We start from the raw sequence: 144179 nt of genomic DNA, 5'->3' as shown, positions 1-144179 counted from the left end.
TGTGCAGCACTCCCCTTTCAGTCACAACGTAACGGAAGCCGTGGCACTTGGGCCTTGGTGTCATGAATAACCTTTTACAATGATCCCTTCCCTCCCAATGAATGTGGGGTGAGAGACAGATCCTTTGGGAAACTGTTTTTGTCAGGATTATGCAGACTTAATGCAGAGAAAAGGCCTTCTCCGGTTTTACTGTATGCCGACAGAAGGTAGGGATTCTGCCAGTACTACTGATACTGCTATGATTACCAGTCTGTTGCTTTTGCTTCTTCTACTACCAAGGGTAGTGATGGGGACATTGGCCTGTATAGCCTAGGTGACAGGTACCATTGAAATAGGGTGGCATACCAAGATGAGGATGGTCTAAAACCAACCCATACAGTTTCACTCCCCTTAGCGGTTGCTGTACTGTCAAAAAGGACCTATTGCACGTGTCTTGACATTTAAAAAACAATATATATACACTACCATTCAAAAGTTTGGGGTCACTTAGAAATGTCCTTGTTTTTGAAAGAAAAGCAAATTTTTTGTCCATTAAAACAACATCAAATTGATCAGAAATACAGTGTTGACATTGTTAATGTTGTAAATGACTATTGTAGCCGGAAACGGCAGATGTTTTATGGAATATCTATATAAGCGTACAGAGGCCCATTATCAGCAACCATCACTCTGTCAGCGGGTGTATTAGAGGCGAAGTCAGGTGCAGGAGAGTAGAGTCATGTTAACAGGCGCACTTTTATTTTAGTTCCGAAAAACGAGAGCACTACATAAATCAAACGCGCTCAAAACACGGAACATAACAAAAGTAAAGAGCGTAATATAACACCACAATAACATGAAACAATTACACACAAAACATGATGGGAAACAGAGGGTTAAATACAAGTACATTGATTGGGGTAATGAAAACCAGGTGTACATGGAACAAGACAAGACAAATGGATATATGAAAAATGGAGCGGCCCGAACAAGGAGAGGAGCCGACTTCGGCGGAAGTCGTGACACAGGCTTGTCTTCCAATGGCACGTTGTGTTAGCTAATCCACGTTTATCATTTTAAAAGGCTAATTGATCATTAGAAAACCTTTTTGCAATTATGTCAGCACAACTGAAAACTGTTGTGTTGATTAAAGAAACAATAAAACTGGCCTTCTTTAGACTAGTTGAGTATCTGGAGCATCAGCATTTGTGGGTTCGATTACAGGCTCAATTGTTTACAGACAGATTATTTCACTTATAATTCACTGTATCACAATTCCAGTAGGTCAGAAGTGTACATACACTAAGTTGACTGTGCCTTTAAACAGCTTGGAAAATTCCAGAAAATGATGTCATGGCTTTAGAAGCTTCTGATAGGCTAATTGACATCATTTGAGTCAATTGGAGGTGTACCTGTGGATGCATTTCAAGGCCTACCTTCAAACTCAGTGCCTCTTTGCTTGACATCATGGGAAAATGAAAAGAAATCAGCCAAGACCTCAGAAAAGAAATTGTAGACCTCCACAAGTCTGGTACATCCTTGGGAGCAATTTCTAAATGCCTGAAGGTACCACGTTCAACTGTACAAACAATACTATGCAAGTATAAACACCATGGGACCACTCAGCCTTCATACCGCTCAGGAAGGAGACGCGTTCTGTCTCCTAGAGATGAATGTGCTTTGGTGTGAAAAGTGCAAATCAATCCCAGGACAACAGCAAAGGACCTTGTGAAGATGCTGGAGGAAACAGGTACAAAAGTATCTATATCCACAGTAAAACGAGTCCTATATCAACATAACCTGAAAGGCCGCTTAGCAAGGAAGAAGCCACTGCTCCAAAACCGCCATTAAAAAACTGACTACGGTTTGCAACTGCATATGGGGACAAAGATTGTACTTTTTGGAGAAATGTCCTCTGGTCTGATGAAACAAAAATACAACTGTTTGGCCATATTGACCATCGTTATGTTTGGAGGAAAAATGGGGATGCTTGCAAGCCGAAGAACACCATCCCAACCGTGAAGCACGGGGGTGGCAGCATCATGTTGTGGGGGTGCTTTGCTGCAGGAGGGACTGGTGCACTTCACAAAATAGATGGCTTCATGAGGCAGGAAAATGATGTGGATATATTGAAGCAACATCTCAAGACAGCCAGGAAGTTAAAGCTTGGTCGCAAATGGGTCTCCCAAATGGACAATGACCCCAAGCATACTTCCAAAGTTGTGGCAAAATGGCTTAAGGACAACAAAGTCAAGGTATTGGAGTGGCCATCACAAAGCCCTGACCTCAATCCCAAAGAACATTTGTGGGCAGAACAGAAAAAGTGTGTGCAAGCAAGGTGGCCTACACACCTGACTCAGTTACACCAGCTCTGTCAGGAGGAATGGGCCAAAATTCACCCAACTCATTGTGGGAAGCTTGTGGAAGGCTCCCCGAAACGTGTGACCCCAGTAAAACAATTTAAAGGCAATGCTACCAAATACTAATTGAGTGTATGTAAACTTCTGACCCACTGGGAATGTGATGAAAGAAATAAAAGCTGAAATAAATCATTCTCTCTACTATTATTCTGACATGTCACATTCTTAAAATAAAATGGTGGTCCAAACTGACCTAAGACGGAGAACTTTTGCTAGGATTAAATGTCAGGAATTGTGAAATACTTGGCTTAAATGTGCTTGGCTAAGGTGCATGTAAATTTCCGACTTCAACTGTACAATGTTGATGTGAGACTGTCTTGAGGCTATAGCTGGAATTCAACTCCAGCTGCATTCACAGTGGCCATTTGAAGAGGCAATTCCTTGTTCAGTTTCTTAGGAAAAACTTTGTTCTGAGACCAGAAGTAGTCGGGATGACAGGATCATAACTCATAAATTACATTTAATTACAGTCACTCGTCTGTCATTGTCTTGGGAAATATGAATTATGCTTGTGATTATGCTCTTGTTTGTTATCAGTACCTGTCATGCCCACTGCTCTATTCATGTTACTCATTTCAAACTACTTCCTTTGTTTCCATGGAAGCAGACAAGAGAGGCTGGCAAGGCACAAGTGCAGCGGGTGTTGAGTAAGAATCTACGCATACCTGACACAGAAACGATGACGCATAACTTTCGATCATATACAGACCCTAAAAATATATTTAACAGATTTAAAGCAGTGTAGTAATTATCACCAAAAAGTAATATTTGTTTTATTTATTTACTTTTACTAACAGTGCCCATTTCCCCCATGTGATTCTTCCCCATACCTAGCATACGTTTTAATTACATCAGTTCAGCTAAACCTCCCCTCCAAGCTCATTTACTGCATTTCTACACAATTAAACAATTCTAAAATTATATTTGGATAACAGGAAGAAAAAAAAAATGGCCCCAGCCATGAATTATTACCGCAATATTAGGTTTAAAGGTCTGTGGAATGGCATGTACAATGTCAACCACTACTCATCCTCATCATAAATGGACTAATTTACTTGTGGAAAATATTGATATTGCAGACACTATAGTAGCCAGCTCGCACACATTTTTCCCGGGCCATCTGGATGCTCATTATATTAAGAAACAGCCCTACAGCCACACTATAGCTAAATAACTTAGAAATATTTAATTATATTTTGCCAGCAAGATGGATCTGTTAGAATATCTCATTTTAATTCAGGAAGATGGACAAGACTGAGTGAGAGGTGGAAATGCATTATACCAGAGGCAGGTAGGCTACAGGTAGGAATTAGGGATGCAGACAAAGGATGATGATGAAATAGGCCTCCAACAAGAAGTTTGAAAAAGTTAGCCCAACTAAGTAATCATCAATTATTTGCATTATCTCAATGCTCATTCTGTCACTGCATGACAATGCACACTTGTTATAGCCTACACGTGTTACTCTCTTTGAAACCAAAAACAGGAATGTAAATGTATTTTGGGGAAGTGCTCTAAATAGCAGGTTGTTCAGTTGTGTTTATTTTCATACCAATACATTCAAGTAAACCAAAATTGCACTAGCCTACTGGGCGAATTAATTAAAATATCAATTAGGCCTTTCACAACCTATATTTTAATAGCAACAAACTAGCTTTTGAACTGTCACCAAAAAAGAGGGCTCCCCCACCTCCCAATTCCCAATTTAATTGGGCTATCAGATTACAACAAGGCTTACAAGGCTGAGTTCAAATGCCGACATCAAATTGAAAGCAATTGTCACACTGCCTAAACGGCTGACTGGCAAAGCAAACTAGCCCTGTCTCTGGTTTCTAAAAGTGAGAGAAAAGGCTGCAGGCTGGCAGTTGCTCTGCATTGTTCTAAAGCAAGCCAATCAACACGCTAAACAGTGGTTCCATTTGAATCAAGAGTGGAATGATTTTAGTAAAATAAAATGTTTTGCCTACATTAAACTTTTGGAGTTTTGAACTAGGGTATGGAGACTTAAGGTATCTACTGCCATGACGGCTGATGCACACGGCCATGGAGTGTGAGACAACATTGTCTGGGGCTCATCACACTGGCAAGACTGGTAGTTTCCATGACGACAGTGCCCACACTCCGCCAAAGGGTTGTCCGACCTCATTTCCGAAGGGAATTCTAATCATACGCTGAGATGCACCGGTGCTGTGAGTGTTAGGGAAAGGAGCGTCAGGGTCAGACTGGAGTACTTTCAGTCAGAACGGCTACAGCATCATATAGCAGCCGAATAAAGACACACTTTGCAATCTCTGTCAATTTCTTTGTATATGGGGGGGTGGGGGTGGGGGGAGGGTAGCTGCTTCTTTGGTAGCCGCCCCCCAAATTCAAAGAAGAAGAGGCCGTTTCCGTGGATTTCAAATGACTCAGTGAAGCAAGTCTTTATCTCAAATATGTACATCTTCTATATTTGGTGGATATGAGATGCCACAGAAGTGGTTATGACATTGGTTACATCCCTGAGCCTCTGGCGATGAGAGAAAATTAACCCAGAGAACGATAATAACAATGTTGAATGAAAATGCTAGCTACCTCAGTAACTACTCAGTGGATTTGTTCAAATTTGAAAATAATACATATCACTGGAGGGGTCGAATTACAGGGCTGCTAGGAACTCCCAAAGTAAATAAGGACACTACATCAACATTAAAACATTATTGAGGCTCCCCTGTTAGCATTTAAAATATTCACAGATTTTTGAGTACCCCTTAGAATCAGTGTGTCACTTGAATGCTGAATGGGTGCTAGCCTCTTAAAAAAGTACATTCATGTGAGACAGAATATTTTATGCAGCACTTTATTGTGAACAATACTATTCCACCGTGGATAGTTGTCTCTAAACAAATGAATTCCTTGTCCTTATGCAGCTAATCAACTAATCATTAAGCCCTTGATTAACAGAAGTAGTACAGGGGCAGAACAAAAATGTGCACCCAATTTGTGGGTCCACAGGGCCAGAGTTGAGAAATAACATAATAGGTTGTGATGTCAAGTGATGTGATCCGCAACAAAGCTAGCCTACGATGTGACATAATGCAATGAGATGCTATGCAACGTCTTGCATTGTTATATGATGCTACACAACATTGAGAATGATAACTAATACCCAATGCACAGAAGGACATCAGTTATTATAGCTACATGTGTATTCCTGTGGCACTATTTTAAGATGAGGCATGTTACTATGGAAACTATTTTCAATCGCTTACATAGGTGGTAATCTAAAATGAAGATCCAGTCAAGAGTGAACTGTGTCTATGAAAGGAGCCACTAGGCAGGAGAATACCGTGGCCTTAACCTGCCAAAATGGCTGGATCGATTCAACAAGTAGTTGAAGTTGATAAGGGTAGGTAGCTGAAGTTGATAAGGGTAGGTAGCTGAAGTTGATAAGGGTAGGTAGCTGAAGTTGATAAGGGTAGGTAGCTGAAGTTGATAAGGGTAGGTAGTTGAAGTTGATAAGGGTAGGTAGTTGAAGTTGATAAGGGTAGATAGTTGAAGTTGATAAGGGTAGGTAGTTGAAGTTGATAAGGGTAGGTAGCTGAAGTTGATAAGGGTAGGTAGCTGAAGTTGATAAGGGTAGGTAGTTGAAGTTGATAAGGGTAGGTAGTTGAAGTTGATAAGGGTAGGTAGCTGAAGTTGATAAGGGTAGGTAGCTGAAGTTGATAAGGGTAGGTAGTTGAAGTTGATAAGGGTAGGTAGCTGAAGTTGATAAGGGTAGGTAGCTGAAGTTGATAAGGGTAGGTAGTTGAAGTTGATAAGGGTAGGTAGTTGAAGTTGATAAGGGTAGGTAGCTGAAGTTGATAAGGGTAGGTAGTTGAAGTTGATAAGGGTAGGTATTTGAAGTTGATAAGGGTAGGTAGCTGAAGTTGATAAGGGTAGGTAGTTGAAGTTGATAAGGGTAGGTAGTTGAAGTTGATAAGGGTAGGTAGCTGAAGTTGATACGGGTAGGTAGCTGAAGTTGATAAGGGTAGGTAGTTGAAGTTGATAAGGGTAGGTAGTTGAAGTTGATAAGGGTAGGTAGTTGAAGTTGATAAGGGTAGGTAGTTGAAGTTGATACGGGTAGGTAGCTGAAGTTGATAAGGGTAGGTAGTTGAAGTTGATAAGGGTAGGTAGCTGAAGTTGATAAGGGTAGGTAGTTGAAATTGATAAGGGTAGGTAGCTGAAGTTGATAAGGGTAGGGAGTTGAAGTTGATAAGGGTAGGTAGCTGAAGTTGATAAGGGTAGGTAGTTGAAGTTGATAAGGGTAGGTAGTTGAAGTTGATAAGGGTAGGTAGTTGAAGTTAATTGGGCCTTTGTTGAACGCAAACAGATGTACGTTTTTTCCATTCTTCTTCCATTCCAATGATTTCATCAAAATTCAATTCACAGAGAGCAAATCAATTTAAAAAAAGCTTACAACCTGTATGAAATTAGTTTCAGCAGCTTTATCTGCTGCTTTAATCTCACCCAGATAAATGCATAGGAGCTCTCCCATCCCACATATTTCTAAATCTGTCTCCATGGCTGTTGTTTTCTTACCTCTAATACTTCTGACAGTGAGAGATGTTTCTCTCCTACCCACATAGGAGCGTTATTGAGCCTGTGTTACCCTGGTAACCAGTTAGATGAAAGGATCTGGAAGCCTAGATGCACAAAGAATGTGAACTTTTAAGAACAGATACAAGTTTGCTGTCCCTTATTGTCACTATAGTAGCTGGGTGGTTTGAGAGGAAAAAAAGTTGTGAAGATATTTAAAGACCTCATGTTGCAGTTAGTTCTTAAGAGGGAAATCAAACTGACTCTCGGCTTCCTACTTACCGCAATAACCTTGGTAACCCCCAAATGTTTTTATTTTCTAGTTCTTGCTTTTCTTTTCACACCACCAGTCAGCGTCATTTAAATCAATAACCACCTAGCTCTAATTATTGAAATGGCATTTTGCAGAAATATGTTGCTCAACACCGATGAAGGTTGAGAGGGGTGAAACATTCATCTTCTACTAGAGATAGGATAAATGTTTTTTTTAAATTGAATACTTCAAATCATTGAGTGTGGATCTGTCTTTTTATTTTTATTGGGGTCTGGAGCTTCAAAGATCTACCTGGGAGTAGGTATTCATTGTGGTGTTGGAGTAGCAGTGGGGAGAGTGTGGGTCAGAGGACTGTTATTGCAATGCCAGATACGGTCAGTGTCGTCCTTCATCATTGGAGCAATCAGAGCCTTCATTCACCACAGCCAGACAGGAGGATTGCCCTATTCTTTGTTGTGGTTCTTTTAACCAGTGCACATCCAATACATTTGCCTACCCACACAGGGTGATATAAACCAATACACATAAACATGCACACACACACACACGGTTACCTCAGGGATTTGCATTTTATTTATGTACAAAGATAATGCATGAATATTTCTATGGTGGGTGTGAGCTGCGTTGAACCTTAAGAAATGGATAAGGCTGCTCTTCCCACACAGCACTGAAGCCGACTAGTCTAGACGTGTTGGAAACCTTTCAGATACGGCAGCAGGTAGAATAGCGGTTTGAGTGTTGGGCCAGTAACCAAAGGTTGTTAGGTCGAATCAAGACAAAGTGAATAGTTAGAAACCGACAAGGTGAAAAATCTGTCAATGTGCCCTTGAGCATGGCACTTAACCCTAATTGCTCCAGGGTTGCCATCAATCATGGCTGATCCTTGGCTGTGACCCCACTCGCCGAATGTGTTTCAGGGGGAGGTGGGATATGCAAAAAACATTTTCATTACACACCTCACACTCGCACAGGTTTCCCACTTGTACACGCAGTGAAACAGGACAAATATAAGCACCCCCTATTTGACCTTTGAGATGGCCAGTAAGCGAGGTAAGCTGTGTGGGCTGCGTTCAAGTATCAAAGTCAATGTTCATCAAGAGGAAACACTGAATTTTGCACTGAATCGCATGTCGGCCGATTAGACGGAAAAACTAGCAAGTCCCATACACTGAATGGTGTTCAGTCATTTGGACTGACTAAAGGTCCACATGCTACTGACAAGCTGTCACACATTGCAAATGTGTCACTGTTTGTCTTTGGATTGTATTGATTGGTGCTTTCATTGCTATTCTTCCCACGTTGGGTAGCTTAGCATGCTCCCTCGCTGTACTGAGAGCGGCGGTTAGCGACTGACAAGCAATTTCTCCTCTCCATTAGTGGCTGTTTATTTCCATTTACAGCCAAAGCAGAGACCTTGAGCCCAAACGGGTGTTAGAACATGGGGTATCACAGGATATTCGGTGCAAAGAGCCACTCCGCACAGCCAAACATATGAGGGGTAATGAGAAGGTCTGTCAGGTGGGCATTGGTTCAGGTGATCCTCCCTTTGGTCATGGACTTGGTGGAGTAATTTGTAGCCCTTCAAAACTGATTTGGGGTTGGTTCTTCCAATTCCCTGTGTTAAAACCCATACCCTCTCCTAAATAAAGTTAAGGCTTATCTATGATCAATTCTCTGGGGGTTTTGGTTAACAGTGCCTCAATTTTACATGCCGAGGGAAAAGCCATTAACATCAAGCAGAACAAATTGTCAGATAAATCCATTAACAGACGAACAAAGAGCAGAGGAGGTTGACTCCCTCGTCATTTGGCGGGCTGAGTAATTAAGCCGCTCTGCATAACAATAAAGCAATTACTTTGTATTTACATACATCGTGTTGTATTAACATCAAGAATTACATAAGTGAAAGTTACCACAGAGCTAGTTTACAACTTTAATGCAGACTATGATTTTGATTTGCATATTTATTTATTTAAACGAGTGTTTTGCGTAGGGCCAGATTCGATCAGATCAGCCATAGCAATGTTAATGATTCTGTCTGAATCAGAACACTGGAAATATCAACCTGGGCTTGGAATCTGTTTGGTAGCTTTACAGTTTTGAAAGTGTTGGCAGAGGGAGAGAATCTGGTTAAATTATGCTAGAGGGGGAAGGTTTCTAAGATTCAAACAACACCATGGATGAAGCGTTTTGTTTTGCAAGCAGACGCCTTGGAAATAAGAATCACTTGGCTAGAACTAATGCAGACCACTATACAGCTGTGTAGAAAGACAGCATCATCTAAAAAGAAAGAGATCTACACACAACCTACTCCACACTTTCAAAGTGAAGAAAAGCTATAGAAAATGTCTACCAAACAAAGCCATAGTGTTTTTGCCTGATTACGTGTCCACTACAGTTTCTGGAAACATGCTGTGAATGACAATGTGAAAATATCTGAACCAGTACAGTACATACAGTTCAGATGGTGGGGGGAAAAGGTATACTATTCCTCATCAATTCATACTGATTTCTCTGATTTTGTATCTCAGCAGAGTGTGACACCTTGTGTACAACAGTGGGACTAGAAATGTATACTCATAGTGTTTCCTTCATTCTCGTATATCATGGCTTGAAGTTAAACTACAGTATTTGCCAGTATTTGTACTAGACTATACACTGCCCCTAGACAAAGTGGCAGGAAATACCCCCTCAATCTGACTCCTGAGTATACAACTTTGAAAAACAAATGACATTTAACAAGAATCATCTTTACTGCCACAATAAAACTAAACAATTGATGAGAGATACAGTAGAGTATGTGCAAAATCTATTTCTAAAATTGACTTAGTAACTTACTAAATGTACTTACAATAAAATGAAAACATACTGTTCTACCAAACCACAAAAGAGGAAAAAGTCAAAGAAACAACTGAAGATGTTTGAAAAATCAACATGATGCCATGACATCAAACACTTCACGTTGAATATGACCAAGAATGACATTCCGGATAGGAAAACAAAATACAGTATAATGAAATGTAGATCAATGCGGTGGCGACTGGGCAAGTATAACTGACTGCTATGTTAACAAATCTATGGAATGTTCAAAGCTACAAGTGACATAGAATGTCAGTGAAAAGAGAGTGTTGTATTTTTCCCTGTTAAATGCCAATTGAAGCATATGCTGTCTAAATGGCTCAAAGTGACAAGTCTCTATAACCCAGTGGCTTTACTTGATAACACAACTCCTTTTTTCATCTGAGCTGGTCTAAGCATTTTGCTTTCCTCCATCCCGTCTGATGGAAGAAAGCAGATGAGTCGAGAAGTGTTATAGTGTGAAGACGAATCCTTGAGTTGTAGCTGAGTGGTTGGATGCTAGAATGTGATGAACAAATTCCCTTGACACTGCTGTAACCCAACAAATGTTTGAGACTAATACGGCAAAGAGTCTGACCTCCTAATATATCGGTAACAGTGGTGTATGCGAATTCATGGCATCTTTAACATATCAGTTGAGGGGGCATTTAAAGTTAGCCTTCATAGTACTCTAATTGAATGTAAACACGCTGAAAAACAGCCAATTACAGTTAATGTCTATGGAATAAAGGGTTATGAATGCCAGCAAGTCTCATGTACTTTACTGCTTGGGTAGTTGTTATGGTAGACAAACCATAGCCCTTCAACTAAAGTGCTGACAATCTCCCTGGCACTTTGTTTTGATGACTGTAGCCTACCAACAACTCTAGGTCCATTCACAATTTGGAGGTCTGGAATTCTGACTTGGCTCCATTCTCCATTATTGGTCATTTATGCTGAGTACTTGGTCCACCAGTCGGTTGTGAACATGCATCAAACCTGGAAGGAAATTAACAATTCATGGGAAACATGTTAAGTGGGTAATACTTACCAACTGTCCAGTATCAAATGAAGTGCACCACCATTTGTTGTAACCAATTTCCTTTATAGTAATCCTAAACCCCATCCTATCTCATGCTCACCTTTGAAGTACTTGACCGTTTTGACTCTGCGCTCCAGTGTGGCATCCTCGTCACACACAAAGATGGTGTGCGGGTGTTGCTGGAAGGCCGAGACGGTCCACATGTGGTTAACACCCTCCTCTATGGATTTGTACAGGGCAAAGGCTTTATGGGCTCCTGTGATAAGAATCATGACCTGAAACAAACATCAATTCAATATCATTATCAAGGAAACATAAAAAAAATCATTCAACACTACCTCTCTACAATTGCAAGTCATAATTTCTAAAGAAAACTACTACTAGTTGAATTAAGTTATTTTGTGTCGACAATGTAACAATATCTGTGTTGTGAAAATAGATGATAGACAAATGGCTAAAGGAAATATAATGTTAAGACCTCTTCTTTATCTCTCGAGCATCCATGACTGTCCCCACACCCACGGTCAAGGCCATGGTGGGGACCTTTGACAGGTTGTTGCCAAAGAAACAGGCATTGTCTACAATGGTGTCCTTCACCAGGGTCTTCACTCGGGTCCTGGAGACGAGACTGGCTCATTGAAAGCAATGTGACCGTCCGGTCTGATTCCTTGAGTACAACACAGAGAGAGAGAGAATTACTCACTTAGTTAAGCTCTTGGGCTCCTTTAATAAACACAGACCATTGACAAATTGATAAATGACCAGGGGCCAGTTGCATTAACATAAAGGACAGGTAGCCCTTGAGACGTTGGTCCCAAATGTAATCAAACACACTGTGGGTCGACTTAGAATGTTTATGCTGTATACGAGGTGTTAAAACATTAAAACTGATTTACGTCACAAGCATGTATGTAAGTATAAAAACTGACCTCCCACAAACAGGTTGATTTCCCCAGCCTGGGCAATCTTCTTCTCAAAGGCCTCACTCTGCTTCTAGGTCAGTGACATTGCCGTCCAGGATATGGGCATTTTCTGGGTCAATATGCTTGAAGAAGTTATTCCACATGTAGGAGTGATAGCTCTCTGGGTGGGCCAAGGGCAAGCCTGTGGTGAATAAGTGATTTTAAAACATTATACTGAGTGTTATTTTCTTACTTATTTGTTATTGAATACTTGTTAAAGCTGTTGCACTGTTTGAGAGGATAGCTTGCAAGTAAGCATTTCCTTGTACTGTGTCCTGTACATACGACAAATACACTTTGATAAGACAGACAGGTTATAGCACAACATTTCCTAATAATTCCCTATCGAAAGGAACTAAAAAAGGCATATTCAAGAAGATTAATTAGTGGGCAGGGTGGATAATGTTTCCACTGAATTGCCTGCACCTTACAAATTAGCTAGATGAGGAAGGACTCATAACTTGCTTATTTTGTAGTTAGTTTGATGAGCATTATTGCTTTTAAAAACAAATGCTGGTTTCATCATTCTGCTATTGAAATCTAGCTGGGTCAACTAAATTCCCAGGAGTGGCCAGAGCCACCTCCCACTTCCTCAGGTCCTAAATGAGCTGACTGGGCAGATTTCTTTCTGCAAGGTTACACCACTGATTCTACATCCTTATTTCTATTACACCCCAACAACATACAGGGTCAGCTTAATAATTTACCCTTCATTGTTACTAAGGTTTTGGCTTGGGTTAAGAACATCTGGTTCTATATCTGCGGTTGGGAGTGTAATTTGTACCTATAAACTCAAACTCACCCACATACTCGTCCATGTTGAAGGTCTTCACATATTTCAAAGAGAGGTCCTCATTCTTGTGATACTCTTATCAACTTTTTGTAACACCCAAAAGGAGTACTTCCTAAAAGAGAGGGACATAGATTATACTTAGCTACATACCTGCAATATGACATACAAACTAACATTTAGTACCTGGCAATTTACAGTAGTTACTAGATACACTTCTTTTATCTGTAAATCAACCAAAGTTTACCTGTGGGTAATCCCAAGGTGAAGTATCTGTCGGCACTGGGCTTGAACTGGATGATTCTGTTGCGGATGTATTTGGCTGCCCATTCACTGGCCAGGTCATAGTCTTCCAGGATCACCAGTCTCATTTTGGAGGTGTTGCGTGGAGAGAACTAACAGTGACAAATAAGGCTGACAGCTATGGTGAGCATGCTAAATGATATAGCTAGCTAGCTATCCAAATCATACACAAAATGTAATCCTCACAGTTGGATAAGCATATGCGCTAACTAGCTTGGCTTGTATGAGCTTACATAGCTAGTAGCAAGCCAGAACCAAAACAGTAGCTACGTCTTGCTATAATCAGCAGCATGTGCTGGCATTCATTTAAAAAAAATGTTACACCCTCGAAAAGCACACTTTATGAACTTGTAAAATAGGTCTCACAAGCTTGGTCTCCTTCTTCTGCGGTGTTTAACGGCGGTTGGCATCCAATATTAACATTGCATTACCGCCACCAACTGGACTGGTGCATAAGGGTCAATATCACAAAACAGTAGCATTTGGACCACGCAACATTTTAAATGTTTATTTCAGAATTTGTATTCCTTTTATGTTTTACTATAAAAAGGAAATGTTACACTTGTAGAAAAACATGTTGGCCAAGCTCCAGCACTTAGAGATTGATCATTCTAAACACATTTTCAGTGAATCAGCCATATGATATGTCCACCCTGTTACGGACATGCACTTAACTGTCTTTAATTACTTTGATTGGACTATTTTAATAATATTTACATTTTCATAAAGCTATTGTGTCCTCTTGTCAACCCTGTCCATTTGTTATGGTCAAATTATAAAGAAATATCTGATTTTGTATACAATGTGTGGTTTTTATGGAGAACGTCATCTAATTTGCACATTATCTTTCTAATTGAGACAGGTATTAATTATATTTTATCCAAGTTTATAATTGTGTGGTGTTTGTCGTGTCTTACTCTTTAAAATACATGACACAAATTCTGGATATTTGACAATGTAACTGAATTAATTTGAAAAAGATGCCAAGATAACAGGGTGGACAGCTATAACGGAACATAACATAAATTAAACCCTGAACACTGAATACTGAACACTGAATAGACATATACATAGTAATATATGTAGTAACAACATTGAAACTGCTATTTAGTTACATTGTGAAAAACAACAACACAAAAATACATTGCCGGTACAAAATCATTGGAATTAGCATTAAAACACATTCCTGTCCCTCTCTTCCTCTCCCCCTCTCTCGCTCCCCCTCTTTCCATCTCTCCCCCCTTTCACCCCAATTGCTCTTCCACATACTTCCAGGTGGATTTTTCCTGTGGCTCTGGCATCAGACAAATTATCTGTCCATCAGAGTACCAACAAATATCTTCCTTTGGAATTTGTTGATCCCATTCCGGTGCATGTACTTCACCTTAATGTTATGTTCCTCTACATCCATGATGATGCCAGGGTATCCTTCATGGTCATAATTGACAACACACCACTCCCCAATGTGATTAAGTTCAATGGTGCCTGGTCGCCATGTGGTGTCAGCCCTGTCATGAGATGGTTAGAGAGCTGGTTAGATGCTGCAGGGTCACCCAGTGTTGCCTCTTTGAGCTGAAAGCAAGGACAGTCCAACATGCCACTATCCTTCTTGCGCAGACAAGTAATGTCCCTGTATTTTATCTGGCCTGGTGAGACACTGATAACCTGATTAATCTTCATCTTTAATGCCATCTAAGGCAGGAATCTGAGGTGAGAAGAGATAGCATATGATAAGATATAAAGAGTAACAAACACCGTATACATTTCAATACTCAACCAGCTACAATACAAGTAATATGTATGTATGTGTGTATGGGGAGGAAGGAGGGTTACCTCTGCAGACTGCAGCAACGCAATAGACTTGGCCCTGGCTCTCAATTGAATCTCTCAATTTCTGCACTCTGTCACTAAGTTCAGCTATTGCCTTCTTCTTCCCTGTCTCTATCTTTCCTCCATTTCTCCCTCTCTTTCTCTAGATACTCTCTCCTTTCTTCTGGTCAGCATTACGTCGTTCTCTGTATTGCCGCTGTCTTTCAGCTGCACTAAGAGGAGGTGCCATTCCTTCAGAAAGACCCAATTCAATTGATATTTATTTATTCTTAAAATACTATACATGCTATATATACTATAATTATTTAACACAATTTATGAACAAAAACACATATTTTGCAATACATTACTGCAAGATATCCATTTGTCCACCCTGTTGAGTGCATGTCCACCCTGTTACGTGTACATGGATAACAGGGTGGACAATAACAGGGTGGACATTTTGAGCTAAAACTAGCAACTATGCTCCAAGTTATCGTGATGAAGCCAGGATAATGGCTGCCACTTGAAAATGAATTAGCATTGTCTGACAAATATATTTTGAAATTTTGAAATTCGATTAACGTCTTTTGTATTTTTGCTTAATTTGCTTAACAGGGTGAACATGTTATGCTTTCCCACATCACATCACCAACATACAGTATAATGATGAAAATGTAATTGTATGAAATCTAGATACTCACATGGTTCACTACAGTTGTTTTCCCGCCAAGGAAGTGACATAATTTCCTGTTTGTGATGTCATTGTAGAAAATATATATTTCTTAAAGTGCCAGTAACCACAATGTAACAGGGTGAACAACAACTTTGAGGACGTACAGAAAATAGTCAATATTCTTATAAAAAGTGCAGCATGTAACATAAAAAGATAACATTTAATGAAGAAAATTGTAAAAATGTGATTTTTTTTTTTATGTATAATTTTATTCCTAATTATTCTCGTTGAAGTTGATTGAGCAGCACTTGGGACATTGAAAAATTGCCTCCTTCCACTGAAATAGTTTGAAGTCTATGTCATTATGCTTCTATTATCATGAAGGCATACACACATAAGGATCCTTTTGAAATTTGATCCAGTGTATATTGTTCATATACAATTTTGAATGATTTATCTTGAGGACAAAAAATAACACTTTTAATGATATTGACCCATAAATCCATTATACTTTGTAATACAAAAATGGCAAAAGGGAAAAGGAAAAAATTACCCTGCCACCTAAACCTACACTCATTAAAAACCAACCCATCATTTCACTATTTTGACCGTATCGGATCCTAAACCAGGCCCACAACCTGGGAGGATGGGACACTACCATTCAACACACCCTGTAACTCTTCTGCAGTCTAACTGTAAGTCACTCTGGATAAGAGTGTCTGCTAAATGACTAAAATGTAAATGTAAATCTCGTAACCCCAAGTACTTCTCTGCAGCTGCCACCACAACTCCTATTTCTGTGACTTACTCCTGTTTTCTGTGACTTATGTTCCATTCCTGTGGTGCTGTTGATAACCATGGCAATGAACGCTAAAAAGCCAACCTTACTGAAGCACATTTCATTCATAGGCCTATCACTGTGCTGGCAAAAGTCTACTGCTCACCGGGAGCCTCTTAGGATCCCTCACACATGATCCACCTTCCTGTACTTTCTTCACTGCCTCAGCATACGAGACCTGTACAACTCTGACTCTGGCAACTTCAACCTGCCTCTCTCGCACCGGACACTTCTGATCCCCAGCAACACATACCGCTTCTTTCACCGATATTACACATTCCTTTGTCACATGCCCTCCTGCACACTTATCACATCTAAGAATCCCCTCCTACACACTGCTGCTGTGGTCCACCCAGACAGATAGTGTGGTGAAGAAGGAGCAACAGCGCATCTTCAACCTCAGGAGGCTGAAGAAATTTGGCTTGACCCCTAAGACCCTGAAAAACTATTACAGATGCTCAATTGTGTCAGGCTGTATCACCGCCTGGTACGGCAACTGCACCGCCCGCAACCGCAGGGCTTTCCAGAGGGTGGTACGGTCTGCCCAACGCATCCCCGGGCGCACACTGCCTGCCCTCCAGGACACCTACAGCACCCGATGTCACAGGAAGGCCAAAAAGGTCATCAAGGACATCAACTACCTGAGCCATGGCCTGTTCACCCCGCTATCATCCAGAAGGCGAAGTCAGTACAGGCAGGGTTGGGTAGGTTACTTTATAAATGTAATCCATAACAGTTACTAGTTACCTGTCCAAAATTGTAATCAGTAATGTAACTTTTGGATTACCCAAACTCAGCAACGTAATCTGATTACATTCCGTTAAATTTAGATTACTTTCCCCTTAAGACGCATTAGAAGAAGACAAAAATGTATGTTACCAATTGAACGACATCTATTGCAGGATAAATCAATGTTAAAGTTTACATACTGTAGCTGGCCATATATGGATGTTAAATTTTACTTTATGGTTTGGTTATGTAGGCTTCTTCTAACCCATCTTCAAGAATAGGATTTGGAAATATGAATATATAGATTAGCCAAATTGTTTTACCTGAGCATAACCCCAAAACTAAGGACTTATTAGCCAGCCCTACTCTGTTGTTTATGATTTGTTGTCACGGAGGACTGATTGGGCTCATTGATTCGAAAAATAAATGCTTCGCTTTTATTGAGCACTACTGAAAAGTGCTATTTACATGTGAAAAATGAATGCCATATGCTGCATTTGCTGTAGGCCTATTGTTGACCTTTTTATTGGTGACACTTTGACATCTTGATAATATGCAGCTGTTTAAAGGGCAAATCCACAGATGAAACAATAACAAAACGGCTGCCCAGGCTTTGTTTTGGTAAAAAGCTGAGGGATGCGCCTGGAGAAATGTAACCACTCTTAGATTAATAGACAGAGCTATGGATCCATGATATCAACATTGTTTTAAACATGTGTTTGTTTACATTTACATTGTTTACAAATATTAGAGAAAAACAAGCTTATATTTTGGGTTCTCATAGAGTGTGACAGTTGAACTAAACTTATGATGCATTTATAAGTGTAACGGCTGTCTAATGCCTCCTCCTCGCATAACTGAACCTCAAGGGGAGGGTCTGGGTGGGCATCTGTCCACGGTGGTGGCTCCGGATCCGGACGTGGTCCACACCCCACCATAGTCAATCCCCGCTTCCGTAGCCTCCTCCAAATGGCCACCCTCCAAATTAACCCCACTGGATTAAGGGGCAGCACCGGACTAAGGGGCAACACCGGAATGAGGGGCAACACCGGAATGAGGGGCAGCTCCGGACTGAGGTGCAGCTCCGGACTGAGGGGCAGCTCCGGACTGAGGGGCAGCACCGGACTGGCTGGCGGATCCTGGCTGGCTGGCTCTGGCGGATCCTGTCTGGCTGGCTCTGGCGGATCCTGGCTGGCTGGCTCTGGCGGATCCTGGCTGGCTGGCTCTGGCGGATCCTGGCTGGCTGGCTCTGGCGGATCCTGGCTGGCTGGCTCTGGCGGATCCTGGCTGGCTGGCTCTGGCGGATCCTGGCTGGCTGGTTCTGGCGGATCCTGGCTGGCTAGCTCTGGCGGATTTTGGCTGGCTGGCTCTGGCTGCTCATGGCTGGCTGGCGGCTCTGGCTGCTCATGGCTGGCTGGCGGCTCTTGCTGCTCATGGCTGGCTGGCGGCTCTGGCTGCTCATGGCTGGCTGGCGGCTCTGGCTGCTCATGGCTGGCGGCTCTGGCTGCTCATGGCTGGCTGGCGGCTTTGGCTGCTCATGGCTGGCTGGCGGCTCTTGCTGCTCATGGCTGGCTGGCGGCTCTGGCTGCTCATAGCTGGCTGGCGGCTCTGGCTGCTCATGGCTGGCTGGCGGCTCTGGCTGCTCATGGCTGGCTGGCGGCTCTGGCTGCTCATGGCTGGCTGGCGGCTCTGGCTGCTCATGGCTGGCTGGCGGCTCTAGTTGCTCATGGCTGGCTGGCGGCTCTGGTTGCTCATGGCTGGCTGACGGCTCTGGCTGCTCATGGCTGGCTGACGGCTCTGGCTGCTCATGGCTGGCTGATGGCTCTGGCTGCTCATGGCTGGCGGAAGGCTCTGGCTGCTCATGGCTGGCGGAAGGCTCTGGCTGCTCATGGCTGGCGGAAGGCTCTAGCGGCTCCTGTCTGGCAGACGGCTCTAGCGGCTCCTGTCTGGCAGATGGCTCTGAAGGCTCATGACAGACGGGCGGCTTTGAAGGCTCAGTACAGACGGGCGGCTTTGCAGGCTCAGTACAGACGGGCGGCTTTGAAGGCACAGTACAGACGGGCAGTTCATGCGGCGCTTGGCAGACGGACAGCTCAGACGGCGTTGGGCAGACGGGCAGTTCAGGCGCAGCTGAGCAGACGGCAGACTCTAGCCGGCTGAGGCGCACTGTAGGCCTGGTGCGTGGTGCCGGAACTGGAGGTACCGGGCTAAGGACACGCACCTTAAGGCTAGTGCGGGGAGCAGCAACAGGACGCACAGGACTCTGGAGGCGCACAAGAGGCTTAGTGCGTGGTGTAGGCACTGGTGGTAATGGGCAGGAGACACGCACCATAGGGCTAGTGCGTGAAGGAGGAACAGGGCTCTGGAGACGCACAGGAGGCTTGGTGCGTGGTGCCGGCACTGGTGGTACTGGGCTGGGGTGGGGACGTGGCGCCGGATATACCGGACCATGCAGGCGTACTGGCTCCCTTGAGCACTGAGCCTGCCCAACCTTACCTGGTTGTATGCTCCCCGTCGCCCGACCAGTGCGGGGAGGTGGAATAACCCGCACCGGGCTATGCACACGTACAGGAGACACCATGTGCTCTACTGCATAACACGGTGTCTGCCCGTACTCTCGCTCTCCATGGTAAGCTCGGGGAGTTGGCGCAGGTCTCCTCCCTGACTTCGCCACACTCCCTTGTAGACCCCCCCAATATATTTTTGGGCTTGACTCACAGGTTTCCAGCCTCGCTTCCGTGCTGCCTCCTCATACCACCGCCTCTCGGCTTTAGCTGCCTCCAGCTCTTCACGAGGGCGGCGATATTCTCCTGGCTGTGCCCATGGACCTTTTCCGTCCAATATTTCCTCCCATGTCCATGAATCCTGCAATCGCTGTTGCTTTCTCCCACGCCGCTTGGTCCTTTGTTGGTGGGTGATTCTGTAACGGCTGTCTAATTCCTCCTCCTCGGATGAGGAGGAGGAGTAAGGGTCGGACCAAAACGCAGCGTTGTATGCAGACATAATGGATATTTATTAAAGAAAGACGAAACACGAAAACTCTTACACAAACTACAAAACAACAAACGACGTAGACAGACCTGAACTTGAGAACTTACATATAGACACGAAGAACGCACGAACAGGAAAGACTAGCCAAACGAACGAACAAACGAAACAGTCACGTGTGGTGCAACAGACACAGACACAGGAACAATCACCCACAAACAAACAGTGAGCACAGCCTACCTTAATATGTAAGTTGTCACGCCCTGGCCTTATTATTCTTTGTTTTCTTTATTATTTTAGTTAGGTCAGGGTGTGACATGGGGAATGTTTATGTTTTGTTGGTTTTGGGTGTTTATTTGGTAAAGGGGTTATGGGGTGTAGTTATGGTTTTGTGTTGAGTGTAGATGTCTAGCGTTGTCTATGTTGGTTAGTTATCTAGGAGAGTCTATGGTTACCTGAATGAGTTCCCAATTAGAGACAGCTGATTTCGGTTGTCTCTGATTGGGAGCCTTATTTAGGGTAGCCATAGGCTCTCATTGGTTGTGGGTAATTGTCTATGTAAGAACGTTAGTAGCCTGTATGTTTGTGCACAACGTTTGTAGCTTCACGGTCGTTTTGTTGTTTTGTTAAAGTGTTTTTGTGTCGTGTTCATCTTCGTGTTATAATAAAAGAAGATGGCTTATTTTCCAACTGCTGCATTTTGGTCCGTTAATCCGCCACACGATCGTGACAGAATTACCCACCATAGGACCAAGCGGCATGGAAGGCGGCAACAGGACCTACCTACACAGGATTTCTGGAGATGGGAGGAAATTCTAGACGGGAGAGGACCCTGGTCACAGCCTGGGGAATATCACTGCCCCAAGGCAGAGATAGAGGCAGCACGGCGACACGGGAGGAAGCCCAAGAGACAGCACAAACATTTTTTTGGAGGGGGGCACTTGGAGCAGTCGGCGAAGTTGAGGGGTGAGTCTGAGTGTGTCGAGGAGTTATTGGACAGATTGGAGGAGAGTGAACGAAGGGGAGATTATGAGACATTCGAAGAGTTGTTGACGAAATTGGAGGAGAGTGAAGAGAGAGAGCTGTTGGTTTGGCAGAGTATGCAATGCATTCTTCCTGAGGAGCGTATTAGCTGTCCGATGCCACCTGTGTCAGTTCCTCGTACTCAGCCTGAAATTCGTGTTAAAGTTCCGGAAGATTTGATGCCGGCTATACACACCAGGTCTCCAGTACACCTTCACAACCCGGTGTGTCCTGTTCCTACTTTTTGCACTCATCCTGAGATGCATGTCCCCAGCCCTGTACCACTAGTTCCGGCACCAAGCACTAGGTCTAAGGTGCGTCCCCAGAGCCCTTTACGCACTGTTCCTGCTCCCCGCACTAGCTTTGAGGTGCGTGTTTCCAGCCCATTACCACCAGTGCCTACACCACGCATCAAGCTTCCTGGGTGTCTCCAGAGCCCTGTTGTTCCTCCACGTACTAGCCCTGTGGTGCGTGTCTCCAGCACATTACCACCAGTGCCTACACCACGCACCAAGCCCTCTGTGTGTTTCCAGAGTTCTGTACGCACTGTTCCTTCTCCCCGTACTCGCCCTGATGTGCGGGTCCTCAGCCCGGTACCACCAGTACCGGTACCACGCACAAGGCCTATAGTACGCCTTGAGAGTCCAGTGTGCCCTGTTGCTGCTCCCCGCATTAGCCCTGAGATGGTTGTCCCCAGCCCGGTACCACCAGTTCCGGCACCACGCACTAGGCCTAATGTGCGCTCCCAGGGTCCAGTATGCCCTGTTCCTGCTCCCCGCACTAGCCCTGAGATGCGTGTCCCCAGCCCGGTGCCACCAGTCCCGGCACCACGCACCAGGCCTACAGTGCGCCTCAGCCGGCAGGAGTCTGCCGTCTGCACAGCAATGACTGAACTGCCCGTCTGCAATGAGCCTGCAAAGCCGCCCGTCTGACAGGAGCCGCTAGAGCCGCCAGCCAGACAGGAGCCGCTAGAGCCGTCCGTCAGACAGGATGTGCCAGAGCCGCCAACCAGACAGGAGCAGCCAGATCAGTCAGCCAGCCATGAGCAGCCAGATCCGTCAGCCAGCCATGAGCAGCCAGATCCGTCAGCTAGCCATGAGCAGCCAGATCCGTCAGCTAGCCATGAGCAGCCAGATCCGTCAGCTAGCCATGAGCAGCCAGATGCGTCAGCTAGCCATGAGCAGCCAGATCCGTCAGCTAGCCATGAGCAGCCAGATCCGTCAGCTAGCCATGAGCAGCCAGATCCGTCAGCTAGCCATGAGCAGCCAGATCCGTCAGCTAGCCATGAGCAGCCAGATCCGTCAGCTAGCCATGAGCAGCCAGATCCGTCAGCTAGCCATGAGCAGCCAGATCCGTCAGCTAGCCATGAGCAGCCAGATCCGTCAGCTAGCCATGAGCAGCCAGATCCGTCAGCTAGCCATGAGCAGCCAGATCCGTCAGCTAGCCATGAGCAGCCAGATCCGTCAGCTAGCCATGAGCAGCCAGATCCGTCAGCCAGCCATGAGCAGCCAGATCCGTCAGCCAGCCATGAGCAGCCAGATCCGTCAGCCAGCCATGAGCAGCCAGATCCGTCAGCTAGCCATGAGCAGCCAGATCCGTTAGCCAGCCATGAGCAGCCAGATCTGTCAGCCAGCCATGGGCCGTCCCTCAGTCCGGAGCTGCAGTCCCTCAGTCCGGAGCTGCCATTCCTCAGTCCGGAGCTGCCCCTTACCCTGGTGCTGCCCCTTACCCTGGTGCTGCCCCTTACCCTGGTGCTGCCCCTTACCCTGGTGCTGCCCCTTACCCTGGTACTGCCCCTTATCCTGGTACTGCCCCTGACCCTGGTACTGCCCCTTATCCTGGTACTGGTCCTTAGTCCGGAGCTGTCCCTTAGTCCGGAACTCCCCCTTAATGCAATGGGGTTAATGTGGAGGGGGGTCGTTTGGAGGAAGCCTAGGAGGTGGTTAGGTACTGTGGTGACGTGGGGACTACGACCAGAGCCGGAGCCGCCACCGTGGAGGGGAGCCCACCCAGACCCTCCCCTAGACTGTGTATGGTGCGCCCGGAGTTCGCGCCTCAAGGGGGGGGTTATGTCACGCCCTGGCCTTATTATTCTTTGTTTTCTTTATTATTTTAGTTAGGTCAGGGTGTGACATGGGGAATGTTTATGTTTTGTTGGTTTTGGGTGTTTATTTGGTAAAGGGGTTATGGGGTGTAGTTATGGTTTTGTGTTGAGTGTAGATGTCTAGCGTTGTCTATGTTGGTTAGTTATCTAGGAGAGTCTATGGTTACCTGAATGAGTTCCCAATTAGAGACAGCTGATTTCGGTTGTCTCTGATTGGGAGCCTTATTTAGGGTAGCCATAGGCTCTCATTGGTTGTGGGTAATTGTCTATGTAAGAACGTTAGTAGCCTGTATGTTTGTGCACAACTTTTGTAGCTTCACGGTCGTTTTGTTGTTTTGTTAAAGTGTTTTTGTGTCGTGTTCATCTTCGTGTTATAATAAAAGAAGATGGCTTATTTTCCAACTGCTGCATTTTGGTCCGTTAATCCGCCACACGATCGTGACATAAGTTCTTAAGTTCAGGTCTGTCTACGTCGTTTGTTGTTTTGTAGTTTGTGTAAGAGTTTTCGTGTTTCGTCTTTCTTTAATAAATTCATTATGTCTACATTCAACGCTGCATTTTGGTCCGACCCTTACTCCTCCTCCTCATCCAAGGAGGAGGCATTAGACAGCCGTTACAATAAGTTATATTTTTCAAGAATCAATGGATATACAGTAAAGTTTGGACACACCTACTCATTCCAGGGTTTTTCTTTATTTTTACTATTTTCTACATCATTTGTTTTTCAACAGGACAATGACCCAAAACAAAAAGGAGAGTGATGGAGTCCTGCATCAGATTACCTGGCCCCCACAACCGAATTGAGATGGTTAGGGATGAGTTGGACCTCACAGTGAAGGAAAAGCAGCCAACAAGTGCTCAGCATATGTTGGAACACCTTCAAGACGATTGGAAAAGCATTCCTCATGAAGCTGGTTGAGAGAATGCCTCGTGTGTGCAAAGCTGTCATCAAGGCAAAGGGTGGCTACTTTGAAGAATCTCAAATCTCAAATATATTTAGACTTTTGGTTACTACATGATACCATATGTGTTATTTCATAGTTGTGATGTATTCACTATTATTTTATGATGTAGAAAATAGTAAAAATTAAGACAAACCCTTGAATGAGTAGGTGTGTTCAAACTTTTGACTGGTACTATATATATATATATATATATATATACACTACCGTTCAAACGGTTGGGGTCACTTAGAAATGTCCTTGTTTTTTAAAGATAAGCAAATGTTTTGCCCATTAAAATAACATAAAATTGATCAGAAATACAGTGTAGACATTGTTAATGTTGCAAATAACTATTGTAACTGGAAACGGCTGTTTTTCTATGGAATATCTACATAGGTGTACAGAGGCCCATTATCAGCAACCATCACTCCTGCGTTCCAATGGCTTTTTTTGTTAGCTAATCCAAGTTTATTATTTTAAAAGGCTAATTGATCATTAGAAAACCCTTTTGCAATTATGTTAGCACAGTTGAAAACTGTTGTCCTGTACTGATTAAAGAAGCAATAAAACTGGCCTTCTTTAGACTAGTTGAGTATCTGGAGCATCAGCATTTGTGGATTCGATTACAGGCTCAAAATGGCTAGAAACAAAGAACTTTCATCTGAAACTCATCAGTCTATTATTGTTCTGAAGGCTATTACATGCGAGAAATTGCCAAGAAACTGAAGATCTCGTACAACGCTGTGTACTACTCCCTTCACAGAACAGTGCAAACAGGCTCTAACCAGAATAGAAAGAGGAGTGGGAGGCCCGGGTGCACATTTGAGCAAGAGGACAAGTACATTAGAGTGTCTAGTTCGAGAAACAGACGCCTCACAAGTCCTCAACTGGCAGCTTCATGAAATAGTACCCGCAAAACACTGGTCTCAATGTCAACAGTGAAGAGGCGACACCGGGATGCTGGCCTTCTAGACAGTGGTGTAAATACTTAAGTAAAAATACTTTTGAAGTACTACTTAAGTCGTTTTTGGGGGTGTCTATACTTTACTTTACTATTTATATTTTTGAAACTTACTTTTTCTTCACTACATTCCTAAAGAAAATGTACGTTTTACTCCATACATTTTCCCTGAGAACCAAAAGTACTCGTTATAGTTTGAATGCTTAGCAGGACAGGAAAATTGTTACATTCACACACTTATCAAGAGAACAGGTGGTCATCCCCAATGCCTCTGGCCTGGCAGAATCACAAAACACAAATACATCTTTTGTAAATAATGTGTTGGAGTGTGCCCCTGGCAATCAGTACATTTTAAAAACAAGAAAATGGTGCCGTCTGCTTTGCTTAATATAGGGAATTTTAAATGATTTATACTTTTTATTTAAAACCAAATACTTTTAGACTTTTACTCAAGTAGTATTTTACAGTGCCTTCGGAAAGTATTCAGACCCGTGGACTTTTTCCACATTTTGTTACGTTACGGCCTTATTATACAATTGATTAAATTGTTTTCCCCCTCATCAATCTACACACAATACCTCATAATGGCAAAGCAAAAACAGTTTTTTTTGCTAATTTATAAAAATATAAAAATGAAATATCACATTTACATAAGTATTCAGACCCTTTACTCAGTACTTTGTTGAAGCACCTTTGCAGCGATTACAGCCTGGAGTCTTCTTGGGTGTATGACACTACAAGCTTGGCATACCTGTATTTGGAGAGTTTCTCCCATTCTTCTCTGCAAATCCTCTCAAGCTCTGTCGGGTTGGATGGGGAGCGTTGCTGCACAGCTATTTTCAGGTCTCTCCAGAGATGTTAGATCGGGTTCAAGTTCGGACTCTGTTCCACTCCTGCGTTGTCTTGGCGGTGTGCTTAGGGTCATTGTCCTGTTGGAAGGTGAACCTTCGACCCAGTCTGAGCTCATGAGCGCTCTGGAACAGGTTTTCATTAAGTATCTCTCTGTACTTTGCTCCGTTCATCTTTGCCTTGATCCTGGCTAGTCTCCCAGACCCTGCCACTGAAAAACATCCCACAGCATGATGCTGCCACCACAATGCTTCACCGTAGGGATGATGCAAGGTTTCCTCCAGACCTGACGCTTGGCATTCAGGCCAAAGTGATCAATCTTGGTTTCATCAGACCAGAGAATCTTATTTCTCATGGTCTGAAAGTCATTAAGTGCCTTTGGCAAACTCCTTTTACTGAGGAGTGGCTTCTGTCTGGCCACTCTTCCATAAAAGCCTGATTGGTGGAATGCTGCAGAGATGGTTGCCCTTCTGGAAGGTTCTCCCATCTCCACAGAGGAACTCTAGAGCTCTGTCAGAATGACCATCGGGTTCTTGGTCACCTTCCTGACCAAGGCCCTTCTCCCCTTATTGCTCAGTTTGGTCGGGCGGCCAGCTCTAGGAAGAGTCTTGGTGGTTCCAAACTTCTTCCATTTAAGAATGATGGCCACTGTGTTCTTGGGGACCTTCAATGCTGCAGACATCTTTGGTACCCTTCCCCAGAACTGTGCCTCGACACAATCCTGTCTCGGAGCTCTACGGACAATTCGTTCAACCTGATGGCTTGTTTTTTTCTCTGACATGCACTGTGGAACCTTATATAGACAGGTGTGTACCTTTCCAAATCATGTCCAGTCAATTGAATTTACCACAGGTGGACTCCAATGATGTTGTAGAAACATCTCAAGGATGATCAATAGAAACAGGACGCACCTGAGCTCAATTTCGAGTCTCATAGCAAAGGGTCTGAATACTTTTTTTTTGTGCAAAAATCTTGAAAAAACTGTTTTCACGTTGTCATTATGGGGTGTTGTGTATAGATTGCTGAGGAATAGTTTGTATGTAATCCATTTTAGAATAAGGCTGTAACTTAAGAAAATGTGGAAAAAGTCAAGGGGTCTCAATACTTTCCGATGGCACTGTATATACGCTGACTGCACAAGCGGCAGGACTTTTTCCATATAACAGGGCAACAATATGTGATTATACTGATATACTAATCACAATATTTCATAATTTAAATCTAACATTAATTTGCTTGTGACAAAATCCACTTGATCAATAGTTCAATGACATCTATAGTGCCACCAACTGGTCTGGTGCAGCCATCTAAGTTTGCAGTGACTTTTTATTCACACAGCTTCCAAGGACTATACATAAGGTTTACATGCCAAATGTAATGGTCCCTTGTACATTGGTTTTAATTGTTATAGCCCTGGTGTGATATGGTGCAATCTAGTGGTGTAGCGTGGCCAACTTTAAATGCAGCAACTAATCCTCTATATACCAAATCTGGAGTCAATCTGATTTATGGTTCATGAGAAAAATATTTGTTTAAGTATTTGTAGAGATGTGCAGCACAACTACAAAAAGATGACCTCAAACGCATCCACAGAGATAGACAAAGTTAGCTAGCTTAGTAGACAGCTGCTGAGGACAACCCAGCCAGATGACAACCAGATGTGCCACCAGGGACATTTTGTCGATCCCTTCACCTATAATACGTATTCCCCACCTTTGACTTCTCCATCCTGTGACCTGCCTGAGACTCCCTCCTGTGATGCAGGTTGGCATTTATTGTGATGACTTCCCAATAAAATCCTAAATGTATTTTTTATACTGTTGCAAAGCTAACTAAAAATCAGGATTCCCCAAGAGAGGATGGCTTTCACTTCAGCAGTGAAACATTTATGAACTTCTTTGAAAAGATCATGATCATTAGAAAGCAAATTACGGACTCCTCTTTGAATCTGCGTATTTCTCCAAGCTCAGTTGTCCTGAGTCTGCACAACAATGCCAGGACCAGGGCCTCCCGGGTGGCGCAGTGGTCTAGGGCACTGCATCGCAGTGCTAACTGCGCCACCAGAGTCTCTGGGTTCGCGCCCAGGCTCTGTCGCAGCCGGCCGCGACCGGGAGGTCCGTGGGGCGACGCACAATTGGCATAGCGTCGTCCGGGGTAGGGAGGGTTTGGCCGGTAGGGATATCCTTGTCTCATCGCGCTCCAGCGACTCCTGTGGCGGGCCGGGCACAGTGCGCGCCAACCAAGGGGGGCCAGGTACACGGTGTTTCCTCCGACACATTGGTGCGGCTGGCTTCCGGGTTGGAGGCGCGCTGTGTTAAGAAGCAGTACGGCTGGTTGGGTTGTGCTTCGGAGGACGCATGGCTTTCGACCTTCGTCTCTCCCGAGCCCGTACGGGAGTTGTAGCGATGAGACAAGGTAGTAATTACTAGCGATTGGATACCGCGAAAATTGGGGAGAAAATGGGATTTAAAAAAAAAAAAAAAAAAAAAAACAATGCCAGGACCTAGGATCAAGGGAGACACTCAAGTTTTTTAATCCAATATCTCTTTACACATTCATGAAAATAGTCATGGCCTCTAAACCTTCAAGCTGCATACTGGACCCTATTCCAGCTAAACTACTGAAAGAGCTGCTTCTTGTGTCACAATGGCGTGTATAAGTGGCAGAGGAAGTCAGGCGCAGGAGAGTCAAAATAGAGTGTAGCATGGAGTACTTTAATAAAAGTTCCAGTAATAAGCTCCATAACACTCACTAAAAAATATAATACAAAATCTGGGTATGAAGACCCATCGCACACTTATACACAAAACACACAACACTTGACAACGAACAATCTCTGACAAACACATGAAGGGAAACAGAGGGTTAAATACACAACAGGTAATGAAATGGGATTGACAACAGGTGTGTGGGAAGACAAGACAAAACCAATGGAAAATGAAAAATGGATCGATGATGACTAGAAGACCGGTGAAGTCGACCGCCGAACACCGCCCGGACAAGGAGAGGCAACGACTTCGGCAGAAGTCGTGACATTACCCCCCCCCTGACGCGCGGCTTCAGCAGCGCGTCGACACCGGCCTCGGGGACGACCCGGAGGGCGAGGTGCAGGGCGATCCGGATGGAGGCGGTGGAATTCTTTTAACATAGAAGGATCTAAAACGTCCTCCACCGGAACCCAGCATCTCTCCTCCGGCCCGTACCCCTCCCAGTCCACGAGGTACTGAAGGCCCCTCGCCCGACGTCTCGAATCCAAAATGGATCGAATAGCGTACGCCGGGGCCCCCTCGATGTCTAGAGGAGGCGGAGGAACTTCACGCACTTCAGCCTCCTGGAGCGGGCCAGCCACCACCGGCCTGAGGAGAGACACATGGAACGAGGGGTTAATACGGTAATTAATGGGCAGTTGTAATCTATAACATACCTCGTTCACTCTCCTCAGGACTTTAAACGGCCCCACAAACCGCGGACACAGCTTCCGGCAGAGCAGGCGGAGGGGCAGGTTTCGGGTCGAGAGCCAGACCCTGTCCCCTGGTACAAACACCGGGGCCTCACTGCGGCGACGGTCTGCGCCAATTTTCTGGCGCCTTATGGCACGCTGAAGGTGGACGTGGGCTGCCTCCCAAGTTTCCTCAGCGTGCCGAAACCAATTGTCCACCGCAGGAGCTTCGGTCTGACTCTGATGCCAAGGAGCCAGAACCGGCTGATACCCTAATACACATTGAAAAGGGGTAAGGTTAGTAGAGGAGTGACGTAGCGAGTTCTGGGCTATCTCTGCCCAGGGCACGAACTTCGCCCACTCCCCTGGCCGGTCCTGGCAATAGGACCGCAGAAACCTGCCCACATCCTGGTTAACTCTCTCCACCTGCCCATTACTCTCGGGGTGAAAACCTAAAGTAAGACTAACCGAGATCCCCAGACGTTCCATGAACGCCTTCCAGACCCTTGACGTGAACTGGGGACCCCGATCAGACACTATATCCTCAGGCACCCCATAATGCCGGAAAACATGTGTAAACAGAGCCTCCGCAGTTTGTAAGGCCGTAGGGAGACCGGGCAAAGGGAGAAGACGACAGGACTTAGAAAACCGATCCACAACGACCAGGATCGTGGTGTAACCCTGTGAAGGTGGAAGATCAGTCACAAAATCCACTGACAGGTGCGACCACGGCCGTTGAGGAACGGGTAAAGGTAAAAGCTTACCTCTAGGCAGGTGTCTAGGAGCCTTGCACTGGGCGCACACCGAACAGGAGGAAACATAAATCCTCACGTCCTTAGCTAAAGTGGGCCACCAGTACCTCCCATCAAGACAGCGCATCGTCCGACCTATCCCAGGATGACCAGAGGAGGGTGATGTGTGAGCCCAATAGATCAATCGGTCGCGGACAGCAGACGGAACGTACAAACGACCAGCTGGACATTCAGGAGGAGAGGGCTCTGCACGTGACGCCCGCTCAATGTCCGCGTCCAGCTCCCACACTACTGGCGCCACCAAACACGACTCTGGGAGTATGGGAGTGGGATCCATGGGTCGCTCCTCTGTGTCATACAGCCGAGACAATGCGTCTGCCTTGACGTTCTGGGAGCCTGGTCTGTAAGTAAGCGTAAACACAAAACGAGTGAAAAACATGGCCCACCTTGCCTGGCGAGGATTTAGTCTCTTCGCCTGCCGGATGTACTCCAGATTGCGGTGGTCAGTCCAGATGAGAAAAGGGTGCTTAGCCCCCTCAAGCCAATGCCTCCACACCTTCAAGGCTTTTACGACAGCTAACAGCTCTCGGTCCCCCACATCATAGTTACGCTCCGCCGGGCTGAGCTTCTTCGAAAAGAAAGCACAGGGGCGAAGCTTCGGTGGCACACCCGAACGCTGAGAGAGCACTGCTCCTATCCCAGCTTCGGATGCGTCCACCTCTACTATGAATGGCAAAGAGGGATCCGGATGAGCCAACACAGGCGCCGAGGTCAACAGAGCCTTCAGTTTACCAAAAGCCCTATTCGCCTCGGCCGACCACTGCAAGCGCACCGGTCCCCCCTTTAGCAGTGAGGTAATGGGAGCTGCAACCTGACCAAAACCCCGGATAAATCTCCGGTAGTAATTGGCAAACCCTAAAAAACGCTGCACCTCCTTTACCGTGGTTGGAGTCGGCCAATTACGCACGGCTGTAATGCGGTCGCTCTCCATTTCCACTCCTGAAGTGGAAATCTGATGCCCTAGGAAGGAGATGGATTGTTGGAAGAACAAGCATTTCTCAGCCTTGACATATAAATCATGCTCCAACAGGCGACCAAGCACCCTGCGCACCAAGGACACATGCTCAGCGCGTGTAGCAGAGTATATCAAAATATCATCGATATACACCACTACACCCTGCCCGTTCAGGTCCCTGAAGATCTCATCTACAAACGATTGGAAGACTGATGGAGCATTCATCAACCCATATGGCATGACCAGGTACTCATAATGACCTGAGGTGGTGCTAAATGCCGTCTTCCACTCATCACCCCTCCTAATACGCACCAGATTGTACGCACTCCTGAGATCCAATTTTGTGAAGAAGCGGGCCCCGCGCATTGACTCCATTACTGTATTAATCAAAGGTAGCGGGTAACTATATTTTACCGTGATTTTATTAAGGTCTCGATAATCAATGCACGGGCGTAAACCGCCATCCTTCTTCTTCACAAAAAAGAAACTCGAAGAGGCGGGTGAAATGGATGGCTGAATGAACCCCTGACGCAGGGATTCAGAGATATAATTATCCATAGCCACTGTCTCCGCTTGCGACAGAGGATACACGTGACTCCTGGGATATGCAGCGTCTACCAGGAGATCTATCGCACAATCCCCCTGTCGATGGGGTGGTAATTGAGTCGCCTTCTTTTTACAGAAGGCGAGTGCCAAATCGGCATATTCTGGGGGAATGCGCACGGTGGAAACCTGGTCTGGACTTTCCACCGTAGTAGCACCAACGGAAACCCCTACACACCTACCTGAGCACTCTCGCGACCACCCCGTGAGAGCCCTCTGTGGCCAAGAAACAGTGGGGTTATGAGTAGTTAACCAGGGTAGGCCTAACACCACAGAATACGCAGGGGAATCAATAAGGAAAAGACTAATCTTCTCCTTGTGACCCTCCTGCGTTATCATAGACAAAGGTGCGGTGACCTCCCTGATAAACCCTGACCCTATTGGTCGACTATCTAAGGCATGAATAGGGAAAGGCATATCCACAGAAACAATAGGAATCCCTAAACTATAAGCTAAATTTTTATTAATGAAATTCCCAGCCGCGCCTGAATCTACTAGCGCCTTATACTGGGAATGCAGGGAAAAATCCGGAAAGGTGACAGAGACAAACATAAGTGCAGCAGAGGGCTCTGGATGAGTATGGTGCCTACTCACCTGGGGTGATGCCAGAGTGCCCTGCCTGCCTTCTCTTTATTCCCAGAGGAACCAACCCGGCACCGATCAGCAGTGTGATCTCTGCGATCATAGATGGTGCTCGAGCGGGTACCCCCTCCAGTCTCCCTGCGCACCATCCTTCCCAATTCCATAGGTTCGGGAGAGAGAGTGCGAGAGGATGGAACAACCAGACCCCGATCTAGACGTCCCCGAGTAGCCAGCATGTTGTCCAGCCTGATGGACATTTCCACCAGTTGGTCGAAGTTGAGGGTGGTGTCTCTACAGGCCAGCTCCCGACGGACGTCCTCGCGTAGACTACAACGGTAGTGGTCGATCAGGGCCCTGTCGCTCCATCCAGCGCCGGCAGCCAAAGTCCTAAACTCCAACGCGAACTCCTGAGCACTCCTCTTCCCCTGCCTCAGATGATAGAGGAGCTCACCTGCTGCTCTGCCTTCGGATGGGTGGTCGAATACCTTCCGGAAATGGCAGATGAGCTCCTCAAAATGGTCCAACGCCTTATCCTCTCCACACACAGCGTTGGCCCACTCCAGGGCTTTCCCGGTAAGGCAGGAGATGAGGGCGAAGCTTTTCTCACGGTCTGTTGGTACTGGAGAGACCGTGGCCAGATACAAGTTCAGTTTTAGGAGAAAACCCTGGCAGCTGGTAGTATCTCCATTGTATCCCGTGGGTAGGGACAACTGGATCCTGTTCTGTTCCGGCGGGGAAAAAACGTTCGAAGGAATTCCAGGGGGTGGTGGAGGTACTGGACACGCTCCCTGTCTCTCCCAGCGGTCCATACTCTGGACAATGCGATCCATGACAGCGCACAGACTGTCAATCTCCGCCGCGTGTTCCAGGACGCGTTCCTCAACCTCAATTAGTGAAGTGCCTCCTCCTGCTGACTTCATTTTTAAGGTCAGAGATTCTGTCACAATGGCGTGTATAAGTGGCAGAGGAAGTCAGGCGCAGGAGAGTCAAAATAGAGTGTAGCATGGAGTACTTTAATAAAAGTTCCAGTAATAAGCTCCATAACACTCACTAAAAAATATAATACAAAATCTGGGTATGAAGACCCATCGCACACTTATACACAAAACACACAACACTTGACAACGAACAATCTCTGACAAACACATGAAGGGAAACAGAGGGTTAAATACACAACAGGTAATGAAATGGGATTGACAACAGGTGTGTGGGAAGACAAGACAAAACCAATGGAAAATGAAAAATGGATCGATGATGACTAGAAGACCGGTGAAGTCGACCGCCGAACACCGCCCGGACAAGGAGAGGCAACGACTTCGGCAGAAGTCGTGACATCTTGTGCTTGGCCCTCCTATGTTGAACATAATAAACAGCTCCCTAAACCACCAGATGTGTACCAAACTCACTAAAAGTGGCAGTAATAAAGCCTCTCTTGAAAAAGCCAAAAAATATTTTAAAAACTATCGGCTCATATCGAATCTCCCATTCCTCTCAAGTTTTTGAGGAAAAAGCTGTTGGCAAGCAACTCACTGCCTTTCTGAACACAAACAATGTATACGAAACGCTTCAGTCTGGTTTTAGACCCCATCATAGCACTGAGACTGCACTCGTGAAGTTGGTAAATTACCTTTTAATGGGGTCAGACCAAGGCTTTGCATCTGTCATCGTGCTCCTAGACCTTAGTGCCGCTTTCGACACCGTCGATCACCACATTCTTTTGGAGAGATTGGAAACCCAAATTGGTCTAAACAGACAAGTTCTGGCCGGGTTTAGATCTTATCTGTTGGAAAGATATCAGTTTGTCTCTGTGGATAGTTTGACCTCTGACAAATCAACTGTAAGTTTCGGTGTTCCTCAAGATTCCGTTTTAGGACCACTATTGTTTTCACTATATATTTTACCTCTTGGTGATGTCATTCGGAAACATAATGTTAACTTTCACTGCTATGCGGATGATACACAGCTGTACATTTCAATGAAACATTGTGAAGCCCCATAATTGCTCTCCCTGGAAGCCTGTGTTTCAGACATAAGGAAGTGGGTGGCGGCAAATGTTTTACTTTTAAACTCGGACAAAACAGATAAGCTAGTTCTAGGTCCCAAGAAAAAAAAGAGATCTTCTGTTGGATCTGACAATCAATCTTGATGGTTGTTGGTGCTCTTCCATGCCGTCCGTAGCAGGGGTGTGTCACTTGAGTGGGTTGAGTCACTGACGTGATCTTCCTGTCCGGGTTGGCGCCCCCCTCAGGTTCGTGCCGTGGGTGAGATCTTGGAGGGCTATACTCAGCCTTGTCTCAGGGTAGTAAGTTGGTGGTTTGAAGATATATAAGAAGATATATATATTCCTCTAGTGGTGTGGGGGCTGTGCTTTAGCAAAGTGGGTGGAGTTATATCCTGCCTGGTTGGCCCTGTCCGGGGGTATTGTCAGACAGGCCACAGTGTCTCCCGACCCCTCCTGTCTCAGCCTCCAGTATTTATGCTGCATTAGTTTATGTGTCGGGGGGCTAGGGTCAGTCTGTTATATCTGGAGTATTTCTTCTGTCTTATCTGGTGTCCTGTGTGAATTTAAGTATGCTCCCTCTAATTCTCTCTCTCTCCCTTTCCCTCTCCTCCCAGAGGACCTGAGCCCTGGGACGTTGCCTCAGGACGACCTAGCCTGATTACTCCTTGCTGTCCCCGGTCCACCTGATCATGCTGCTGCTCCAGTTTCAACTGTTCTGCCTGCAGCTATGGAACCCTGACCTGTTCACTGGACGTGCTACCTTGTCCCGGACCTGCTGTTTTTGACTCACTCTCTCTACCGCACCTGTTGTCTCTAACTCTGAATGCTCGGCTATGAAAAGCCAACTGACATTTACTTCTGAGGTGCTGACCTGTTGCACCCTCTACAACCACTGTGATTATTATAATTTGACCCTGCTGGTCATCTATGAATGTACTGTTATAATCTCCACCTAACCCCCCTCAGAACCTGGTTCCTCTCTAGGTTTCTTCCTAGGTTCCTACCTTTCTAGGGAGTTTTTCCTAGCCACCGTGCTTCTACATCTACATTGCTTGCTGTATGGGGTTTTAGGCCGGTTTTCTGTATAGCACTTTGTAAACATCGGCTCATGTATAAAGGGCTTTATTAATACATTTGTTTGATTGATGATCGAAATAGGATAGAGCTAATCCCTGGTTCACTCATGAACCATCAGAGAAATTTCAGGAGATACATTTTGTTTAGGTTAAGGCTAGGCTGAATGATTCTACGTCTGACTGGCAGTCCTTCAGCCGCTTAAGAAATAGATGTCTATCCGTGGTTAGAAAAGCAAAAGAGACAAACTTCTTGAACTGTGTATCTAAAAATGGTGGGAATCCAGCTGCCTTCTGGAAGGTAGTCAAATCTCTGAAACAAACTCCATCCCCTCATTACCCCAGCAGGTTATGACGGCCTCCAACAGATAAGATGGACATTTGTGATGCTTTTAATAACCACTTTGCCTCAGCGGGCCACCTATTTGATAAAATAGTTTCTGAAAACTCTGATTCCAGTAGAGGGAGTCCTTTACTCACTTCGAGCAAGGTTTGTAGAGAACGATACATTCCCAGATACACATTCCTCATTTGTTCTTAAATGACTTGCTTGGTTAAATAAAGGTTCAATAAAAAAAAGTATTAATTAAAAAGTGCCTTATTGAAGATCAATGTAAAATAAATCCACTGAGGCTGACTCATTTGATCCCTTTTTGCTGCAGCTTTCTGCCTGACTTATTGCAGAATCTTTAACCTACATTTTCAACTTGACAATTGTTTCTGGGGTTATCCCTAAGATCTGGATAAAGGCCTCCCCCTACACAAAAGCAGATCCTTCTGACTTGGATAACTGCCGTCTAATTTCCAAGCTATCTTGCCTTGCCAAAGTTTTAGAGTCCCTGGCCAACTCTCAGCTTAGAACCTTTTTAACTTCACATTCTATTCTTAATGAGCACCAATCTGGTTTTAGACCGGACATAGCACTGTTTCAGCAGCTACTATTGTCTTAGATGATGTGCTATATTGTTTAGACCAAACAAATCATTGTGCTGCCTTATTTATTGACCTGTCGAATGCGTTTGATGTGGTTTGCCATTTCTTACTTGTTCAAAGTATGTCTGAAATAGGCCTAGATCAGGCATCTTGCAATTGGTTCAATAACTATTTAACGGACAGGACACAATGTGCGCTTACTGATGGTATCAAATCTAGTTTACTCAATATTACGAAAGGTGTGCCGCAGGGGTAGATTTTGGGCCCTGTTCTCTTCACTATTTATATAAATAATATTGGCCTATCTGTTAAAACCTGTAACATTCATCTCTACACCGATGATTCAGTACTCCTGTTCCCCCACAATAAAGCTGGCCATTCATGAAAGTCAGCATGGTTTTGACTTAATTCAAAAATTGCTTACTGATCTTAAAATAGTGCTAAATGCTAATAAAACCAAGTTTATGTTGTTCTCTAGATCTCGTAATATTGACCCTGAGAACCACATTAAAGGGAGACCAAATTGAGCAAGTTCTCCATTATAAGTACTTGGGTATTTTGATTGAAGATAAACCCTCTTTTAAAACACTAATTGAAAAACTGACAAAAAAGCTGAGAATTAAGATTGGTTAATTTTATTTTTTTAAATCCTCCCTCAATTTGGAAAGTAGAAAGAAGATTGTTTAAGCAATGCTTCTCCCGGTACTTGATTATGGTGATATAATCTACATGCATGCGGCAGCCTCTGTTTAAAAACCTTTAGATTCAGTCTGTCACTCAGCATTACATTTTATCACTGGGGACAATTTTCATATTCATCACTGCATTTTGTATAATTCTGTTGGCTGGGAGTCTCTGACTACCAGAAGGGCCCAGCATTGGCTACTTTTTGTAAATAAAGCAGTTCTTCAGATACTCTCCCACTACCTCAGCTCATGTATTAATTGGAGATCCAGCTATTTTCAGACTGGCTAGTTCTGGAGGTCTCGTGGGTGTCACGCCCTGGCCTTAGTTATCTTTGTTTTCTTTATTATTTTAGTTAGGTCAGGGTGTGACATGGGCGATGTATGTGTTTTGTATTGTCTAGGGCTTTTTGTATGTTTATGGGGCAGTGTCTAGTTTAGGCGTGTGTATGTCTATGGCTGCCTAGATTGTTTCTCAATTAGAGACAGCTGTCTATCGTTGTCTCTGATTGGGAACCATATTCATGCAGACATATTCATTAGGTAGTTCGTGGGTGATTGTCTATGTCTATGTTGCATGTCAGCACATTGTTTATATAGCTTTATGTTCGTCGGTTTGTTGTTTTTGTTTAGTTTGTAAAGTGTTCTTCGTTTCAATTAAAGAGAAGATGTATTGTTATCGCGCTGCGTCCTCTCTTCCACCATACGGCGATCGTGACAGTGGGTTTCCACTGACCTGGGGGAAAATGATTTTAGTTTTTATGCCCCCAGATAATGGAATAGCCTTCAGACCACCTTGAATTAGACTTGTTGGTCTCCATTGGTCACTTTAGATCGAGTTTAAGGGAGGTGATATGTGAAAATTGTGTTTGTTTTGATTAATCTTGTATTTATTGTATTATATTGATATTATTATCTTACATTATGTGAATAAAATTGTGTATGTTCATGTTCACAGGGCTCCCTTTTAAATGAGACCCTGGTCTCAATGGTGACTCAACCTGTACAAATAAAAGTTAAATATATACACAGTACCAGTCAAAGGTTTGAACACAGCTACTCATTCAAGGTTGTTTTTTTTCTGGCTACTTCCTACATTGTAGAATTTTTATTTATTTAACCTTTATTTAACCAGGTAGGCCAGTTGAGCACAAGTTCTCATTTCCAACTGCGACCTGGCCAACATAAAGCAAAGCAGTGCGACACAAACAACACAGAGCTACACATGGAATTGTAACGGCGGTCCTCCTCCTCTTCAACCGAAAAGGAGGAGTAGTGAGGGAACCAAGATGCAGCGGATGTTGAAGACATAATTTATTAAACAAGACGGGAAAAAACACGAAACGAAATACACTTGGATAAACTAACAAAATAACAAACGGTGTAGACAGACCTGGACGACGGACTCACATAACACGAATAACGCACGAACAGGGAATATAGCCTACACATAAATTAACAATGAACAAACCAAACCGAACAGTCCCATATGGTGCGACAAAACACAGACACAGGAGACAACCACCCACAACGAACACTGTGAGACAACCTACCTAAATATGACTCTTAATTAGAGGAACGCCAAACACCTGCATCTAATTAAGAGCCATACCAGGCAACCCATAAACCAACATAGAAACAGAAAACATAGAATGCCCACCCAAACTCACGTCCTGACCAACTAACACATACAACAAACTAACAGAAATAGGTCAGGAACGTGACATAACCCCCCCCATAAGGTGCGAACTCCGGGCGCACCAGCACAAAGTCTAGGGGAGGGTCTGGGTGGGCATCTGACCACGGTGGTGGCTCAGGCTCCGGGCGAGGTCCCCACCCCACCATAGTCAATCCCAGCTTCCATTTCCCCCTATGAATGACCACCCTCATCTTACCCCCACTAAATCCTTTTGGTAACATCGACACCAGGGGCAGCACCGGGACAGAGGGATAGCTCAGGACAGAGGGATAGCTCAGGACAGAGGGATAGATCAGGATAGAGAGGTAGCTCAGGATAGAGAGGTAGCTCAGGATAGAGAGGTAGCTCAGGATAGAGGGGCAACTCCTGACTGAAAGACAGCTCCGGACAGAGATACATGCTCTGGACTGAGGGGCAGTTCTGAATAAATAGCCGCTCTGGGCTAAGGGACAGCTCATGACTGGCTGACGGCTCTGGACGCTCATGGCTGGCTGACGGCTCTGGACGCTCATGGCTGGCTGACGGCTCTGGACGCTCATGGCTGGCTGACGGCTCTGGACGCTCATGGCTGGCTGGCGGCTCTGGCAGATCCTGTCTGGTTGGCGGCTCTGGCAGATCCTGTCTGGTTGGCGGCTCTGGCAGATCCTGTCTGGTTGGCGGCTCTGGCAGATCCTGTCTGGTTGGCGGCTCTGGCAGATCCTGACTGACGACTGGCTCTCGCGGCTCCTGACTGACTATCGGCTCTGACGGCTCGGGACAGACGGGCGGCTCTAATGGCTCGGGACAGACGGATGGCTCAGACGGCGCTGGGGAGACGGATGGCTCAGACGGCGCTGGGGAGACGGATGGCTCAGATGGCGCTGCGGAGACGGATGGCTCAGACTGCTCCTGTCTGGCGGAAGGCTCTGGCTGCTCCTGTCTGGCGGAAGGCTCTGTAGGCTCATGGCAGACGGGCAGCTTTGCAGGCTCATGGCAGACAGGCAGTTCATGCGCCGTTGGGCAGACGGCAGACTCTGGCCGGCTGAGACGCACTGTAGGCTTGGTGCGTGGTGCCGGAACTGGAGGCACCTGACTGAGGACACGCACTTCAAGCCTAGTGCGGGGAGCAGGGACAGGACACACTGACCTCTCGAAGCGCACTATATGCCTGGTGCGTGGTACCGGACTGAGGGCACGCACCTCAGGACGAGTGCGGGGAGAAACAACAGTGTGCACAGGACTTAGGAGACGCACAGGTGGCTTAGTGCGCGGTGCCGGAACTGGAGGCACTGGGCTGGAGACACGCACCATAGGGAGAGTGCGTGGAGGAGGAACAGGGCTCTGAAAACGCACTGGAAGCCTGGTGCGTAGTGTAGGCACTGGTGGTACTGGGCTGGGGCGGGGAGGTAGTGCCGGAAATACCGGACCGTGAAGGCGTACTGGCTCCCTTGAGCACCGAGCCTGCCCAACCTTACCTGGTTGAATGCTCCCCGTCGCCCGACCAGTGCGGGGAGTTGGAATAACCCGCACCGGGCTATGTAGGCGAACCGGGGACACCATGCGTAAGGCTGGTGCCATGTAAGCCGGCCCGAGGAGACGCACTGGAGACCAGACTTGTTGAGCCGGCCTCATGACACCTGGCTCAATGCCCAATCTAGCCCTACCAGTGCGGGGAGGTGGAATAACCCGCACTGGGCTATGCACTCATACAGGAGACACCGTGCGCTCTACTGCGTAACACAGCGCCTGCCCGTACTCCCGCTCTCCACGGTAAGCCTGGGAAGTGGGCGCAGGTCTCCTACCTGCCCTCGGCCCACTACCTCTTAGCCACCCCCCAATAAATTTTTGGGTAGTACTCACGGGCTTTTCGGGCTTCCGTGCTAGAGGCATTCCTACATATCTCCGGTCTTGAGCTTGATTCTCCGGCTTCCAGCCTTGTTTCCGTGCTGCCTCCTCATATCTCCACCTCTCTGCTTTCGCTGCCTCCAGCTCAGCTTTGGGACGGCGATATTCTCCCGGCTGTGCCCATGGACCTTTCCGGTCCAATATTTCCTCCCATGTCCATTCCTGTTTTGTGTTCCACTGCTCAAATTCACGCCGCTTGGTTCTGGATCGTTGGGTGGTTCTGTAACGGCGGTCCTCCTCCTCTTCAACCGAAAAGGAGGAGTAGTCAGGGAACCAAGATGCAGCGGATGTTGAAGACATAATTTATTAAACAAGACGGGAAAAAACACGAAACGAAATACACTTGGATAAACTAACAAAATAACAAACGGTGTAGACAGACCTGGACGACGGACTCACATAACACGAATAACGCACGAACAGGGAATATAGCCTACACATAAATTAACAATGAACAAACCAAACCGAACAGTCCCGTATGGTGCGACAAAACACAGACACAGGAGACAACCACCCACAACGAACACTGTGAGACAACCTACCTAAATATGACTCTTAATTAGAGGAACGCCAAACACCTGCCTCTAATTAAGAGCCATACCAGGCAACCCATAAACCAACATAGAAACAGAAAACATAGAATGCCCACCCAAACTCACGTCCTGACCAACTAACACATACAACAAACTAACAGAAATAGGTCAGGAACGTGACAGGAATAAACAAACGTACAGTCAATAACACAATATAAAAGTCTATATACAGTGTGTGAATTAATAATAGTGAAGACATCAAAACTATTAAAAAACACATATGGTAGTAAATAAAAAAGTGTTAAACAAATCAAAATATATTTTATATTTGAGATTCTTCAAAGTAGCCACCCTTTGCCTTGATGACAGCTTTGGACATTCTTGGCATTCTCTCAGGATCTTGTCACAGTATCTCTGTGCATTCAAATTGCCATCAATAAAATGCAATTGTGTTCATTGGATAGCTTAAGCCTGCCCATACCATAACCCCACCGCCACCATGGGGCACTCTGTACACAGCGTTGATATAAGCACACCGCTCAACCCACACAACGCTAGACACGCTGTCTGCCATCTGCCCGGTACAGTTGAAAACGGGATTCTCCTGTGTGCCAGTGGCCATCGAAGGTGAGCATTTAACCCACTGAAGTCAGTTACGACGCTGGGTCGGGAGGTGGGGGTGGGGGTGGGGGGGTGGACGGGTCTGTGGTTGTGAGGCTGTTGGACATACTGCCAAATTCTCTAAAACAACGTTGGAGCCAGCTTATGGTAGAGAAATTAACATTCAATTCTCTGACAACAGCTCTGGTGGACAATCCTGCAGTCAGCATGCCAATTGCACACTCCCTCACATCTGTGGCATTGTGTTGTGTGACAAAACTGCACAAGTGGCCTTTTATTGTCCCCAGCACAAGATGCACCTGTGTAATGATCATGCTGTTTAATCGTTTTCTTGATACGCCACACCTACTTGATGTATTATCTTGGCTAAGGAGAAATGTTCACTAACAGGAATGTAAACAAATTTGGCCACAAAATGTTATGCGTATGGAACATTTCTGGGATCTTTTATTTCAGCTCATGAAACATGGGACCAGCACTTTACATTTACATTTACATTTAAGTCATTTAGCAGACGCTCTTATCCAGAGCGACTTACAAATTGGTGCATTCACCTAATGACATCCAGTGGAACAGCCACTTTACAATAGTGCATCTAAATCTTTTAAGGGGGGGGGGGGGCAGAAGGATTGCTTTATCCTATCCTAGGTATTCCTTGAAGAGGTGGGGTTTCAGGTGTCTCCGGAAGGTGGTGATTGACTCCGCTGTCCTGGCGTCGTGAGGGAGTTTGTTCCACCATTGGGGTGCCAGAGCAGCGAACAGTTTTGACTGGGCTGAGCGGGAACTGTACTTCCTCAGTGGTAGGGAGGCGAGCAGGCCAGAGGTGGATGAACGCAGTGCCCTTGTTTGGGTGTAGGGCCTGATCAGAGCCTGAAGGTACTGAGGTGCCGTTCCCCTCACAGCTCCGTAGGCAAGCACTTTACATGCTGTGTTTATATTTTTGTGTGAATTGGATTAGTGTTTGTAAGGTGTTTTAGACATATTTTCAGAATGGATGGGGCCCTATGATAATACTAACAACACAATATGTGTCACGTTCCTGACCTGTTTTCTGTTGTTTTGTATGTGTTTAGTCGGTCAGGGCGTGAGTTGGGGTGGGCATTCTATGTTATGTGTATCTATGTTGGTTAATGGGTTACCTGATATGGTTCTCAATTAGAGGCAGGTGGTTTACGTTTCCTCTGATTGAGAGCCATATTAAGGTAGGTTGTTTCACATTGTTTGTTGTGGGTGGTTGTCTTCCGTGTCTGTGTCTATGCACCACACGGGACTGTTTCGGTTTGTTCGTTCATTTTATGTAGTCTGTTCCTGTTCATGCGTTCTTCGTGTATATGTAAGTTCGTTAGTTCATGTCTGTCTACGTGCGTTTGTTATTTTGTAATTATATAGTGTATTTCGTGTCAGTGTTCGTCTTGTCAAATAAATCATTATGTATTCATCACCCGCTGCGCCTTGGTCCACTCTCTCACCCAAAAAACGATCGTTACAATATGACTATCAAACACCTATGTAAGTAAAATATATATTCTTAGGGTAGCGACTATAGTCAATGTAAGTGGAAAAATCATGCTACTTAATATGTTAAATATCCAATGCAGACGTTTAATCTCAATATCAAATTGTTTCTGGGTAACAATTAAGTACCTTACTGTGATTGTTTTTCATTAAAATTGTCAAAAAGAAACAAAAATAGATTCTTAGCAAATAGCTATTTCTCAATCAAGAATTTAGCTAGGAATGTCTGGGAGTGGTCTGTGGGGAGTGGAAAACTGAAAAACTAGCTGTTATTGGCAGAGAGGTTTGGAACTCTCTTTCTTATTAGTCTATTAAACCATTTACCGCCTAGTGATATTCACCAGGCAAGCCAAAACTCAAACCCAACAAAACAAGCTGAAATTTCAGGCACTAAAAGGGCATTATCATAATTTTTACAATTTCACAGTATTATTCCAACCCCATAGTGTGGAAATATATAGAAAACACAGTGGGACATTTTTTTGATTGCACTGGGCCTATTAGTGCATTATTCATTTAATGACTGGAATAATATCTGCACAATGTCATGGCGTTTTACGATTACATTTTCACATACATGAGTTATTGTTCTCAACAGATTGTGCCAGATAATTAAAACGGACATAGTCTAATCTTGTTGCAAAACTAAAATGTTTAATAAAAGAACCATCCACATCTTGTGAGCAAAGACTGGGCATCCGAGGCTAAGTTAAAGATTATTAACATATTATGTATCACAGAATTTATATTTGTTTTGTTGATTTATCAAATCAAATCCAATTTTATTGGTCACATACACATATTTAGCACATGGTATTGCGGGTGTAGCGTAATGCCTGTGTTCCTAGCTCCAGCAGTGCAGTAATATCTAACAATTCACAACAATACACACAGACCTAAAAGTAAAATAATGGAATTAAGAAATATATCATATGATGAAGATGAAGAAATACCTAATATTATTAGGACGAGCAATGTCGGAGTCCAGAGTATAAATATATAAACTCAGCCAAAAAATAAACGTCAATTTTTCAGGACCGTGTCTTTCAAAGATAATTAGCAAAAATCCAAATAACTTCACAGATTTTCATTGTAAAGGGTTTAAACACTGTTTCCCATGCTTGTTCAATGAACCATAAACAATTAATGAACATGCACCTGTGGAACAGTCGTTAAGACACTAACAGCTTACAGACGGTAGGCAATTAAGGTCAAATTTATGAAAACTTAGGACACTAAAGAGGCCTTTCTACTGGTTCTGAAAAACACCAAAAGAAAGATGCCCAGGGTCCCTGTTCATCTGCATGAACATGCCTTAGGCATGCTGCAAGGAGGCATGAGGACTGCAGATGTGGCCAGGGCAATAAATTGCCATGTCCGTACTGTGAGACGCCTAAGACAGTGCTACAGGGAGACAGGACGGACAGCTGATCGTCCTCGCAGTGGCAAACCATGTGTAACAACACCTGCACAGGATCGGTACATCTGAACATCACACCTGTGGGACAGGTACAGGATGGCAACAACAACTGCCCGAGTTACACCAGGAACGCACAAACATCTTTGGAGTGTTTTCTATCCTAATCTGTAAATTATATGCATATTCTACGATCTGGACCTGAGAAATAGTCCGTTTACCTTGGGAACGTTATTTCAAAAAGGTGAAAACCTGAGGTAAGGCTGACCGAGACACCCAGACATTCCATGAACGCCCTCCAGACCCTCGACGTGAACTGGGGACCCCGATCAGACACTATATCCTCAGGCACCCTGTAGTGCCAGAAGATATGTGTAAACAGGGACTCCGCGGTCTGTAGGGCCGTAGGGAGACCGGGCAAAGGGAGGAGACGACAGGACTTAGAAAAACGATCCACAACGACCAGGATCGTGGTTTTACCCTGTGAAGAAGGAAGATCGGTCAGGAAATCTACCGACAGGTGCGACCACGGCCGTTGTGGAATGGGTAAGGGTTGTAACTTACCTCTGGGCAGGTGCCTAGGAGCCTTACACTGGGCGCACACCGAGCAGAAGGAAACAAAAACCCTCACATCCTTGGCCAAAGTGGGCCACCAGTACTTCCCACTAAGACAGTGCACCATCCAACCATTCCCAGGATGACCAGAGGAGGGTGACGTGTGGGCCTAATAGATCAGCCGGTCGTGGACAGCAGACGGAACGTACAGACGCCCAGCTGGACACTGGAGAGGAGCGGGCTCTGAACGTAACGCCTGCTCAATGTCCTCGTCCAGCTCCCACACTACCGGCGCCAACAGGCAAGAAGTGGGGAATATGGGAGTGGGATCCATGGGCCGCTCCTCTGTGTCATACAGCCGGGACAATGCGTCTGCCTTAACGTTCTGGGAGCCTGGTCTGTAGGGAAGGGTAAACATAAAAAAAACATGGCCCACCTTGCCTGGCGAGGGTTCAGTCACCTCGCCGCCCGGATGTACTCCAGATTGTGGTGGTCAGTCCAGATGAGAAAAGGGTGTCTAGCCCCCTCAAGCCAATGTCTCCACGCCTTCAAGGACTTTACGACAGCCAACAGCTCCCGGGCCCCCACATCATAGTTTCGCTCCACCGGGCTGAGCTTCTTCGAGAAGAAGGCACAGGGGCGGCGCTTCGGTGGCGTACCCGAGCGCTGAGAGAGCACAGCTCCTATTTCAGCCTTGGACGCGTCCACCTCCACTATGAACGCCAAAGAGGGATCCGGATGGGCCAACACGGGAGCCGAGGTAAACAGAGCCCTCAGGTGACTAAAAGCCCTGTCCGCCTCAGCTGACCACTGCAAGCGCACCGGGACCCCTTTCAGCAGTGAGGTAATGGGAGCCCCTACCTGACCAAAACCCCGGATAAACCTCCGGTAGTAGTTGGCAAACCCTAAGAACCGCTGCAAACACTCTGTCCGTTTCTAAGAATTTGTAAGATTCTTATTTGCATAAAATAGACAAAGACCAGCCACCAAATTAATCAATAGCGTTTATTCTCAAGAGATCTCTACTCAAAAAACCATGTACATTAGTTTATATATCACACATAGCGTCATAGCTTTCTAAATGTCCCTCCTCTTCTCCGACAAGGACAAAGCTGATTCCAAAGTCCATTCCAACACACTAACGCACATACATTACACACTATATCTGGATTATCTCCTGAAGTCTCACCACACTTTATTACCACTTAGCTGACAGTTCCAGTCCCCCCCAGATACGAAAAACCTAGAGGGGCTCTTGCTGTCTTGTCTTATCTCCACAGAGTTATAGCTTGGTCGGTTCAAACATAGGTTCATTTTAATTACATTTACATTTACATTTAAGTCATTTAGCAGACGCTCTTAATTCACTTAGTTTTCTTTAGGCACACACATACATTCCTTTCTTCCCATGTGCATGCTACATAACCTCTTTCTTATGAACTAACATTATTTTATGAATATAGAAAAACAGGGTAGAATTCAATCAGTTATAGTTCTAGTTAAATGTATACATCGTTTAGTCATTTATTCATAAAATGCATAACAATCCACACTTTGACTAAATATTATACTCACAAGCACACATCTATTTTTATTAGATAACAATATCTATGGTTATACAAAATCAACCAAACAGATTCCAACATCTGTATTTTCACCGACTGTTCTAGGTCTACTTCAGAATCATAACTCTTCTTATCAGGATTTTCGTTACAATCTTCATCAAAGAAACAGTCTAAACATCAAATCTGGAAACCTAAAACCTAAAAACCTAAAAAAACCTAAACATCAAAAATGGTCTCATCCAGCTTAGGCTCCTCGTATGTGAAGGAGCCGGATCCATCCTCTAGGTCTGGGGGCATGTATTCATAATTCCACTGGTCAGAGCTTGGGATCAGTCCGTATCTCACCATTTGTTGTGTCATCGATTTCTCCAGAGTCCTAGAAATGAGACCTCTCACGCACGGAATAAAGCAACAGCCGCACAAAACTAACACAGTCACACAGGTGAAGGTAGCCCACAACCCAGTGATCATGACATTTTTCCATTTTCCAAACATATGGTCAAACCCATTAGTCAGAGAAGTATCCACCCCAGAATATTCTGCCAATTCGTGAGCTAGGGTGGTTAAACCAGCTAGGGCCTTGGTCACTGATCCGTCTGGAGCTGTGTTATCGGGGATGAAAACCTCATACACCCCCCACCCTTTACAGTCAGTAACATATCCAAGGCTATTCTATTCTGAAATCCCATCAACCTAGTTGCAGCTGTTATCACCAGAAGATTCTTGTTTCCAATCCTGCTAGTATCTGATTTCTAGCTTTGAACTCGTCTGCCGGGATTGGTTGTGTAGGAGTTATTACCTAGACATATATAGACAGATATCACACTATTGAGCAAAAGACAGGTGTACATTAGAATAAAGGAGGAGAAGGCAACACGTGAGTGCATTTGCCATTCTGGTAAAAACAGGAAACTAAGACATAACAGACATAATGGCCAAAGCCATTATAAGCATAAAGGGTAAAAAGGAAGATGTGACACTTAAAGTACATTGTCTATTGTCTAGGACAGGAAACTAAAGCAAGGCCATAAGTGCATAGAATAGCTGGACATACCGAGGTCAGAGAGACACACAAAGAGGGTGCCAGCCAAATTACCAACAGATGGACTATAGGCATAATACATATTTATTTAGGACACTGAGAGGGTCCTGGCACCATTATAATCTAATCAAGAGCGGATACAGGCGTTATTGGGCGTGAACAAGCAGGAAGCCTGAAAATGAAAGACAATGGTGACAGATGACGTATGAGAAGTAACTTAATGTGCATATGCGATGGACTCATTTTGATGTGGGTGTATAAGAACAGAGCCAGTGCTTATGGAAGTTGGTCTTTCCGCGGACTGACACGGCTTCTGATATTTTATATTAAGCCACACATTCGAACGGTCCGATCAGAACGAGTGCATGCCCCCTCCGCTAAACGCCTGACACCGCAAGGTTCACAGCCCCTACTCACTTAGTTCCTACACATGCACATATATATTTACATTTCACAACCCACAAAATCTCACATGCATGCAATTTCATTGAATTCAAAAGTTCTTAGCATTTACTGGGTTTTTAAGAAATTTAAAAGAGAGACCTACGTGACGCCCTTCTCGCTGAGACAGGATCTCTGAAGCAATCCATACAAACATTTCAACTACGTAAGAACAAGCTTACCTTTTTATAGTTGTGTGGCCACATAGTTTCTTTGGACAATTTTGCAAACAATCACCAGCCCGGAACGTCACTCTGTAGCCCCTGTCCCGCCTGGCAAAGCTCGCCAAATATGTCGTGGATAATCATCTCAGAAATATAACACTCTTACAAGAACTTGTAAATTTAATATAGGCTTTTAAGGAAGTGATTGAGGTGGAAACTGGTTATGCGGATTCTAACCTATGGTTAGAATGGATTCAGTATACAGCCAGTTCAGTAGCGAAAGAAGAAGGTTATGCCTGCGTCACAGCTTAACCTGTTGGGGATGGGGGCGCTGTTTAGACTATTTATGCTAATGTGGCTAATTTTTTAAACGGCTTCCCACAAAATCCTTGATCGTACAATATGCATATTATTATTATTATTGGATAGAAAACAGTCTATAGTTTCTATAGGAGTTGAAATTTTGTCTCTAAGTGGAACAGAGCCCATTCTACAGCAATTTCCCTGACATGGAGTCAGATTTGAGAAACGTTGGCCACTTTTCTGAAGTCATTTAAACGGGCACTGTCGTTGCTATGACTATACGGACACTTCTTACGTCTTCCCCTGGATGCCTTTACGTGATGACGATTCCAACGGGCTCGATTGCTCGTTCACAGGCCCTACAAATGAAAAAAACCTTTAGCTAGCAAGTCTTTTCTTGCTGCGTAACGCGCGTGGAAGACACCGACCCTCTCCTGTTCCAAGCGTTAGTTTAGCCTGTTATATTTCTCCGGTCATCTTTTCACTCGTTATAGGAGTTACAAACATCACAAAGTAGTTAATTTAAAGCGTTTTATAGCAATTTATATCCGTTTAGTGCGATTTTGGGACATTTATTTTTGCAACGATGTGAAAAGTTGGGCACGCTTTTCAGTTCATCCCGAACGTAGTTGACATTTCCACATGGCAAGAGGACAGCTTTCCACCAAAAGACGATTTCTCCCAAGAAAGGATCCTTTGCCCAAGATACTGATGGAAGAACAGCTCAAGGTAGGACATTTTTATTATGATAAATCGTGTTTCTGTCGAAACGTTTTAGTGGCTTAGGACGCCATGTTTTTTGACGTAGCTTCGCTTGGCGCAAACTGTATTGAAAAGTAAGGATAAATTAAAAAATGTAATAACGCAATTGTATTAAGAATTAAATTGTCTATCAATCCCTGTCCACCCTATATTTTTTAGTCACGTTTATGAGTATTTATGTATAAGAGTAGATCACTGTCTAAGTGGCGCAAGGACGTTTTCTTTACCAGCTTGTCTACATTTCACATTGTCTAACCATGATTTTGGTGGCTAAATATAAACATTTTCGATCAAACTGTATATGCATGTTGTAATGTGATGTTACAGGAGTGTCATCGGAAGAATTCTGAGAAGGTTAGTGAAAAAATTAATATCTTTTGGCGATGTTGACTTTTATCGCTCACTTTGGCTAGAATCAATGCTGGGCTGCTAATTGCTATGTGCTAAGCTAATATAACGATTTATTGTGTTTTCGCTGTAAGACACTTAGAAAATCTGAAATATTGTCTGTATTCACAGGATCTGTGTCTTTCGATTCGTGTATGCTGTGTATTTTTACGAAATGTTTGATGATTAGTAGTTAGGTAAACACGTTGCTCATTGTAATTATTCTAGTCCATTTGTGATGGTGGGTGCAATTGTAAACTATGCCATATACCTGAAATATGCACATTTTTCTAACAAAACCTATCCCATACCATAAATATGTTATCAGACTGTCATCTAATGAGTTTTTTTGTTGGTTAGGGGCTATAAATATCTTAGTTTAGCCGAATTGGTGATGGCTACTGGTGTTGGTGGACAAATAAAAGATGGTGGATTATGCTAATGTGTTTTTAGGTAATAGATGTACATCTTTACATATTGTGTCTTCCCTGTAAAACATTTTAAAAATCGGAAATGTTGACTGGATTCATAAGATCTGTGTCTTTCATTAGCTGTATTGGACTTTAATGTGTGAAAGTTAAATATTTTAAAAAAATATTTTTTTTGAATTTCGCGGCACTGGTTTTTCAGTGGGGGGGGGGGGGGGTGTGCCGCTAGCGCCACGCTGATCCTAGACAGGTTAACCTTAGTTGACAACTGTCGTGGATAATCGTCTCAGAAATATAACATTCTTACAAGAAGTTGTAAATTCAATATAGGCTTTTAATATAAAATATCAGAAGCTGTGTCAGTCCGCGGAAAGACCAACTTCCATAAGCACTGGCTCTGTTCTTATACACCCACATCAAAATGAGTCCATCCCATATGCACATTAAGTTACTTCTCATACGTCATCTGTCACCATTGTCTTTCATTTTCAGGTTTCCTGCTTGTTCATGCCCAATAACGCCTGTATCCGCTCTTGATTAGATTACAATGGTGCCAGGACCCTCTCAGTGTCCTAAATAAATATGTATTATGCCTATAGTCCATCTGTTGGTAATTTAGCTGGCACCCTCTTTGTGTGTCTCTCTGACCTCGGTATATCCAGCTATTCTATGCACTTATGGCCTTGCTTTAGTTTCCTGTTCTAGACGATAGACAATGTACTTTAAGTGTGTCAGGTTTTGGCCTGGACTGATCTGTTTTTTGTCACTAGATGTCCCCATTGCACCTTTTTCGAACCTTTTATTTATTCCTTGCTCTTTTTTTATTTGCACCTGTGTGTCGTTCCCTTGTTAGTATTTAAACCCTGTGTGTTCCTCAGTTCTTTGCTCAGTGTTTGTATGTTAGCCCCCAGTCCCAGCCCAATTCTTTTTGTTCGAAACATATAGTTCTCTTATTGGATTTTCCAGAGGTTCTCTGGTTTAGTTCTTGTGTATTTTTGAGTAGTCTTTTGAGGTCTGTTTTTACCACTTTGTGGAGTTTCTTTGTATTTTGGAGGATATCCATTTTGTGCCTCTTGGCTTTATTTTGGACGTGGTGGATTTATATTCTTTGCCTGAAGATCTTGTCCTTTTATTAAATCATTATCTCTAGTACTGCTGAGTCTGCCTCATCTTCTGGGTTCTGCCAACTATTAGTGACTTTCTCTCACCGGGTCCTGACAAAGTGTCACATATTCCTTTTTACCCTAAGCCTTTATGCTCATAATGGCTTTGGCCATTATGTCTGTTATGTCTTAGTTTCCTGTTTTTACCAGAATGGCAAATGCACTCACGTGTTGCCTTCTCCTCCTTTATTCTAATGTACACCTGTCTTTTGCTCAATAGTGTGATATCTGTCTATATATGTCTAAGTAATAACTCCTACATAATCCCTCCTCTTGAGTGTAATTAGCCTCAAAAACTACACTAAAATGACATATAGAGAGTAGATATCAATACCAACAGTTGACTAAAACATAATCAAAATAAAGCTTACAAATCACCTGGACCAAACATCTCCAATAGATCAACACAGACAGGAGTAAAAGATACAATTTCAAACATAATACACTTACAAAACCCAACTAGACCAAACATCTCCAATTAATAACATAAAATAGGAGTAAAAGATCTAGTTAGTACAAAAATAAAAAACACTTATAATCAACCATTATATTTTAACGAAGCAATGAACATGTAGTATGTCCACACATCCAGAAACTATCAGCTATTCCTTAATCCTGATTCTTTAACATTTCAAGATATAATGTTACTTGAGTTATATTACCACATTTACCTTTGTGATTCACAATCATTCCTTTATCAAATTTACTACCTCCTGCAGTTTCTAACACACAAATAGTTTATTAAATTACCTATAGTGTTTCCCACATCCATCCCATTATCTCCATAGCTGTAGAAACATTCATATTCACTTTTTACAATAGTAAACATATCATTATGAGGACCATTCAATTCAGTTCTTATTTTTGTACATTCATATTTTCACAACATATTTTTATTTATTCACTTCTGCCTTTAGTGTTACCTAATGCCAAGATGCATCTATGTTACACAAAAGAATGTAGTATTTTCTCTGAATACATTGAACATTTTACATTTAACACATTCTACAAATGATGCAAGTTCAGGTACTATCAAAAGATCAGACAAAGGTGATTTTCTAAACAAAATACAATTGTCCATTCTGTGTTTGTTTGCCATATACTTAGCCCATTCGTACCACTCGTTCTTCACTACTTCTTCTCGTGTGCTGTCCTTGAGTGGTTCTGATTCTGAGATATCTGTTGCTTTTACAATGTTTTTGTCTTGAGGTAGATCATTAGAGTTTATCAGAAAGTTCCAAATGTCAGTAAAAAACCCTTCTGGTTCTATTGTCTCAGGTTTCTTTGTGGGTACAGTGGACTGCTTGGTAAGGACAGTTGATGTTATCTTAGTGGTAGCTACTGTATTCTTCACAGCAGCTGCCACCATTGTTGTTGTCGTTGTTCTAGTTGTCACAGGTTCTTCCTGTTCAGGTGCAGGGGTGGGATCAATCTTAATGACCTTGGTGCTACTCCCTTCGGTCACTGTTGTTCTTGTTATTTCAACTATATTTTCTTCACCTTCCACTGGTTCAATCTTGTTCATGATGAGCACCCACTCGTCTTTTTCTTTGATTATTAATGGCAGGTCACATCCTTTCGGGTCTGAAGTCGGGTCCCGACTTCTCCCTTTGTTTGGTGATGTGTCCATCCACAGAATGCAATCTCCGGTAAGGGTTTGATCCTAATTATTGAGATAGACTTCAGTTCTCCTGCTTCTGTTATGAGTTGAGGTGGAACAGAGATTCTAACCTTGTCAGTCTTTTTGGATTGTTCGGCTGGTTCCTCTCTTCTCTTCCTGTTTCCACCATACATCTTGATTGTGCATGAGTCTGTTGTTTCTATACTATCATTCACTGTTACTTCTGTTATGTCAATGTCATTATTATTTTGTTATTCTAACTTCAATTGTCTGATAAGGGGACCATTCAAGAGTTGAAAGTCAATTGTGGGGAAATCCCCATTTTCTTCAGCTTGCGGGACTTTTCCTCTTTCTTCCCCTTAGGCTCCCTCCTCAGGCCGGACTGGGCTTCCATCTGGAAGGGTGTCAATTTTAGGGAAGAGATGTTCTCATTCTGTAGGTGGTACTTTGGGGTCCCTCTGTGGAGGGCTTCCTTCAAGGAGGTCTCGATCGTTTTCGCTGCTCCTGCTCCCTCCGGGCTCCCTCCTGGTGAATCAGCATCCTCTGTGTCCTCATCTCTATATGGTTGTGTCCCTCTCTCCGTTGGGACTCAGTTGATCCCACTTCCTCCGGAACACTCGAACGTAGACTAGATCTCCTGGTATCACTGGGAGAGGTCCTTCTGGTCCCCTTGGATCATCAGACGCGGAACCTCTCGTCTTGGTTCAGGTTTCTGCCTTCTTTCTGTGAGGCATTCAGACTTAGAGACATGTGGCCTCTGTTCTATAATTACACCATACATCCTCTTACTTCCATCACTCATCACACAACAAACTGACATTCCAGCTGAAGCTGGCGAACCCCTCTCCTGGTTTCCTAAACATAAGACTTGGAAAACAAAAGACAAAACATAACAGTATTGACAATGTTATGTGTTATGCATAAATATATTAATGAAAACTGAAATCTGAGACCATGACAATTCCAACACTCTCTTCACCTGACTCTATGCCTCCAGGATACTTTTCTGCTGGACTCCACAAAAAATAAAAGCCCTAAAAAGCTTCCTCATGCTTCCACCCAGTCTTCCCCTTTCGGCCCCAGGTTCTGAGAGGTGTTCCCAAATCATGTCATTTTTTACTTAGTTTCCCATCTGCTCCATTTCAACTGATAATCATGTGCATAACCTTAATCAACATTATCTCTTCTTGAAGTAATTCAACACTGTATATGCTTTCACATCAATGCCTTCAACATGTTTGTTTAGAGTACAATTAGCCTAACATCTATCCTTTTTCACATGATGCATTAACAAATAAAACAAGTAGCCCCCAAACTCAACCCAGTATGTCTATAGTGGAATCTAGTCTTTCTCTCTCTCTCTCTCTCTGGTTCCACGTCCTCTGTCATGGTGTTTTCAAGCTCACCCATTATTCAGCTGGACCATACTTCTTGTGAGACTTATGCACCCACCAAAGAGAGACATGACGATCTTTACCACAACAGGTGCTGTAAGAAGTATACCCCCAGCCTGGTGTATCTTGATGTACACTCAGTCTCCAGAATTCAGCCCATGGCCTTCCATTTAGCCTCTTATTTCCTGAGGACATACACACTAACACATGGGTTATTTCCTGACAGCAGACTTTCTTCTTATAGCAAGATCACTAATTCTTAATTTTTAAATAACAGCCCTATGTAAACATTCTGTCTCAAGTACCTGTCCTCCTGCCACAGAAATATTCATAATGATAGCCAAATGATGGTCCCTACAGCAACTGCTGTAAAATAACATGTAACCAGTCAAGTGTCTTCCCGTTGGAAGAATATCCAATCCTAACAAAACTAAGTCATAAGTTTCTTAAACTCTAGTGTTCAAAATGCCACCACTTATTACTTTTACCATAATCTAGGTATGTGTAATGTTCTATTTACTTTAGAATTGTCCCTATATTTTACAAGGCCAGCTGTCTTTCCTTTTCTGTGAGTTATCTCCTCTAATATTATACATAGTTTCTAGAAATAACACCCCTTCACTACCATTACCTTCATTTATGAGTCCCCTCATATCCCCAATGTAGTCACAGTTTTTCTAACCCATAACACATGAGTCACTACTCCTAATTTCCTTCCATAGTTTGATACATACTTAAACATTCTCAAATCAATTTTAATCCATTTATATCATTCCCTCCTCAGGAACAATATACACTTAAGTTCCTTAAAACAAAAATAAATTGACCAAACAAGAAAAAGAGAAAAATAAATTATAATAACTGCACATTTTCAATAAATTACAACTATTTGTAATGTAATTAAACCTGGGGAAAACGTCCATCCGTTTCATTCTATGCCCATGTTATGTTGGTCTCTTTCTCCTTTATCCTTGAGTGTCATCGCACAACAGACTATACCTTTTATTCAATTACTTATATCATTACAATTTATCATTACAATTCCAATGACATTATAAAACAAAGAAACAAAAAACCTTTAATCTAATATTCTGTAAATTTTGTCAACCACCCTGTCTCAGGATTAGTTTCCAGAGCTTCCCTAGGCCTAGTAAATTTAAACAGTTCTATATCCAAATCATAACTAAACCGTTCTTTTTTAAATACATTTTCCAACCCAATATTCAGGATAACAGTCCTTAGTGTTTACTTTAACTCAAATTTGACCTTATCTATTCAATACACATCATCCCTTTAATTAACATTTATACAAAAAACTTTTAGTACCAGTAATATCTATTTTCCAAATAGCCCTTTTGTCTCTGTTTTTCTCTCATGAGTGGCCTGGTAATGAAAGGTCAGTACCCCAATCCCCTTTAGTCTTTCTCCTCCCTGGCACATATCATTCCAGCATATCTATTTTTAGATACAGTTCACAGGTCATCAGACACAGTTGTCCCTCACTATTCAGTCGGTTAGGGTGGGTTTGAGCTCCACACACACTTGTTGTGGTGATAATGTCTCCCATACATTAAAGCATTCTGACGTCACCTTCCATGATAACTCCCTTATTCTACTGGTGATCTCTCAGATGAATTACAGATTATGTAGTTATCAACATAACCCTCGCAGAGACGCACATTCCAAAAAACCCTTTGGAGTAACTTTCATCACCCCATTTTTACATATATTTCCCTTTTATATGCAGAATGAACAAAGCACATTTGTGTATTGACCCAAAGACCATAACCCCAGGGAACTGATAATTTTACCCATGAACCCATGTTAAATCGAAAAAATAAACCTATTTGAATAACTTAGTCAATTTAAGGTTACAACTCTTCATAATTTTCCCAGGGAAATAATAGATTTTCAAAGTAATTATACACTTTGAATAGAGACTGGTGTTTCTTAATCATTTTATAATTAAATCCCACCTGTTCCAACAATTTCTAGTGAAGGTGATCAGTCTTTCACGGGAAATTCTTAGGATTCAGGGCATTTTGACACCATTATAATGTTTCCACTCCCCTTTCTTTAGAAACAACTTAAATACATTTTTCAAAAACATTTCCATCCTTTTGCATACCCAATTTGAAACTGAATTAAAAAAAGCCCTTCCAAAATAAATCAACTAACGCATATTCATTCCCAGTAATATGGGGTTTTCTTACTAGTGAACCATAGGCCAAGAACACACAGGAACTGGCCTCACTTATCTGGAACTCCATTTTTTAGCCTTATCCAGATATTTTTATTTTTTAAAGCGGCTGACTTTAACTAACTGCTTTCCACAGTATCGCAGTCTCCAATGACATTTTGACCAGAGAAGATTAAACCCCCTTTTTCTGGAAAAGAAAGTGTACATATCGTTAATATTCACAATGTTACCTTTTAATCAGCAAACCAATAGTATTACTTATACATAGATTTTATTCTATAGGCGTCTTAGCAGTTTCAGAGAATGACGGTATAGAATGTCTAACACAACTAAAATCCCATCGGTACTCTACTAGAGGTCAGGTAAAACGGGATCTAATACTTTTTTCATCACATATAAACTGTAATCTCTATGAACCACTCATTGATCGATCAGAGACTATACACCGCCAAGTGAAAATTCCATTCTTACTAACCTCAAACCGATTAGTTCTTTGTTCTTTTGACAAAGATGCAAAATCTTGTATAGCGGCATTTCCTGCTACCACACTAAGTTCCAGTGTCACCTTACACTCATTTTTCCCATACCTGATATTCCCATATCCAAAACAGGGAGCTATTTTCTTTATGCTTTTAGATATTCTCCATAGCTCTGCTAACCACCCGCACGTCTGCGAGGACGAGCAGAACCATATTTGTCTTTCATAGTAATGTATTTTCTGATGATAGAATGTTGACATAAGAATGCCTGCAAATCGAGCTTCACATTATGGTCCCATGCGACTGTTCCAACTCCCAATTGCCTCCCTGAATTGTTTATTTTATTTATCCTGTTTACCGGGTAATGGCGTCCTCCATTATCCAGTTTTTTTTCATATTCAATCCGAATTCGGTAGAATTAATGTGCGCTTCTTTCAGTGACTCCATGGCTTTATTAAATCCCTCATGTCTCTATGCTAGGGAGAAACAGTCCTTTTGTTTTCATGCCACTATTTATTTATTTATTTATTTTTCCTAAACACTCCCATCGTATTACACAACTTTTATTTACTATTTTCCAAGGTAGAGCTACCCACTTTCCCAGATAATAATTCATTAGTCACATCACTTAATTTCTCCTATCAAAGCCTACTTTATAATGTCTGTACTATATTTCTGAATACTACAGATGACTTAATGTCTTACTCTAGTACAGTACCTCAAATATCGCTGTGTTTTTCCCTTTTTGCTTATTCTATCACTTTAACTTTATTCAGTGTATTAAATCCAATGTAATACATTTTTCCTTCTAATTCAGCTATTTATAATGTCTACACTGTCTTATCTATTTATTTATCCGCTTGCTATATTGTCTTTTAGCCCATTTTACTGTTTAATTCCTGATTCACGGTTTTAGTGAAACAATGTCTCTCCTGTTCTTCAGGCTATTTTTAGACCGCAGTCTCTGTTGGCACAGAGTGGCTGGTCTCCTGCTGTTTTCCTCCCATTTCGTTACACTGCTCTTGATATCTTCAATGTGTGTTCTAGACTTCTGTTATGGTGTTTCTTGTGTATTTTTGTCACTATTTATTCTAGACAGCCTAGATTTATTTTAACCTCATAGTATAATTTCAGTTTATTTTTTAACTTTTTTCTTTCTACTTTGCTATATACTATTCGTGCCTTGTTTAATACCTCTTTAACACCTATTGTATTTTTACAATGGTCTTTTAACACATTATGACGTAAATTTTTTATCCTTATTTATAACTTATTTTGCCCAATATTTTTCGATTTTGTTCCTCTTCCCAGTGAGAGTTAAATGCACTCCTCTTCTCAAATTACACTCAGTTAACTGTCAGAGAGGCTTGCGCATTCCTCTTCCTACCAGTTGGTCACAGACACACACACACACACACTATTTTCCTATTTTTTCTAATCTGCTCATTCATCACAAAGAATTGTCATTCATTTGTTCACGCATACCCTTTGTTTTACCTAAAACGACCTCTAGTTCTTTCCTACTAACTTATTTCATTTTCTCAACATAAGCCAGAATTATACTATAGGATTTTTCACGATATGACGAGACTACTGCCTAACCGGGTCAGCCTGTCTTCATACCCTATTCACCCACCCAATACTGGCATACTGGCCTCTATTCTGTATTAGAGCAATATCGTGGCGTGACCTACCGATTTACAGACCCCCGTTTAGCTAGGGTTTTTATCTGCAGGATTTATTTTGCAGTTGAACCCAGCACAATCAGGCCAGTGTTTCTTCCGCATCCTATAAATATTCACCCGTTCAGTCCTCCTCTTTTCAACAGGAGCGGTAGCCGTGAATTATGCCACCCAAGCGGACCCCTTTCTAAAATGTTCCTTTTTAAAGGGCGGTATCGTGGACTTTCTAACTACTTATTTATGCAGTCCTCCATTCTTTTTAGAGCTGTATTCATAAGTAACCTGTCCAAGCTTTCCTTCTACTAATTTCATGGAAGAGGTATTACAGGATTTTCTACCTACTTTATCGGTTTTGACGGTATGGGCTGTCCCACATTATAGCCAGGCATCTCAGCCAGAGGGTGCAAACAACCGCACCAGTTAAGATCTTGTTATGTATATCCGCACCGGTCCTTGGCTCTGGAATATTCTGCTGTCAGTATCTGTTTTGTCAGGGGCTCTGCTTGTATTCTAGCTGACTATAGAGCTCTCACCTGCTCTAACCTCCTCTACCCGGAATGACACTAGGGTATCAACCGAAACCTGGTCAAATCCAACATAACATAACCCTAGATCCTCCTTCATTACCTTTATGCAATACTTCTCTCGCTCCGGATTGCAGTCAAAAGCCCTCACCTTCACTATACTTCACCTCCGTCCATACTAAGTATGTGGATCTATATAGCCCTCTCTCTCTGTGTGTGAGCTATGACCTGTCTCCGTGAACTACACGGGGACCTGTACAGATATCTTCCATAATGGCAAATAGTCCTAGACTGCCAAGAAGTCAGAGACCCCATGTGGTCTACATAGAACTCCACTGAGACATCCTTCCCAATCTCCACTCTCACTTCCTGTTTATCCAGATCAAGTGATCCCACATGCTTGGTTAATACAAAATCCTCATCGTCTAAACTATGGGTCAAGTTACCACCTTCTGAATTCTCGAATGGGTCCTGGTGTATTAAGGAATATTGCTCCCACAATAAGACAGCTCAGACCAATCAGCACTCCTGTAAAGCTCCACCCCCTCCCAGAGAACATATCATCAGCCAGAGGCCAGCCCACACTTTCACTTCTATGAACGCTCACAGTGGGGAAAAGACTGGGTCAGAATCTTCATTAGAGAGATTACCCCCGAACCCTGTTGGTTTCGGTTCTCCTCTTTAACACTGTGATTGTTCGACAGTGTCAGTGTGTCTTACCCTTTTGCAATGTGTGACATGAACCCAGGTAGCTCTTTCAGCTATTCTCACCGCGAAGGCTGTCACCAGGAGTACTTAGTATGGCACCTCCCAACGGGGCTGCTTCCCGTCTATTCTCTTCAGGGACTGGATTGAGTGAATCACCTTCTCCTGTAATTCACCTGTAGTGCATAAAATCTTGGACATACAGGTTTGGTTAACAAACAGTTTCGCATTTGTTCTATCTGATTATACTGTATCTTCAACTTCTATGCCTACTTGTTAGCTAGAATTTTTATTTTATTAGTTTATTATCCAATAGGCCACAAAGTGTCCTATCCTAGGCCCCCTTAGGCCCCGTCCTATCCTAGGCCACAACTTACCCATCCCCCCTTTGATACCTGGCTCCACCCAGGTAACAACATTGCCGTTTCTCTAAACAATGACTTAGGTAAGATTTCACAGACACTAGTCAATGCTACTATTTCGGTGTCACTCCTATCTTGCTCATTTCCTGGCCCCCCTTCTAAACCTTCTCCTCTCTGCTCTCAAACCTTCAAGGTCTCAGCAGTGCATGTCTCCCCAGCCTGGTGAGTTCTGTGCCTGTGCTAAGCACTAACCCTCCTGCATGTCTCCCCAGCCTGGTGAGTCCTGTGCCTTCTCCCAGAGCCAGGCCTCTTGTGTGTCTCTCCATTCCAGTGATAATCCATGGCACGAAGCCTCCAGTGATAATCCATGGCAAGAAGCCTCCAGTGATAATCCATGGCATGAAGCCTCCAGTGATGATCCATGGCAAGAAGCCTCCAGTGATAATCCATGGCACGAAGCCTCCAGTGATGATCCATGCCACGAAGCCTCCAGTGATGATCCATGGCAAGAAGCCTCCAGTGATAATCCATGGCACGAAGCCTCCAGTGATGATCCATCGCCCTACAGGTCTCGAGCACCGAGCCTGCCCAACCCTACCTGGCTGAATACTCCCCGTAGCCAGGCCAGTGCAGCGAGGTGGAATAGCCCGCACTGGGCTGTGCTGGCGAACCGGGGACACCATGCGTGAGGCTGGTGCCATGTACACCGGCCCGAGGAGACGCACTGGAGACCAGATGCGTAGAGCCGGCTTCATGGCACCTGGCTCGATGCCCACTCTAGCCCGGCCGATACGAGGCGCTGCTATGTACCGCACCGGGCTATGCACACGTACTGGAGACACCGTGCGCTCTTCCGCATAACACGGTGTCTGCCCGTACGCTCGCTCTCCACGGTAAGCACGGGGAGTTGGCTCAGGTCTCCTACCTGGCTTATCCCCACTCCCCGTGTTCCCCCTCCCAATACATTTTTGGGGCTGCCTCTCGGGCTTCCTTGCCAGCCGTGTTACCTCGTAACGCCGGTTCCCTGTTGTTGCTACCTCCCCTCTCCTAGTTGCCTCCACCTGTTCCCATGGCAGGCGATCCCTACCAGCCAGAATCTCCTCCCATGTGTAACATCCCTTGCCGTCTAGAATATCCTCCCATGTCCATTCCTCTCCAGATTTCGGCCGCTGCTGCTGCCCGTTACCACGCTGCTTGGTCCGGTTGTGGTGGGTGGTTCCGTAACGATCTTCGTCTGGAGAAAGAGAGGAGGACCAAAGCGCAGCGTGGTAAGTGTTCTTGATGAATCTTTAATAGAACAAACTGAACACTGAGATACAAAACAATAAAGTAAACTACTGAAAACCGAAACAGTTCCGTGTGGAACACAACGACACAGAAGACAACCACCCACAAAACACAACAGAAAACAGGCTACCTAAATATGGTTCCCAATCAGAGACAATGACTAACACCTGCCTCTGATTGTGTTGTGGTTTTCGTTTGGCCTGATATGGTTCTCAATCAGAGGCAGGTGTTAGTCATTGTCTCTGATTGAGAACCATATCAGGCCAAACGAAAAACACAACATAGAAACACAAAACATAGATAACCCACCCAACTCACGCCCTGACCATACTAAAACAAAGAAAATACAAAAGAACTAAGGTCAGAACGTGACAATATCCCAATCCACGTGATCGAAGCAGTCTTGAAGCGTGGAATCAGATTGGTCGGACCAGCGTTGAACAGACCTGAGCGCTGGAGCTTCTTGTTTTAGTTTCTGTTTGTAGGCTGGAAGCAACAAAATGGAGTCGTGGTCAGCTTTTCCGAAAGGATGGCGGGGGAGTGCCTTATATGCGTCGCGGAAGTTAGAATAACAATGATCCAGGGTTTTACCAGCCCTGGTAGCACAATCGATATGCTGATAGAATTTAGGGAGTTTTGTTTTCAGATTAGCCTTGTTACAATCCCCAGCTACGATGAATGCAGCCTCAGGGTGTGTGGTTTCCAGTTTACATAGAGTCAGATAAAGTTTGTTCAGGGCCATCGATGTGTCTGCTTGGGGGGAATATATACGGCTGTGATTATAATCGAAGAGAATTCCCTTGGTAGATAATGCGGTCGACATTTGATTGTGAGGAAGTCAGGTGAACAGAATGACTTGAGTTCCTGTATGTTGTTATGATCACACCACGTCTCGTTAATCATAAGGCATACCACCCGCCCCTCTTCTTACCAGAAAGATGTTTGTTTCTGTCGGCGTGACGCGTGAAGAAACCAGCTGGCTGCACCGACTCCGTTAGCGTCTCTCGAGTGAGCCATGTTTCCGTGAAGCAAAGAACGTTACAGTCTCTGATGTCTCTCTGGAATGCTACCCTTGCTCGGATTTCATCAACCTTGTTGTCAAGAGACTGGACATTGGCGAGTAGTATGCTAGGGAGTGGAGCGCGATGTGCCCGTCTTCGAAGCCTGACCAGAAGACCGCTTCGTTTGCCCCTTTTACGGCGTCGTTGTTTAGGGTCGCCGGCTGGGATCAGATCCATTGTACTGGGTGGAAGGCAAAACACAGGATCCGCTTCGGGAGAGTCATATTCCTGGTCGTAATGATAGGGAGTTGACGTTGCTCTTATATTCAGTAGTTCCTTCCGACTGTATGTAATGAAACCTAAGATTACCTGGGGTACCAATGTAAGAAATAACACGTAAAAAAACAAAATACTGCATAGTTTCCTAGGAACGCGAAGCGAGGCGGCCGAGGCGAAGCGTTCCTAGGAAACTATGCAGTATTTTGAGAGGCGGCCATCTCTGTCGGCGCCGGAAGTAGTCCCAGGTGTGCAATTCAGGTTGGCGAGCCTTTAACCATGCCCACAAGAACATGGACCAGATTTTCTTACACACACAAAATGTGCCAACCTACATCACGAGAACTGTACAGATACTTCTCCAGAATGATGATGTCCTTGTTAAAAGCCTTCTCCCGGATACATTAGATAGCATTGCCAACATATCAACCAGCTGTGTAGAACTGGCCAAATCTGTTGAAAGTAAGTTCCTTGATGTCACTGAATTGATTACAGAGCTTCTAGAGAACTGCACATGTGCCAAACAGAAATATGGCAGTCACCTGAGAGAGGTTAGGGAGATGCTGGAGGACGAAAAATGCAAGAAAACCATGCTACAGGAGGAAAATAGACAAGCTGAAGAGGCATTTAAGAAACATGGCAAGGAGCTTAAAGAGGCTAATAAAAACTTCCAAAAGGCTATCGACTCCATGCCGTCAGGATGGGACATCGGAATGAACTTTGTAGAGGGATTCACCAATTATATTACCTCTTTAATTGGAGGAACAACAAATGCCACAATTGCAGCGGACAGTAGTGATACACATGCAAAATATGATACATCAGGAAGTCCAAAAGACATGTTTGCAACAAACAATATAGTTAGCAAGTGTAATGCCCGGGGTGTAGTGGAGGAAGGAGTCAGACGCAGGAGACAGAGAGTTCAGAGTAGCGTAACTTTAAATCACCACAGAGGTGAACACGACGCCACTAAAACCAAATGCCCCAACACACAAGGGGAACTAAATTGTTCCGACAATATAACGTACACGAACCGTGACATACAAGCATGTACAAACAGTACACAAAACAATCCCGCACACCCAGCAGGCGGGCCTGGGTAATAAAGCCCCACTAATCAACCTAACAACAAACAAGTGTAACCAATAAACAAACAAGGAGGGGGAGGAAAAAAATCAGTGGCAGCTAGTAGGCCGGTGACGACGACCGCCGAGCGCCACCCAAACAGGAAGGGGAGCCACCTTCGGTAGGAATCGTGACAGTACCCCCGCCGTGCGCCAACACCGGCCTCGAGCGCGACCCGGAGGGCGAGGCGCAGGGCGATCCGGATGGAGGCGATGGAAATCCCTCAACATTGACGGATCCAAAATGTTCCCCACCGGTAGCCAGCACCTCTCCTCCGGAACGTACCCCTCCCAGTCCATGAGGTACTGCAGGCCCCTCACCCGGGGACCCCTCGATGTCCAGAGGGGGAGGAGGGACCTCCGGCACCTCACCGTCCTGCAGGGGACCAGCTACCACCGGCCTGAGGAGAGACACATGAAACGAGGGGTTAATACGATAATAGGAAGGGAGTTGTAATCCATAACACACCTCGTTTATTCTCCTCAGGACTTTGAAGGGCCATACAAACTGCGGCCCCAGCTTCCGGCAGGGCAAGCGGAGGGGTAGGTAGACGCTGTCCCCCGGTACTAACACGGGGGCCTCACTGCGGTGGCGGTCAGCACTCCTCTTCTGCCGTCCACTGGCTTGTTTGAGGGATTCCTGGACGGCCCTCCAGGTCTCCTTGGAGCGTTGCACCCACTCCTCCACCGCAGGAGCCTCGTTCTGACTCGGATGCCACGGTGCCATGACCGGCTGGTAGCCCAACACACACTAGAACGGGGATAAGTTAGTCGAGTGAATTTTGGGCCAACTCCGCCCATGGGACGTTCCTAGCCCACTCGCTGGGCCGGTCCTGGCAATACGACCGCAGAAACCTACCCACCTCCTGGTTCACTCTCTCCACCTGCCCATTACTCTCGGGGTGATAACCGGACGTCAAGCTGACCGAGACCCCAAGACGCTCCATGAACGCCCTCCATACCCGGGACGTGAACTGGGGACCCCGATCAGAGACGATGTCCTCAGGCACCCCGTAGTGCCGGAAGACGTGGGTAAATAACGCCTCCGCAGTCTGTAGGGCTGTAGGGAGACCGGGCAACGGGAGGAGACGGCAGGACTTAAAGAACCGATTCACAATCACCAAAACCGTAGTGTTCCCCTGAGACGGGGGAAGATCGGTCAGGAAATCTACAGATAGGTGAGACCATGGCCGTTGTGGAACGGGGAGGGGTTGTAACTTCCCTCTAGGAAGGTGCCAAGGAGCCTTACTCAGGGCGCACACCAAACAGGAAGAGACATAAACCCTAACATCCCTAGCAAAGGTGGGCCACCAATACTTCTCCCGGAGGCCCTGCACTGTCCTCGCCACCCCAGGGTGACCCGAAGAGGGTATGGTGTGAGCCCACCGAATCAGTTGGTCCCGAACACCAAGCGGCACGTACCTCCGCCCAGCCGGGCACTGAGGAGGCGCAGGCTCCGCCAGTAACGCCCGCCCGCTCGATGTCCAATTCCACCTCCCATACCACTGGTGCCAACAGCCTCGAGGCGGGAAGGATGGGAGTAGGCTCGATGGCCCTATCCTCTGTGTCATAAAGGCGGAACAGTGCGTCAGCCTTTACATTCTGAGACCCTGGTCTATACGACAGAGTAAACCGGAATCGGGTGAAAAACATGGCCCACCTTGCCTGACGTGGATTCAGTCTCCTAGCTGCCCGAATATAATCCAGATTCTGGTGGTCGGTCCAGATGAGAAAAGGGTGCTTAGCCCCTTCAAGCCAGTGTCTCCACACCTTCAGAGCCCTGACCACCGCTAACAACTCCCTGTCCCCCACATCATAGTTACGCTCCGCTGGACTGAGCTTCCTCGAAAAGAAAGCGCAGGGACGGAGTTTTGGTGGCGTGCCCGAGCGCTGTGATAGCACGGCACCCACCCCAGCCTCGGACGCGTCCACCTCCAGTATGAATGCTAGAGTGGGGTCCGGGTGCGCCAAAACGGGTGCATCCGTGAACAGCGCCTTCAACCTATTGAAAGCTCTGTCCACCCCTGCCGACCACCGGAAACGCACCGGGCCCCCCTTCAGCAGTGAGGTAATGGGAGCCGCTACCTGGCCAAAACCCCGGAAAAACTCCGGTAGTAATTGGCAAACCCCAAAAACCGCTGCACCTCCTTCACTGTGGTCGGAGTCGGCCAATTACGCACGGCCTTAATGCGGTCACACTCCATCACCACCCCCGAGGTGGAAATGCGATAACCCAGGAAGGAGACAGCTTGTTTGGAGAACACACACTTCTCAGCCTTGACGTATAGGTCATGCTCCAGCAGTCTCCCAAGCACCTTGCATACCAGAGACACTTGCGCGGCACGGGTGGCGGAATAGATCAGAATATCATCAATATAACCCACCACGCCCTGCCCGTGCAGGTCCCTGAGAATCTCGTCTACAAAGGATTGAAAGACGGCTGGAGCATTCTTTAACCCATACGGCATGACGAGGTACTCATATTGGCCTGATGTGGTACTAAACGCGGTTTGCCACTCGTCTCCATCCCGAATACGCACCAAACTATTCTCGCTCCTGAGATCTAGTTTTGTAAAGAAATGTGCTCCGTGAAATGATTCCACCGCCGTAGCGATGAGAGGTAGTGGGTAACTAAACCCCACAGTGATAGTATTTAGACCTCTATAATCAATACACGGACGCAGACCTCCCTCCTTTTACTTCACAAAAAATAAACTCGAGGAGACGGGTGAGATGGAGGGCCGAATGTACCCCTGTCCCAGAGACTCCGTGACACATGTCTCCATAGCCAACGTCTCCTCCTGGGACAATGGGTACACGGGACTCTTGGGAAGCGCAGCGTTTACCTGGAGATCTATCGCACAATCCCCTCCCGGTCGATGAGGTGGTAATTTAGTCGCTTTCTTTTTACTGAAAGCGATTGCCAAATCGGCATATTCGGCGGGGGGATGCGCACCGTCGAACCCTGGTCTGGACTCTCCACCGACTTGGCACCGATGGAAACTCCCAGACACCTTCCAGAACACTCCTCTGACCAACCCTGGAGAACCCCCTGTTTCTACGAAATCGTAGGATTGTGACTAGCCAGCCAGGGAATCCCCAGCACCACTGGAAACGCAGGCGAATCGATAATGTAGAGACTTATACGCTCCCTGTCATTCCCTAGCGTCACCATGTCCAGTGGAACAGTGGCCTCCCTGACCAACCACTGACCCTAATGGCCGGCTATCTAGGGAGTGCACGGGGAAGGGAGAATCTATCGGCACAAGCGGAACACCTAGCTTGATGGCGAGTCCGCGATCCATAAAGTTCCCAGCTGCACCTGAATTGACTAGTGCCTTATGCTGGGAGGAGGGGAAAAACTCAAGGAAAAAAATCAAGACAAACATGTGACCAACAGGGGGTTCTGGGTGAGTCTGGTGCTTACTCACCTGGGGTGACCGAGAAATGTTCCGCCTGCCATCTCAACTCCCAGACGGACCTCCCCAGCACCGATCGGCTGTGTGTCCGACCACAGCTGGTGCAGGGGCAGCCTCCTCCTCCGGTACCCCTCGGCACGGTCCCTCCCAACTCCATCGGAATGGGAGCGGGGGTGCTGGGTGGTGGAACGCACAGGACCCTCTCCGAACGCCCGCGGGAAGCCAGCAGATTGTCCAGCCGGATGGACATATCAATAAGTTCATCTAGGGAGAGAGCGGTGTCCCGACACGCTAGCTCCCTGCGGACGTCCTCCTGGAGACTACACCGGTAGTGGTCTATAAAGGGCCCTGTCGTTCCACCCAGACCCCGCGGCCAAGGTCCGGAACTCCAAGTTATAGTGCTGGCCGCTCCTCTTCTCCTGCCTAAGGTGAAACAGTCGCTCTCCCGCCGCTCAGCCCTCTGGAGGATGGTCAAACACGGCACGAAAGCGACGGGTGAATTCCGGGTAGTGCTCCTTCGCTGAGTCTGGGCCATTCCAGACCGCGTTTGCCCACTCCAGAGCACGACCCGTCAGGCAGGAGACGAGGACACTCACCCTCTCCGCTCCCGAGGGAGTGGGTCTCACGGTCGCCAGGTACAGTTCTAGTTGCAGTAAGAAACCCTGACATCCCGCTGCCGCTCCATCATAATCCCTCGGGAGCGTAAGACGGAGAGCGCTGGAGCCGGGGATGGGGAGAGAGGAGAGGAGGAATCCTGAGCTGGAGAAACCGAAGGTGGAGAGAGGAGACCACTCCTCTCCCATCGGTCCATTCTCTCCATCATTTGGTCCATGGCGGAACCGATGCGATGGAGGACGGTGGTGTGGTGGAGGACACGTTCCTCCATAGATGGGAGGGGGTTGGCAGCTGCTCCTGCTGACTCCATTCTTGGTGGTGCGGGATTCTGTAATGCCCGGGGTGTAGTGGAAGAAGGAGTCAGACGCAGGAGACAGAGAGTTCAGAGTAGAGTAACTTTAAATCACCACAGAGGTGAACATGACGCCACTAAAACCAAATGCCCCAACACACAAGGGGAACTAAATAGTTCCGACAATATAACGTACACGAACCATGACATACAAGCATGTACAAACAGTACACAAAACAAGCCCCACTATTCAACCTAACAACAAACAGGTGTAACCAATAAACAAACAAGGATGGGGAGGGAAAAAATCAGTGGCAGCTAGTAGGCCGGTGACGCCGAGCGCCACCCGAACAGGAAGGGGAGCCACCTTCGGTAGGAGTCGTGACAGCAAGCCTTCTATGCTTCTTGCTATTGCCCAATCCTTAGTTGGCCTTATTCAGAAGGACCAAATCGAATGGTCAAAGTTTTTAGATGAAAAGACAGGACAGTTGATTCCTGATTTGTTGAAGACACAAATCGAAGATGTGCTGTCAAACATAAAAGACGTAGACCAATGTCCCGCAAAACCTCAGGCAGAGAAAATTTGTGAACAGGGCATTACCATCTGCTCTGACCTGTGCATTGGCTCCTGAGGGCAAGCATGACGATGATGCCAAGAACAAAGAACTGATCCAGAGAATCAGGAAGCTAATGACCTCTGCACAGAAGTTTGATTCCTCAGGAAAAAATACACAAAAACATCTGCCTTTTCTGTTAATCTGCCCGGAATGAGCAAAGCACGAAGCGCAAGTCAGACTGTGACAGAAAATGCCCGCTTCCGCATAGAGAAGATGAAAGCCCAGCTTGCAAGAGCCAGCGAGATGTATGAAAAATCCCTGGAAAAAATGGAGGAAAACAAAAGAGGGCTAGCCAAAACCCTCAACAAAATGAGAAACCTTCATGTCGAGGAGATTGACTTTGACACCACCATCAGGATGCTGGCTGAAGGTCTAAATGCAATGGGAGAGCTGCAGGAGAAATGGCAAAAGATGTTGCAATTCTTCCAGATGGTGTCAAACATCATTGACACCTGTCTGAAGACATCCCTGCAGGATTTTGTCAAAACAGCCAGGAATACACACCTGAAATATGACTCAAGTATATTCTTGAAGGATATGATATACCAACAGGCATTTCAAGCTTCCAACATTGCACACATGGTGAATATGATTTCTGGAACCTACACTGAGGTCTCCAGCAAGTACTTGATGGACAGAGTCGGCAGCCTAGGAAGACTCATGGCTTTGGATCCCAAAGACCCACGTTTCAAAGATGAACGCCAAATATTGGCTGCATCTTGTGATGAAGCCGAAAATGAAATCAAAGCTCTTGTCCTGAAGAACAAGGAACTTTTCAAGGCAAGGACCAAAGCAAGACTTGAGAAAATTGAATATGAGCTAAGTGCAGTATTACCCCCACCATCTGAAAAGGAAACAAATAAACTGCGAGAGATAGTGGCCTCTGGATTCCAGGACAACCCCGAGGATATTGATCAGTTTGAATAAAGATTTATGGAGGTAGTTGAGTCTAATCAATCCCCCATCCCATGCCTTAAAGACTGTGTTCACACATGCAGTCCAATTCTGATGTTTTGCCCATTTATTGGCGAAAGAGCTGATCTGATTGGTCAAAAGACCAATTTGTGGAAAAATATCAGAATTGAGCTCTCTGTGTAAAATCCGTGCCTGGAACTGCTTTATGGAAACTAGCTCTGCCTTTGGCAAAAATCTGAATGTTTTATACATTTTTTGTTGTTGTTGCTGTTTGGATAACATTCAAGTAGGCTACTGTATATCTTCCTATACTAATGATAGCCAATGAGAATATGATTAAGGCAGGAGACTCCAACTATATGATTATTGGTAATAAACCCTTATTCAAAAATAAAACTTTATAAAATGCCAAACCAATGAAACGTGTGATGTAGATGCCCAGCCTTCACCTACCATGGCTTAGTCTCTTAGTTTGTCAAGTTTTTTTTTTAAATCATTAATTATTGTATTATTTCTACTGATAAATCCATTTTAGTCCAATATTTGTTTTTTATTTCAATGACAAAAAACACTTATTGTCTTATTGTAAGATACATTTTGCATGTGTGTGTGTTAAATCAATTGTGATCTGTTGTTTGTGGGGAGGATGTAGTTAAAAAGACCAACAATGTCACTGATGTTGAAATGATTGCTTACTGCATGTTCAATAAAGTCACGTGTTAAAGTTGTAATTGGTGATAAATTCTATTCCGACAGTATACTGGTTTGAGCCAAACTGCCAAACTGCCATGCTCATCCATCATGAAAGTGTCCCCGTCCTCTTCAGCTGTCATTGTTCTCATTGGACACTCAGCTATCCAGCGGCCTCAACCCTACTTAGCTATCACTGCAAGGCCAATATTGTTGATGGGGCACCTAGTCTATTGTAATGGTCATTCTTTAGTAATCAGTAACTGTGAGTTCAACCCTGTATCATCAGAACGTCAATATTGGTTCCCTGCTTTAAAAAGTCAGTCGTAACAACAAACAGTAATCATTGTGGCAGTAGTAACAATAGCCATAGCAATAGTGTTAGATACATGGTAGTGAATTCTGCATTATACTACGATATTTAGTCCCCAAACATTTTTGATCTGCAAATACAATCCTGCTATATGTCACAGAGAAAGGGACTGGGGGTTGTTAAGCACAGAAACCGGTCAGGGCCAAAACTGAACCCACACATACAGCCATCCATTTAAGTAACTTTGCATAACAAGGCTCTTCAGACACAATATCACTCCACTGCATTCACAACTGGAATTGTTGCCTTATTTCTGTTCCCCTATGCAGCTCTAATGTTTAGTCAGGACTCACGTGGGTTTCAACTCCATTATGAAAAGCTTCCATGTGACTTGTAAGCCTCTCGTGTTCCCCTTACCCATGTTACGCACAAACAACAACCTCCCCAGTATCTGGTAAGAAGGGGGAGAAAGTTCGCTCTAATCCTTTAATACTCCCCAACACACACACACCATTCGGAGACTCAAAAACTTTCCAGAATTTCCCTCATTCTCTGTTTTTGGAGGAGAGTTAGCGTTAGTTTCAGCTTTCTTATTCACAGGCTCCCATCCTTTTGCATGGACAACTTTTTTACTGTGGACTCAAAAAGAATCTGCAAGGTATCTTGCTGGTGTAGAAGATTCCTATTATTTCACTGTTAGTTTATAGGGTGTTTTTCACTGAGGCAACTGAAACACTGGAATGGAGTCTGGAGTCAACACCACAGGGGAGGTCATTCCCTACGGAGGAAAGAGTGCCTTTTCACAATTGGAGCACAACATAGTGGCGGCATACCTTATCACTGCAGGTACAAATGCATTGCATAGCATCCACAACACTGTCAATCAACTGAATTACTTTAGGATAGCTAATGTCATTTTGTCGTTTGTTTGTCATGTTTTTCTGTGTTTGTGTTTCTCAGAATTATTTATAAGCTACTGTAACTGCTATTATAATTATTTTCCAACATAATTCATAATTGTTGTGATAAAACAGCTCCCTCTGTGATAGACTTTAGATGATGGATTGTTGATGTCTTCTTAGAATGATTTATACAGTACTGTAAACTCTTCATGCCTGACTGAATAATATACCTTTGTAGCATCTCTCCCTTGGTGTGACAAGTTATGACAATATTAGTCATAAAATGTAATACTACTGTTATAATCTACAAAAGTGATTTAGAGTTACTTCAACATGGATTGATGATTGCTATAGCAGTGGTATCACTGGGAAACCAAAATGGGTATTTTTTTTGCAAAGGTGCAGCTGTCAAATAGATGCGTCCTCTCTTCCCTCTGTATGGTAAATCACCTGACATGACCTCTGCACTTCATCAGTGTGTGTGGGCCAAAGCTGTCTCTTCTCTCTGGGTGCTGTTAGCATTTCTCAATGAGGCCCACCCCACACAGTCCTTCTCATTCATAAGAGGCAAGTCTAGCTCTTACTGCTCAGGCGGCTGGTGTCATTATGTAACAAGTAGGCCTACCAAGCAAGTGTGGCCTTTTGAAATAAGTTTTCCCCATGAGTTGGCATTAATTTACCTGTGAAACAGTCTTGCTCAACTATTGTTGGGCAAGCATCACTTGAATGGCGCTGTGTCTGGTATAGCTAGGCCTGAGATTCTAGTCTGATTCACTAGAACAGAAGGTGCTTTTTATGGGGGGGACCAGAAGGGACAATTTTCGAGAATAATAAAGATGACACCAGAGCCATTCAATTGAGTAGGCTGAGTAGGCTAACACCCATTTATCAGAAACAGGTGGATTGGCCATCTGGCCATTCTGTCAGATGCCAGATGGGCTGGATCATTATTTTGTTGGGTGGGCTGGAAGTAAAAAATGGAAAATCAAAGCAGGGACTTGGCCAGCAGGCCATGGGCCTGTTAAGATAATTTTTTACGATTTTTGCTAAATTTCTCTGTTATAATAATATACAATGAGCTTTTGAATGATCCGTTTTCTGAGCTGAGGTCACACAAACTCACATTCGAAGTTAGACGCAGCATTAGCAAAGAGGCCTGCTCCGACTCTGTCATCAATTTGACAGCCAAGATAATGGATAATAAGAAACGGAAAGTTGATGCCGATAAACTTAGAAAGAGCACATTCTACATTGTCACCTCACTCAAAATGTCCTATTTTTGGTTAAAGTGCATTACCCTCATGATTCCTGTGATGAAAGTGTCTGCCCTGCCGCTGTGCCTGTTTTGCTGGGGCCTGCTGCTGTGATGAGTGAGGCACTCTCCTCCTCCCATAAGCTCCAGAAAAATGCGTTCTGATTGTATAACATTTCTAAATGCAATTGTGGGGGAAACACAGCTATGGAAGCTTCTCAACTTTCAATATTCAGCTCAATAGCAACTATTTTACAACCAAGATATTTGATTTGGCTTTGAGATAGGGAGCTGCAAGCGTGCGCGAAATGCGCAATGGCTATTAGGAGGGCAGATAGGTCTCACGGGTAATAGCCTACAACTGCAACGTTTTTTTAGGACATTACATTTACTGTTGGATGAATACATGGCTACTAGCAGTGGGTATTATATTTAGAGTTAGCAATCTAGTTAATGTGTTTTGAGTTTCTACTTCCTCAGCTGTTGAACCCCAAATGAATTAGCCTATGATTTAAATTAGTGCACATAAAGATGTATCTAATTCATCTCTATTGAACTAAAATAATCTGGAAATTCTGTAGTCCTATGTTGACAGGGAAACACATATGACAGGCCCTAATTTGTAAAATAGCCTAAATTGTTAGCTTGGTGGCTCACCCAGTGATGTGGGCTGGTTTGGATAAAATACCAGGGCCGAATTCTTCGGCCCTGCTCAGAAAACATAAACATTTCAAGCTTAGGTTTCTCTTCACCAGGTGTCATCAGTTTGGCCAGCAACATTGTGGTACTGGTGATGTTTGCCAAGTTCAAGGAGCTGCGAAATGCCACCAATGCCATCATCATCAACCTGGCCTTCACCGACATTGGAGTGGCCGGCATCGGCTATCCCATGTCTGCTGCCTCTGACCTCCACGGGAGCTGGAAGTTTGGCTACACTGGATGTCAGGTTGGTGTAATGAGCACACTGTGCTAGTCAATGGTACTGTTTGAATGAACCTGCCATGTACGCTATGAAAATGTATGAAATAAAATCAGGCAAACTTCATATGCTTTATATTAACTCTATATCACATATTAACTCTATATCAAGTGCAGGAAAATGGATTTAACGTTTGCTGGATTGGTTTGAACTGCCCCTCAGTGCAACAGTTTTTAACACCTCACGTGGCCAGGCCAAAAATAGCATTTCTTACATTTTCTAGACTTCTCTAATGATCTGAGATTATGGTGTTTAGGAGGTGCTGTGTGAAATCAGGAATTCGGTGCCATGTGACACTAATCTGGGGCTGAAGTTTGAGAACCACATATTGGACATGAGGTGGGCTGGTGAAATTGACAATGGCCTTCTGATTAGATATACTGACTGAGGCCCAAGTCCAGTCTGTGGTTATGTTGAGGGCTCCCAAGTTGTATCTCAATAGTGTAAACAGACTTCCTCTTAATCTCCTTTAGGAGATCTGAAAGACCTGGACAGGAGAAAGTCAAATCTGTGGGGGTATCCACTCAATTTCACCTGTTCTTTGTTTTCAGACCACGTAAAACCAATGTTTTAATCCTGCTAAACAGATTCTGAAATGAGGGATGTTGCTGACTGTTTTCCCCTCCAGATCTATGCAGCTCTGAACATCTTCTTTGGGATGGCCAGTATTGGACTGCTGACAGTGGTGGCAATTGACCGCTACCTAACCATCTGTAGACCTGACATAGGTATTTACAGTCTTCTATTACTTTCCATGGAGGTTTGTAGTTCATCTGTCTGTAGTCTCTTGGTAGTAGCTACTATTGACCTGGTAAAAGATAGGCCAATCTCTGTGAACTGACAAGAGCCTACAACATCTGCATGACCTCTAAGCCTTTTCCCTGCTTTTCCTACTGTTCTCCAGGGCAGAAGATGACCACCCGCTCATACACACTCCTCATTCTGGCCGCATGGCTCAACGCAGTGTTTTGGTCGTCCATGCCCGTGGTGGGTTGGGCCGGCTATGCCCCTGACCCAACTGGTGCCACCTGCACCATCAACTGGAGAAAAAATGATGCGTGAGTTGGGACGTACCTAAATTAACTGGGTAATTTCAAGGATTATATGGCATGAAGATAATATACATTTTATGTCATTAATCATATACAGTGACTCTTTTCCAGGGGCTTTGTCTCCTACACCATGGCAGTAATCGCTGTGAACTTCCTCATCCCTTTGTCAATGATGTTCTACTGCTACTACAGTGTGTCTGTCACCATGAAGAGATACAAAGCCAGCAACCGCTTGGACAGCATTAACATGGACTGGTCAGACCAGATGGATGTGACTAAGGTAAGCCAGTGTTTCTCCATACAGTCCGTGTGTTCACATGTTTCTTCTTCTAACCCAGCTTTGCCTCTCAATATGGACCATTTTAACCTCACAGTTTGACTGACACGCAGGATTCTAGGATTCTATGGTTATAACAATCTGCAGAAGGTTATGTACAGTATATTACATCTACATTAATCTTTCTCTCTGATCTGTCATTGCTGGCTAGATGTCGATAGTGATGATTGTCATGTTCCTGGTGGCGTGGTCGCCATACTCCATAGTGTGCCTATGGGCGTCCTTTGGGGACCCCAGAAAGATTCCTACCCCCATGGCTATCATCGGTCCTCTCTTTGCCAAGTCCTCCACCTTCTACAACCCCTGCATCTACGTTATTGCCAACAAAAAGTAAGCTTTCGCCCATTCTTCTTGTTGTTCCCACTTTATAGTAAGTGACCATAATACCTATGTGTATTTAAAGTGTAATTACAGTACAGGTACACACTGTATAGTAATTACAACCTATTACCGTCCTGTCCTTGTGGACTTTCTATTCAGGTTCAGAAGAGCGATCACAGGAATGCTCCGATGTCAAACCCGACAACGGATCACCATAAACAACCAGGTTCCCATGACGATTTCCCAGCTCCCTTTGACCCAATGAGGGAAGATTGCTAGATGTTACATTCTATGATGATTTTATTCCCCCAAACTCTTTGATTACACTTGTCATTGAGTATACTGTTAGAGGATGGGATACGTGTAAGCAAGTTTAAAAGATCCCACCCTACCAAGCTTTCTAGACCCTACCAGTGGTCATGAGAGAACTGTAAAATACTAAATTCAAGAGTACTGAGGTACATCCCAAGTCACCCATTATTTATAGGTACCTCAAAATATACGAAAGTTGTTTTATGTAATTAGAGACACATTAGACATCATCAACCTTACAGCTTTGCCCTACATTGCTGTACATCAATGAAGAGTCTGTCAAATACCAGTGTTTCTGGACCACGTGGGTAGGTGCTTCTATATTAACTGGATTATATTTTGATATGTTGGGGTTTACCATGTAAATTGCTCTTTTTATGACATTCTAGCCATTGTCGTCCTGATGTGTTTTACTTTAGTGTAATATTAGCATAAACAAACAATAAACTATGTTTGTGTACAACATTATGCTTTCTTTATGTTCTTTCCTGTGACAACACTCATCCAGACTGCAGTATTCACAGTAAGTGCATATACGCTCTTCTTTTCTTCTAATACAGTTGTACATTCTACAAAGTATATACATTTGTAAACTTTGCATTGTTTGAAACATTACTTAGAAATACATCTGTACATATAGATCAATATACCCGAGCCAAGATTAAAAGTAATCATGTCACGACTCCCACCAAAGGTGGCTCCCCTACCTGTTCGGGCGGCGCTCGGCGGTCTACTAGCTGCCACCGATCCCCTTTTCCTATTCTGTTTATTATGTCTTATTGGTTGCACCTGTCTCTTGTTTAGTTTTGATTCAGGACTATTTAAGCCTGTTAGGCCCGCCTGTTTTTGTGCGGGCTTGTTTTCTGTTAGTCGAGGTTGTTGCGTGTGGTGTTCCTGTCTTTTTGTGCCCTGTGTTGGGTTGGACATTTTTTTGATATTCGCCTGTTGTTTTGGGCGTTAGTGTTGGATGCCGCAATAAAGTCCGGTTTCCCCTATTATCCTCTGCTCTCTGCGCTTGACTCCACACCCACCACTCCAGGCTCTGTGACAGAAGCCCGCAGCATCACTATGGAGTCAGCAGGAGCAGCTGCACCCCCTCTCCCATCCATGGAGGAGCAAGTCCTCCATCATACGGCCATTCTCCACCGAATCAGGTCAGCAATGGACCAAATGATGGAGAGAATGGACCGATGGGAGAGGAGTGGCCTCCTTACCTCACCCCCAGCTCCTCCTCCGCCAGCACCACCTACTCCTCCTACGGCGTCCGGATCCAGTGCTCTGCGTCTGGCGCTCCCCAGGGAGTACGATGGAACGGCGGCTGGGTGCCAGGGGTTCTTACTACAGCTCGAGCTGTACCGTTTGTCCGACTCCCTCGGGGGAGGAGAGCATGAGCGTCCTCGTCTCCTGTCTGACGGGTCGAGCCCTGGAGTGGGCCAACGCAGTGTGGAATGGCCCAGACTCGGCGAGGGACCACTACCGAGTTCACCCGCTGGTTCCGGGCCATGTTCGATCACCCACCAGAAGGCCGAGCGGCGGGTCAACGGCTGTTTCACCTGCGACAGGAGACGAGGAGCGTGCAGGACTTTGCGCTGGAGTTCCAGACCTTGGCCGCTGGAGCGGGGTGGAACGACAGGGCCCTGATGAACCACTATCGTTGTAGCCTCCGGGAGGACGTCCGCAGGGAGCTAGCTTGTCGGCACGCCACCCTCTCCCTCGACGAACTCATTGACATGTCGATCCGACTGGACAACCTGCTGGCTGCCCGCCGGCGTCCAGAACGGGCCCTGTTAGTTCCACCTCCTGGCCCTCCCGCTTCAATCCCTATGGAGTTAGGGGGGGCCACATCGAGGGGCACCGGAGGAGGAGGCTCCTCCTGCACCAGGTGTGGTCGGAGAGGACACACTGCCGATCAGTGCTGGAGGAGCTCGTCTGGGAGTCATGAGAGCAGGCAGAGCACTCCTCGTTCACCCTAGGTGAATCAGCACCAGACTCACCCAGAGCTCCCTGTTGGTCACATGTTCTTACTAATTTCTTTCTCTGAATTTTCCCCCTCTCTCCAGCATAAGGCGCTAGTCGATTCAGGCACAGCTGGGAACTTTATGGATCGTGGACTCGCGTTAAGGCTAGGGATTCCCCTGGTGCCGCTAGACCAACCCTTCCCCGTGCATTCCTTAGATAGCCGACCATTAGGGTCAGGGCTGGTCAGGGAGGCCACGGTTCCACTGGACATGGTAACGCAGGGGGATCATAAGGAGCGGATTAGTCTCTTCCTTATTGATTCACCTGCGTTTCCAGTGGTGCTGGGGATTCCCTGGCTGGCTAATCACAATCCTGAGATTTCATGGAAACGGGGGGCTCTGAGGGTGGTCAGATAGGTGCAGAGGAGTTTCCATCGGTGTGACGACGGTGGAGAGTCCAGACCAGGTTTCCACAGTGCGCATTCCCTCTGAATATGCCGATTTGGCTATCGCTTTCTGTAAAAAGAAGGCGACCCAATTACCACCTCATCGACGAGGGGATTACGCGATAAACCTCCTGGTAAACGCTGCACAGGAGTCACCCGTTGTCCCAGGAGGAGACAGTGGCTATGGAGACATACGTCACTGAATCTCTGGGACAGGGGTACATTCGGCCCTCCATGTCACCCATCTCCCCGAGTTTCTTTTTTGTGAAGAAAAAGGAGGGAGGTCTGCGTCCGTGCATTGATTATAGAGGTCTAAATTCCATCACAGTAGGGTTTAGTTACCCGCTACCTCTCATCGCCACAGCGGTGGAATCATTTCACGGGGCGCATTTCTTTCACAAAACTGGACCTTAGGAGTATGTATCATTTGGTGCGTATCCGGGAGGGAGATGAGTGGAAGACCGCGTTTAGTACCACATCTGGCCATTATGAGTACCTCGTCATGCCGTATGGGTTGAAGAATACTCAAGACGTTTTTCAATCTTTCGTAGACGAGATTCTCAGATACCTGCACGGGCAGGGTGTGGTGGTGTATATCGATGATATATTGATCTATTCTGCCACACGCACCGCGCATGCGTCTCTGGTGCGTAACGTACTTGGGCGACTGCTGGAGCATGACCTGTACGTCAAGGCTGAGAAATGTGTGTTCTCCAAACAAGCCATTTCCTTCCTGGGTTATCGCATTTCCACCTCTGGGGTGGTGATGGAGTGTGACCGCGTTACAGCCGTGCGTAATTGGCTGACTCCGACCACGGTAAAGGAGGTGCAGCGGTTTTTAGGGTTTGCCAATTACTATCGGAAGTTTATCCGGGGTTTTGGTCAGGTGGCTGCTCCCATTACCTCACTGCTGAAGGGGGGTCCGGCACGCTTGCGGTGGTCAGCGGAAGCGGGCAGAGCATTCAGTCGTCTGAAGGAGCTGTTAACCGACGCTCCCGTGCTGGCTCATCCAGACCCCTCTTTGGCGTTCATAGTGGAGATGGACGCGTCCGAGGCTGGGGTTGGAGCCGTGCTGTCACAGCGCTCGGGCACGCCACCGAAGCTTCGCCCCTGCGCTTTCTTCTCGAGGAAGCTCTGTCCGGCGGAGCGGAACTATGACGTGGGGGACCGGGAATTATTAGCTGTGGTCAAGGCTCTGAAGGTGTGGAGACATTGGCTTGAGGGGGCCAAGTGTAACGGATGTGAAATGGCTAGCTAGTTAGCGGGTACGCGGTAATAGCATTTCAATCGGTTACGTCACTTGCTCTGAGACCTGAAGTAGGGTTTCCCCTTGCTCTGCAAGGGCCGTGGCCTTTGTGGAGCGATGGGTAACGATGCTTCTTGGGCGACCGTTGTTGATGTGTGCAGAAGGTCCCTGGTTCGCGCCCGCGTCGGGGCGAGGGGACGGTTTAAAGTTATACTGTTACATTGATGCTGTTGACCCGGATCACTGGTTGCTGCGGAAAAGGAGGAGGTTGAAAGGCGGGTGAGTGTAACGGATGTGAAATGGCTAGCTAGTTAGCGGGTACGCGCTAATAGCATTTCAATCGGTTACGTCACTTGCTCTGAGACCTGAAGTAGGGTTTCCCCTTGCTCTGCAAGGGCCGCGGCCTTTGTGGAGCGATGGGTAACGATGCTTCGTGGGCGACCGTTGTTGATGTGTGCAGAGGGTCCCTGGTTCGCGCCCGTGTCGGGGCGAGGGGACGTACTAAAGTTATACTGTTACACAAGCACCCTTTCCTCATCTGGACTGACCATCGTAATCTCGAGTATATCCGGGCAGCGAGGAGATTGAATCAACGTCAGGCCTGGTGGGCCATGTTTTTTACCAGATTTCGGTTCACGATATCCTATAGGCCAGGCTCCCTTAATACTAAGGCTGACGCGCTGTCCCCTCTATGACACCGAGGGGCGGTCCATCGATCCTACTCCCATCCTTCCAACTTCATGTCTGGTAGCACCGGTGGTATGGGAGGTGGACGAGGAAATCGAGCGGGCGTTAAGGTTGGAACCTGCACCTCCTCAGTGTCCAGCGGGTGTTCAGTACGTGCCGCTTGGTGTTCGTGATCGTTTGATTCGATAGGCCCATACACTACCCTCGTCGGGTCATCCTGGTATTGAGAGGACAGCGCAGAGTCTTAGGGGGAGGTACTGGTGGCCCACTTTGGCCAAGGACGTGAGGTTTTATGTCTCCTCCTGCTCGGTGTGCGCTCAGAGCAAGGCTCCTCGACACCTGCCTAGAGGGAAGTTACAGCCCCTCCCCGTTCCACAACGACCGTGGTCGCATTTGTCGGTGGATTTTCTCATCGACCTTCCCCCGTCTCAGGGAAACACCACAATCCTGGTCGTTGTGGATCGGTTTTCTAAGTCCTGCCGTCTCATCCCGTTGCCCGGTCTCCCTACGGCCCTACAGACTGCGGAGGCCCTGTTTACCCATGTCTTTCTGCACTACGGGGTAACTGAGGACATCGTTTCTGATCGGGGTCCCCAGTTCACGTCCAGAGTTTGGAGGGCGTTCATGGAACGTCTGGGGGTCTCGATCAGCCTGACCTCGGGTTTTCACCCCGAGAGTAATGGGCAGGTGGAGAGAGTGAACCAGGATGTGGGTAGGTTTCTGCGGTCGTATTGCCAGGACCGGCCTGGTGAATGGGCGAGGTACGTCCCATGGGCGGAGGTGGCTCAGAATTCTCTCCGCCACTCCTCCACTAACATGTCACCGTACCAGTGCATGTTGGGCTACCAGCCGGTCCTGGCCCAATGACATCAGAGCAAGACTGAAGCTCCGGCGGGGGAGGAGTGGATGCAGCTCTCGAATGAGACCTGTAGAGCCGTCCAGGAATCAAAGAAACATGCTGGTGGACGGCAGAAGAGGAGCGCTGACCATCACCGCAGTGAGGCCCCCGTGTTCCCACCGGGGGACCGGGTCTGGCTCCCGGCCCGGAACCTGCCCCTCCGCCTGCCCTGCCGGAAGCTGGGGCCACAGTGTGTGTGGCCATTTAAAGTCCTGAGGAGGATTTTTGCGACCTGGCTAAGATAAAGCAAAGCAGTTTGACACATACAACAACACAGAGTTACACATGGAGTAAAACAAACATACAGTCAATAATACAGTAGAAAGATAAGTCTATATACAATGTGAGCAAGTGAGGTGAGATAAGTGAGGTGAAGGCAAAAAAAAGGCCATGGTGGCGAAGTAAATACAATATAGCAAGTAAAACACTGGAATGGTTGATTTGCAGTGGAAGAATGCGCAAAGTAGAGATAGAAATAATGGTGTGCAAAGGAGCAAAATAAATAAATAAATAAATACAGTAGGGAAAGAGGTAGTTGTTTGGGCTAAATTATAGATGGGCTATGTACAGGTGCAGTAATCTGTGAGCTGCTCTGACAGCTGGTGCTTAAAGCTAGTGAGGGAGATAAATGTTTCCAGTTTCAGAAATTTTTGTAGTTCGTTCCAGTCATTGGAACGGCAGAGAAAGGAAGAATTGGTTTTGGGGGTGACCAGAGAGATATACCTGCTGGAGCGCATGCTACGGGTGGGTGTTGCTATGGTGACCAGCGAGCTGAGATAAGGGGGAACTTTATCTAGCAGGGTCTTGTAGATGACCTGGAGCCAGTGGGTTTGGTGACGAGTATGAAGCGAGGGCCAGCCAACGAGAGCGCACAGGTCGCAGTGGTGGGTAGTATATTTGGGGCTTTGTTGACAAAACGGATGGCACTGTGATAGACAGCATCCAATTTATTGAGTAGGATATTGGAGGCTATTTTGTAAATGACATCGCCTAAGTCGAGGATTGGTAGGATGGTCAGTTTTACGAGGGTATGTTTGGCAGCATGAGTGAATGATGCTTTGTTGCGGAATATGAAGCAAATTCTAGATTTAACTTTGGATTGGAGTTGTTTGATGTGAGTCTGGAGAGTTTACAGTCTAACCAGACACCTCGGTATTTGTAGTTGTGCACATATTCTAAGTCAGAGCCGGCCAGAGTAGTGAGGTTGTACAGGCGGGCAGGTGCAGGCAGCGATCGGTTGAAGAGCATGCATTTAGTTTTACTTGTATTTAAGAGCAATTGTAGGCCACGGAAGGAGAGTTGTATGGCATTGAAGCTCGTCTGGAGGGTTGTTAACACAGTGTCCAAAGAAGGGCCAGAAGTATACAGAATGGTGTCGTCTGCGTAGAGGTGGATCAGAGACTCACCAGCAGCAAGAGCGACATCATTGATGTAAACAGAGAAGATAGTCAGTCCAAGAATTGAACCCTGTGGCACCCCCATAGAGACTGCCAGAGGCCCGGACAACAGACCCTCCGATTTGACACACTGAACTCTATCAAAGAAGTAGTTGGTGAACCAGGCGAGGCAATCATTTGAGAAGCCAAGGCTATCGAGTCTGCCGATGAGGATGTGGTGATTGACAGAGTCGAAAGCCTTGGCCAGGTCAATGATTACGGCTGCACAGTATTGTTTCTTATCGATGGCGGTTAAGATATCGTTTAGGACCTTGAGCGTGGCTGAGGTCACGCGTGGCTGTCATGGTGTAGCAAATACACCATGACAGCGCAATAAACAAGGGGTGGAACAGTGGCAAAGGTGTGGTGGACAAACAGAATAATATTAGTATATGATATATTTATATATTATATATTTGACCTGTCATACAGCAGGCATACAATAACCAGAGAAGGGATATGGCCGAATATAGCCTTATTTTAATGTTCATCCACATGCGGCAAGGCCTTCGGTCATGGAATTTAACTCAGCCATACTATCTTGTTTTGGTAAAACATAGGTTAAAGTAAGACCAGCTCTGAAACCAGATTGCATAGCGGAGAAGGTATGGTGGAATTCGAAATGGTCGGTAATCTGTTTGTTGACTTGGCTTTCGAAGAACTTAGAAAGGCAGGGTAGGATAGATATAGGTCTGTAGCAGTTTGGGTCAAGAGTGTCCCCCCCTTTGAAGAGGGGGAGGACCACAGCTGCTTTCCAATCTTTGGGAATCTCAGACGACACGAAAGAGAGGTTGAACAGGCTAGTAATAGGGGTGGCAACAATTTCAGCAGATAATTTTAGAAAGAAAGTGTCCAGATTATCTAGCCCGGCTGATTTGTAGGGGTCCAGATTTTGCAGCTCATTCAAAACATCAGCTGACTGGATTTGGGAGAAGGAGAAATGGGGAAGGCTGGGGCGAGTAGCTGTGGGGGGTGCAGTGCTGTTGACCGGGGTAGGGGTAGCCAGGTGGAAAGCATGGCCAGCCGTAGAAAAACGCTTATTGAAATTCTCAATTATAGTGGATTTATCAGTGGTGACAGTGTTTCCTATCTTCAGTGCAGTGGGCAGCTGGGAGGAGGTGTTCTTATTCTCCATGGACTTTAGTGTCACAGAACTTTTTTGAGTTTGTGTTGCAGGAAGCAAATTTCTGCTTGAAAAAGCTAGCCTTGGCTTTTCTAACTGCCTGTGTATATTCGTTTCTAGCTTCCCTGAAAAGTTGCATATCACGGGGGCTGTTCGATGCTAATGCAGAACGCCATAGGATGTTTTTGTGTTGGTTAAGGAAATTAGAAAAGCCTGCTCGCTGAAGTGTTTCAGGGAGCGTTTGACAGTGATGAGTGGAGGTCGTTTGACCGCTGACCCATTACGGATGCAGGCAATGAAGCAGTGATCGCTGAGATCTTGGTTGAAAACAGCAGAGGTGTATTTAGAGGGCAAATTGGTTAGGATGATTGCTATGAGGGTGCCCGTGTTTAGGGCTTTGGGGTGGTACCTGGTAGGTTCATTGATTATTTGTGTGAGATTGAGGGCATCAAGCTTAGATTGTAGGATGGCTGGGGTGTTAAGCATGTTCCAGTTTAGGTCGCCTAGCAGCACGAGCTCTGAAGATAGATGGGGGGGCAATCAGTTCACATATGGTGTCCAGAGCACAGCTGGGGGCAGAGGGTGGTCTATAGCAGGCGGCAACGGTGAGAGACTTGTTTTTAGAGAGGTGGATTTTTAAAAGTAGAAGTTCAAATTGTTTGGGTACAGACCTGGATAGTAGGACAGAACTTTGCAGGCTATCTTTGCAGTAGATGCAACACCGCCCACTTTGGCCGTTCTATCTTGTCTGAAAATGTTGTAGCTAGGGATGAAAATGTCAGAATTTTTGGTGCTCTTCCTAAGCCAGGATTCAGACACGGCTAGAATATCCGGGTTGGCAGAGTGTGCTAAAGCAGTGAATAAAACAAACTTAGGGAGGAGGCTTCTAATGTTAACATACATGAAACCAAGGCTATTACGGTTACAGAAGTCATCAAAAGAGAGCGCCTGGGGAATAGGAGTGGAGCTAGGCACTGCGGGGCCTGGATTCACCTCTACATCACCAGAGGAACAGAGGAGGAGTAGGATAAGAGTACGGCTAAAAGCTATGAGAATTGGTCGTCTAGAGCGTCTGGAACAGAGAGTAAAAGGAGGTTTCTGGGGGCGATAAAATAACTTCAAGGTATAATGTACAGACAAAGGTATGGTAGGATGTGAATACTGTGGAGGTAAACCTAGGTATTGAGTGATGAGAGATATTGTCTCTAGAAACATCATTGAAACCAGGTGATGTCATCGCATGTGTGGGTGGTGGAACTGAAATGTTGGATAAGGTATAGTGAGCAGGGCTAGCGGCTCTAAAGTGAAATAAGCCAATGAACACTAACCAGAACAGTAATGGACAAGGCATATTGAGATTAAGGAGAGGCATGCTTAGTCGAGTGATCATAAGGGTCCAGTGAGTAGAGGTTGGTTGGGGTCACGGCGATTCAGACAGCTAGCCGGGCCATCGGTAGCAAGCTAGCATAGGATGGAGGTCTGTTTTTGCAACCTCGTGCGTTTCCGTCGGTAGATTAGTGGGGTTCCGTGTGGTAGAGGGGATCAATCCAATTGGCAAAATAGATATAGTAATAGTGACCCAAGAAAAAAATTGTCCGATAGACTTATTCAGATAGCAGCCGATAAGACAGCTAATGATTAGCAGGCCGCAGATGGGCGTTCAGGTAACGTTGCGACGGAGGGGCCAGTTGGATAACTCCCTCGGGCAGATAACATTGGTAATCCAGTCGAGAAGGCCCGTTGGAGCTCCTCATTGGCAGTAAAACGGGTCCGGATAGGTGATTTTAGCCCAGGACTGGCTGATGGAACTCTTCGAGCTAAAGGAATAGCTGATGACCACAAACCGTGGTTAAACGATAAACGAGGTGTGTTATAGGTTACAGCTTCCTTCTTACTATCGTATTAACCCCTCGTTTCATGCGTCTCTCCTCAGGCCGGTGGTGGCTGGTCCCCTGCAGGAAGGTGAGGTGCCGGAGGTCCCTCCGCCCCCTCTGGACATCGAGGGGTCCCCGGCGTACACTGTACGTTCCATTCTGGACTCTAGGCGGGTGAGGGGCCTACAGTACCTCGTGGACTGGGAGGGGTACGGTCCGGAGGAGAGGTTCTGGGTACCGGTGGGGGACATCTTGGATCCATCACTACTGAGGGAGTTCCACCACCTCCATCCGGATCGCCCTGCGCCTCGCCCCCCGGGTCACCCTCGAGGCCGGTGGCTGCGCGTCAGGGGGGGGGGGGGTACTGTCCCACCGCCGGTGGCTCCCCTGCCTGTTCGGTCTACTAGCTGCCACTGATCCCCTTTTCCTTTTGTTATGTCTTATTGGTTGCACCGGTCTCTTGTTTAGTTTTGATTCAGGACTATTTAAGCCTGTTAGGTCCGCCTGTTTTTGTGCGGGCTTGTTTTCTGTTAGTCGAGGTTGTTGCGTTCCTGTCTGTTTGTGCCCTGTGTTGGGTTGGACATTTTTTTGATATTCGCCTGTTGTTTTGGGCGTTAGTGTTGGATGCCGCAATAAAGTCCGATTTCCCCCATTATCCTCTGCTCTCTGCGCTTGACTCCGCACCCACCACTCTAGGCTCTGTGACAAATCATGGTTATTTGAATATGACATCTCAAATTCTTTCCAAGCACTTAATAAGAAATGAAATATGTGTCAAAATGTTTATTTTATTTGTCCTTCCTTAATTTAACACAAATATACCGTAGGTAATGCAGGAAAGGTACTAAGTACTGTAAATTGATTCCACTTGAGTAAAGATAAAGTGGCTCACTGAGTTACAATCACATCAGAAGTGTGTTTGATTTGCACAGCAGCATATCCAGGACAGAGGGACTTGATACTTTTATAAAGGCAGTCCTGTGGCGTGCTTTCACTGCCGTTGAATTAATTAATTAATGGAAACAGCATGAAGGTATTTTATTTGGATTAGGCATGGGTTCTTTAGTGTTATGTTGACCTGATGTCATCAGTAGGTGACGTTGCTCTCCAGCCAAGAGCTGATCTCTGCCTTGTTTCTCCTGACCCACTCGATGTTGTTCTTCACTGTCTCTAGAGCTTGCTGCCTAGGCATCTCCCCAGCACCGGCATTAGGGTTCAGTTTGAAAAAGTGCGCCATCTAAAACCCAACCACACAGTCAACACAGTCAGTCATAAACCAAGTCACCATAAAAAGACACAATCCACAACATAGATCACGGTCAATCTTAAATTCAAGCACACCAGTGCTAGTCTCAATTTAAGTGGTATATTGTTTGATTTACTTATTCTAATTCTATGAGTTGAATGTCCCTGTTCTAACCTGCCACAGCTGTAGCTCTGTATTGTAGGTGGTGCTGATTCTGGTCAGCAGGCGCCCCAGGCTCCTGTCATTGATAGTGTATCTGTAGCAAAACAAAAGGAAATTGAAAACTGTCACAGTATTTACATGATTCATTCACTCTAGGCTCAGTTGATACTGATTCAGTAAATTGACTTACAGCATTCCATTTAGTCACTATCACTTCAATGACTCTGGACTCAGTAACTCAAAATTCAGACTCAGAGAAGTGACTCGAGGAATGGGCTCACCTGTTCACTAGGTAGTCCCAGTTGAGAGTGACCCAGTCCCAGGCCATGGTCTTGCCGTAGCGATTCAGAGAGACATATTGGACCACAGTGAACAGATCCTGAGTCCTCACAATACTCTCATCTTTGGAAACCTCCAGTAAGCTGAAAAACAACGCCATTCTAACAAGCAGCATTATCTCAAGTCATATCTAGCTAAATAAACTAAAATGTTTGCCAGAAACAATTTTGCACACTCTTGCCAACAAATGTACTGGGGTTCTAGTAATAACTTTTCACTGGATTATGTTTAAAAGCAATTTTGAATAATGCATGTAAAAATAATTTATAAAGATAATTCATGTTTTTTTATTTACTTGAACAGAAGAGTGATGTTCTCCACGGATGCCAATCCATACAGGAGCTTGTCCTTCTCTTGGGCCAAGGTCTCTGTTTTGTACCTCTCAAACATTAAGTTCCACTTCGCCTCAGTGCCCGAGTTCCTCATGCCATAGCGATACACCAACAGGCGCAGGTTCACCCCAACACTGCTGGAGGTCAAAGGTCATGTTATCATTAGGGCTTAGTGGGATAAACATGCTTTTAGGAATACTAATAAAGTAGTTAGTTGTGTCCATCAGTTTAGGCCTAACATTAGCATGTACTGCAGCTGGATTAGTAAGTAGATCATGTGTCATTTAATGATTTAATTCAAGACTAATATTTACCTGATGTTTCCTGAGATCCATTGGTCAAATAAAACAGATGCCTCATTTAGCACTTCCTGGTCGCCCATTTGGCAAGCAATTCCCTGGACTGTCTCACGCAACAGCCTATACAAAACCCATATAGACAATGCCGTTTACGATCAATATCCAGCAAATACACCCATGATCTATCAAATAAAGTAGATTGTCTCTCCTTGTTTTACCTATCTCTCTGGCTTCCCTTGTCGTCCCATCCCAGCTGCCTGGAGATAGTCTGCACATGCTCACGGAATAATTTCTGTTGGGGAAATAAGCGACTAGACATGACTAGTCTATTCCTGAAACTTCCTTAGGGAGTTTCCCCCAAAACACCCCACCAGGGACATGGAGCTAAACAAGGGACATGTTTTAGACCTATTCTCTAGTTTGCATTATTATCTCATACGTACAGGTAACTGACAAAGTAACCCTTAAAAAAATATGTTTGTTGAGGCAAACTTCCCGCAGGTTTGTGGCAAATTTGATGCAAACTAAATAGTCTGGCACAAAATGTTGCCAGAAGTTTGCAATGTTTGTCACTAGTGGTGAATCTGCTGCAAACCTTTGGCAACAATAATATTTATTGGCACTAGTGGCAAACAGTTCAGAGGTTTTTTTCTCTTTAAGATTCAACTTGAATTTATGGCAACAAGTTCCAAGACCAGTAACCGTTGATGACCAATCAGGGGGATTAGAAACATCTGTTGGAAAATGGAAACCAAGCTATCTAGCTAGGTAGCTACCAGTTGTCCGGTGAGTGTAATTTACTAATTAGACTTCCTAATGAACTTTAACATTTTATTAGCTAAATTATGCCTAGTTAGGAATGTCACATTTTATGGGATAGAGTGAAACATTTTGTTGATACCAGTTTCAATCTGTCAGTGATACTGACTGGCTAGCGCTTAGCTAGCTAACGTTAGCTATCATATTTTTGCACAATTATTGTGATAGCTAGCTAGCTAATGATTTGCCTAAACACTTATTTTTAGGTAAATACGTTGCTGTCTTAAGACCAATACGCATGTCAATAAGCTAGTGTCAAGGTTCAGTAGCATGTTAGCTGTCACAACAGCTAAGCTAAGGTAGCAACAATATGAGTTGATATGACATCAGTAAAACTTAACTTTTGCAGATAGATAGATACTCTTCCCCAACCCGTGGTGTTGGAAAAAGCTAGGAGCTGCAATCACTAATAACACTTTCTTTTGTGATGAGTGTATTGGCTACAAGATTGATAAGGTGAGCAAATGCATGTATTCTCAAATGTAACCCATTCATTCTTTGTAACAATTAGATTTGAATTGCTTTACCTTAATAGTAGCTAGCTCATCTTGATAATGTTGTTACTTCTCATTCTAGAAGCAATCAGTTACAAGGTAAAAATACAGATTGAGGCCTTCAATCAAACTGAGGACAGAGAAATGTGTGTGCACCAGAAAGGTCAAAGCTTCTTGCATGCATGGCTGTAAGATGTAAGTTACACAACAACAAAACATTCTGGGTTGTTTTGATGACCCAATTGTTGCATTACAGGCATTGGGTCAATAGTTGGGTTGTTATGTTTCACTATATTGGATAACTCATATATATATATATATATATATATATATATATATATATATATATATATATATATATATATATATATATATATATATATATATATATATATATATATATATATATATATATATATATATATATATATATATATATTGGTATCAATCCACGGCGGAGGGATACATCCGAGGTGAGGATTTACTCCCGTGTACACCTGTGTCACGGATGGGGTCCGCCCCTATATATAGACCCCATGGCCGCGACGTTCTCTTTCATTTTCTCGGCGGATGTCCGTATGATTGGAGGTACAAACTTTCTGAAGTTCGCTTGGTAAATTACTGGTAAGTGTAATATCTTACGAGGAAGTATACTAACTGGCTGTTTGCAGCCTGGAGCAGCTGGCCACATGGCCAGCCCCTCTTGAGTGCTCCACTCGCTGCGTGCGTTTGCTCTGTAGCTTCCGCCTGTGGTTTGTCGTGTTTTTGTTTCGTTAGAGTTACACTACGACTCCGTGTGCATCCATAGGGGTACCGACTCTAATTCCGGTGCCGGTCTCCATCCTTCAGGGTCCTTTGTGTCACCACTGTGGCCGGCCCCCTGAAGAAAACCCTGTGGCTGGAGATCTCCTCACTCCTGGACAAGGGTGCCATTCGCAGGATCAAGACATCAGAACGGTTAGGTGGGTTCTACTCCACTTATTTTATGGTCCCAAAAAGAGACGGAGGGTTTCGACCAATTCTGGACCTCCGCAACCTCAATGGGTACTTGAAGGTACTGAGGTTCCACATGCTGTCCCCGGCCTGCGTGATGCAGGCCGTCTCCCGGGACCAGTGGTTTGTGACACTGGACCTGAGGGATGCGTACTTCCATGTTCCTGTTCACCCAGCTCATTGGCAAAACCTCTGATTCGCTTCGAAGGGAGGGCTTGCGAATTCATGGTTCTTCCCTTCGGGCCTCTCCTTGGCACCCCGCACTTTCACAAAGTGCATGGACGCTGTCCTGGTACCTCTAACGTCCCGAGGGTCATTGATCCTCAATTACCTGGACGATGATTTGTGCCCCGTACAGGACCCATGTCCTGTCAGACAGAGACATGCTCCTGACCCACATCTGCGGGCTGGGCATTACTGTAAACGACAAGAAGAGTTGTCTGACGCCCACCCAGAGGGTGGCCTTCATTGGCATGGAACTGGACTCAGTCCGCATGAGAGCACGCCTGCCCGCCAGAAGTGTTCAGGCGATCTTATCTTGCCTCGACCACTTTCGGCGAGTGGTATCCGCCCTAAACTGCCAACGCCTGTTGGGCTTGCTGATGGCGGCCTTGTTGTTGATTCCCCTGGGCCTGCTCCATCTCCGGCCTCTTCAACAGTGGTTCAACTCCCACCGGCTGCACCCGAAGCACCACCGTCACCGCCAGCTGCGGGTGACCACACAGTGCCCTCAGGGCATTGTTGAGGTGGCGCTGTTGCTCCTTTCTCTCAGGTGGGGTGGAGATGCTGAGGATATGCCGCTGGGAGCTGGTCAGCACAGACACCTCCCTGATCGGCTGGAGGGTGTGACCATGGGAAGGTCGGCCAGCAGCTGTTGGCTACCCACTTGGAGTGGCAGGCACATCAATACACTAGATGTCAGAGCTGTACTGCTGGCCCTGCAGTCTTTCCTTCCACATCTGAAGGGAAGACATGTCCTGGTGAGAACGGACAACACCACAGTGGTGGTTGATACATCAACCATCAAGGTGGACTGAGGTCCCACCGCATCCATCTTATGACACGGAAGCTCCTTCTCTAGGCTCAGGGAAGTCTAACGTCTCTCCACGCAGCGCACGTACCTGGTATCCTGAATATGGCAGCGGATATGCTCTCGAGGGAGGGCCCATCACCTTGGGACTGTAGCCTATATCCCCAGGTGGTGACGCACCTGTGGGACAAGTTCGGGAAGGCACAGCTGGACCTGTTTGCCTCCCTGGACAATGCGCACTGCCCCCTGTGGTACTCCATGTCAGAGCCACCAGGGCCCCGGGGCTTGGATGCTCTGGCTCACAATTGGCCAGGCCTGGAGCTTTACGCATTCCCCCATTTTCTCCTGATCCAGGCTGTGCTGGACAGGACCAGGATGGCAGAGCATAATCTGCTTCTGGTGGCCTCATACTGGCCCAGACAACCCTGGTTCAGCCTTCTCCTGTCCCTGTTGTCTGGGACACCTTGGCAACTTCTCCTGAGACAGGACCTGCTATCATGCTGTGCCCTCCGGCATGCTGTGCCCTGTGAGGGCACTGGCTGCCTATGTGGAGCAGACACAGTCAGTGAGAACAACAGATCAGCTCTTTGTCTGCTATGGTGAGAGAGTCCTGGGGGCTGGGCTATCAAAGCAGAGGCTCTATCACTGAATCGTGGACACGATTTCGACAGCACACCGCCTGGCTGGCAGGCCAGTGCTGGGATCTGTGGTGGCACATTCAACACGAGGGGTGGCTGCATCCTGGGCTCTACTGAGAAGAGTGCCCCTCGCTAATATCTGTGCTGCGGCCAGCTGGGCTTCCTTTTGCACCTTTGCTAGGTACTATCGGGTAAATGTGGCACCTCCCTCTGGGGTTGGTTCAGCGGTCCTGGGCATCGCCTCCCCTTCCGGGGACTGTGCCGGGACCCCCCTTCCACATTGACGGCCCCTGCGTCTTGGTCCTGCGCTGGGACTTCGCCGCTGGCTGGCCAGGTACCTCTAGCACCGACCAAGTCTGGTACCGGTATACCAATATATTGGAGTGATCCATTATAGTGAAACATAACAAAGGTTACGTATGTGAGCTATATGGATCACTCAAATCCGCTAGAGTGGATTGATGTACATCAAAAATGATGTAGAAAATGTGTGTCGCTGCCATGGGTTCTATATATAGTGGCGGACCCCAGCCGTGACACAGGTGTACGCGGTAGTAAATCTGTAAATCCTCACCTCGGATGTATCGCGGAGTGATACCAATATATTGGAGTGATCCAAATAGCTCACATAACCGTGGTTACATACTTAACCTTCATTTTCTGTAAAAACAGCAAGGTTGGGATGTTGGTGCTGTGTTATTAAGGTTATATTATGGCAGTGCCATAATATTTTAGAATGTACTGTCATAACGTTGCCCTCTTTGGTTACAGTGAGCACTATCCCCCCTCCCTCTGCACCAGCCCTTTTCTATGCACCATCCCCCTACCTCTGTCTCCCACACCCAGGCTGCTGTGGTCAGAGAGGTCGTAAATTCCTAGAGAAGATCCTGCCTCATAGCCAGACAGTATAGAGCGAGTGAGTTTTCATAGAGAGAACAAAGGAATTTCTTCCACCTCACAACACTGGAGGTCCGAAGAGTATTTAGGTTCTGGAGAATGAATAAAAGATCAGTGAAGAATCCAGCTACGAACTGGTCCATTTGGTACCATTTTGTGGAACTCATGAGAGACAATACGGCCACATTACCATAACGCTTTTTATACAATAGCCTCAGTTATGGGGCTTGCATCTAATTGTTGTAAAAATGAATGAGTGAGAATGGAACTGTTTGTGAAATTATGTAATGTGATTTTGGACTGTTTTATGAAGGAAATTCCAATTCCCTTTGGAGTCGAACTAAAATCAGAGGACCGCCCTTGAGCACAGTTATGGTCTGGTGTCATGGGACAGGCCCTTTTCTGCTCTTCCGAATAAAACCCCCACCCAGTACCTCTATCACAAAGGGAAATAAGGTTTAAGTAGATTGCTGAATCTTTTAACCATCCCACATGGTTAAACTCTTAGACTATCAATACCGACAGAATAAGAACAAGTCTTTGATATTAATTACTAGTCTGCAGCTAGGAATTCGGTATCATTGAACACGAAGACCGACAACTATTCTATAACGACATGAATGTCACTCTGAACTATCCATTCTAACCACGACAGAGAGACGGCAGAAACAGAAACTAACTTGTCAACAGAGATCCCGAAGACACACTGAGCGTAAATATATATATATATTGATTGCAATTATTCCCGAATGAGTGAGCGTTCATGTGCAAAGGATTAGCATTTCAATTGTTATAATTATCACTCTGTCTAACAAGCCACCATGCCGGTTTAGCCCACTAGGGCACATCCCCCTATCATGTCTTTGTAACCATATCTACTTTGTTTGTGTGATGCATTTCTGTGAGTACTTAGTTAGTAAATAAATTATTTTAAGACAATTGATGTATGGATGACTCAGTGAAGACTGGGTTCGTGTAGATAACCAACAATTTACGATGTTTGGAATGAGACTAACGTGAGGTAAAGAATAATTAATTAATCAGAAGACTAAGTGATCAGATATTAAAATATCTGAACGTTATATTAGGAAAATTATAACTTTGTAATCTGAATATTTTCCGCGACTTCCTAGGTAATTACAGTTACATGATTAAGTAGTTTAATCACGTAATAATAATTACAGAGAATTTTTGATAAAGATTCATCTTCAGTTTAATGATGCCAAAGACACGACAGTACAGTTGAAGTCGGAAGTTTAGATTACTCTTAGGTTGGCGTCATTAAAAGTTGTTTTTCAACCACTCCACAAATTTCTTGTTAACGGACTATAGTTTTGGCAAGTCGATTAGGACTTCTACTTTGTGCATGACGCAAGTAATTAATTCCAACAATTGTTTATAGACAGATTATTTCACTGTATCACAATTCCAGTGGGTCAAAAGTGTACATACACTAAGTTGACTGTGCCTTTAAACAGCTTGGAAAATTCCAGAAAGTGGTGTCATGGTTTTAGAAGCTTCTGATAGGCTAATTGACATAATTTGAGACAATTGGAGGAGTACCTGTGGATGTATTTCAAGGCCTACCTTCGAACTCAGTGCCTCTTTGCCTGACATAATGGGAAAATCAAAAGAAATCAGCCAAGACCTCCACAAGTCTGGTTCATCCTTGGGAGCCATTTCCAAATTCCTGAAGGTACTACGTGCATCTCTACAAACAATAGTATGCAAGTATGAACACCATGGGACCACGCAGCTGTCATACCGCTCAGGAAGAAGACGCGTTCTGTCTCCTAGAAATGAACGTACTTTGGTGCCAAAAGTGCAAATCAATCCCAGAACAACAGCAAAAGACCTTGTGAAGATGCTGGAGGAAACAGGTACCAAAGTATCTTTATCCACAGTAAAACAAGTCCTACATCGACATTACCTGAGAGGCCGCTCAGCAAGGAAGAAGCCACTGCTCCAGAACCGCTATAAAAAAAAAACAGACTACGGTTTGCAACTGCACATGGGGACAAAGATGGTACTTTTTGGAGAAAAGTCCTCTGGTCTGATGAAACAAAAATACAACTGTTTGGCCATAATGACCATCGTTATGTTTGGAGGAAAAAGGGGGAGACTTGCAAGCCGAAGAACACCATCCCAACCGTGAAGGACGGGGGTAGCAGCATCATGTTGTGGGGTTGCTTTGCTGTAGGAGGGACTGGTGCACTTCACAAAATAGATGGCATTGAGGTAGGAAAATGATGAGGATATATTGAAGCAACATCTCAAGACAGCCAGGAAGTTAAAGCTTGGTCGCAAATGGGTCTCCCAAATGGACAATGACCCCAAGCATACTTCCAAAGTTGTGGCAAAATGGCTTAAGGACAACAAAGTCAAGGTATTGGAGTGGCCATCACAAAGCCCTGACCTCAATCCCATAGAACATTTGTGGGCAGAACAGAAAAAGTGTGTGCGAGCAAGGAGGCCTACAAACCTGACTCAGTTACACCAGCTCCGTCAGGAGAAATGGGCCAAAATTCACCCAACTTATTGTGGGAAGCTTGTGGAAGGCTACCTGAAACGTTTGATCCGAGTTAAACAATTTAAAGGCAATGCTACCAAATACTAATTTAGTGTATGTAAACTTCTGACCCACTGGGAATGTGATGAAAGAAATAAAAGCTGAAATGTATATTATTCTGGCATTTCACATTCTTAAAATAAAGTGGTGATCCTAACTGACCTGAGACAGGGAATGTTTACTATGATTAAATGTCAGGAATTGTGAAAAACTGAGTATAAATGTATTTGGCTAAGGTATGTATGTAAGACTTCAACTGTACCTATAAATAGTAAAACCAGAGAAACTGATAATTTTGCAGTATTCTCTTAATTTTTTCCAGAGCTGTATATGTACAGTGCATTCTAAAAGTATTGACTCCTTTTTCTACATTTTGTTATGTTACAGACTTATTCCAAATGGATTAAATACATTTTTCCACTCTACAATCTACACCCAATACCCCATATAGACAAAGCGAAAACCGATTTTTAGAAATGTTTCCTAATTTATATAAAATAACTATGTTATTTACATAAGTATTCAGACCCTTTGCTATGAGACACAAAACTGAGCTCAGGTGCATCCTGTTTCCATTGATGATCCTTGAAATGTTTCTACAAACTTGACTGGAGTCCACCTGTGGTGAATTCAATTGATTTGACATGATTTGGAAAGGCACACATCTGTCTATATAAGGTCCCACAGTTTACAGTGCATGTCACAGTAAAAATCAAGCCATAAGGTCGAAGGAATTGTCCATAGAGCTCCAAGACAGGATTTGTGTCGAGGCACAGACCTGGGGAAGAATACCAATAAAAATTCTGCAGTATTCAAGGTCCCCAAGAACACAGTAGCCTCCATCATTCTTAAATGGAAGAGCTGGCCGCCCGGCTAAACTGAGCAATCAGGGGAGAAGGGCTTGTTAGTGAAGTGACCAAGAACCCGATGGTCATTCTGACAGAGCTCCAGAGTTCCTCTGTGGAGATGGGAAAACCTTCCAGAAGGAAAACCATCTCTGCAGCACTCCACCAAATCAGGCCTTTATGGTAAAGTATCCAGACGTAAGCCACTCCTCAGTAAAAGGCACATGACAACCCGCTTGGACTAAAGGACTCTCAGACCATGAGAAACAAGATTCTTTGGACTGATGAAACCAAGATTGAACTCTTTAGCCTGAATGCCAAGCGTCACATCTGAAGGAAACCTGGCACCATCCCTACGGTGAAGCATGGTGGTGGCAGCATCATGTTGTGGGGATATTTTTCAGCGGCCGGCACTGGGAGACTAGTCAGGATAGAGGGAAAGATGAACGGAGCAAAATACAGAGAGATCCTTGAAGAAAACCAGCTCCAGAGCACTCAGGACCTGAGACTGGGGCGATGATTCACCTTCCAACAGGACAACAACCCTAAGAACACAGCCAAGACAACGCAGGAGTGGCTTCGGGGCAAGTCTCTGAATGTCCTTGAGTGGCCCAGCCAGAGCCCAGACTTGAACCCAATCGAACATCTCTGGAGAGTCCCGAAAATAGCTGTGCAGCAACGCTCCCCATCCAACCTGACAGAGCTTGAGAGGATTTGCAGAAAAGAATGGGAGAAACTCCCCAAATACAGGTGTAACAAGCTTGTAGTGTCATATCCAAGAAGAGTAGAGGCTGTAATCTCTGCCAAAGGTGCTTCAACAAAGTACTGAGTAAAGGGTCTGAATAATTATGTAAATGTGATATTTTTTTTATATACTTTTTTATAAATGTGCATAAACAATCTTAAACCTGTTTCTGGTTTGTCATTACAGGGTATTGTGTGTAGATTGAGGGAAAAACTAAAAAAGTAATCAATTTTAGAATAAGGCTGTAATGTAACAAAGTGGAAAAAGTCATAGGGTCTGAATACTTTCAGAATGCTCTGTAACTATGATGGGCAGGCCATTATTTTGGCTACCATGGCCATGCCCCCATATGATGACAATGCCCCCATACACAGGGACGAGTGATCACTGAATGGTTTGATGAGCATGAAAACTATCTTAACCATATGCCATGGTCGTCTGTCACCAGATCTCAACCCAATTGAACACTTATGGGAGACTCTGGAGCGGTGTCTGAGACAGCGTTTTTCACCACCATCAACAAAACACCAAATTATGAATTTCTCGTGGAAGAATTTACTTCCGGCTCCGACAGAGATGGCCGCCTCGCTTCGCGTTCCTAGGAAACTATGCAGTATTTTGTTTTTTTATGTGTTATCATACCCTACATTACTCATCTCATATGTATATGTATTTACTGTACTCTATATCATCTACTGCATCTTGCCATCTTTATGTAATACATGTATCACTAGCCACTTTAAACTATGCCACTTTATGTTTACATACCCTACATTACTCATCTCATATGTATATACTGTACTCTATACCATCTACTGCATCTTGCCTATGCCGTTCTGTACCATCACTCATTCATATATCTTTATGTACATATTCTTTATCCCTTTACATTTGTGTGTAAGGTAGTAGTTGTGGAATTGTTAGGTTAGATTACTTGGTTATTACTGCATTGTCGGAACTAGAAGCACAAGAATTTCGCTACACTCGCATTAACATCTGCTAACCATGTGTATGTGACAAATAAAATTTGATTTGATTTACATCCCTTCAATAGAGTGGCAGACACTTGTAGAATCTATGCCAAGGCACATTGAAACTGTTCGGTCTCGTGGTGCCCAATGCCCTATTTAGACACTTTGTTGGTGTTTCCTTTATTTTGGCTGTTAACTGTATGTGCAAACTCCCAAGATTATTATTTTGTGTGTGTTCTAGTTGGTCAGCGGAGGGCATAATCCACCTGTAAAAAAATATATACAGTGGGGAGAACAAGTATTTGACACACTGCCGATTTTGCAGGTTTTCCTACTTACAAAGCATGTAGAGGTCTGTAATTTTACTCATAGGTACACTTCAACTGTGAGAGACGGAACTAAAACAAAAATCCAGAAAATCACATTGTATGTATTAAGTAATTCATTTGCATTTTATTGCATGACATAAGTATTTGATCACCTACCAACCAGTAAGAATTCCAGCTCTCACAGACCTGTTAGTTTTTCTTTAAGAAGCCCTCCTGTTCTCCACCCGTTACCTGTATAAAAGACACCTGTCCACACACTCAATCAAACAGACTCCACCCTCTCCACAATGGCCAAGACCTGAGAGCTGTGTAAGGACATCAGGGATAAAATTGTAGACCTGCACAAGGCTGGGATGGGCTACAGGACAATAGGCAAGCAGCTTGGTGAGAAGGCAACAACTGTTGGCGCAATTATTAGAAAATGGAAGAAGTTCAAGATGACGGTCAATCACTCTCGGTCTGGGGCTCCATGCAAGATCTCACCTCGTGGTGCATCAATGATCATGAGGAAGGTGAGGGATCAGCCCAGAACTACACGGCAGGACCTGGTCAATGACCTGAAGAGAGCTGGGACCACAGTCTCAAAGAAAACCACTAAAACACACTATGCCGTCATGGATTAAAATCCTGCAGCGCACGCAAGGTCCCCCTGCTCAAGCCAGCGCATGTCCAGATCCGTCTGAAGTTTGCCAATGACCATCTGGATGATCCAGAGGAGGAATGGGAGAAGGTCATGTGGTCTGATGAGACAAAAATAGAGCTTTTTGGTCTAAACTCCACTCGCCGTGTTTGGAGGAAGAAGAAGGATGAGTACAACCCCAAGAACACCATCCCAACCGTGAAGCATGGAGGTGGAAACATCATTCTTTGGGGATGCTTTTCTGCAAAGGGGACAGGACGACTGCACCGTATTGAGGGGAGGATGGATGGGGCCATGTATCGCGAGATCTTGGCCAACAACCTCCTTCCCTCAGTAAGAGCATTGAAGATGGGTCGTGGCTGGGTCTTCCAGCATGACAACGACCCGAAACACACAGCCAGGGCAACTAAGGAGTAAGAAGCATCTCAAGGTCCTGGAGTGGCCTAGCCAGTCTCCAGACCTGAAGCCAATAGAAAATCTTTGGAGGGAGCTGAAAGTCCGTATTGCCCAGCGACAGCCCCGAAACCTGAAGGATCTGGAGAAGGTCTGTATGGAGGAGTGGGCCAAAATCCCTGCTGCAGTGTGTGCAAACCTGGTCAAGAACTACAGGAAATGTATGATCTCTGTAATTGCAAACAAAGGTTTCTGTACCAAATATTAAGTTCTGCTTTTCTGATGTATCAAATACTTATGTCATGCAATAAAATGCTAATTAATTACTTAAAAATCATACAATGTGATTTTCTGGTTTTTTGTTTTAGATTCCGTCTCTCACAGTTGAAGTGTACCTATGATAAAAATTACAGACCTCTACATGCTTTGTAAGTAGGAAAACCTGCAAAATCGGCAGTGTATCAAATACTTGTTCTCCCCACTGTCTATACAAAAATTAAGTGGAAAACAGACCCACCTGGAATTTAGGGTAAAGAACAGTGTCGTCAGACAACATGTCTCGCACATAGGCAATGGAAGAAGACACACGTTCCCAAACGATGTACTCAGTCTCATTGGTCAGGTATTTTGTCAGGTTGAATGCATTTCCATAATCGACAACATCTGCCCTGATGAGGCCGATAAGAACAAGACATTTTATAACAGTTTTCTAAAGCTCAGAGCAACTGAATTGACAGATGTACTTCAAGTGAATGTCGGTAATGTTGGTTTACCTTCCCAGAGCAAAGACATCATCAATGTAACTGCATCGGTCAGCAGCGTCAAACTCCTAGTAAAGAAAGTGTCCTGCCGATTAAGATAAGTGCAACCTATGAACTGGTAAGATTAAAACTTAATATTACCTCTGAAACTATAGTAGCAGTTTTTATTGATATTTACCTTGTGATTTGTTTGAAGCTGTTGACTAATGGTGCTCCACATGCTGTCATGGTGATTGACTCTGTAGAATCCGATATGGTCGTTATTGATCTTCAGGAGTCCATCCGTAGCAGGGAAATAGTCAGCTAAGACTTGCTCTAGATATTAGTGTGAGAGACAAACATGTATGACTTCAATTTAATGAAATACATGTTGTCACCAGAGGCTGGAACTGTAATTTTAAAAAGGTCAAGCAAAGTGTTTGGACAGAAGCATCTTTACCTGGACTGGACTTGTTGAACATGATGGACATATTCTTATTACTATCCACTGAGTGCCACTTAACAGGGATGGTCCACTTGTAGCTGAAAGAAAAGCATAGCCTTTTTAGGATTTACAGGTTTATCCTAAGAAATATAGCTGACTTCCATTGGGAAATCAACCAACGATCACAAAGGGACTTAATAGTGTGTTGAATCACTGACCTGAGTGGTGAGGGTGGCTGGGTGGTATCAGCATCGGGGTCCAACAGGAATCTGCGCTGGGTGAGTTTGGTCTGAGTACCGGCAGTAGACAGGTCCAATACCGGGTAGCCCATCTGTTTGGTCCATGTGTCCATCACATCTGCCACAGGCAACCCACTCACCTGCAACCCAAAAATGTTAGTATGTAACACACAAGTACACTAGATGTATTGAAATATTAACAATAATATCAACTTTGATATTTTGAAACTACTATGACTAAATTAGATATGACAAACATACGTTAGCAAGGGATGACCAGAAGTTGGCTGTTTTGGCATTCTGAAAATGGAAATCTTTCAAGTATTTCTGTTGAAAGGAGAGAAAAACAGGTTACCAACCATAGATTTTATGATAAATAAAATGCAAGCTACGTATCTGACAGTAATCATAATTTTTATTCAACAGGGAAGTAATTGCATGTCCCTAACACTCACTATTACCAAATGATTCTGCTATTGACTGAATAGGGATCAAGAGACTTGGTGTAGGGATACTTCTATCCACTTTACGTCAAATTAAATGGATTCTTACCCGACAACCATCTCGGAAGTTGTCTCGACCCAACCAGTCCTCCACCATCCTGAGAATTGATGCCCCCTACAGGAAGATGTTTGGACCAAATTTCAAGACAAATTTAATTGAAGTACATTTTATTTCATCCCATGTAGTAGAGTGAAACGTGGCGGATTTAGATTACCTTGTTGTAGGATATACCATCAAACACAGAGGTAATCTCAGCCGGAGTTGACACATCCACAATGATTGGATGGGAGGTGACGAGGGCGTCGTCCACCATGACAGGAAGTACATCACTGATGATCATGATGTCACGCTGGTAAAGACAGAGACCGAAGGAGATGTAGAATGTATTCATAACCAGAGTTGGGATTAAAACAATTCCATTTCAAATCACTCAATTCAGGATCTGTCAGATGGACTCACCATTCCCCAGAGAGGCTCAGCCTTCTCTACACCGATGTACTCAAAGAAACTGGCAAAGCCCTCATTTAGCCAAAGGTCATCCCACCAATCCATGGTCACAATGTTCCCAAACCACTGCAGGAAAATACAACATGCAAAGTTATCTTACAGCTGAATTTATTTCAAAACAAGTGTGTATGAGTGAGAGTTTGACAGGGTTGGGAAAATCTGGCGCCGGACATTTGCCATTTGAGAAATCTGCCAGAACCATATGCATTGGGTACGTAACCTGATTAGGGCATCCACCCACGGTGGCAAGATTTTTTACATTTGGTCCCTTTTTCCTAGTACGCAATGATTACATCAAGTGTGTGACTCTACAAACATATTTGGATGCATTCGCTGTTTGTTTTGGTTTTGCTTCAGATTATTTTGTACCCAATAGAAATGAAAGGTAAATAATGTATTGTGTCATTTTGGAGTCACTTCTATTGTAAATAAGAAGATAATGTTTCTAAACATTATTACATGAATGTGGATGCTGCCATGGTTATGGATAGTCTTGAATGAATCGTGAATAATTATGAGTAAGAACGTTAGACAAACAAATATCATACCCCAAAGACATGCTAACCTCTCACCATTACAATAACAGGGGAGGTTAGCACTTTTGGGGGGTATGATATTTATCCCTCTAACATTCTCACTCATCATTATTCACAATTCATTCAGGATTATCCATAGTGATGGACTACAGAGCCAAAACAAATTATTTGTCACTATTCAAGTACTTTTGGAGTTCACTGTAAATACATTTTCATGCACACAAAATATCAAGAGATTCAGTGTAACACTCTATAGCTCTGCATACAATATAAAACACAGAACAAAGCTACAGGCACAATATGAACAAATAAAACCCACCATTTCTACTGGTATTTAGTCAATTCAAGTCCTACCGAACAAGCTTTTTCACATTCACCTTAAACAATTATCTTATGACATATGGCCGCCTCTCCTTCCAGTTCTCTGCTGCCAACGACTGGATCGAACTACAAAAATCTCTGAAACTAGATACACTTATCTCCCTCACTAGCTTTAAGCACCAGCTGTCAGAGCAGCTCACAGATTACTGCACCTGTACATAGCCCATCTATAATTTAGCCCAAACAACTACATCTTCCCCTACTGTATTTATTTTGCTCCTTTGCACCCCATTACTTCTATTTCTACTTTGCACATTCTTCCACTGCAAATCTACCATTCCAGTGTTTTGCTTGCTATATTGTATTTACTTTGCCACCATGGCCTTTTATTGCCTTTACCTCCCTTGTCTCACCTCATTTGCTCACATTGTATATAGACTTATTTTTCTACTGTATTATTGACTGTATGTTTGTTTTACTCCATGTGTAACTCTGTTGTTGTATGTGTCGAAATGCTTTGCTTTATCTTGGCCTGGTTGCAATTGTAAAATGAGAACTCGTTCTCAACTTGACTACCTGGTTAAATAAAGGTGAAATAATGTTTATTTTCTATTTATCCTTTTGTGTGGATTTACATGCTTGTTTTATTGCTACTGATTGAATATGACAGTGTTTTACATGTAGTTCACTACTCTCCAGTGTTGGAGAGTAGTGAACTACATGTAGTTCAACTAGTAATTAAACAACATTTTACTGTAGCTTGGTACTACCTGAAAAAAATTCTAATCTTGTTAGGGTTTTCAGTAGTTAATTACTTGTTTTGCCATGTAGTGGTGTAGCTAACCACTGGAACTACACACTACTTGTTTTGCTAAAATAAAATATGGGGTGAAGTATAAGACAAGTATCAGACCTTCCTAATTCTCACTTGAAACATGTTTTCTGTGTTTATTGGGCTAAATTACACATTCTGTTAACATCTGACCCCAGATTGACGTTTTCTTGAAATTTGTAGTCTATGACATTTCAGATTTAGATATGATAATATTTCACTAAGTGGCTTTGGATGTAGTGAACCATTTTTTCAAAATAGCTTTAGTTCAGTAAACTATATTTTTCTTAAGGGTAGCTTTAGTGTAGCTTAACTTCTTCCAGTGTGAAGTAATTGGTAAACTATGATTTCAGTAAAGCTTCCCCAACACTATTTATTACTTTATGATTTGATCACTGTCTGAACTGCACATTGTGATCCAGGTTGTTTAACCTGGTATCTGAGCATTTTGTACTATTCTGTACGTAACTCCGAGACACTCCATTTAGTATTGAATGTTAAGTTTCGTATGGTATGTATTAATTTGTGGATGTCCATCCCCAATTTCGTATGATATGTTACGAATTACAATTCATATGTTATGAATTTGAAAAACGCACAATATGTTATGAATATGCAAAATGTGACACCGAGAGATGGTCGCCTCGCTTCGAATCCTTAGGAAACTATGTAGTATTTTGTTTTTTTAATGTATTATTTCTTGCATTGTTAGCCCAGAAAATCTTAAGAATTATTACCTACAGCCATGAAGAATATTGTATACAAGAGTGACGTCAACTTACCAACATTATGACCAGGAATACGACTTTCCCGAAGCGGATCCTTTGTTCGGACCACCACCCATGACAGTGGATCTAATCCCAGAAGCCGACCCAAAACAACGTCGCCGCAGAAGAGGCAGACGGAGCGGCCTCCTGATCAGGCTCCGTAGGCGTGCACAACGCTTCAGAGTATACTACTCACCAATGTCCAGTCTCTTAACAACAAGGTAGACAAAATTAGAGCTAGGGTTGCCTTCCAGAGAGAAATCAGAGATTGTAACGTTCTCCGTTTCACGTAAACATGGCTCTCTCTGGATACGTTGTCGGAGTCGGTTCAGCCACCGGGCTTCTTCATGCGTCACGCTGACAGCGATAAACACCTATCTGGGAAGAATGGCGGGGGTGTATGCTTCATGATTAACGACTCATGGTGTAATCATAACAACATACAGGAAATCAGGTCCTTCTGCTCACCCAACCTAGAATTCCTTACGGCCATATTATCTCCCAAGAGAATTCTTGTCAGTTATCGTCACAGCTGTGTATAAATACCCTCTCAAGCAGACACCACAACAGCCCTCAAGGAACTTTACTGGACTCTTTTTGTAAACTGGAAACCATATATCCTGAGGCTGCATTTATTCTAGCTGGGGATTTTAACAAAGCAAATTTGAGAACAAGGCTACCTAAATTCTATCAGCATAGATTGCAGCACTCAAGCGAGCAATACACTCGATCACTGCTACTCTAACTTCTATGATGCATACAAGGCCCTCCCTCTACCCTCCCTTCGGGTAATCCGACTGCGACTTCATTTTGCTCCTACCGTCTTATAGGCAGAAAGTCAAACAGGATGTACCCGTGACTAGAACCATTCAACGCTGGTCTGACCAATCGGAATCCACGATTCAAGATTGTTTTGATCACGCGGACTGGGAAATGTTCCGGGCAGCCTCAGAGAATAACATCGATCTATACGCTGACTCGGTGAGTGAGTTTATAAGGAAGTGCATTGGAGATGTTGTACCCACTGTGACTATTAAAACCTACCCTAACCAGAAACTGTGGATAGATGGCGGCATTCACGCAAAACTGAAAGCGCGAACCATTGTAAAAGAGGAGTGGGAATATGAACTAATATAAAAAGTGTAGTTATTCCCTCCGCAAGGCAATCAAACAAGCGAAATGTCGGTACAGGGACAAAGTGGAGTCGCAATAAAAATGAGACGTATGTGGCAGGGTCTACAGGAAATCACGGACTACAAAAGGAAAACCTGCCACGTCACGGATATCGACGTCTCGCTTCCAGACAAACTAAACACCTTTGCCCGCTTTGAAGATAATACAGTGCCATCGTCGCGGCTCCTAACAAGGACTGCGCTCCCCCCCCCTCCTTCGTGGCCGACGTGAGTAAGACATTTAATCGCTCCCTATCCCAGTCTACTGTCCCCACATGTTTCAAGATGGCCACCATTGTTCCTGTACCCAAGAAGGCAAAGATAACTGAACAAAATGACTACTGCCCCATAGCACTCACTTCTGTCATCATGAAGTGCTTTGAGAAACTAGTCAAGGATCATATCACCTCCACCTTACCTGCCACCCTAGACCCACTTCAGTTTGCATACCGCCCCAACAGGTCCACAGACGATGCAATCGTCAACACACTGCACAATCCCATCAGGACAAGACGAATACCAATGTAAGAATGTTGTTCATTGTCTACAGCTCAACATTTAACACCATAGTACCCTCCAAGCTCATCATTAAGCTGGAGGCCATGGGTCTCAACCACGCCCTGTGCAATTGGGTCCTGGACTTTCTGATGGGCCGCCCCCAGATGGTGAAGGTAGGAAACAACATCTCCACTTCGCTGATCCTCAACACTGGGGCCCCACAACGATGCATGCTCAGCCCCCTCCTGTACTCCCTGTTCACCCATGACTGCGTGGCCAAGCAAGCCTCCAACTCAATCATCAAGTTTGCAGACGACACAACAGTAGTGGGCTTGATTACCAACAATGACGAGACAGCCTACAGGGAGGAGGTGAGGGCACTCAGAGTGTGGTGTAAGAAAAACAACCTCTCACTCAACGTCAACAAAACAAAAGGAGATGATCGTGGACTTCAGGAAACAGCAGAGGGAGCACCCGCCATTCACATTGAAGGGACAGCAGTGGAAAGCTTCAAGTTCCTCAGCGTACACATCACAGACCACACAGACAGTGTGGTGAAGAAGGTGCAAAAGCGCCTCTTCGACCTCAGGAGGCTGAAGAAATTTGGCTTGTCACCTAAAACCCTGACAAACTTTTACAGATGCACAATCGAGATCATCCTGTCCGACTGTATCATCGCCTGGTATGGCAACTGCACCACCCTCACCCACAAGGCTATCCAGAGGGTTGTGCGGTCTGCACAACGCATCACCGGGGGCAAACTACCTGCTCTCCAAGACACCTACAGCACAAGATGTCACAGGAAGGCCAAAACGATATTCAAGGACAACAACCACCCGAGCCACTGTCTGTTTACCCCGCTACCATCCAGAAGGCGAGGTCAGTACAGGTGCATCAATGCTGTGACCGAGAGACTGATAGAAGCTGTTTATCTCAAGGCCATCAGATAGGTAAACAGTAATCATTAACTCAGAGAGGCTGCTGCCTACATAGACTCAGATCACTAGTCACTTTAATAATGTTAACATATCTTACATTACTCATCTCATATGTATATACTGTACCTTATACCATCTATTGCACCTTGCCTATGCCGCTTGGCCATCGCTCATCCATATATTTTCCCATCCCTTTAGATTTGTGTGTATTAGGTAGTTGTTGGGGAATTAGATATTACTGCACTGTCAGAACTAGAAGCACCAGCATTTCGCTACACTCGCATTAACATCTGCTAACCATGTGTATGTGACCAATAACATTTGATTTGATATGAATTTGCAAAACATTAAACATGTTATGAATTGGCAAAATGTATGATATGTTATGAATTCTAGCTAGCTTGCTAACGTTAGCTTGGCTAGGGATTAGGGTTAAATTTAGGAGTTAGGTTAAATTGTTAAGTTTAGGGGAAGGGCTAGCTAAAAGGGTTAAGGTTAGGGGAACCTAACATGCTAAGTAGTTGCAAAGTAGCTAAAAAGTAGTAAGTAGTTTAAAGGTTGCTAGTTAGCTATAATGCTGAAGTTGTCTGTGATAACATTTGAACTCGCAACCTTTAGGTTGCTAGACCTTGAAGTTTGGTATGTAACCATACCACATACTAGCTGGAGTGTCTCCGATTTACGTACAGAATAACATGAAATGCTCTGAGACCAGGTTGGGTTGTTCTAACTCTGTGGTTTGGTTGCAACTGTGCTGATATTCACCTTCCTGTAAACAGACTATGGAAACAAGGAAACAGCAGCCAGCTCTCACTTGCCCCTCAGTCCTTTAACTTTGGACAATTCATAAAACTTTATGGACAGCACCATCACTGTCTTATTGCTGAACAATAAAAAGAGATGATATCTTGGAAAAAGGCCTTAATGTGTTGCCGATCATAAAAGGTTTGATGGATAACTGGAGGGCTGACGTACTTCAATAGAACACTAGTATTTTCATGACCAAATTCAGGGTCAGAGTAAAACCTTTCCAAGCTATTGATTGGAACAAAGATATGGTGGTTCTCTTTTCAAAACAATGAGTTCTGCCGCTAATTGTTGCCTCATGACTTTACATCCTCATTTAGGCTTCATCATGGTGACACAATACCGTAATAAAAATCTTGGGTGATTGAGCTTTGGGTCCCTCTATGATTATAAATATTAAATCTGACTTTTGATTTTCCACTATAAGATGTGTTCAAGTAGTTTTCCACTGTAACATGACTAATGAAGAACTCCCTGATCTCTGGAGCGTTCTTTAGTGAAAGTGTTTCTGTTGTGGGAATGTTGGGGACATGTATCTCTCACCTGGTGGACCAGCTCATGAGCGATGACACTGGCCACACGTTGTTTGTTGTACGACGAGGACTGGTTCTCATCATAGAGGAGGTTGGCCTCCCTGTAGGTGATCAGACCCCAGTTCTCCATGGCCCCCGTGCCAAAGTCAGGGATGGCAATCTTATCTGGTAGAAGAAAAAAACATTTTATGCAACCATGTGTGTGTATATAACGCATTATTAATTCATTTTATCCAGTGGTCACAACAGTTTACAGACAGAGGAGATCGCAAATTACCAAGCTTTGGGATGGAGTAATTCATGTTGAAATATTCCTCAAAGTAGTCAAATGACCTTGGTCGTGTCCGCAGCATACTCCGCAGTCCTGATTTGTGCAGGCTGTGCATAGATTCGCAACTGGAATAAAAGGATTTGAAAGCAGAGTTATTAAGTGTGTATACACTACAGAATATGTAAGTGTGTGTGTTTACATTTAATCAAGACAGTATAATTCTTTAGATTGTCCAGTAACTCAAACATTTGCATTGTAAAATGTCACTAACTGCTGAAAACTCAACACAAAAGACTAACAGCTGTGACGCAGATCAGAGACCAAAGTTAAATAAACTACACCATTTAAAACATTGTACTTACACTACATGACTAAAAGTATGTGGACACCTGCTTGTCAATCATCTCATTCTGAAATCATATGCATTAATATTCAGTTGGTCCCACCATTGCTGCTATAACAGCCTCCACTCTTCTGAGAAGGCTTTCCAATAGATGTTGGAACATTGGGCTCCCGAGTGGCGCAGTGCAAGAGGCGTCACGACAGTCCCTGGTTCGAATCAAGGCTGTATCACATCCGGCCGTGATTGGGAGTCCCATAGGGCGGCGCAATATTAGTGTCGTCGTCCGGGTTTGGCCGGGGAATTTGTTCTTAATGGACTTGCCTAGTTAAATAAAGGTTAAATATAAAAACATTGCTGCGGGGACTTGCTTCCATTCAGCCACAAGAGCATTAGTGAGGTAAGGCACTGTTGTTGGGCCATTAGGCCTGGCTCGCAGTCGGCATCCCAAAGGTGTTCAATGGGGTTGAGGTCAGGGCTCTGTGCAGGCCAGTCAAGTTTTTCCACACCGATCTTGACAAATCATTTCTATATGGACATCGTTTTGTGCACAGGGGCATTGTCATGCTGAAACAGGAAAAGCCCTTCCCCCATGGGGCCTAGCCCAGACCTTTATTCCTCAACCACCAAACTTTATAGTTGGCATTATGCATTGGGGCAGGTAGCATTCTCTTGGCATCTGCCAAACCCAGATTTGTCTGTCGGACTGTGTGATTCATCACTCAAGAGAACGCGTTTCCACTGCCGCAGAGTCCAATAGCGGTGAGCTTTACACCACTCCAGCTGATGCTTGGCATTGCGCATGGTGATCTATGGCTTGTGTGCGGCTGCTCGGCTATGGAATCTTTTCATGAAGCTCCTGACGAACAGTTCTTGTGCTGCCGTTGCTTCCAGAGGCACTTGGTGGTCCCGTTCTGTGAGCTTGTGTGGCATACCACTTCGCGGCTGAGCTGTTATTGCTCCCAGATGTTTCCACTTCACAATAACAGCACTTACTGTTGACCGGGGCAGCTCTAGTAGACCAGAAACTTGACGAACTGATTTGTTGGGAAGGTGGCATCCTATGAAGGTGCCATGTTGAAAGTCACTGAGCTCTTCAGTAAAGGCCATTCTACTGCCGATGTTTGTCTATGGCGATTGCATGGCTGTGTGCTCGATTTTATACACCTGTCAGCAACGGGTGTGGCTGAAATAGCCAAATCCACTATTTTGAAGGGGTGTCCACATACTTTTGTGAATATGTAGTGTAGCTTTTCCACCATTTAAAACATTGAACTTCACAGGCTTAAAATGTTACAACATTTACTCTCAACTGTAGACTACACAATACGATTTACAACACATGTTGTACAGTCAGTCTTTTCTTAGTTTAAGGTATGGAAGGACCAATGACTGCTGAGAAAAATAGCAAGTACTTACAGGAATTCCTCGAGACGAGTTCCTTTCCACAAACGTAAACTGGTGCACAGCAAAACATACCAAATAGGTACTCATTGGAACGGACCTCTGAAAGAACGTTTTGATCTTATTGCCAGGAAGCGTTTCTGGGGTGCCCTGGAAAGGAAGAGGTTCTGTGGTTTAATAAAGATGTCAGACAGCATCTCTTATAGTTGTGTTCTCAGTACCAAAGACCCGGAGCAGAAGATTGATGGCACCTGCTCTTGCATTCATGACACTCACTCTCCTCTCTCTCTGTGTGACTCCCATTGCAGTTTCAAGAAAACTAACCGGTAACACTATATGCCACCTGTTTTGTGATACATGAAATAAAGTTGTGGATATATTATATGCATTTTTATAAACTGGGTGGCTCGAGCCCTGAATGCTGATTGGCTGACAGCCGTGGTATATCAGACCATATACCACGGTTATGAAAAAGCCTTTCTTTTTAGTGCTCTAATTACGTTGGTAACCAGTTTATAATAGCAATAAGGCACCTCGGGGGTTTGTGATATATGGCCAATATACCACGGCTAAGGTCTGTATACAGGCACTCCGCTTTGCATCGTGCTTAAGAACAGCCCTTAGCCATGGTATATTGGCCCTATACCACACCCCCTCGTGCCTTATTGCTTAAATATAGAATGTTATATAAGGAGCAATTTGTTGTACTTATGTGTTGCTATTTTTTTTATACATAGACTGTACCTCCATTGGCATATTGGCGAGGGCTCCATAGTCCTTGTCATGGGTGATGGAAATATTGTAAGTGGCCTTTTTGTTCGGCTCATCAAAACAGGGGAAAGATTTGCGGGCGTCTGTTGGCTCATGGTCGGTGGCAGCAATTTTTCTTGGGAGAAAAAGAAACATGGCATGATTTCATGAACAACTAAGCCTCCCCGTTTTACTATTATGTTTGCAATTAATGATGTTGAACTATGCAGTGTTTACTGGACTGTGGCTGTCTAAATGTACCTAACCTGTACCCCCCCACATTGACTCGGTACCAGTACCCCCTGTATATAGCCTCATTGTTATTTTATGTTACTTTTTTAAAATGATATATAGTGGGGAGAACAAGTATTTGATACACTGCAGGATTTTAATCCATGACGGCGTAGTGTGTTACTAATGGTTTTCTTTGAGACTGTGGTCCCAGATCTCTTCAGGTCATTGACCAGGTCCTGCCGTGTAGTTCTGGGCTGATCCCTCACCTTCCTCATGATCATTGATGCCCCATGAGGTGAGATCTTGCATGGAGCCCCAGACCGAGGGTGATTGACCGTCATCTTGAACTTCTTACATTTTCTAATAATTGCACCAACAGTTGTTGCCTTCTCACCAAGCTGCTTGCCTATTGTCCTGTAGCCCATCCCAGCCTTGTGCAGGTCTACAATTTTATCCCTGATGTCCTTACACAGCTCTCTGGTCTTGGCCATTGTGGAGAGGTTGGAGTCTGTTTGATTGAGTGTGTGGACAGGTGTCTTTTATACAGGTAACGAGTTCAAACAGGTGCAGTTAATACAGGTAATGAGTGGAGAACAGGAGGGCATCTTAAAGAAAAACTAACAGGTCTGTGAGAGCAGGAATTCTTACTGGTTGGTAGGTGATCAAATACTTATGTCATGCAATAAAATGCAAATTAATTACTTAAAAATCATACAATGTGATTTTCTGGATTTTTGTTTTAGATTCCGTCTCTCACTGTTGAAGTGTACCTATGATATAAATTACAGACCTCTACATGCTTTGTAAGTAGTAAAACCTGCAAAATCGGCAGTGTATCAAATACTTGTTCTCCCCACATTATATATATATATATATATATATATATGGCCTTATATATATATATATTTATATTTGTTGTTTATATATATAAATATAATATATATATATATAAATAATATAAATATATAATATAAATATATATATATAAATATAATATAAATATAAATATATAATATAAATATAATATATATAAATATAATATAAATATAAATATATAAATATAAATATAATTATAAATATAATATAAATATAAATATAATTATAATAATATAAATATATATATATATAAATATATATATATATATATATAAATATATATATATATATATATATAAATATATATAAATATATATATATATATATTTTTTTAACTTTATTTTGTAAATATTTTAACTGCATTGTTGGTTAAGGGCTTGTAATAAGCATTTCACAGTAAGGTCTACACCTGTATTCTGCGCATGTGACATAAAATTTGATTTTAAATGTTTTTTATTTATTTAACCAGGTAGGCCAGTTGAGAACAAGTTAATTTACAACTGAAGCAAAGCAGAGCAACAAAAACAACAGAGTTACATATGGGATAAACAAACGTACAGTCAATAGCACAATAGAAAAGGTCTATGTACAATGTGTGCGAATGTAATAAGATTAGGGAGGTAAGGCAATAAATAGGCCATAGAGGCGAAATAATTACAATTTACCATTAACACTGGAGTGATAGATGTGCAAGTAGAGATACTGGGGTGCAATAGAGCAACAACAAAAATATAACTATATGGGGATGAGGTAGTTGGATGTGCCATGTACAGGGCTGTGTACAGGTACAGTGATCGGTAAGCTGCTCTGACAGCTGATGCTTAAAGTTAGAGGGAGATATGTCTCCAGCTTCAGTGATTTTTGCAATTTGTTCCAGTCATTGACAGCAGAGAACTGGAAGGAAAGGCGGCCAAAGGAGGTGTTGGCTTTGGGGATGACCAGTGAAATATACCTGCTGGAGCGCGTGCTACGGGTGGGTGTTGCTATGGTGACCAGTGAGCTGAGATAAGGCGGAGCTTGACCTAGCAAAGACTTATCGATGACCTGGAGCCAGTGGGTTTGGCAACGAATATGTAGCGAGGTCCAACCAACGAGAGCATAGAGGTCGCAGTGGTGGGTAGTATATGGGGCTTTGGTGACAAAATGGATGGCATTGTGCTAGACTGCATCCAATTTGCTGAGTAGTGTCGGAGGCTATTTTGTAAATGACATCATCGAAGTCGAGGATCGGAAGGATAGTCAGTTTTACGAGGTTATGTTTGGCAGCATGTATGAAGGATGCTTTGTTGCGAAATAGAAAGCCGATTCTAGATTTGGATTGGAGATGCTTAATGTGAGTCTGGAAGGAGAGTTTACAGTCTAACCAGACACCTAGGTATTTGTAGTTGTCCACATATTCTAAGTCAGAACCGTCCAGAGTAGTGATGCTAGTGGGGCGGGCAGCAATTGGTTGAAGAATATGCATTTAGTTTTACTAGCATTTAAAAGCAGTTGGAGGCCACGGAAGGAGTGTTGTATAGCATTGAAGCTCGTTTGGAGGTTTGTTAACACAGTGTCCAAAGAAGGGCCAAATGTATACAGAATGGTGTCGTCTGCATGGAGGTGGATCAGAGAATCACCAGCAGCAAGAGTGACATCATTGATATATACAGAGAAAAGAGTCGTCCCGATAAATGAACCTTGTGGCACCCCCATAGAGACTGCCAGTGGTCCGGACAACAGGCCCTCTGAATTGACACATTTAAAAAGCAAAGAGAAAATGGACACATCATGGCCAATGCTGTAGCTCACTACACTTGTCCACCTTTCAAGTTTTACTTCCGAGACCTTGGGACTAAGGTTCTATTTGCGCAATCGCAGTTTTCACATCCCAGATCTCAGAACTGTTTTGTAGTGAATTCTTCCTTCATAACCCATAAAGGTACCCCAAGTGCTGAGTATCAAAATCCGAAGACATTTGTAAATACATGTTTTTAGGGTGGTGCAATCGCAAATAGAACCTTATGGCTCTGAAATGTCAATCTGGGTTCCGCAATAAAGTTCTATCTGCCACAGAATGTTAAAATGATTGCAATTTCAATAGAAAAGTACAGACATTGAATGAAATAAAAGTAAATACCATTACTTCTTTCTAATCACATCATCAAATATACTGAACAAAAATATAAAAGGAAACATGGAACAATCTAAGATTTTACTGAGTTACAGTTCACAAGGATATCAGTCAATTTTAATTAATTAATTAGTTCATAATCTATGGATTTCACATGACTGGGAATACTGATATGCATCTATTGGTCACAGATACCTTAAAAAAAGGTAGGGGCATGGATCAGAAAGTCAGTCAGTATTTGGTATGACCACCATTTGCCTCAACTGTGCAACATCTCCTTCGCAGAGAGTTTATCAGGCTGTTGATTGTGGCTTGTGGATTGTTGTACCACTCCTCTTCAATGGCTGTGCTAAGTTGCTGGATATTGGTGGGAACTGCAATATGCTGTCGTACACATGCGGTGATGGCGGCGGATAAATGGCCCGACAATGGGCCTCAGGATCTGGTCACGGTATCTCTATGCATTCAAATTGCCATCGATAAAATGCAATTGTGTTCATAGCTTATTCCTGCCCATACCATAACCCCACTAACACCACGGGGCACTCTGTTCACAACATTAACGTCAGCCATACTCGTGGATGCGAGGCTGGTTGTAAGTACTGCCAAATTCTCTAAAATGACATTGGAGGTGGCTTATGTTAGAGAAATGTACATTGCATTATCTGGCAACAGCTCTGGTGACATTCCTGCAGTCAACATGCCAATTGCACGCTCCCTCAAAACGAAACATCTGTGGCATTGTGTTGTGTGACAAAACTGCACATATTAGAGTGGCCTTTTATTGACCCCAACACAAGGTGCACCTGTGTAATGATCATGCTGTTTAATCAGCTTCTTGATATGCTACACATTTCAGGTGGATGGAGTATCTTGGCAAAGGATAATTGCTCACCAACAGGGATTTAAAGAAATGTATGCACAAAATTTGAGATAAGCTTTTTGTGCTTATGGAACATTTCTGAGATCTTTTATTTCAGCTCATGAAACATGGGACCAACATTTTACATGTTACGTTTATATTTTTGTTTAGTGTATATTAGTTCCTGTTCAACGTTAGATCAAATAGATAACTAGCAATATTGCTAAAGGTTAGCTCTGGATGAGTAAACTGATATTTTTTTCTGGTCTCTGACACCCAAAGTCAGTAAACTCCTTGCTCGTTATCAATAAAATGTGGTAAGTTGGTAAGTGCACGTCCTTCCAAGGAGGTTTATGTATTAGTATAGAACAAGACAAAACAGGAATGCTTCTCCTAAAGGTTTTAAACATGCTCTAATCATCTGTATTTATTTGGTTTTTACCATGAAGAGTTTACTTTATAGCCATTCTTCTGAAAAAGTGGTGGGAAAAAATTGAAGTAATTGAAAGAGGACCAGAACCAATGATATGAATAATCAAGGACTAGGGACTATCTGCAAAATGTATAGTTTTGAGATGAGTATAAATTCCAGATCGCAGAAGTGTTATGTGACGTCTTCCTCTTTCATGACTCAATAAGAATCACCTTGCAGACAGTTATTTTTGATTGACAACTCAGCATTGTGTGATTGGATTACAGATAGAACCTTATAGCAAAGTTAAGATGTTTTTGCAGATAGAACTTTTGGATTTTTCATTTTCTACATCATAAATGGACTTTCTTTTCGCATGTAAAAAGACCACCTAAAGAGCAACTCTGTGAATAACTGATTTATGACCAAAATGTCAGATATACTCCAAAGGACTATAAGGTTCTTATTGACACACTAAAAACTACACATCATAGACGCTATCATTTGAACTTTGAATAACCGCAATTTAACAGATAATCTGTAACAGGTAATTATGGATTTTCAGATACTCTGACCATATCAAGGTTTAACCATGTTCACATTAATGCTAAGAATCACTGCACTCCCTGGGAAAAATAGGTTAATTTTTCCCTCAGTGGTTTCATCCCATTACACCCATGTTTGGAGTAGGTCTGTAGTGTGATATAAAGTACTTACAGATGGTATTTTGCATACTTAACATTCTAAATAGCTTTTTCTTGCCACCTGTTCCAAGAATTTACTTGGAATACTGGGCAGCATATCTGCCAAGATGGAAATCCCCAATGAGGGATTGTTGTACATTCCCGTCAGAATCTGCACGTTGTTATACTACAACTAATAGTAGTCATGGTAGTAGCAGCAGCAGCAGTTGTTACTAGAGTGAACAGTATTTCTGTCTAACATTAATGGCATTTTCCAGTGAGCTGCTGGGCCTCATGTGCACTCACACACATGCACGGACGCATAGACACACACTAACACTCAGCAACACTCAGTTGTCAACACTCAGATTACAACTTGTAAACTTGTTCCCAAAAGGAAATTGTCCTTGAAGGAATTTGGCTGAGGATCTGTCTAAAGTTGTGCAGTTTTTCATCCCTCTCCCACATTTTACATCGGAGTCATGGTTATAGATATATTAAAATGGGTACAAAGTAGCATATGCAGCACTCATAACACTGAGCATGAGGGATTTAGTTACATTGTAACCATTCTCATGCATTTATTAATTTCTGTCTTCATAAATATTGTCTTCCCCTAACTGGTGGATGGTTCAAAAAAAAAGTATACATCAGAGTCATACAAAAACTGAAATACAACCAATCTATTACCAAACATTCATGCCTCCAATGACTTACTTGATGGCTCCGTTCTCTGTGTAGGTGACTCTGTAGAAGCCCACCAGAGATCCATTGAGCCAGCCTTGGAAGTCCAGGCTGAGAACGTACACCTCACTGAGCTTGGTGGCCACAAGCTCCTCTGCCACCTCGACTACCACGTACTCCTGTGGTTTGAACTCAAAGCAACCCTTGATGGCCACGGTGACCTCCCTCTGAGCCTGTGGGGTTTTCAGGACGAGCCTGGGGACTGCACTGATGAACGTCTCCCGGATGTGGAGCCACAGGTGCCTCGTGGGTCGGCTCACCTCCAGGTGCACGGACACACTCCACGTGTAGAGGTCAGTGGTCAGGTCAGGCTCCAGATGGAGATCATAATGCACTGGCTTCACGTAGTCTGGCAGACGGAAATTCTTCCAGTCCCCGTCAGTGTTGTTGGAGGGTTTGCAGGGCCCCCCGTCTGCTGGTGGGGGGGTGGGCTTGGGGGTTTCCTCTGTGGGGGCCGGGTCAGCCAGGGTACTGTCCAGCCGTGTGAGGCCCACCCCCAGCCCAACAGCAATGGCCGACACCACCACTACCGCACAGATGAGGGCCACATGCTTTCCGCGGATGGAGTAGCGCTTCTCCTCCTTTTCAAAGTCCATGCTTTCAACCATGGTGCCCGGCTTGGTGGTGCAAGACCATACGCTGTGGTCTCAGATATCCTATATCCTCTGTATCCCCTACAGGAGGAATAACGTGGGTGAAAACAGCTGTTTCCAGATCAGATCAGAAGCAGAGCACAAAGCCAAACTGATTTAAAACTGACTGCAGATCAGTTTCTTGGAGAACTTGATTAGAGGACCCTAGAGTTCAAGCATATCTAAGAGGGGAAACTATTGGTCTGTTGATCCAAGCTCTGTCTGCCTGTCACCGAGCGCAGGGCAGCCTGTGGGAGGTGGAGAGGGGTTAACTGGAGTGGTAAAGAGGAAGAGGGTTGCGGAGGGGGAGTCTACAACACAGAGAAGGCATCCCACACACTGGAGGCAAGCCTTATACACTAGACAGAAAACTCAGTGCACCGCTATGCATACCCTGTTGGGGTTAAACATTATCCTTCCCTGTTAATCAACAACTGGGAAGCCAAAGTCATGTTTCAGTTGGGTTTGTCTCTCTCCCCCTCTCCCCCAGAGGGTGCGTTTCTGGTGGGGGAAGACTTAAAAATCATTCTACCTCACTTTTAAAAACACGTCTCCTGCGCCACTAGGGGTGCTAAAACCCTAGACCACTTTTATTCTACCCACAGAAGCATAGATAAAAGGCCCTCAGCCATTCTCCCTTCTGTAAATCTGATCATAACTCTATTCTCCTGCTTCCTGTTTACAAACAAACAACTCAAACAGGAAGTACCAGCTCAATACGGAAGTGGTCCGATGATGCAGAAGTGAGGCTACAAGACTGTTTTGTTAGTACAGACTGGGATATGTTCCAGGATTCATCCAATATCATTGAGGAGTACACCACATCAGTCACGGGCTTCATCAATAAGTGCATAGATGTCGTCCCCAGAGTGACTATAAGAACGTATCCAAATTCAATATCCGTGCTGGGCTAAAGGCTAGAGCTACCACTTACAAGGCGGGACACAGACGCATACAAGAAAGCCTGCTACAACCGCCGACAAGACATTGATCATGCAAAAGGAAAATATAGTATGAAGGTGGAATCCTATTACACCGGCTGCGAAGCTCGTCATGTGTGTGATGCAGAACTCCCAAACGAGCTAAAAGCCTTTTATGCTCGCTTCGAGGAATACAACAATGAGTCTTGGGTGAAAGCCCCTGTTGTTCCGGATGGCTGTGATCTCTCTCTGTGGCCGATGTGAGTAAAACTTTTAAACAGGTTAACACTCGCAAGGTCGCTGGGCCAGACGGAATACCAGGGCGCGTTCTCAAAGCATGCACATACTAGCTGTCAAGTGTCTCCACGGACATTTTCAATCTCTCCTTGACACAGTCTGTAATCCCAACATTTTTCAAGCTGACCACCATTGTTCCTGTTCCCAAGAACTCCAAGGTAACCTGCCTAAATGATTATCGCTGTGGGCACTCACATCTATAATGATGTGCTTTAAAAAAGGCTGGTCATAACACACAACACCATCATCCCAGACACCCTGGACCCACTCCAATTAAAACTGTGCGAACAGATCCAGAGATGATGCAATCTCAATTACTTTTCACACTGCCCTCTCCCACCTGGACAAGAGGGGAAATAACTGTGAGAATGCTGTTCATAGACTACAGCTCAGCATTCAACACCATCGTTCCCTGCAAACTCATCACCAACCTGGGGAACCTGGGACTGAACACCTCCCTCTGTAACTGGATCCTGGATTTCCTGACGGGAAATCTAAAGCTAACCCTCAACACAGGGGCCCCTCAAGGGTGTGTGCTTAGTACCATCCTGTACTCCCTGTTCACCCACGACTGCGTGGCCACACACGACTCCAACACCCTCATCAAGTTTGCTGCCGAAACTACAGCGGTGAGACAACCTATAGGGAGGAGGTCAGAGACTTGGCAGTGTGGTGCCATGACAATGACCTCTCCCTCAACGTCAGTAAGACCAAGGAGCTGGACTACAGGGAAAAGAGGGAAGAGCACACCCCCATCCACATAGATGGAGCTGTAGTAGAGCAGGTTGAGAGCTTTAAGTTCCTTGGCGTCCACATCACTAAGGAGTTAACATGGTCCACATACACACCTGCACAGTCGTGAAGGCACCTCTTGCCCCTCAAGAGGCTGTAAAGATTTGGCATGGGCCCTCATATCATCAAAGTTCTACAGCTGCACCATCAAGAACATCTTGAATGGCTGCATCACCTCTTGGTATGGCAAATACACCACCCTCGACCGTAAAGGAAGAAGGAGGAAGGAGGAAGAAGAAGGATGAGTACAACACCAAGAACACCATCCCAACCGTGAAGCATGGAGGTGGAAACATCATTCTGTTGGGATGCTTTTCTGCAAAGGGGACAGGACGACTGCACCGTATTGAGGGGAGGATGGATGGGGCCATGTATCGTGAGATCTTGGCCAACAACCTCCTTCCCTCAGTAAGAGCATTGAAGATGGGTCGTGGCTGGGTCTTCCAGCATGACAACGACCCGAAACACACAGCCAGGGCAACTAAGGAGTAAGAAGCATCTCAAGGTCCTGGAGTGGCCTAGCCAGTCTCCAGACCTGAAGCCAATAGAAAATCTTTGGAGGGAGCTGAAAGTCCGTATTGCCCAGCGACAGCCCCGAAACCTGAAGGATCTGGAGAAGGTCTGTATGGAGGAGTGGGCCAAAATCCCTGCTGCTGTGTGTGCAAACCTGGTCAAGAACTACAGGAAACGTATGATCTCTGTAATTGCAAACAAAGGTTTCTGTACCAAATATTAAGTTCTGCTTTTCTGATGTATCAAATACTTATGTCATGCAATAAAATGCAAATTAATTACTTAAAAATCATACAATGTAGATCCATAAATAGAACAATAACAAAATGGCAAGCCACAGCCCCTAATGGAATACTTCAACTTTAGGAACAGTTGGGTAAACATGGCCAAAGCTACCCAGCAAACTTGTGAAACTATAACTGTTTGTGTGGAGTAAAACAAAGGTCTCACTGTCTCAAATGGCCAGAATTCAATCGGACTGGATAAACAGTTCCGGGACCTCTCAGAGTTGCCATGAACCCCAGAGGATCCTATGGTATACTGAGACACACTGGACATTCCAGTGTCTCAGTCTGAATAATTCACAGTCTGATTCACAGACCATTCTGAGCTGAGATGTATTAATGGTTTCCTTTGGCTTTAGCTGGAACAAATAGATTTTGGCATGAATATATACAGTGCCTTCAGAAAGTATTCATACCCCTTGACTTATTCCACATTTTGTTGTGTTACAGCCTCAATTAAAAATGGATTAAGTCGATTTTTTCCCCCACCCATCTACTAACAATATCCCATAATAACAAAGTGAAAACATGGTAAACTTCTTGAAAATGACATACAAAATATTACATTTGCATAGTGGCATACAGCAGTAGAGTAGAGACACACGTCGGGAACAGGTTTTGTAGACTAGGGTCGGGAAAAAAACATGACCTTTTATAAACGCATTTCATGCAATTCTATGTCATTTTACATGACTCGAGACTTGGACAGAATATTTGTTAATACAGCACAAATGTTTGAAATGGCAGGCTACTTGACGAACTGAGATCAATAAACAATGACCGTGCCTTGAATCCATCAATAGCCTAGGCTTAGGTGTGCTTTCCGGTTTCATTGACTCACCCAATCATGTGCAACTCCCTCACTGTTGATGGCCGAAGTGCTTGTGCCAAAAGCCTCTCTTTTGCAAAACAATATTTGGAAGTTGATCAAATATTTTGGTAGCCTACTGCATAGTCTTCACTTTTCAACAGGAGCCATTTGCTTTCAAACCTGTGTTTTCCCTAGATTTGTATTTGAAATATTGCAAAAGGCCTGTTTTCTCAGCATGCTGTTTTTTCACTGACAGATTTGCCATGTGTAGGATATTCCCAGTGGTGTAAAGTGCTTAAGTAAAAATACTTTAAAGTACTACTTAAGTCGTTTTTGGGGGTATCTGTACTTTACTATATATTTTTGACAACTTTTACTTCACTACATTTCTAAAGAAAATTATGGTTTTTACTCCATACATTTTCCCTGTCACCCAAAAGTAGTTGATATATTTTGAATGCTTAGCGGGACAGGAAAATTGTGTAATTCACACACGTCAAGACAACATCCCGGTCATCCCTACTGCCTCTGATCTGGCAGACTCACTAAACACATGCTTAATTTGTAAATTATGTCTGAGTGTTGAGGCGTGCCCCTGGGTATACGTAAATTAAACAAAACAAGAAAATGGTGCCATCTGGTTTGCTTAATAAGGAATTTGAAATGGTTTATACTTTTACTTTGATCCTTGTGTATTTTAGCAATTACATTTACTTGTAATACTTAAGTATATTTAATACCAAATACTTTTACTCAAGAAGGATTTTACTGGGTGACTTTCACTTGAGTCATTTTCACAAGGTATTTTTACTTTTACTCAAGTATGACAATTTTTCAGGGGTGCTGCAGTTCCTTCAGAACCCTTCACGCAGCTATGCTTCTATAAGAAAATAAATTATGAAGCGCAACGCCATAGAAATGAGTTGCAAGCTCATGTCTTTCCGAGCAGAGAGATCATAGAAAGTGAAACTCATTCTAGTTATGTGAGATACTGGCTCACATCTCACACAGCCACGGCCAAGCGTTGGTCTCAAACATAGCTTACAATGTTGCACAAAACATAAACCAGGATCGGCCCAACCCACATCAACTGTTAGAATATTAGGCCCGGGCTGAGAATCTACTTTTTCACGTAACGTTTTTGTTGTGGGGGCAGGAGAATTAACCATGAGGTAACTCAAATTAACTTTGATCATTTTTATTATTTTGCAAAAAGTGACAATTATTTCTCATGCCATGAGAGGTACCGGATCCAGCCAAATACATTTCGGAGAGGTCCCGGCTCAAATTGAGCACTGGTCAATACATGTTAGAGTCATCTTTGGCAGTGATACAAGCTGTGAGTCTTTCTGGGCAAGTCTCTAAGAGCTTTGCACACCTGGATTGTATAATCTTTGAACATGAATCTTTTAAATTCTTCAAGCTCTGACAAGTTGGTTGTTGATTATTGCTAGACAGACATTTTCAAGCTGATTTAAGTTTAAACTGTAACTCGGCCACTCCGGAACATTCAATATCGTCTTGGTAAGTGTCTGTTGGAAAGCAGACTGAACCCGATTGTGCTATAGGATTTTGCCTGTGCTTAGCTCTATTCTGTTTCTTTTTATCCCCAAAAAACTCCCTAGTCCTTGCCGATGACAAGCATACCCATAACATGATGTAGCCACCACAATGCTTGAAAATATGAAGAGTGATCCACCCTAAGTTCTCCTATCACAGCCAATAAACTCTGTAACTGTTTGAAAGTCACCATTGGCCTCGTGGTGAATCCCTGAGCAGTTTCCATCCTCTCCGGCAACGAAGTTAGGAAAGACGCCTGTATATTTGTAGTGACTCTATTGATACACCATCCAAAGTATAATTAATAATGCTCAAAGGGATATTCAATGTCTGCTTTTTCTTTTTTTACCAATCTACCAATAGGTGCCCTTTGCGAGGCATTGGAAAACCTCCCTGGTCTTTGTGGTTGAACCGGTGTTTGAAATTCACTACGCAACTGAAGGACCTTACATATAACTGTATCTGTGGGGTACAGAGATGAGGTAGACAGTCAAAAGCATGTTAAACACTTTTGTGCTCAGAGTGAGTCCATGCAATTTATTATGCAACTGGTTTAGCACATTTTTACTCCTGACCTAATTTAGGCTTGCCATAACAAAGGGGTTGACTACTTATTGATTAAAGAGATTTCAGCTTTTCATTTTTAAATGATTTGTATTTTTTATTTTATTTTTTTAATAACATAAATCCACTTTGACATTGAGGTATTGTGTGTAGGTTGTGGGTGATACACATTCTCTCACCTTCGATCTCTCTAAAGAGGGTAAAAAAACAGATCTGGAGAAAAAAAAAAGAGAAAACATGAAATACATCACACCCCCCATTGTAATCATTGTCACTCAAAGAGCATTACAGTACCTTACACTACATGTCTCTGGGGCGCCTTCTGCTGGCCAATGATCCTCTTCTAAAGGGCCATGTATGGTCTCCTTCATATGTTGACCAATATAATGGCAGAAAATAAGAAAGGTCATTATAGTAACAGATCATTTGGCCACTATACTTGGTCCTGGTTGATTGTTGGTGAAGACGATGGAGTGGTAGACTTTTCTGGCAAGGTGAGTATACTATTGACAGATATCGGAGGTTCTCTCTGACTTTGGGGCTGAGGTCTTTTTGCGTTTGGGTATGTACTTCTGTGGTGAGGAACAATTCCTTTTTTTCCTTTTTTTTCAGGGGGGGTGGGGACCGAGGACATTTTGACACTCTGGGTCATGTTTGTTGGAGTGAGGGCGGCGTAACATACTTGAGGTTCAGAAGAGTCATCTTTGGGGTGGAGATTGAAGTAATATTCTGTGGCCGTTTCAGCTTTTGTGGGAGAGGCTTTCTTTTGGATGAGGACCTAGAAATAGCTTTGCGGGTCTTGTTCTTTACGGAAGGGGGCACAGCCTTCACCCCCACCACCCTAAGTCTAATGGGGACCTCTGCTATTCCCGCCATGTTCTGTGCCTGGCACCGATATTCTCCTGCATCCTTGTACGAAAGTCCATTTAGGCTGATGATGGACCATTGGATTCCAACACGTGGAGATTCCTGCATAATGGCTGGAACGGAATGGTATCAAACACATGGTTTTTATGTGTTTGATACCACTCCATTCAAGCCATTATGAGCTGTCCTCCCCTCATTTGCTCATCGGCTCCACATTGGCCCCAAGGCAGGTGTCCCCAAGGGCAGCCCTCATGTCGCCTAAATTAAGCCCACCCTTTTGGGGATCGGCTGCCTGCTACATTGTATCAGAACACCAAAGTTTTTACTATCAGTAGCTAGGTTTCCATCCAATAGGCGACAGATTTTCATGTGAATATTCTAAAATCCACAAAGAAAATTAGCATTTCTCCACCAGTGGTGTATTTCCACCAAACTGACTAGTTGTAGTTCAAATCAGTGTGTGATGTAGGGCACACAAAATGTAGTTTTTACATACCTAATAAAATTCAATGTGTTGCCAACACATTTTCAACTCTAACACTCTGACTCCAAGTTTACTTTGATTTGAGGGTTATATTAATATTTGCGCATAAAGGCATTTCCACTGCCAATTTATAAAATTGTACCGGCATTTCCTGTTTCCATCAGCCCAGTCGTGACTTTTTTCATGAGTCAGGTTGAAATGGTTAGAAGGAAACCTGGTAATATACATATTATTATGTAACTTAAAAGTTGATCTTATGTCACACAAACTTATCTAATCTAAGTCATTTTACAGACTTCATCATTGGCAAGATAGATTTATGTTGATATCACACAACAGGACACTGGAATTACACTATTATTTTTTGCACAAAAATAACTTCAACTTAAAACTAAGGTTCTATCTGAAAAAAGATGATTCCGAGATAACTGGCTTTAAAGTTCTGAACTCTCATTGTTTTGAATGGTGTCAGCAATTTTTTTTATCTTGCATTCTTTTTAGCTTAACAGCATGGGGGCATTTGCAAACCACGCCTCCAAATATTCACATGAACCACCGCCTTTACATTATAACGTAGCTGAGCTTGGTGTGGGCCGGCCCGTGTTGGGCTCGGTGTGGGCTGGCCCGTGTTGGGCTCGGTGTGGGCTTGTTGTAGGCTAGACTGTTTTGAGCGTGTTGTGGGCTAGCCCATGTCAGGCTGGTGTGGGCTTGCCCATGTCAGGCTAATACCCACATGGGGCCAGTAATTTGCTGGGTATTTACCTGTGTTGTATATGGAGGTTCCAGCTGCTTTGGTCCAGGTGAGAAGCGGCATGGGGTAGCTTGTGACATCACAGCGGAGCATCACGTTGCTGCTCAGTGGGAGGTAACCGGGGTGGCTGAAGGCTGAACAGAGGGCCTCTGGCACTGCGACAGGCAGCCTCTATGAGGGAAGCCCCCAGCTGGGAGGCAGACCCTCCACTATGGCTACAGGTCAGGAGCTGGTCCATCAGAACCACAGGGATCCCCTGGGATTTGGAGTGGGCCAGCAGCATGGAGATCTGGAAGTCACACTGCCACACATTGTCATGGAGACACAGAGAAAAGCGAGGCCGTTCGGCCTAGTTTTGAAAAGAAGTGAAATGGGGAACATGTCCTATAAGACATGCAAGTTTTACTTGAAAGTTTGATATCTGAGCATTTCTCCATTTCGGATGTACAGAACACTAACATTACTATTAGTGAACCATACCCAACACTTTTCTCTGAGTGTGGCCAACCAGCTTGCCATGGTGGAGGGAGCCAGAGGTCCAGTAGCTCTGAGGGCAGAGAGGTCAGTGGTTGCTGGACAGGTCCAGGTAGGTGGCATGGGAAGAAAGAGGGCAGTGTGGGCATGGAGGCTGACGAGACGGTTATTGTGCAGTCCCAGAGTGCGCAGATGCGGCATGTCCCTATGCCCCTTCCAGGCGAGAAGGATCCCATCCAATTGTAACTCACACAGCGCCATCAGGGAGAGGTGAGCGAAAGATAGTGTCAAATTTTGTTTTCATACAATACCAAGTTATTCTAGGGCTAGTGTTGCAGATAGGGCTGTTACGGTGACCATATTATTGCCACACCAGTGGTCATAAGTCATGACGGCCGTCAAATTCCATGATGACCGTTTAGTCATGGTAATTAGGCTTCTCCAAGCTCTGATGCTGCTGATGGTCATTAGTAGTCTACCAAACTTGCTAACTGCCTGGTACTCGGCACTCTATTGTCCCTTTAATCACTCTGACATCATGGCAAAGCTAATCACACACTTCATGAGAGCCCATGAGCTTACGTTGCACAACATTTCTATAGGCTATACAATTGCGCGAGAAAACGGTGACGGCCTGTATTAAAAAGAGGATCCATCAGATTTCTATAGGCTAGGCATACTATATCTATTTGTCAACTATCCTAATATTAAGCACATTGCTTATATTTACAACAGGAGTATAGCCTACTTGGCTCGCATGAAAATTAACCATGGGAAAAATTGTCCTCCATTCGCCATTTAAGTGCATAAATGACATGTATCCCCCCCCCCCCCCACTGTCACCGTGTTGATACAGGTGCCTGATAAAAGGTCCATTCTAAATCAAAACTAATTTCACACACATATTATTTAGTATATGTAAAGACAAGATTAAATCAAGAATAGTGTGATGGTGACAATATTAGCATATCACTTGTGAATGATGCCCAGCTTAAGGAAAGAAACTGCATGCTTTATTTTTTTTTTTTTACTTTTTCAAATCATAGTCTCACACCTCATGTAGCTAGTCCATACGCCTATATGTTTTGATAAGGTTAGTATCACAACAAAGTGGCTAAATAACTTAAAATGAAGCACATTAATCCGCTTTACAACGGGTGTAAAGCCTAACTGGCATACATACGCAGCGCTTGAGTTTGGGGAAGATCATTTTCACTATAAAAATACACCTTTATAATAGCAATACATGCATAATCCCATTTGTGTTCACTTTTGATAATGGTGTTTTCCTGATAATGGAACATTTGCGCTTATAGCCTACTGCCACGAGCACATTGCTGCGCTTATAATGTGAAGAAATAGCTTAAAATGTTGATAAACTATTAGGCTAAACGTTCTCATCTCATCTGTTTTGATGCTAGTGGTTGTATTCATTTGGGATCTATCCCAGACCATGTTTGGAATATTTATTTATTGCACAGAATAGGTCAACTTTTGTACTATGGGGGATAGTAGATTGACATAGGCTAGTGCTTTTGCTGTTCGTTAGAACTACTCATCTTGTTGGCTGACGAAAAATAAATGTGGACAGTTCTTCCAATATCTTCAATATGCACCTCGGAATGATATAAGAATGCATGCCGTTGCATCCTCGATGTGTCTGTCTTCACTTGTAGCCTGTGAGAAAGACCCGGACACATGACGGAGAGCCATATGTGCTTCGGCAAGCAGCAGGGAATTGTAATTATTATATTACAGCCCAAGGGCACAACGGCCACAAAAGGTATGGATTTTTTTATGTGGCATTACGGCCACACAAAGTGGATGCAGCCGGGAAATTCGAGGCATTATTAAGTGCTTGTCAAATTGTGAATGGGAAACTGATGAAGTGTGTACAGAATGAGCAAAAAACAAAGCAGAGCTCCTGCCTTTCATTCAACTTTTTTCAAATCATTATTAAAGTTGCATCATGTAGCCTTAGAATGTATTAAAAATCAAAACATATAGCCCAACATTTGTATCACAACTAAAGTTACATAAATAACTCTAAATTAAGAAGTACCGGTTTCTTTGTCAACCGCTCAACACAGAATAGCCGCATATCATTTCTATTTTATTCAGCTATGTTCAATTGTGTTCTTCATACCATAAAATAATGGCACAGAATTCTAAGCAAATCTTGTCTGCTAAATGAAGTAGAGTAGCCCATAGTCATTTGGCATAGCCAGGTCAGGGCCTAAGGACAACTCAGAGTATGCTATTCTGTTCTTCTGAAATATAGACTACATTTTCTTAAGACCTGTCTAAAATAAATTATGGATTTATAGTGATTGTGTAGGCTAGATTACATGGATTTATTAGACTTTAAAATGTAGATGTTCCAAAGGTCTGCATCAGTGGCTTGTAGGCCATGCGTGGAAGCCAGGAGATGTTAAATTTGTTTATGTTAATTAACGGTCAATTACCATGAGACCAGCAGTTATTTGCTTGACAATCACCAGCTGACAATATTTAATGACCACCACAGCCCTAGTTGCAGATACTGGTACTATTAATTTAAATAGAGAGGGTTCAAAATACAGAAGGGAATATGCCCATTCCTACCTTCAATTTAAGGAAGCTGCTGGGGTGGATGGTGGTGATGGAGTTGTAGGTCAGCCACAGGAACTTAGACGAGTAGAAGAAGGCTGCCCGGGGCACTGGAGATCTTCTCTAGACGCAACTTGACTGTCTGCTGGAGTGTTGAGGGGGATGGCCGACATGCGGGGTCCGCTGCACTAAAACAGACCTGTCAGCGCAAATAGTGTGATGAATAACGTATGTGAATAATACACAGGGAAGAGTAAGACGCTATTTGAGCTAATACGTCTATCAGTCCTATTTGGACACAAGGAATTTAAGATTTAACTGTTTGCACAACAAACAAGCATGGCAAATCATTAGTCCACCAACTCATTTTTTTACAATAGCATTTTACTCAATCTCTGAACAAACATATATTTCTGGGTATTTCTTTCCTGTGGCGGTCCTCATGAGAGCCAGTTTCATCATAGTGCTTTATGGTTTTTGCGACTGCACTTGAAGAAACATTCAAAGTTCTTTAAATGTTCTGGATTGACTGACCTTCATGGTTTAAAAAGTAATGATGGACTGGTGTTTCTCTTTGCTTATTTGAGCTGATCTTACCATAATATGGACTTGGTCTTTTACCAAATAGGGCTATCTTCTGTTTACCACCCCTACCTTGTCACAACACAACTGATTGGCTCAAACGCATTAAGGAAAGACATTCCACAATTTAACAAGGCACACCTGTTAATTGAAATGCATTCCAGGTGACTACCTCATGAAGCTGGTTGAGAGAATGCCAAGAGTGTGCAAAGCTGCCATCAATGCAAAGGGTGGCTACTTTGAAGAATCTCAAATATTTTGATTTGTTTAACACTTCTGTTAATACATGATTCCATGTGTTATTTCCTAGTTTTGATGTCTTCACTTTTATTCTACAATGTAGAAAATAGTAAAAAATAAGTAGGTGTGTCAACTTTTGACTGGTACTGTATGTTTTGTGATATATATTTGATACACAACTGTGTCATGTTTTTTTTCTGTCCTGCAAATGTGTGTTTATTTTCATAGTCCAGTATTTGTTTGGTTACTAACTTTCTTTCATTCAAGCGGCTTTATTCCCACACATTTAACACTTGATATGTGGACACCCCTTCAAATGAGTGGATGCAGCCATTTCAGCCACACCCATTGCTGACAGATGTATAAAATTGAGCACACTGTCATGCAATCTCCATAGACAAACATTGGCAGTAGAATGGCCCGTACTGAAAAGCTCAGTGACTTTCAACATGGCACAGTCATAGGATGCAACCTTTCCAAGTTCGTCTGCCCTGGTCAACTGCAAGTTCTGTTATTGTGAGGTGGAAACGGTCTAGGAGCAACAATAGCTCAGCCGCGAAGTGATAGGCCACACAAGATCACAGAACGGCTGCAACACTCACTACTGAGTCCCAAACTACCTCTAGAAGCAACGTCAGCACAATAACTATTCGTCAGGAGCTTCATGAAATGGGTTTCCATGGTCGAGCAGCCTAAGATCACCATACGCAATGCCAAGCGTCGGCTGGAGTGGTGTAAAGCTCGCCACCATTGGACTCTGGAGCAGTGGAAACGCGTTCTCTGGAGTGAGGAATCACGCTTCACCATCTAGCAGTCCGATGGACAAATCTGGATTTGACAGATGCCAGGAGAACGCTACCTGCCCGAATGCATAGTGCCAACTGTAAAATTTGGAGGAAGAATAATGGTCTGGGGCTGTTTATCATGGTTCTGGCTAGGCCCCTCAGTTCCAGTGAAGGGAAATCTTAATGCTACAGCATACAATGACATTCCAGACAATTCTGTGCTTCCAACTTTGTGGCAAGAGTTTGGGGAATGCCCTTTCCAGTTACAGCATGACAATGCCCCAGTGCACAAAGCGAGGTCCATACAGAAATGGTTTGTCGAGATCAGTGTGGAAGAACTTGACTGGCCTGCACAGATCCCTGACCTCAACCCAATTGAACACCTTTGGGATGAATTGGAATGCCAACTGCGGGCCTAATCGCCCAACATCAGTGCCCAACCTCAAAAAAAAGTTCTACCACAGACCATGCTATTTTTGCGATAACTATTTGATTCGGACATTAAATGTGTATACAGCCTCAGCATGTGAAAACTATTTCTAAAACGCATACTTTCAGTTTTTCCGACCTCACTTCACTCGTGCAAAAGAGGGAGGCTTGCGTGTCATGGGTAGAAGGGATCCAGCTTTTGTCAAATTAACGTCAGTTGACTTTTCAAAGCAGGTTTGGAGAATTTACGCAGCAGGTTAGGATAATTAACGTAGCAGTTTAGGAAACTCAGGTTTAGGTTAGGAAAATAGTTAGGGTTAGCTAAAAATGCAAAAAATATATAAAAATCTACTAGCAATGACGCTACCGGTGCCAGCACATGCGCAGATCAAATACACCCCTGGAACGCATTAAACTGTTTAGCTTGCTAACGTTACATGTCCTAATAATTCGAAAGATATCTCAGAAAACCATGTATTTTAATCGGCGTATACTTACTTCGATTATGACCTTAGGCCGATTAAGATAAACAGAGTAATATGTTGACACTCGGCCTTCTGCAATAATCAGTTTAATATCGAATTATTGCATGTGAATGTTCCTTGATATGGACATTTCAGCTATTTCACACTGACAGCTGAAGTTGACACGCCCCTTACCGTGACGTTGATTCTCACACGTGACAACGGGGGGAGTGCGGTAGTGTCATTGACAGTCTTGATTGTTTTGTTCTCATTCCTAAACCTCATCGGATAAACATCATTATAACGGCGTGAATAACATGACCACCATACCACCATTTGTGAATGATCAGCCGGTACTGCATCGGCGGGAGTTTGAGGAGCTAGATAGTCGAAGAAGGTGTCAATCTCATCATCCACCCAACACACCAAGGCAAACATTCCAGGTAGCCAGCTAACGTCGTTAGATAACTGCACCTGCTGGATAGCATTGGCTAACTAGCTACTGTTGATAGCGGTGCAACATTTAATCAAGTGGATCTGTAACTAGTTATATATATTAAAAAAATAAACATCGAACTGGCACGAAGAGAATACATTTCAGGGTTAGCTAATTGGTGACTGACGATTCATATCATGCTTACTAAGTTGCTTGGATAATTAGCTAGCAGGCTAAATCCCTTGACGTCATACTGACATGTACCTTTGGGACAACATCGGGAGTCTGTATAGTTGTGCATCGTGCTGGTGGGTGGCGACGTAAAATAACCCTACCACAATATATCCGGCTAAACCCCAACAATTGTTATTAGGATCGTTAGGTTATGTATAATATAAGAACTCTACTTAGACGTAAAGTGCAATGTGTCCATCGCTATCAAATAAACTTCTGAATCCAACTTGTCGTCACCATATTCCTTCCGAGTTAAACTGTGACTGCGATTAGACCACGCACTTCACGCGAAACTTCCTAATGTAACAGTATAACTTTAAACCGTCCCCTCGCCCCGACCCGGGCGCGAACCAGGGACCCTCTGCACACATCGACAACAGTCACCCACGAAGCAGCGTTACCCATCGCTCCACAAAAGCCACGGCCCTTGCAAAGCAAGGGGCAACACTACTTAAGTCTCAGAGCAAGTGACGTAACTGATTGAAATGCTACTAGCGCGTACCCGCTAACTAGCTAGCCATTTCACATCCGTTACACTCACCCCCCTTTCAACCTCCTCCTTTTTCCGCAGCAACCAGTGATCCGGGTCAACAGCATCAATGTAACAGTATAACTTTAAACCGTCCCCTCGCCCCGACACGGGCGCGAACCAGGGACCCTCTGCACACATCGACAACAGTCACCCACGAAGCAGCGTTACCCATCGCTCCACAAAAGCCACGGCCCTTGCAAAGCAAGGGGCAACACTACTTAAGTCTCAGAGCAAGTGACGTAACTGATTGAAATGCTACTAGCGCGCACCCGCTAACTAGCTAGCCATTTCACATCCGTTACACTAACACGAAATCTACCACTGTTTACACAGCAGGAATATGGTGTGGTTCGGACAAAAAAGTTGGATTCAGAACTTTATTTCCCGATGTATTCCAAAGCTAGATGACATAAGGCAGCTATTGCCGTTTCAAACCAACTGGGAACTCGGAAATCTCGGATTTCCGACTTCAGTGCATTCAAGACAGCTGGGAACTCGGAAAAAAATAAATTGCTCCAACTGGGAAAAATCGCTTTGAAAGGTCATCCAAATCGTAAAAATAGGACATCGTTTTAGCTGTTGAGCTCCTACTTTGACCTGAAAATCACTGACTCATGATTTGACTGTTTTTGGCACCTGTATATTTGGGGAGTTTCTCCCAATGTCTCTGCAGATCTACTTAAGATCTGTCAGGTTGGTTTTCTGAGCAATTGTCATGTCTCTCCAGAGATGTTCGATTGGGTTCATGTCCGGGCTCTGGCTGGGCCACTTAAGGACATTCAGAGACTTGTCCCGAAGCCACTCCTGCGTTGTCTTGGCTGTGTACTTAGGGTTGTTGTCCTGTTGGAAGGTGAACCTTTGCCCCTGTCTAAGGTCCTGAACAGGTTTTCATCAAGGATCTCTCTGTACTTTGCTCCGTTCACCTTTTGCTCGATCCTGACTAGTCTCACAGTCCCTGCCGCTGAAAAACCTCCCCACAGCATGACGCTGCCACCACCACGCTTCACTGTAGGGAGGGTGCCAGGTTTCCTCCAGACGTGACGCTTGGTATTCAGGCCAAATAGTTTAATCTTGGTTTCATCCGACCAGAGAATCTTGTTTCTCATGGTGCGAGAGTCCATTAGATGCCTTTTGACAAACTTCAAGCAGGAAGTCATGTGCCTATTACTGAGGAGTGGCTTCCATCTGGCTACTTTACCATAAAGGCCTGATTGGTGGAGTGCAGCAGAGATGGTTGTCCTTCTGGAAGCTTCTCCCATCTCCATAGAGGAACTCTGGAGCTCTGTCAGAATGACCATCGGGTTCTTGGTCACCTCCCTGACCAAGGCCCTTCTCCCCCTATTGCTCAGTTTGGCCGGGTGGCCAGCTCTTGGAAGAGTCTTGAAGGTTCTAAACTTCTTCCATTTTAAGAATGATGGAGGCCACTATGTTCTTTGGGACCATCAATGTTGCATCTATGTTTTGTTACCCTTACCCTCTACAGACAATTCCTTCAACCTCATGGCTTGGTTCTTGGTCATGCTCTGTCAACTGTGGGATGTTATATAGACAGGTGTGCCTTTCCAAATCATGTCCAATCAATTGAATTTACCACAGGTGGACTTCAATCAAGTTGTAGAAACATCTCACGGATGACCAATGGAAATAGGATGTACCAGAGCTCAATTTCGTGAATCATAGAAAAGGGTCTGAGTACTTATGTAAATAAGGTATTTCTGTTTTTTATTTTGAATATATTTGAAAATGTGTAGATTGATGAGGATTGATTTAATTTAATACATTTTAGAATAAGTCTAACGTAACAATGTGGGAAAAGTCAAGGGGTCTGAATACTTTCTGAATGAACTGTAGCTAGCTACGTTTAGTGCATTTATTAAGCTTTGGCAAAGGTTTCTGTCACCTAGCTACTTGAACAACCAACAGTTACATTTCAAGGCTGGCGGGCAGTCTTATGACTCCAGCATGTATCAGTATAATGCTGATAAGAAGTTATGTGTTGTTGGAATGAGAGACCCATTCATACAGCCTAATGGCATGTCACACAGCCTTATGACACAACCACATGCCTATCCTAGGTATGGTACATTCCATGTAGTGTACCTCTTTTGACCAGATCCCTATGCAACACTGGATAATTGTAGTGCACCACACTGTATGGGGAATAGGGGTGTCATTTAAAAGAGATACTTGTCTTTTCAGGATGACCCTAGAGTCAGACCACCTGGACCTAGATGGCAAGGCCCTCCCGGTGACCCTGGGACTTGGTGGTCACGCCCTTCTGGCGACCCTGGAACCAGGCCCCGCCACACCGCTTACCCCAGAGCCAGGTTACGCCCCTCCGGTGACCCAAGGGCCAGACCACGCCCAGCCGGTGACCCCATGGCCAGGTGGCCCCTCATTGACGATCCCACGACAAGACCTCAGGTGGATGACTGCGAGCGGATGGGGACCCTTTTCGGGCAGCTAAACAAGTGCCTGCGCAGCGCGGGCTTCACACAGATGTACTTTGGGGAGAAGGTTGTGGATCCTGTGATCATCATCTTTTTCTGGGTCCTACTGTGGTTCCTGGGCATCCAAGCTCTTGGGCTGGTGGGGACTCTGTGCATTGTCATCATCTTCATCCAGAAGTAACTCGATCTCCAGCCTGTTTGATTGGCAGTTGGGAGCTCCGGTGTCTACAAATAAAAAGGACTTGAACTCCAAATGAAAGGACTTGAACTCCCCGCTGTCTGTTCTGTTTGCATTAAAAGGGCAATCAGCAGTTACTTCTTACTTTTTTGGACTTGTATATTAATGATATGTACCCATTGATTCTTGAAGAACATTATGCCTCATGAGTTTAGTTCAACTGTGGTACCCCATCAGAACCCAAAATATAAGCTTGTTTTACTCTGTTTGTAAACAAACACTGTATAGCATAGAAAAACCTGGTTAAAACTATCATTTGAATATCATGGATGGTCAGTCCTTGCATCCATAGCTCTGTCTTTGAATTTGAGAATGGTTAAATTTCTCCAGCCCATCCCGCCACTTTATGCAGAAACAGTGGTGGGGGGCACGCTTTATTGTTCAGCTGCCGATTGCCACTTTAAAGCTTCCTAGACTAAGTGAGCGTTTCTCAATACTCAGCTTCATAGTGGCCAACTACACTTTATCTGGAGGGAACATTTAGAGTGCTGGCATGTGAAATGGAGGCCTTGCTCCTAAAGCTTGGTTTCAAGCTTTTAAAACTTAAAATCAGACCACTTTGCTCACTAGCTGTGCCCCAATACTCAAAAGCAATGTCTCATTATCTCCTTACATGTGTGAGTATTGATTTGAAAGAACTGGATCAATGAAAGCAATATGTCTAATAGCTTAACTAGTTTTGTGTTGCATAGCTTAACTGGTAAATATTTAAGTGTTATGAAGTTTTTGATCATGAGGGAAAGCAATCAAGGAAAGGAAGTCTATCAGAACTATTTGGATGCAGCCATTGCTTCAAGTATCCTGAGCAGTTAAATATGCAATCTGTAAGATGATATCTATAGTGTTCATGGAATTATATTATGTGGGGGAAAAACAAATATTTCGTAACATCATTAGAACCTGTAGCCTAAATCAACGAGTGGGCCCGTCATATTCCAAGGTGCATTCCATGAGATTTGCACATACAAGTAGCACTGTATTTCTATGATATAATTTGTAGTGGTCAAGGAATGACATTCCATGAGAGCAACATTACTTTGCTTCACATTTGACATTATACGCCATTTTGTTAAACAATAGAATGAAGTAAAATATCCTTCATTTTGGGGTTGTCTAGAGGTCTGTTTCTGCTGCATTAGTTTTAATTACCAATGACCATCAGGCCATATGACAGATTGCTTTTTAAGGCAAGTTGGGAGCAACATTCTAACACCTGCATGCCTACAAGGACCTGGAATGCATATCACTGACTGGTTTATTAGGTTCTATAGTAACGTGAGTTGTCCCCCTACTTTGAAAATGCATTCAAACATATACCTTTGATATGCATGTAACTTCAAAGTAATGTGTGTTTGCTGTGAAGGAGAAAAGTGTGCTCATGACTAGCATGGATGTTTAACTTCTTGCACATTTGTAAATGGGAATGGTAGAGAGAGTTATATTATATCAAGCCTATCCTTTTGAATGAAAATGGTACATAAATTGTCAGGAATCCTACTATTTTTAAAGTTGCATGCAATATGTAACTTGAAAGCAAGTCTAAGAAGCGGTAGATCTGTTCTGTGCTCTATTTCTATGCTTCCTGTTAATTTCGGTTTTGTTCACCAGCTGAAAATACAATATTTTTTAGATGGACAAATGATTTTCTACACTATACATTGCTTGTTTTGTCACAAACTGAAATTGGGTGAACAATTAGAATTTTTGTAATCAGGAAATGGTGACGTGATTTATGCATATTGCAACTTCAGTGGAGGTGTCAAAATACCCATAAAACCTAGCGGTCAAACAGGGAAATGTTCCAATTGTGTTTCCTCCATTCATTTTTCCCATTGTGGATTTTATGAAGCACTTAAAATAAGGGCTGTGTTTCGTGTAGGCGTACCATTTTGATAACCATGTAAATCTCTCTGGGACAAGGTGACTTTTATCAATATATATTCGTCTCTGTTTCCTCTAATTTTTTGAAAATGCTAATTAGCATCAAAGGAGACATCATGCAAAACTACAAATCCCTTCAAGCTCCTGAATGTCATCTCTAGTTGACAACTTTGTTAACAGGTATCGTGTCAATTTAAAACTTGCAGAAGACGGTTCAAAGAATTGTCCATTTAAAGAAATGTAGCCAATTTATTCATTACTACATTCAGCTAACATTAGATAGTTAATCCAGAGATTCTTACCTTTTGTCTTGATTTGGAATTCTCGTCTAGATAATCATGGCATTTGAAGTTCTTTATGAAAGCCACATTAGCAGCTAATTAGCGTTTCATTTTGGGGGTAAATGCAGGCTAATAGATTGATAAAAGTCACCTTGTCCTAGAGAGATTTACACAGTTATCAAAACGTCACACCATGGTAAGTCTACAAAAAAACATTATTTTAAGTGTTTTTAAAATCCCCTATGGGAAAAACAAATGGTTGAAAAACAATTGAAACCATTTCCCTGTTTGACCACTAGGTTTTATGGGTATTATGACTCGTACTGTGGTACTCTATTGAGAGTGGTATGTCATTCTGAGAATTACTCCAAATGTAATCAGAAGGTAGTGCTGTAAGGCGAACAAGCACTTTTCCTTGTGGTTCTTTGTTGTCAATTAATGTAGGAAAGGCTATATCAAATTGCAATGTTGAGATTGACTAGGCCTAAATATATCACTGCTTTTTTGAGAGATACTGCTACTATCATACTGTTTGAAGATTATGATGATGATGACTTTCTGTCATGGGTGTCCAAATATTCAATATAACAGACATCAGAATGTATGATAGACCACCTACTTGTACTACTGTAAGCCAGAGGACTGCAAAGCATGCCCAGTGTTCACTGCATGAGAATAATTGTTTAACTTGTGGAGTACTACATACACATCACATACACTCCTAGGAAAATATTCAGCAGCACTATTGGTTGAGTGCAAGAGCCAGGGATGTAGCCTAGTCCACACTGATAAATTAACATTGTCCATAAGTGCTGATCTAAAGTAGTTTTTGCTACATAAGGTTTAAGGTTAGGATGGGGAAACCTGATCCTAGATCTGTACTTGGGGCCGATCTCTACCTGTCAAAGAGTGGCCATCGGCAGCACAAACATATCTCAGGTTTGGATTAATCGACTTCAGAACAAAACTAATTTTTTAAGCTTGTGTGGCCAACTAAAATACCCGTAGTCTTTGTGGAATGCTTTTTGATGTTTGGCATGTTCCATGTTGATATGCAAGGTTTTTAAAAAGTGGAATGTCTATTAATATCTACAAAGTAGGCTTTTAAGAGTGATCGAGCACAAAGCAAAACAGATGTGGATCTGCAGAGTGAATTGATTGAATTGACATATCATATTCACTATAGGTATGTCTGTGATCAGTTTGGTAAACATAGATCCCGCATTCCTTTAACAATGAGAATATACAGTAATTTGTGTGTTATAAGAAGGTTGAAATTTGGGTAAATTACTCGATGATTTAAAAGCTGGACGATGTGTGAGAAATTTGTAACAAATGTTAATATGGTTTTCTCATTCTTTTTGGCATTAATTGTACACTAATTGAGTGTAAATGTTTTGCTACTGTATGAGTATAAGATGTTGTATGTCAAGTTAAGATTCAAGCCAAGCCTAGCCTAGTGGTTAAGAACGTTGGACCAGTAACCGAAAGATTGCTGGTTCAAATCCCTGAGCCGACTAGGTGGAAAATCTGTCTGTGCCCTTGAGCAAGGCACTTAACCCTAGTTGCTCTGGATAAGAGTGTCTACTAAATCAGGGGTACTTTTTCACTCAGGCCCCCCTTCCAGCATTGGCAAAAAACTTGGCAAAATAATGTTAGCTGACATGGGTCAGTTGATCTGACAAGTTGTAAATAGCTCTCTAAAGTATGTAGTGACTGACATGACAAGAGGAAAACTGATGATGCACTACCCAATTTCGATTTTGCACCTTGTGGATTCTACTATTACACTTTTCAAGAGTAAATTGAAAGCCAGACTGAGTTCCACCTGCCGACCCCTCGCCCCACAGTTTGGGACCCACTGTGCTGCATGACTAAGAATGTAAAATGTAAGTCTTCCACAGAGGAATCGTTCAGGGCAGAAAAGGATGGCATAGCAAGGATCACTGATTGTGCCGTACTCATACCAATGAATTAATACACTGCTCAAAAAAATAAAGGGAACACTTAAACAACACAATGTAACTCCAAGTCAATCACACTTCTGTGAAATCAAACTGTCCACTTAGGAAGCAACACTGATTGACAATACATTTCACATGCTGTTGTGCAAATGGAATAGACAAAATGTGGAAATTATAGGCAATTAGCAAGACACCCCCAAAAAAGGAGTGATTCTGCAGGTGGTGACCACAGACCACTTCTCAGTTCCTATGCTTCCTGGCTGATGTTTTGGTCACTTTTGAATGCTGGCGGTGCTCTCACTCTAGTGGTAGCATGAGACGGAGTCTACAACCCACACAAGTGGCTCAGGTAGTGCAGTTCATCCAGGATGGCACATCAATGCGAGCTGTGGCAAAAAGGTTTGCTGTGTCTGTCAGCGTAGTGTCCAGAGCATGGAGGCGCTACCAGGAGACAGGCCAGTACAACAGGAGACGTGGAGGAGGCCGTAGGAGGGCAACAACCCAGCAGCAGGACCGCTACCTCCCCCTTTGTGCAAGGAGGTGCACTGCCAGCGCCCTGCAAAATGACCTCCAGCAGGACATTTCCATTCTTTTGGAGAGACTGGAAACCCAAATTGGTCTACACGGACAAGTTCTGGCCTGGTTTAGATCTTACCTGTCGGAAAGATATCAGTTTGTCTCTGTGAATGGTCTGTCCTCTGACAAATCAACTGTACATTTCGGTGTTCCTCAAGGTTCCGTTTTAGGACCACTATTGTTTTCACTATATATTTTACCTCTTGGGGATGTTATTCGAAAACATAATGTTAACTTTCACTGCTATGCGGATGACACACAGCTGTACATTTCAATGAAACATGGTGAAGCCCCAAAATTGCCCTCGCTAGAAGCCTGTGTTTCAGACATAAGGAAGTGGATGGCTGAAAACTTTCTACTTTTAAACTCGGACAAAACAGAGATGCTTGTTCTAGGTCCCAAGAAACAAAGAGATCTTCTGTTAAATCTGACAATTCATCTTGATGGTTGTAAAGTCGTCTCAAATAAAACTGTGAAGGACCTCGGCGTTACTCTTGACCCTGATCTCTCTTTTGACGAACATATCAAGACTGTTTCAAGGACAGCTTTTTTCCATCTACGTAACATTGCAAAAATCAGAAATTTTCTGTCCAAAAATGATGCAGAAAAATTAATCCATACATTTGTTACTTCTAGGTTAGACTACTGCAATGCTCTACGTTCCGGCAACCCGGATAAAGCACTAAATAAACTTCAGTTAGTGCTAAATACGGCTGCTAGAATCCTGACTAGAACCAAGAAATTTGATCATATTTCTCCAGTGCTAGCTTCCCTACACTGGCTTCCTGTTAAGGCAAGGGCTGATTTCAAGGTTTTACTGTTAACCTATAAAGCGTTACATGGGCTTGCTCCTACCTATCTTTCCGAGTTGGTCCTGCCGTACATACCAATACGTACGCTACGGTCACAAGACGCAGGCCTCCTAATTGTCCCTAGAATTTCTAAGCAAACAGCGGGAGGCAGGGCTTTCTCCTATAGATCTCCATTTTTATGGAACAGTCTGCCTACCCATGTGAGAGACGCAGACTCGGTCTCAACCTTTAAGTCTTTACTGAAGACTTATCTCTTCAGTAGGTCATATGATTGAGTGTAGTCTGGCCCAGGAGTGTGAAGGTGAACGGAAAGGCTCTGGAGCAACGAACCGCCCTTGCTGTCTCTGCCTGGCCGGTTCCCCTCTCTCCACTGGGATTCTCTGCCTCTAACTCTGTTACAGGGGCTGAGTCACTGGCTTGCTGGTGCTCTTTCATGCCGTCCCTAGGAGGGGTGCGTCACTTGAGTGGGTTGAGTTACTGATGTGATCTTCCTGTCTGGGTTGGCGCCCCCCCTTGGTTTGTGCTGTGGTGGAGACCTTTGTGGGCTATACTCGGCCTTGTCTCAGGATTGTAAGTTGGTGGTTGAGGATATCCCTCTAGTGGTGCGGGGGCTGTGCTTTGGCAAAGTGGGTGGGGTTATATCCTTCCTGTTTGGCCCTGTCCGGGGGTTTCTTCGGATGGGGCCACAGTGTCTCCTGACCGCTCCTGTCTCAGCCTCCAGTATTTATGCTGCAGTAGTTTATGTGTCGGGGGGCTAGGGTCAGTTGGTTATACCTGGAGTACTTCTCCTGTCTTATCCAGTGTCCTGTGTGAATTTAAGTATGCTCTCTCTAATTCTCTCGTTCTCTCTTTCTCTCTGAGAACCTGAGCCCTAGGACCATACGTCAGGACTACCGGGCATGCTGACACCTTGCTGTCCCCAGTCCGCCTGGCCTTGCTGCTATTCCAGTTTCAACTGTTCTGCCTGCGGTTACGAAACCCCTACCTGTTCCAGACCTGCTGTTTTCAACTCTTAATGATCGGCTATGAAAAGCCAACTGAGATTTATTCCTGATTATTATTTGACCATGCTTGTCATTTATGAACATTTTGAAAATCTTGGCTCTCTCTAATTTTCTCCTTCTCTCTTTCTTTCTCTCGGAGGACCTGAGCCCTAGGACCATACGTCGGGACTACCGGCCGTGGTGACTCCTTGCTGTCCCCAGTCCGCCTGGCCTTGCTGCTATTCCAGTTTCAACTGTTCTGCCTGCGGTTATGGAACCCCTACCTGTCCCAGACCTGCTGTTTTCAACTCTTAATGATCGGCTATGAAAAGCCAACTGAGATTTATTCCTGATTATTATTTGACCATGCTTGTCATTTATGAACATTTTGAAAATCTTGGCGCTCTCTAATTTTCTCCTTCTCTCTTTCTTTCTCTCGGAGGACCTGGGCCCTAGGACCATGCGTCGGGACTGCCGCCCCTGGTGACTCCTTGCTGTCCCCAGTCCGCCTGGCCTTGCTGCTATTCCAGTTTCAGCTGTTCTGCCTGCGGTTATGGAACCGCCACCTGTCCCAGACCTGTTGTTTTTCAACTCTTAATGATCAGCTATGAAAAGCCAACTGAAAATTATTCATGATTATTATTTGACCATGCTTGTCACTTATGAACATTTTTGAACATCTTGGCATAGTTCTGTTATAATCTCCACCCGGCACAGCCAGAAGAGGACTGGCCACCCCTCATAGCCTGGTTCCTCTCTAGGTTTCTTCCTAGGTTTTGGCCTTTCTAGGGAGTTTTTCCTAGCCACCGTGCTTCTACACTTGCATTACTAGCTGTTTGGGGTTTTAGGCTGGGTTTCTGTACAGCACTTCGAGATATTAGCTGATGTACGAAGGGCTATATAAAATAAAATTGATTGATTGATTGATTGATTGATTGAACTGAGAAGTGGTCTGTGGTCACCACCTGCAGAATCACTCCTTTTTGGGGGGTGTCTTGCTAATTGCCTATAATTTCCACCTTTTGTCTATTCCATTTGCACAACAGCATGTGAAATTTATTGTCAATCAGTGTTGCTTCCTAAGTGGACAGTTTGATTTCACAGAAGTGTGATTGACTTGGAGTTACATTGTGTTGTTTAAGTGTTCCCTTATTTTTTTGAGCAGTGTATAATCTGCTTCATTTTTATTATTGATTTTTAGTTATATTGATTGATTTTTAGATTAAGATTTCTGAGTGATATTCAGATCTTACAATGTTATGCATACTTGCAAAATGAATGACCTTGAATTTAAAAAATGGAGATAAAAGTTATGTTTTTTAAAAGTATTCCTTTGTGTTATTTTCTCAACACATGAACATGTGGTTCTGAGAAATACAAACCGCACGGCAAGCGATACCGATGCACCAAGTCTGGACAGCTTATACCCCCAAACCATAAGACTGCTAATGTAAGGACTGACGCTGGAGTAGAGAAGCCGGAACCGGGAGTAGAACATTTAATGGGAACAGATATGAAACAGGCCAGGGACAGCGTCAGAACCGGGTAATACACAGACGTAAGACAATGCAGAAGCGGGGAACGGCTCTGGGAAACAGACAGATATAGGGGAGGAAATAAAACAGGTGATTGAGTGCAGGTGAGTCCAATGAATCGCTGACCCGCGTGACGAGGGGAGCCAGGTGTGCGTGATGATGGTGGCAGGAGTGCATAATGCAGGGCAGCCTGGCGCCTTTGAGTGCCAGGAACGGAGAGCGGGAGCAGGCGTGGCGGCTAAATAGTTAACCAAATACTGTACAGCAGCTACCTCGACTATCTGCATTGACCCTTTTCTGCACTAACTTTTTTGACTCATCACATACGCTGCTGCTACTGTTTATTATCTGTCAGTTTATTGCTAGTTACTGTATATGTACATATCTACCTCAATTACCTCATACCCCTGCACATTAACTTGATTAGCCAAGTTATTGTTACTCATTGTGTATTTATTATTACTTTTATTATTGCGTGTTTTACTTTTCTATTATTTATCTTTTCTTTCTCTCTGCATTGTTGGGAAGGGCCTGTAAGTAGGAATTGCACTGTTTGTCTTTACCTGTTGTTTACAAAGCATGTGACAAAGAAACATTTCATTTCGATTTGACCAAACTATACTAAACAAAAATATTAACACAGAATGCAACAATTTCAAAGATTTTACTGAGTTACAGTTCATATACGGAAATCACTCAATTGAAATAAATTCATTAGGGCCTAACCTATGGATTTTGCATGACTGGAATATAGATATACATCTGTTCATCACAAATGCCTTAAAGAAGGTAGGGGCGTGGATCAGAAACCAGTCAGTTTCTGGTGTGATTACCACTTGCCTCATGCAGCGGAACACATCTTCGCATAGAGATGATCAGGCTGTTAATTGTGGACTGTGGAATGTTGTCTCACTCCTTTTCAAGTGCAAAGTTGCTGGATACTGACGGGAACTGGAACACGCTGTCG

At 44.2% G+C, this 144179-nt stretch overlaps 3 protein-coding genes and 3 pseudogenes across 4 annotated transcripts; 3 read left to right on the top strand and 3 right to left on the bottom strand.

Annotated features, from left to right (window-relative positions):
• Window positions 1-7777: 7777 nt before the first annotated feature.
• On the bottom strand, window positions 7778-13559 carry LOC129813016 (glucosamine-6-phosphate isomerase 2-like; annotated as a pseudogene).
• Window positions 13560-41780: 28221 nt separating this feature from the next.
• Window positions 41781-70169, top strand: LOC129813366 (uncharacterized; annotated as a pseudogene).
• Window positions 70170-71572: 1403 nt separating this feature from the next.
• Window positions 71573-76783, top strand: rrh (retinal pigment epithelium-derived rhodopsin homolog). The gene is made up of 7 exons (XM_055865126.1): window positions 71573-72006; window positions 74070-74260; window positions 74922-75021; window positions 75198-75351; window positions 75457-75625; window positions 75834-76012; window positions 76163-76783. Exons 1-7 carry the CDS (start codon window positions 71901-71903, stop codon window positions 76266-76268), a joined length of 1005 nt encoding a protein of 334 aa, XP_055721101.1. The 5' UTR covers window positions 71573-71900; the 3' UTR covers window positions 76269-76783.
• Window positions 76784-86751: 9968 nt separating this feature from the next.
• Window positions 86752-118254, bottom strand: enpep (glutamyl aminopeptidase). The gene is given in 21 exon segments (XM_055865123.1): window positions 86752-87220; window positions 87404-87485; window positions 87673-87813; window positions 88026-88199; window positions 88377-88481; window positions 88580-88653; window positions 100242-100392; window positions 100498-100553; window positions 100664-100800; window positions 100925-101007; window positions 101128-101288; window positions 101410-101475; window positions 101701-101766; window positions 101867-102001; window positions 102112-102225; window positions 108574-108728; window positions 108841-108893; window positions 108895-108959; window positions 110594-110728; window positions 111323-111464; window positions 117226-118254. Coding segments are annotated over 21 exon segments (2880 nt in total). The 5' UTR covers window positions 117861-118254; the 3' UTR covers window positions 86752-87070.
• A 4530-nt stretch (window positions 118255-122784) lies between these two features.
• On the bottom strand, window positions 122785-127028 carry LOC129813014 (leucine-rich repeat, immunoglobulin-like domain and transmembrane domain-containing protein 3; annotated as a pseudogene).
• Window positions 127029-131257: 4229 nt separating this feature from the next.
• On the top strand, window positions 131258-136286 carry fam241a (family with sequence similarity 241 member A). Of its 2 annotated transcripts, XR_008753098.1 has the most exons (3): window positions 131646-131733; window positions 134089-134201; window positions 134692-134778. XR_008753098.1 is itself a non-coding variant. In XM_055865124.1 (2 exons), exons 1-2 carry the CDS (start codon window positions 131608-131610, stop codon window positions 135121-135123), a joined length of 558 nt encoding a protein of 185 aa, XP_055721099.1. In that variant the 5' UTR covers window positions 131258-131607; the 3' UTR covers window positions 135124-136286. The 2 variants fall into 2 exon arrangements, 1 of the variants encoding a protein (XP_055721099.1); XM_055865124.1 differs by lacking the exon at window positions 134089-134201 and having other exon boundaries at window positions 131258-131733; window positions 134692-136286.
• Window positions 136287-144179: the final 7893 nt, after the last annotated feature.

This window comes from Salvelinus fontinalis, chromosome 16 (assembly GCF_029448725.1).
Source record: "Salvelinus fontinalis isolate EN_2023a chromosome 16, ASM2944872v1, whole genome shotgun sequence".
NCBI lineage: Eukaryota > Metazoa > Chordata > Actinopteri > Salmoniformes > Salmonidae > Salvelinus > Salvelinus fontinalis.
This window is presented reverse-complemented; position numbering and strand designations above follow the sequence as displayed.

Bases quoted from the DNA above. Each gene is read 5' to 3' on its own strand.
- rrh (XM_055865126.1), top strand. From the start codon at position 71,901: ATGGAGTCTGGAGTCAACACCACAGGGGAGGTCATTCCCTACGGAGGA. The intron at 74,261-74,921 runs GTTGGTGTAATG...TTTCCCCTCCAG, and splicing joins TTGGCTACACTGGATGTCAG to ATCTATGCAGCTCTGAACAT. The intron at 75,352-75,456 runs GTGAGTTGGGAC...ACTCTTTTCCAG, and splicing joins AACTGGAGAAAAAATGATGC to GGGCTTTGTCTCCTACACCA.
- fam241a (XM_055865124.1), top strand. From the start codon at position 131,608: ATGACCACCATACCACCATTTGTGAATGATCAGCCGGTACTGCATCGG. The intron at 131,734-134,691 runs GTAGCCAGCTAA...TTGTCTTTTCAG, and splicing joins CACCAAGGCAAACATTCCAG to GATGACCCTAGAGTCAGACC.